Raw genomic sequence first — 126,723 nt, forward strand, 5'->3', positions numbered from 1 at the left:
AGATGCTCTTGAGGGATGGAATAATATGGACCTTAACATCAAATGGTCAATTTACCACGAAATCAGCATATGCAGTGTTAAATGAAGGACAAACTTCTATGGGATGGAAAATAACTCCAAGATTTTCTTTTATTTTTTTGGCTAGCAATTCAACGGAAATTATCAACAGTAGAAAATTTGAACAATAGGGGGTTCAAATGGGTGTCACGATGCTAATTGTGTGGAAGCATCCTCGATCTACAGTTGTGGATCCATTTTTTGGTGTTTGGGAGTCGCCACCTAATTTTACGGTCTAGGAACTGGATCCGAACTCTAAACAAATAAACAATACGGATCTACGAAAAAGAAATTATAGATCCGAGGATCACGTTACAGGATTAGAAGGTGTTAGGCACCAATCCTGCCCGACAAATGTCAGTTTCTACTTTTCCCAAAAATTACATTACTAAAAATGACCTAAAAAATAAAATAAAATAAAACCTAATTTACCTGGATGATTACGATGGTTAATTCGCTCAGAACTGGCGGAAAACGTTCCTCGTACGAGTCTTCTTGCTTTTGTCTCCATCACTAGATCTGCTTCCAATCTCCGAGATAAGATATTCTCCTCTTAGATCTAAATATTTTTTTGATGTTCTAGGTGTTTTGAGGGTTTCTAAGTATTTTTTGAGGATTTTTAGGTATTTTTTGAGTAAAAAATAGGATTTGGGTGTTAGGTAAGGACTTGGGACTTCAGATTTAGAGTTTTGGGAAGGCTTAGGAGAGTTTTTGCCTACTCTTTCTTATGATTTTTCTTGACGTGCGAATTTAGGTTATGAAGGCTCCTTTTTATAAATTTTTTAAGGAAAGTTAATGTTTGATTAGGTTTCTTCAAGATAAGGTTAAGTTGTTTAATTAAGGTTTTAATTCTTACATACAATGAAGATTTTTAAATTTTTGGAGAATCCCCTTAATTATATTTTTAATTCTTTGGGACCTCAGATGGAGGGATCTTTTATAAATATCATGTGGGCCCCATTTGAATAAGTGGGCCACCACTTAAAATTTGACCCGGCCCATTTAAAATTTGACCCGTAAGCTTAATTAATTGATTTTATTTGTTTAAATGTTTAATTCAATTTATTAAGATTTTACTTTACGTTAATTACTCTTTTAATTATTAATTTCAAAATTTTAAATTTTAAGGTTGGAAATTATTGTTTTGCCCTCAAAGAGGACTTTTACATTAAGAGGTTGATTTTCGACATTTTTGGATGTTTTGAAATCAGTTTTTTCGTAAGGAATTCAATAGGAGTATCAATTTGTGTTACTTGTTGGTTTTGGACATGAAATTATTGTAGACCCTATGAGGGTATTTTCATAATTTTGTCGAATTTGGTGAAAATTGACGAAATAGTTTATTTGATTTTAATTTGCAATTTTATGTGTTCAAAAGAGTTTTCCTAATCGTAATGTAGATGCCATTATTTGACAGAGGGTTGAAGCTAACAAGATAGCAAATCTACTTTGATAGATAGTGCGACATCCGAATGCCAAAGCTAATGACAAATCATTATATATGGACCCTTGTTGCGAATCACAGTTTCCCCCTCTCATGGGCGGTGATCTTGGGGAATTCCCTGATTCTATGGAGCCACAAATGGAATGAGGATTTTTTAGATTGGTCATACTATACTAGAAAGATCTCCTTCGAGATTTCTAGGCTTGTCATGCACATATTAAGATTATGGGTATTCTTTGACTAGGTCTCATCTGCTTGGTAGACCATGTCTTATTTAGTGTTGTACTGCCCTTCTAGCCAAGCTAGGGAGATTTTTGTTTTGACTTGCCCTATTATTGGGTAGCGCCCGTGTGCTAATATACATATGATACCACTTAACCAACCTGGACACGTATATGGCTCAGATAATTGTGTGGTTATTTCCCTCTACATATATAATAATATATAATATATTATATAACAATATTTATATATTTTTTAATTACATTCTACCGCTTTCACATTTCAATGATTTCAAAATCTAACATTTTTATATAAATAATTATAATTAAACCTAATTTTTAATAAAATAATTTATTTTAACATTTTAATAATTAAATATTATTTTTTTCTTATTATTTTCTTTTCTCTGTTATGTCTATTACACTAATACCAATTCGAACTGTATATCTTTGATTTTCGAAATTCCTCATTGATTTTTCTCTATTGACAAAAATACCCATTATGCCCTAAGTTTTCTTGATAAAATTAATATTTTCATAACTTACCATATTAAACTCGGATTTAAGCATGTTGACAGTTTAAACTATGTTTTTTGTTGCTTTTGAATTCAACAGTAACGTTTGTTTTACTAAAAGAGCTTCCTATAAAATTTTGATTTTATCTACTTCGACTAAATGTTTTAATTTTTTGATAATAATTGTGATAAGGTTCTCCGTATTATACATTTCATTTAGCAAATTCTCCTTCTAGATATTGTTATTTTAGATAGATAATTTCATGATTTATTTTTTAATAATTTGTTTATTTTCTAATAGGAAAATAAGTGAATATAGTTGACTTAATTCCTTAATATACACAATAAATTTCATGACGTTACACTATATGTTTAAAGGTTCTTTAAACATGCTCAACGGTTTTTTACTTGTTTTCTTTGTTTTTATACTCATCATAAATTTTTTAATTAATAAAATAATGTTCATTTTGATACACAATTTTGAGGTTATTTATATTTAAAATTAATCTGTGCATTTAGCCTTTCAACCTATCTTCTTTTGGTCATGTCGTTATATATAACTATGTAAGGAAAATGCTAAAGTGATTGTGCAAGACACTCCGTTAGACATTGAGCTGTTGTGGAAGTGTGCATAGAATTATAGATGTTTTTCCTCGAGAGACATGAAAAAAACTCATATTTGACAAACCAAAGCATTGAATTTTTCATTGTCTACTATTTTTTCTTAACGGGCTGAAATTGTCAAATTAATGGAGGACGACAGACATTTGACGGCTCCAAACCGTCGAATATCAAGAACATCCAAATTTCAACGGCTCTAGATTGACAAAATTTGATTTCTATGATTCATGGGCCTTGGCCCATCAAATTTTCATGTTGAATTTTCCAATTTTCACATAGGAATGAAAAGCATATACAATTAAGTGGACACCTCCATGTTATCTCAATGTCTAATGCAGTATCTTATGTCGTCACTATAGAATGATTTTATGTATGATCACCACCTTCTCAAACTGGATGGTTTTAACATCATGAGCAAGATGAGATGCTTAAATAAATTGGGATTTATTTTCTTCTTATTCTTCAGTTTTTAGTTTTTTAAGTTCAAATATCTTAATGAAACTTAAAAATCGTTGGAAACCCAGGGGACTCAACTAAGTCATATTCGTGAGGTAAGAGTAGAGAGAATCAAAACAGGAATTTATACCTTATGGGATCCACCATAACCCTAGCCTACACCTAACATCTAACACCTCAGAGTAAGACCTAACTTTCTCCATCAAAACCACTACTCACTTCTTCCAAGGTTCCTTTTTCTTTTATTGATAAGCTGGGGTTGAAGGGTCCCCTCCCTAAAAAGCACTACTAACGAGTATAGATACAAGCATTATCTTCTTCAACAATTCTTAGAAGATCATGAGGAACATTAGAATTATCCTGAAATATTGAAAACCGATCCGAATGAGCCCCCAATGTTGCTAAAAATTGCGCTACCTGTTTGCTTCTCTCCATTGAAATTCAAAAATACATTCATCAAACTCTCGGGCTATGACTGCAATCTCCATCAGCATTCCAGCATACTTCCATGAAGGACTAGTCTCACCATTTATGCACTTAATAGAATACAACGAATCTGATGACATCAGAATTCGTTTGAATTCTTTCATTTTTGCAAAATGCATTGCTTCAAGTATCGATTGGATTTCAATTTGAATTATGTCTCCTCCCTCGCTATTACTCCAAGCAGCAAAATGAATAATTCCATTTTTATTTCTCCCAATGAATCCAAAACTAGCCCCTTAACTTGATAATGATCCATCAATATTTATCTTCAGCACGTTGTCCACTGGGGGAATCCACGAGAATCGCTGTACTACATTTGGTACCAAAGAAAACCCACATGACGAGTTCTTCAAGATTTGCCGCGTTACATCTATATCTTTATTGACAACTTTCATCCCATCAAGCGAAGCCTCACTACCTCTTCCACCTGTTTTAGAATTACCTCCTTTGGACTAAACAATTCAGTAAAAAACCGATGATTTCTTTCTTTCCAGCAAAGGTAGATCACTGCACAAAACGTTAAATACAACATCTGTTTAATTAGTTTTTCCTGAAATAAAATGATGTTAATAACCTGCACTTCGTCCTCAATTTTTCCCATACCAACTCTTATTATTCCAAACCTTTGCAAACATTGTTTCCATATCCATCTAGTATATGGAAATTGAAAAAAGATGTGATCATTCATCTCCTGATTGTTATAGCACAATACACACCTAGATACCCATTTAAAACCCCTCTTATTAAGGTTTTCCACAGTCAATAATTTCCTCTTGATTGCTAACCAAGCAATAAAAGAATATCGTGGAATGCCCTTATTACTCCATATAATTTTTCTCCACCCCACTGACTCCCATTCTTCATCCAACACTTCATAGGCTGTTTTTAAAGAAAATAGACCATTTGTTGTTAATCTCCAGACTATTCTATCTTGTAATAGCATCTTAGGGACTTGAGTAGCTGAAATAATATCGATAATTTCTACCATACGATCATCATATGGTCTCGGAAACACCTAACTATTCTCTACAATGAAATCACGAATCACTGCATTCTTATGGCTATCGAAGTGATTAATAATTTAATTTCCAAATCTGGAAATAATACTCCCTTCATGTTACCAAGGATCTCTCCATATTTTAGTGTCTTCACCATCACCAATCAAGAATCGAACATGCTTCCTCACAAACTCTCTTTCTTTCAAAATACCCCTCCATGCCCAAGAAGCATTATTTGGAGGATGACATCCCCAAATATCCTCATCTCCTACATAACGAGCTCTCATCTATTCCGCCCAAAGAGAATTATTTTCCAACAAGCGCCAAAATAATTTAGCCCTACCAATTTTATTGATATCCTTAAGTCATCGAATGCCAATACCTCCCTTATCAAAGGATTTGCAAATTTTTCCCCAAGTAATAGGATGGATAGAACAAACCAGGGAAGGACCACTCCACAAGAAATTGTTAAGAATAATCTCAATTTTTTTCAAGACACTCACCGGATATTGAAAGAAGCCGACCAATATATTTGGAAACTCGATAGAACCGATTTAATGAGCTCTCTAATCTCCCTGCTTAAGATAATAATCTAGAATTCCACCCCTCCACCCTTTTGGTTGACAAAGTGAATGAGTTAATCTAAAGGAAAATAAGGGGAGACCCAAATATTTAATAGGAAAGTTCCCCTTCAAAAAATCAAGAAGCGAAAGAATATGATTCTGGTTTTTGCAGGATTCACTAAAAAACACTTGACTCTTATCCTCATTAACTTTAAGAGCGGAAACATTATAGAAGAGATTCAAGACATTTCGAATAGATGAAGCTGAAGATACATCATTATTTGCAAATATGAAGACATCATCCGCAAAAATCAAATGGGACACTCCTGGAATGCTTGAAATAGTAAGAATACACAATTGATTTGAAGCAATTTTTTGATTTAGAATACAAGAAAAGGCTTCCATAACTATCTTAAATAAATAAGGAGATAGTAGGTCTCCCTGACGCAACCCTCTCTCACTCCTAAAAAACCCATGGGAAGATCCATTAATAAGAATTGAAAAACTTGGAGTGGAAATACATTCCATTACTCTATCAGTCCAAATAATAGGACAACCTAATTGATTGAGAATCGACTTCAAAAATTCCCAAATGACACAATCATAGGCTTTCCTAATATCTATTTTAGCATAAAAAGACTGTGAAGAAGATGGACTATGATAATTATGAACCATTTCATGGGCTAGCAGAATGTTATCCTGGATTTTTCTACCCTTGACAAAAGCCGATTGGTTAGAAGAGATTATTTGAGAAAGACAAGTTGCTAATCTATTTGCTAACAACTTGGAAATGATTTTATAAATGAAGTTGCAAAGGGAAATTGGTCTAAAATTTTCAAGGCGATTGGCATTCTTTTCCTTAGGGATCAAACAAATTAGCTTTGCATTAATCTCCTCTAGCAATTTCCCTTTATTGAAAAAATCAATCACCGCTGTACACACATCATCTCCAACAACATCCCAAAAACTAATGAAGAATTCCACTCCAAACCCATCCGGACCTGGAGATTTATTCTTAGGGAATCAAAAATGACAGATTTTATCTCCTCCTTACTGACAGGTCTTGATAAAATATTCACATGATCCATAGAAAACTTAGAAATAAATGGCACTGTAGTACTTACAAATTGATTCGGATTGCTGAACATTGAAGTATAATACTGTGTTTCCTAAGCTCCAATATTATCTTCATCTCTGAGCATAACTCCTTGATCTGTTACCAACTCCACTATATCGTTCCTTGCAATGTTTGACACCACTAAAGAGTAAAAAAATCTGGTATTTCTGTCCCCCTCTTTGAGCCACTGAACCCTCGACTTCTGCCTGTACAATTGTTCTTCCGTATCGAGTTCCTCATTATAAGTCTTCAATGCTTCCACCTCCTGATTCTGCAACAAACTCTCCATAGGCTATTTCTGAATTTCTTTTTGAATTTGATACAGCTTCTCCTTAGCTCTTTCTTTTCGGTCATGAATAATAGCAAAATATTTTTTGTTCCATTCTCTGATCGATTATTTAACCATCCGAAGCTTCCTAATGAGTTTAAACATAGGAGTACCCCTAATATCGTGATTCCAAGATTCAAGTATCATCTCCCTAAAACCTGGTTTTCCAATCCAGAAAGTGAAGAATTTAAAAACTTTGGGACCTCCCAATGAATTATTTGGAAACATAAATTTTAGTGGAGAATGATCTAAAACACCACAAGGCAGATAGCTTAACCTCATCTGAGGAAATTTAATCAACCAAGGTAGGTTGATTAAAGCCCTGTCCAATCTACATAAAATCCATCGATCGCCCACTGATTTATTTTTCCATGAGAACCAATCATCATTTGTCATTAGATCCTGCATTCCAATCCAATTAATAAAATTATTAAAATCCTGCATTGCACGGCATAAAGCAGGTCTACCTCCAACCTTCTCTTCTTGAAATCTGACTGTGTTGAAATCACCCAAAATAATCCATGGGTCTTGTGTGACAAGGAGACTAAGATCATTCCACAACACTCTACGAGCAATCTCATAATTTCCCGCATAAACAAACGACATACAACTCACAAATGCATCCCTCAACCAAGTTACTTTGCAATGAATAACTTGATTTGATTCGAATAATTTTTGAACAAAGAAATTCAACGGATTCCATCCCACCCAAATTCATCCATAATAATGAGATGCATAATTATCGATGAATTTCCAAGATCTACCCAACCGTTTCTGAAATTTCAAAGTATCTACCTCCTGAACTTTGGTTTCACAGAGACCTATCAGCTCAACTTTCTCCTCTCTAATAAAATCACAAATTGCCTTCCTTTTTCAAGCAATATTTAACCCTCTAACATTTCACATTATAACAATTCAATCGTATTTCCCTCAATAGAGGTGGGCCTTGAACGTGTGGACCTGCTGACAGCCTCAACCACATGCTTTTTCCTTGTGTTTTTCATGCTCTATTTTTTTCCAGCTAACAAAGTCATTCTACAGCCAAGCTCATTGTCTTCACTCTGTAAATCTATCACTCCATTGATGTTGTCTTTAGCCATCAGAATTGGGTTAGCCTGCTGTGTTACATCTTCTTCTCCTAAAGCCTGGAAAGCATTTGAGATCCTCATAGGTTGGACGTTTAAAATTACCTCGAGATTGGTATCATTATTTGTATTCTCCTCAGCCTTATCCGCTTCAGCCTGAGTGCCTAGACCCAACCCAGATTTCTTAGTATTGGAGATCGACCCAGATCTGCTAACCACGTTCCACCCTTCTCTCGTTGGAGAAAAATCAGGCAAGAAATCAGTTCTTTTGACCACCAACACCGATTATCCCTCTTCAATCGACCCAACTTTTGAATTTGAATTCAAAACACCTAAATTTTCGTTATTTATTTTTTCCATGTCATCGTTTTCTTCCCCAATAATCTCAGCCATGCCTGCGCCTTCTGTCATGCCTGCACCTTCTCCTTCAGCCACGCCTTCACTTGCTTCCTCAGTCAAACTTTCACCTTGCTTTGGTTCTTTTTCCACAACTTTCTCTCCCAAAACACCTTCAGTCTCACCTGTTGTCTTAGCTGACTTTGCAGCCCATGCCGTATGAATTCTAGCAGGATTAATCTTCTTTTGTTTCGGACATTGATCATGACTGTGAGCAAAAGTTGCACAGACCTTGCAAGGTGTAGGCTGCCATTCATAAGTAACTTTTTGATTAAATTTCTCCCCATTCTCCCTTTCTAGAATGACTATCTCCGAGAAAACGCTAGAACAATCAATCTCTACACAAAGACGTGCAAAGCCAAGTCGAGATTTGTTAGCAGTTGCCTCATCGGAATGCAAAGGTATTCCAATTCGACTACCTATTTTACCCAAACATATCGGAGACCAATACTAAATTGGTAACTGAGGAAGTCGAATCCATATAGGAATTGAAGAGAGCATTTCACGCATAGGTTTGACATTCACCGACCATTTTCTCATAATTAATGGCCTACCTCCAATGCTCCATATTGATGAATTCAGCACCATATTACAGTCCTCGAAATTACTAAATTTAAATAAGAAGAATCCATCTTCCATAGATAACACCTCCATGTTACCCTTAATTTTCCACATCTTTTGAACCACCATTTTTAATCCTTGGAAATAAGGACGTTTCCCCAAAAGATATCCAACCAAAGAATTTTCCCATCTTAATCCTTCAGAGATAATTTCATCCTCTGGAAGTACAACCGTATCCCCCTGTAAAGATTGAGGAAAAAAATCAAGGGACTTATCAATCGATGAAAGATTTTTCCCTTTTAAAAGAACTTTCCAAGAACCAGCCGAGAAAGCCGCCATGCTCTCCTAAAGGAAAATCTACACACAGAAAGTATGGAGATTCTTCTATCTTCTCCCACAAAGGGAGATGACTGAATCTTCCTAAACCTTTCTTTTGGTAGTTTCTCTCTCTAGAATTGCAGACTTTCTCTCTCTTTCTCTATCTAAAATTGCAGACCTTATCTCACCCACAAACCCTAGCCCATATCTTGATCTATCTCTATCTCTTATGTTAACCAAGTTATCAAGAAATCTTAAACTCCGTGAAAGGCTTGGGTGAGGATCGAGTGATTTTTCCGTGGTGAGTCGATTTTCTTGATCCGATCTATAGTTTTTCTATATCATTAAATGTTTGGTTGTTGTTTTGTTTAATCAAAAGCTTCTTCCACGTATTTCTTAATTCTTGTACTACCAATGAATCCTGAACCTGATTTAGCCTATCAAGTGTTCAAAACAGGCTGAAACAAAAGAAAGTTGATTGCTAAAATATAATTTAACTATCGATTTGGTTTTTAATAATTTTTCTGTAAATTCTATTTTCTTTTATCCCCAAAATATGATGATCTCACTAGTTTAAAGTAGTTAAAAACTGAAAAATATGAGATCGTCACTTTTATAATCAGTGAGTTTGTCAATTTAAAAAACCTACAAAAGTTGATCATGGTTATGGAAATTTCTCAAAATATTATATATGGAGTTAAAAAGTTGCTCTCCATGTCTCAAAATCTTCTTTCACGGTTTTCAGTCTAGATTTGTGTATTTAATTGAACTATTTCTTAATTCTTGTATTACCAATAAATCTTGAGCCCGATTTAGCTGATTCAAGTGTTTAAATTAGGTTGAAAAACTAGAACTTTGATTGTTAAGATATAATTTAACTCTCAATTTGGTTTTTAATAAAAGTTTTTTTTTTTTTTTTTCCTGTTAGCTATATAAAAAAAATAAAAATATCTTTTTATTCTGATAAATTAGTTTATCGGAGACAAACATTGTGTTAAATGTCTTCAGATCTTGAGATATCTAGCAAAGATGCCTTTTAATAATGCCTATGCTATCTAGTTTTTTGGATCATGACCTTAGACACCAATTTTAAATTTATTTACTTTTTCATAGCTGAAAAGTGTGATCTTTATTAAATTTTGTGTTTGTAGGTCAATTGAAGGATATTTTCATAAAGTCCTTCAAGATGATAGAGCTAAATTGGATGATTTGCACTGCAATCATGAGGTCATTAGTCCGATCCAAGGTCCATAGGTATTCTCGGATCAGCTGTTACAGCTAAATTTTTAAAAATATGAATATATTATGTTCTTTTTGTCATTCATGCATTATCATAAATCATTGAAACATATCGAAAGTTACATTTAAATATTTGAAATTCTAAGTATCTCGTTTTGCATTCTATATTCATAATCATCAATTGTTTGACTGGATCATAATCATTATGCAAAAACTCAAGTAAATTACAAGATTGGAGAAAATGGAACTGAGGAAGTCGAAGAAAATATAATGTAGAGAGGGTTTTCAAAGAAAACACTTGGTCAGGATACTTTGGCATAATATTATGTTTAACTATAGCAAATGGTTCATTTTGATCTATTACTTTTATTTTAAGTTGCTTAGGGTTTCAACTAACAGTCTTGGGATATTTTACCATTTAAAAAAAAAAGAAGAAAAACACTAGTATCATTTAACATTATTATTTTCATTACTTAAATTTAAAATTCAATTTTTATTTTAAAATAATTTTTTAATTGTATGCAGTGAGACCCAACCCCTTTTGAGGAATCCAAACAACTAAGAAAATATGAGAGAGAGAGAGAGAGGGAGAGAGTTCTCCTAATCTTGAAACTCTCATCGTTGATTTTCATGAGCTGTCAACTCCCATCCATGCCTTACGTGTTCAAACCTTCGTAAGCTCTTAATTTGTTTGTTGATTAGTCACGTTCTTTTAACACTTTGAACTTTTTAGTCTTTCAACATGAAGGGGGAATATTCAAGATCAAATAAGATGATATTATAGTTCCCAATTGACCATGTGAAGATAGTTGAGATCCTTCACTTTGGTTGATCAACAAAGACTATTGGGTTCAGGCATCTATGCATTTGGGATCAGATACTCTAGTTTTCATTGAAGTCTAAATTTTAAGGAGAGACCTCCAAGCTATAATTAGAAAAATCAAATTGAGGTAGTTATCACCATTGAAGAGAATGCCTCATTTTGTAGATATAAATATCTGTAAGTTCACCATTTTCAGTTAACATATCTGGTCGGGTTCTACCTATAGGAGGGGTGCATTGACTTTTAATCCCTAGCATAGTGACAAAGTACCAATTCAGGAACAATTCGAAAAAATTAATAATAAAATTATAAATTTGCAACAATTGTAAAAGTAGAAAAATAATTAATTGAGATTAATAGCATGATCGGCGAACTGTGGAATAATCTGAAAGAGACAAAGAAAGTTGTAAGTGAAAATAGCTTTACTAATTCTATATATATCCCACTTGTCAAAACCATAAACCACCCCCCACTCACCCTTTTCACCCTTATAAACCCTTGAAAGCAAGATGTTTAAGGGAAAAAACAAGGGTTGTTTTTGATTATTTTGTGCTCAATGGATGTAAAGAAGAGTTACAATATAAAAATTGAGTTAATAATCAAGATAGCTTCCATTGCCACACCAACATTTTCTAATGCCACCATATGTACACTAATATACAATTGATTTTAATATCAGCTGATCCGAGCTATCCATCTAAAAAATTTGGAATCACAACATCACTCCTTCATGGACACGTACGATGTTAATTCAAGACATCGAAGAGCTTAAAACCAGTTTCTCTAGTATTAACTTTGAGTTCTCTTGGCACGAATCGAATCGGGCTGCAAATTGGTTAGCAGGAAAGGGTGCTTTACTATTAAATGACTTGGTTGTGTTAGATGTCTCAAATACTTCTCATGATCTATCCCAAATTTTGTTAGAGGACTCGTATTGCACATTTTTGAGATTTTAGCTCCTTTTGTAATAAATAAAAAAGTACGCTAATTTTGTTATGATTTATTTACATATGAAATGTGTTGGTATTAGCAAAAGTTGGTGTGCTAATAGAATGTCTCTTAAACAAATATTAAATTCCAAGTTGAAGACAAATGATTCTTGGGTAAAAAAATTAAGGGGTATTTGGTAAGAGGTTGATAGATATTATTGCAATTGGGCAGGTACGGCATTAGTTTTAGAATTGATTTGGGGGGAGGGGGTTACGTCATTGGTTTGAAAAATCAAGGCCATCTCAAATAAGCACAATACTAAGTATGTTAAAATTATCCTATGTAACATTTAAGCTTAGCGATGTAGGTTTTACTTCAAATATTAATCCCATTCAACTTGCATTCTTCGGTTGGTGGATTCAGGTTTATCAAGAAAAAGGGTTGAACGAAAAGGAGAAATACACAATAAAGATGTCGTACCTATCTAGTCTGGTGAAGGATGAGGAGATGAAAAGTTAGAAACTAAAGTAGTTGAGATTGGAGGAGATGAAAAGTTGGAAGAAAAAGTTTAGGAGTCAATGAAGTTGTGTTGGATAAATGTGGGATTCATCCTAATGTTTGAATGCAAGTGGAAGTAAAAGTACCAGCAAACATAACAATAAAAGTAAAAGTAAAAGTTAAAGTGAAAGTGAAAGTAAAAGTTAAGTGATATTTTTCCAAGTTGTGGTGCAATATTTTAGTCCCACATTGGATAGAAACAACTTAAGAGTATAAGTCTTAGATATAAGCTCTCACATAGTATAGTAAGAGTGAGAGAGATAGGGGCAAAGCCCATGCGCACATGAGGGCCCATGGGTTCTAAAAGAGATTTGGACCCATTGGTCTGAAAAAAACCCTAGGTGTGCGTGGAAGGCCACTTTTTCTAAAAATTTGTTAGACCATTTACTTTAATTAATTTATCCATAGAGTTGGACTCAATAAGTTACAACTTGTGACTATTGTAGGGGACACAAGTGGTGTCAACTCATGATTCTTTTAAGAGACACAAATAGTGTCACAACTATACTTACATGTGTGTCTATTCAAATGGTCACAATAAAAAATTGCTAGCACTTCACAGGGGTGAAATCATCGTAAGCCTATTGTGTCCAATACAGTCTCACTCATTTCAATATTATGATAGTAATTTACGACATATATAATTTATTTTCTTATTTTATTTCACTTCATTTTCTGTTTATTTTTTCTAATCTAACATCATCGATATAACAATCGTAAGACAAAAAAAAATTAATATTTCTACGCGGAATAGATTTTCAGAAATGATGAATCCTATAGTGGACCATCCTCTAGTGAAGCGTCATGAGATACTCGAACAGTTTGATGGGTCTAATTTCAAGAGATGACAATAGAAAATGTTGTTATACTTGTAGACACCCCATTTTTGCATCTGCGTAATTTAACAATTCGTCATCCGGTTACTGCGAATTCCTAATGATGATCACAAAGAACTCGAAGGCTTGTGATTACTATCCCTGATTCCCTCCATTTTCAATCCTTTCGTCTCCCCTACTCGTTACGACTCGAAATTGAAATTTATGCACGCATAGGATCGCTACACCTTACACCCGATTTAGCAAGCATGTACGTTTAGGTTCGCTACACAGTTCGATAACCTAGAGACCTCGTTACACTAAGAAAACATGACTTTGAAATTTTGAAATAATTACATCGGGACTGAAAGAAACCTTACGCTAAAATTTGTAGAAATTGACAAAATGACGAAAATACCCCTCATAAATTTTGGACCTCCGAAAGATCTCGAAAGTACCTCCATTGCAATCAGAGCATGATTTCGAGTCTAACGAGATCCAAACCGATGAAAACAGAGAAATTTAGGAAAAATTATAAAAATGACCGAAATGCCCCTCAACATCCAAATTCAATTTAGAGATCCCAATCCTTAGGAAAATGTAATAAAAATTGAAATCCAGTAAACAATCCAATCTAACTAAAAATAAAATTCAAATTAAAAAATTAAACAATTCAAATAAAAAAATCCAAACAATTAAAACTAAACAATTAAAATTAAACAATTAAAACTAAACAATTCAAATTAAGAAATCCAAACAATTAAAATTAAAATAAAAAAAATCAAAATTTAATCAAGCAATCAAACTTAATAAAAACCAAATTAAAAATCATTCAACCAATGAAAATCAAATCGACCAACATTGACCAACCAATCAAATTGAAAATCCTCCATCAACTAAAATCAATCAATTAAAATGCAAAATCGACTCAAATTCTATCGAAATCTAATTAAAATTCAAAATTAAACTCAATCAACCAAATCAAATTAAAACCCGAAATAAAATACAAATTAAAATTTTTAACCTAACCCAAAACAAAGCTAATCAATTAATAAAACTCAAAATTAAAAAATCAACCAATAAAAACTCAAAACAAAACCAATCACGACGTATTAACAAGAGACCACTAATGTGGTACGACTAGTGGGGAATCCCCACCATCATTCTCCAAAAGGGAATAAAAAAATAAGAAAGAAAGACATATAAAAATCAGCAATGAAAGGCTTGGAGGCCAGAAGGAACGATAGAGAAGAAAAGGGTTTCTTTCCTTTGATTTAGGGCAAATGAATTAGGGATATTGTCATAGAAAATTAATAAAATTATGGATATTTTGGTAAAATGAGCCGTTAGATTTTGATTCCCCGCAAGATGAGTTTTGAGAAATAGGTTTTCTCGACTTCTTCACAAAGAGTAATTTCTTGCTCTTGCGCGGAGTAACTCTTCAAAAGAGTTGCTCATCCAAATGCATCCAAACGACTTCTAACTCCCCGCAAGAGTCAAAAGTAGCCAAGGAGTCCTATCCAAACGCCTACTTAGTTTCTATTTAAGAGAGAACGCCCTCTCCATCTAAAAAAGACGTTTTGGCTATTCTCCTCTCCACTTTTTCTTCTCACAGCCTCTCTCTGTGCTGCACGTCCACCTCACCTCCCTCACTCCATTGCTGCTACTCTCATCTTCTTATAGCAACAACTCTGCTCTCATCTCCTAGCACCTACAACATCCCTCTACCCAGCCAACCTTCCCAGCACTTATCTCTCTCTACCCCCTCTCTTACCCATCTCTCTCTACCCTCTTGCTGCCCCTTCTATTAACTCCATTAAACCTGCTGCAACAACCTCTTCTTCACATCCTCCATTGTTGCCTACAACTCTCTCCATAGCCATTGTTGCACCTCTTCTCTCATTGTCTCTTCCTGCTCCACATCTTTTCACTCCTCTCTTCTCCCACTCTCTACATTACAACTCCCTCTTGCTGCACTCGCTTCTCTCTGTTCTCATCTCCCTCCATGATTTCTGGGACGACCCACACAGCAGAATAAGTGAAGAACGATAAGAGATCAAACAGAAGAATAAAAGAAGAAGAAGAATAATAGAAGGAAGATGACCTACCTATGCATACCTACTGCCCCAGCAACAGCCCCAAATACCTCCTCTCCTCTTCATTTTTCTGCCACTAAAACCACCCACATACCTCCATTTTTTCTCCACCATTGAAACCAGCACAAAGACTAACGGTTTAGCCTCCCATTAATATGTTCACCTAATGGTTTTAGTCTCCGTCTAACGTCCTTTAAACCTTCTAGTAGCAGTCCTCTTGTCTCCCATTTTCTATTCTATCCTAGCAGCCGTTAACGTCTAATACAACCTCTATGTTCTCCTCTCTATCACATCGTTTGCCTTCTTCTCCAATTTACCCCAATAGCAACAGCTCTCTGCCCCCTTCTCTCTCTCCACGTTATCTTCTACAAGGTCTTCTTGGACGGATTCGGATTATCATTCTTGCCCTCACACCCATCTCCAGCGCCCATGAAACACTTCATCATCAATCTACCTCTCTGCCCAGTCGCCACTTTCTGTCTTCTTCTTCAATCGATATCCTTGTACCGGGTATTCACAGCCTTTGGGTCCTCCCTGAAGGAATCAACTCGTCATCTTTCTCTATTAGGTAAGTTTATTTTAGTTCATTTTTATTTTCATTCTTTTTTTCTTTTTTTTTTATTGCATAATTTATTGCATGTTGATAGGATTAGAAAAACATTATTAGGTTTTTTTTTATGTAATTATTTGTCTGCGTTTCAATAGGGTTAGGTGAATGTTTTTATTTTTTTATTTTTTATGTTTCTATTTGTTTTTTGCATATTGATAAGGTTGGTAGAATATTTTTCTTATGCCTTTGTTTTACATGTTTGTTTTACGTGGGTGTCATTTTCTATTTTATTCTTTTTGCATATTAAGATGATAGGATAATTTTCTTAGGCATTTTTCTAGGTTTTATTTGTTTTTGCATATTGATAGGATTAGGGGGATATTGTTATATTTTTTTTTATTACTTTTTCTATTTTATTTTTGCATGTTAATATTAGGAGATTGTTATTATTAAAATGCTATGATCATTGTGCCCGAATTTGATTCGTATGACTCATGATGATGTTCAATTTTCTTGCAATGGGGATGGAAAATATACTTTTGTGATAAGTTGGTGATGAGTTTAGAATTAGTCCATGAATTAATGTACCCCTTAACTCGATAAACATGCATGTCGTTGAATGATCGCTATTTCGATAAAATCAAAAATCATGTATGCATTCTCGTCTTGCTTAGTTTAAGGATTCGATGAACATGGAATTTTTCTTGTGGATTTTTCTTTCAAATTTGAAAATTTTATGCAATGATATTTGTCAATCTCCAATTTGGTAAGTATGACATTCTAGATTCTTTGTTATTTGGTAAATTTCCAATTTGGTGATTCTTGGCAAATCCGTAAGCTTCTAATTTGAGACTTCATTGTTCATATAATTCTTTTTTGGAAATTATTTGTGGATCATTGGAAAATTCATATTTGGAAACCTTCTAATGGGAGATTGCATAATTTTTATTTTGGGGAAAACACATATTTATAAATTTCCATTTTAGGAATTTCACGTTTTAACAATTTACCAATTTAATAGATTTTGCATTTTCCGATTCAATTTCATGTCCCTAAGAATTTGAGATTTCCTAAGTTAGAAATTTGGTATCTTTCGGAAACTTTTCATTTTGGGGAATTCATTTTGTAAACTTCCAATTTGGTAACTCATTATATTTTTTCAAATTCTAGATTGAGAAAATGCAAATTCCTAATTTAGAAACTTCACGAGTTCCAATTTAGCAAATTTGGTATTTATGATCTTTCTTACTTGGAGAATGTTGCAAGAGTTTTGTATTTTGGGTAATTTGAAAATGTTGCCATGTGAATTCTAGAATGTGAGATGTGATACAAGGCTTTTTCAAAGTTCATTTTTTCAAAATTCAAGGAACAATCACGTAATAATTAAAGGATTCTAGCCATAGGATTTGTTTGGCAAACCTCACATAAATTGATGATGATGATTGGACTGTAACCTTGACCGTAGTCTTTGTATGTTGACTATAGGATGATTTTGGATTGTAGTAGAGACCGAACATCTTGATCGAGCGGGTTCGGTGCCTAACACCTTCCGAAACCCGTAATTTGACCTCTTACCCATTTATCTGATTCATGGTCCGATCCATATCCATTTAGAGTTATTTTTGGTTCCTAGACCTAAACTAGGTGGCGACTCCTATTTTTCAAAAGTCTCCCATTTATAATTCAGATTCCTATCAACTATTTAGTGAAGAAGGGTCGAGGCGATTTCAATCCTCAACAATACTAAATCTGGTCAAATTTCTAACTAATGATGCCTTGGTTCTATAATAGAACGAAACAAACAGGACTACTACTATCATTGTCGAGGCTTAGAAATACTTTGATTTCCTATGCCGAAATTAAATTCTCAATGGATTGGAAAACACACTATATAATGTATATAGTACAATTCAAACTATAAATTTGCAACAATTGTAAAAGTAGAAAAATAATTAATTGAGATGAATAGCATTATCGGCGAATTGTGGAATAATCTAAAAGAGACACAGAATGTTGTAAGTGAAAATAACTTTACTAATTCGATATATATCCCACCTTTCAAAACCATAGATCCCCCCCCCCCCTCCAGTCACCCTTTGCATCCTTTTAAACCCTTGGAAGCAAGAGTTTTTAGGGAAAAAACAAGGGTTGTCTTCGATTATTTTGTGCTCAATGGGTGTAAAGAAGAGCTACAAAATAAGAATTAAGTTAATAATCAAGAGAGCTTCCATTGCCACACCAACATTTTCTAATGCCACCATATGCCATATGTACGCTGATATACAATTGATTTTAATTTCAGCTGAGCCAAGCTATGCTACTAAAAGATGCAATCACAACATCACTCCTTCATGGAGACGTACGATGTTAATTCAAGACATCGAAGAGCTTAAATCTAGTTTCTCTAGTATTAACTTTGAGTTCTCTTCGCATTAATCGAATCAGGTTGCAAATTGGTTAGCAGGAAAGGGTGCTTTACTATTAAATGACTTGGTTGTGTTAGATGTCTCAAATATTTCTCACAATCTATCCCACATTTTGTTAGAGGACTTGTATTGTACATTTTTTAGATTTTAGCTCCTTTCTTAATGAATCAGGTGGGGCCCTTCAGAACCTCTGCTTACTGATAAATAAAAAAGTACACTAATTTTGTGATGATTTATTTACATATGAAATGCGTTGGCATTAGCAAAAGTTGGTGTGCTAATAGAATGTCTCTTAAACAAATATTAAATTCCAAGTTAAAAACAAGTGATTCTTGGGTAAAAAAATCAAGGGGTTTTTGGTAAGAGGTTGAAGAAGGTAAGTCTGACAGATATTATTGTGATTGGGCAGGTACGTCATTAGTTTCAGAATTTATTTGAGGGGAGGGGCATACGTCATTGGTTTGAAAAAGCAAGGATATCTCAAATAAGAACAATACTAAGTGTGGTATGTTAAAATTATCCTATATAAACTAGTGATGTATGTTTTACTTCAAACATTAATCCCATTCAACTTGTATTCTTCTGTTGTATTTTCTTTTGGTGGATTCAGGTTTATCAAGAAAAAGGGTTGAAAGAAAAGGAGAAATACACAATAAAGATGTCGTACCTATCTAGTCTGGTGAAGGATGAAGGAGATGAAAAGTTAGAAACTAAAGAAGTTGAGATTGGAGGAGATGAAAAGTTGGAAGATAAAAGTTTAGGAGTCAATGAAGTTGTGTTGGATAAATGTGGGATTCATCCTAATGTTTGAATGCAAGTGGAAGTAAAAGTAACAACAAACATAACAATAAAAGTAAAAGTAAAGTTAAAGTGAAAGTGAAAGTAAAAGTTAAGTGATATTTTTCCTAGTTGTGGTGCAATATTTTAGTCCCACATTGGATAGAAACAACTTAAGAGTATAAGTCTTAGATATAAGCTCTCACATGAGGGCCCATGGGTTCTAAAAGAGTGAGAGAGATAGGGGCAAAGCCCATGCGCACATGAGGGCCCATGGGTTCTAAAAGAGATTTGGACCCACCCATTGGTTTAAAAAAAACCTTAGGTGTGCGTGGAAGGCCACTTTTGCTAAAAATTTGTTAGACCTTTTACTTAATTAATTTATCCATAGAGTTGGACTCAATAAGTTACAACTTGTGACTATTGTAGGGGACACAAGTGGTGTCAACTCATGATTCTTCTAAGAGACACAAATGGTGTCACAACTATACTTACATGTGTGTCTATTCGAACGGTCACAATAAAAAATTGCTAGCACTGTACAGGGGTGAAATCTATCGTAAGCCTATTGTGTCCAATACAGTCTCACTCATTTCAATATTAAGATAGTAATTTACGACATATATAATTTATTTTCTTATTTTATTTCACATCATTTTCTATTTATTTTTTCTAATCTAACATCATTGATATGACAATCGTAAGACAAAAAAAAATTAATATTTCTACGTGGAATAGATTTTCAGAAATGTTGAATCCTATAGTGGACCATCCTCTAGTGAACCATCTTGAGAAACTCGAAAGGTTCGATGGGTCTGATTTCAAGAGATGACAATAGAAACTGTTGTAATACTCGGCAATACTAAATCTGGCCAAATTTCTAACTAATGATGCCCTGATTTTATAATAGAACAAAACAGACAGGACTACTACTATCGCTGTCGAGGCTTAGAAATACTTTGTTTTCTTATGCAAAAATTAAATTCTCAATGGATTGGACAACAGACTATACAATGTATATAGTACAATCCAAACTACAAAGAAGTTGTGGGATTACTTAGGTAAAACGTACAAAATAGAAGATGCTAGAATGAAGAAATTCATTATTAGTTGATTTCTTGATTTTAAGATGGTGGATGACTGTTAGGAGTCAAGTCGAACATCTTCAAATTATCCTGCATGAAATTTATACAGAAGGTATGATAATTAATGAAACTTTTCAAGTGACATGTATATTTGAAAAATAATTGTCATTTTAAAAAGATTGCAAAAATTATTTAAAACATAAATGTAATGAAATGAAATGGAAGACTTGATTATAAGATTGAGGATTGAAAAAAATAATCGTATGAGTGAAAAAAAAGTTGGGAATCACTTTATAGAATCTAAGGCCAATGTTGTGGAGGATAAAAGGAATAAGTCAAGCATTAACAAGTAAAAAGGAAATTCTCCAACCAAAAATAGTTAAAGTCCTAAAGGTAGGGATTTTAAAAAATTCAAGGGGAATTGTTATATGTACAACAAACCTAGACATCGAGCAAAAGACTGTCACAAATTCAAGAAGCAAGATTCATTGAAACATAAACCTATTCAAGCCCAATTGATTAAAGTAGAACCCCTTATGGTAGTTGTTTCTCACATCAATATTAATCTTTTTACAGTTATCTCTGAAATCAACTTAGTTGAAAATAGTAGGGAATGATAGGTAAACACAGGGGCCATTCGACATATATATTCTACAAGAATTTCTTTTCAGAATATAAGAAAGTAGAACATGGAGAAAAGTTGTTTATAGGCAATTCTTCAAGTTCAACAATTGAAGGTCAAGGAAAGGTTGTGCTACAATTTACTTCAAGATATAATTTGACTTTAAATGATGTGTTGCATGTACCCGACGTCTGGAAAAATCTTGTATTTGCATTTTTACTAAAGAGGGTTTTAGGTTGATTTTTGAATCTAACAAATTTGTGCTTAGTAAGAATGGGATATATGTCAAAAAAAGGTATTTGATCTATAGTGTGTTTAAAATGAATGTAAAGACTATTTTACCCAGAGATTCTAATATTAATAAAATTAATTCTTATGCTTACATACTTGAGGTACCTTATGTTTAGCATGGTAGATTAGGGCCTGTTAATTATGGTTATTAAGAAGGTTGACTAATTTAGGATTGTTGCCAAAATTTATTTTTGACGCTAATCAAAATGTAAAATTTGTGTGGAATCTAAGTTTTCAGAATAATTTTTCAAATCTGTTAAAGAAATTTGGAACCTTTAGATTTGATATGCGGTGATCTTCGTAATATAAATTTTTTTCAAAGTTGAGGAGATAAAAAATATTTTATCACTTTATTGATGATTGCACTCGATATTGGTATGTGTATTTACTAAGAGGTAAGGACGAAGCTATGAAAATATTTATCGAATATAAACATGAGGTTAAAAATCAACTCAATAAAAGAATAAAGATCCTAAGAATGGACAGAGATGGTGAATATGATTCATAACCTTTTGATGAGTTTTGTGCTCAACATCGAATTTTCAACATACAACAACACCATACACGCCTCATTAAAATGGAGCTACTGATAGGAAAAATCTAAAATTAAAATAAATGTTCAATGCGATGCTAATTTGTTATGATTTACCACAGAACTTGTGAGTAAAGCTTTGCTTTCTGAAAATTACATTTTTAACAAGATACCTAACAAGAAAACTAATAAGATGCCTTATGAATTATGGAAAAGGCAAAGCACCTTATGAAGTTAAGATGGTGATGGTTTGAGGAGATAGAAAGTTAGGAGCCGATGAAGTTAACCAAAAATTTGTGAGGTGATGTGCATCCTTGGATTAACTTGAGAAAGTGTCGTTAAGCTATTACCCTGTATTTGTATTGTTATGATTTTTTATTTTTTTGCTATGCAAGGGAGTGGTGTTAAAAGTAGAAATTGTTTTTGTAACTTCTTAGGGCATAATCATGTCTTATATATCTTATATGTATGATTAGTTTGTGTCTATTATAATTTTAAAATCCATCATGTTGGCTTTCATACTCTTCTTTATTGCTTAAGAAAAGGAAAAAAAGGAAACTAGATGTTATTTTTATTTCTAAGAGGAAGAGAGGGCAATGCATCAAACTTCTTCATATTTTAAATTCTTGAATTCAATTTCAAAGATTGAATTGGACTCAAAAATCGTCTATGATCAAGATAACTCACCCAAGTCATCTAGATATATGGAAAGAAACATAATCTAAAAATCATTCATATTTTAAATTATAATGGTCAAAATTAAGGATAGATTACTTACGATGGGTTCTTTGTAGTACTTTTTTACTTGTAGCTCCCAGTAGTGAACTTTAAATGGTAGAGATTGAAAAGTTGAAAAGAAAATCTTACGTGTAAGTATCATAGGACTCCTCTATGTTTATCAGACATTCCTTGACTGGAACGTTGGTACTATTATTATATGTTGATTACATTATAGTTACTTGCACTCAGTCTTGGCTTATTACTCGGTTCATCCTTTGTCTTGGGAATTAGTTTGACATGAAAGATCTTGGTGATCTTCATTACATCCTGGGAATCGAAGCTTATCAGTTGCCTACAGGTCTACGATTCTCTCAGTCGCAGTACGTTATGGGAGTTTGGTCCCAAATTGACTTAGTAGATGCCAAATTGTGTTCCACTTCAGTGTAGATCAGATTTAGAAAAGGAAAATAGAAAAAAAAAATTAGTCTGGTCAAAAGTGTTGAAAATGAACGGTCCTTAAACCATTTTAGGAGGGTGCTTTGACTTCTAATCCTTAGCATAGTTAGCATATTGACAAAGTCGCAATTCTGAAATAATTTAGGAAAGAAAAACTACGAAAAAAAAAACAATAAAGTTGAAAACATTTCTTCTATATATCCAAAAAAATAATTTACTTTTACAAATGCTAGAAAATATAGAAATATATATTTCATATATTAATAATAAAATTATATTAAATAAAATTATAAATTTGCAATAATTGTACAAGTAGATAAATAATTAATTAAAAAGCAATTCATAGCCGCTTACAATTTGAGAGGACAAAATTCAAATAGAAAAAAAAAAAATAGAGGACACAATTTATTATATTTTTTTTTATTGATAAGCTGGGGTTGAAGGGACCACCCCCCCCCCCCCCCCCCCGAAGGACACTACTATTGAGTGTAAAAAGAAGTTAAATCTTCCTCTACAATTCTCACAAGTTCTTGAGGAACATTGGTCGTATCTTCAATAACATAAAAACCATCTGAAAAGCACTACGTGAAAAATGGAAAATTCGACAGAAAAAATTGACGGGCCGAGGCCCATGAATTTTAAAAACTGAATTTTGACCGTCTAGGACAGTCAAAATTCTTGATGTTCCCAGATTTGACAGCTTAGAGTTGTCGAATTTCTCTCATCCTTCATTAATTTGAGAGTTTCGACCCGTCGAAAAAAAAAATTTTGACAATGAAAAATTTGACACCAATTAGACTTCTTGGTCCGTCAAATTTTATGAAATTTGATGGCCCAAGGCCGTCAAATTTGAGTTTTTTTCACATTGTGAAGGACCCAATTTTGCAAGAAAATGAGCTGGCCTGTTTGTTTGTCTCCACAAAAATTCTAAAGAACATTCCTCAAACCATTGGATTTCATTTGCAATTTCCAACAACACTTCCTTGTACTTCCATGATGGCTTCATTTCCTTCTTAATGCACTTGATAGAATATAACGAATCTGAAGAGGTCAAAATTCGTTTGAAATCCTTCATTCTTGCATACTTCATTGCTTTTGAAATTGCTTGAGTCTCAATGTAAATAACGTCCTCTACCCCCATTTTGCTCCAGCCTGCAAATAGAATATTCCCATCATTATTTCTACCAATGAAACAAAATCCCGCACCTTGCATCGACCTTGAGCCATCTGTGTTGATCTTCACCACATTCTCTTCTGGCCTTACCTATATTAAATGTTTAATAATTGGGTTTATCACAACATAGCAGCATTTCTAGTTATTAAAAATATGAACATTTACTTGACTAGCAACATCTTCAATATTTGCTCCATCATACCAGTTCTTAATCACCTCTTCTACTTGTTTCAACACCATTTCCTTTGGAGATTTAATTTCAGCAAAAATTCTTTGATTTTTCTCTTTCCAGCAATAATAAACTACTACATAGAAGGATGAATAGAACATTAACGTTATCTCCATTTCTTGGTATCGCACACTCTTGATCACTTGCACTTCATCCTCTATACTCCACATTCCTTCTCTACTTATCCCAAACTTCATCAAACATTGCTTCCAGATCCAGCAAGTATAAGGGCATTGAAAGAATAGGTGGTCGTTGGTCTCTTGATGGTTGCAGCATAATATGCATCGTGACAACCATTTGAACCCCCTCTTGTTTAGATTTTCTACTGTTGATAATTTCCATTGAATTGCTAGCCAAGAAATAAAATAAAATCTTGGAGTACAATTCTTACTCCATAGAATTCTTTTCTATCCCACAGAAGCTTGTCTTTCATTTAACATTGCATATGCTGATTTCGTGGTAAATTGACCAGTTGATGTTAAGCTCTATATTATTCTATCCCTCAAGAGCATCTTAAGAATTGGTTTGGAAGATATAAGCTCAATAATAGCTTGCACGTATTCATTATACGACCTTGGAAACACCCACCTTCTATCAACAATAAAATCTCGAATCATTGCATTCGCATGACTCTCAAATTGGTGTACAATTTGATTTCCAAATTTGGAGATAATGCTTCATTCATGTAACCAAGGGTCTCTCCATATATGAGTGCCTTCACCGTCACCAACTAAAAATCACACATATTTCTGCACAAATTTTGTCTCCCTTATGATGCTTCTCCATGCCCAAAAGGCATTATTTGGAATCCCCAGTTATCTATTTCCCCCACATATCTCTTCCTCATCCAATCTGCCCAAAATGTTTTATTCTCCACCAATCTCCAGAATCATTTTACGATACAAATTTTTTTTACGTTCCTTAGATGTCGAATGCCAAGACCTCCTTTGTCATAAGATTTACAGACTCTTGTCCAACTAATTGGTTGGAAACAACGATCAAGAGAACGACCACTCCACAAGAACTTGTTAAGGATATTCTCTATTTTTTTCAAGACACTCACCGGAATATTAAAAGATGCTAACCAATATACTTGTTAAATCGCATCGATCTTTTTTCACTAAAAAGTTTGGAGTCTAACATAAATGGCATTGAGATGTATAGTAATCCCAAGTGACACGAGCACGAAGATCTTCATAAATGTTGAAATTGAAATGGGAGGGCATTGTTTCATGCATTGCACTTATACTCTTAATCAAAATAAGCTTCCAGCCCTTAAGCGAGAATCCTTGGCTAGGGCCTTGCAATAGTGACATGCAATCCTTGACTTAGTGCAGAGTCAACATCATCTTCCTATCTCAACTTTATTCTCCTTTGACATGCCTAATAATTGATTTATACAAAAATAAAAATAAATATAAATAAAATAAAATAGTTAGTAGAAAGAGGCCACCCATAGCAACCCAAACCCTAAACTTGGGATCTCTAATTGTTGGGTCTTACTAGTCTTCTTCCCTTATAAAACTTTCATCTTAGACAAGGCAAAAAAAAAGTATAGTTTTCTTTTAGAGCCTAAAATCATTATCACAAAGGAAGAAATTTCAACTTCATAATTGTAAATGTATTTCTAATATATTTCCAGCAATTGTTAATGTTTTCGCTTGAGTTTGGAGATAACTATACCTTTTATCAGTGCATTTTATTATGAAAATTTCATGTGCATTCTTAAAGGATACTTTCAAAAAAAAAGTATGCCCAAATGTGGAGAAGGTTGATTTGATGATGACAGTTATCTGACTTAACAAAGGAGTAAGACGACCTCTATAGAAACTATGTCTCTACTCCACCATTAATTTACCACCACACCTTTCCCCTAACATTTCTTAGATTCCTCTTGCTTGGTGTACATTACAAGAATTATTGGTGCCATAGGTTCTGTGGACACGTGATTTATTCAATTTTGAATATATCAACAACCACTTTGGGGGGTTTTGGGGTTGTCACCATTCATATTTGAAATGGGTGTGAATTGTCACCCGGATTGCATTTTTTTTTAAAATCATGTTTTTTGGCATTTGATGACTCTCGTACGGATATGGCTCATTGGGTCAAACTTTTGATTCTAGGTAAGAGGGTCCATTTTATGAGTAGGGAAGGTGTTAGGCAACCTACTCCATCCACCGTTGGTGGTAACCTGGAACTCGATCCATTTTTGAAAATAACAATAAAATAAAAAATAATTGAAAAGATCCGATGTGTGTTCTCAAGTTTGATGAACTTTGATGTTGGTTCAAGCCATTAAGGGCTCCTTTATTAAAAAAAGGGCCCTTAGATGACTCAAACCATTGTGGTTTGTGCAAAGTGTAGAGAAGGGGGTGTAAGAAGAAGAAGGAAAGTTGGTTGGGAGGGAAAGGGGTGATCCTTGTCCAAAGCCCACATTGTTCTTCTTGACCTTCTTTGATTTTCTTCAAAAGATGAGTCTTCTTTGAATTTCCTTGACTTGCTTGAGAGAGTTGAGAGTCAAAAGTTGAGAGAAAATTAAGAGTTGAGTATTGAGGGTTAAGGGTTGAGGTGAGTTGAGTGATTTTCTTATGAGCACTACAACATTTTTGATATACAGCGGCGGTTTATAACAGCGGATAATTTTATCCGATGCTATATATACATTTTTTGCAGCGGATAATATTATTCGCCTATATAGGTAGACTTTTTTACAGCGGATAATTATATCTGCTGCTATAGGGACCCCGACATATCCACACTTCATCCTTCCTGATTATTCAGTTCATATAGGAGCGGATTAATATATCCGCCACTAAAAAATATTCTTTTTTATATTAAAAATTATGTTTAGTGAGTTCTTCTCTTTAGCATTTTTTTTAAACTGAATCTAGCAGCGAATTAATATATCCGCCACTAAAAAAATCAATTTTTTTTATATAAAAAATTATGTTTAATGAGTTCTCTTTATCAAATTTTTTAAAAAATTGAATATAGTAGCGGATTATTATATCCGCCACTAAAAAATCAATTTTTTTTATATAAAAAATTATGTTTAATGAGTTCTCTTTATAAAATTTTTTAATAAATTGAATATAGCAGTGGATTATTATATCCGCCACTAAAAATATCAAAAAAAATTTAATATAAAAAATTATATCTAGTAAGTTCTGTTTATCAATTTTTTTAATTGAATATAGCAGTGGATTAGTAAATCCGCCACTAAAAATCATTTTTTTTATATAAAAAATTATGTTAAGTGAGTTTTTCTCTTTATCAAATTTTTTTTAAATTGAATATAGCAGGGGATTAGTATATCGGCCACTAAAAATCAATTTATTTATATAAATGATCTCTCTGTGAATTTTTAGCAGTGGATTATATTTTCCACATTTGTAGAGTGTAATTTTTACTAATTTTTTTAATTTAATATAGTAGCAGAATATATTTTCCGCAGTTGCAGAATTTTTTAAAATTTAATATAGCAATGGAATATATGTTCCACAGCTACAAAGTCAATTTTTCTACTCTTAACGATTAATTAAGTCGATTTATAGTAGCGGATTTATATTTCTGCTGTAGTAGGTGCTTTTTTTTGCAGCGGATAAATTTATCAGCTACTACAGTTAACCATTTAAAACATTTGTTGCAATGGAAAATACAATCCGTCTCTAAAAGTTTCTAAACGAAAACAGAATAGCGCACGAATTTCCTCTTCCCTCTCATTTTTAGACGTTTTCCTTCTAACGGTGAACCATCGGTTTGGAGGAAATCAGCGATCCATGAGCATTTATCGGTTCATGAACAGGGCAAACTTCCAACTCTTTGTTGACTAAAGGATCCAGCTTTTCCTTTCAAGAACATTAGGGTTTAAACCTCAGCATTTAGTCGTCCTTCCCGCGCTTAACCTTCAAGGGTTTAAGCCATTCTAGGGTTTCGATCTCGCCATAATCGTCACCATGGAAGTAGACATGGAGACTTCTCCAAGCTATTTTGATCGAGAAGACCTAACCTCAAGAGAGCAGTTTCGTCATTACGAGTAAATCTTTTGTTTCGATCCAATTTTCATTAAATTTTGAATTTATTACAACAGTTGATTAATTCAATCGAAAATCTAGGTCAAAAAATCTTAATTTGACCCTAATGTGTAGGAAAAGACATTTTGCTTCAAACATTTTGCCTCACCAACATAATTCATCTTCGAAGCTTTTCTACGATGGACAAAACATTCATATAAGACCAAATGCATCACTTTTTCTCGAAGAAATCAAACAAGCGGTCGAGAATTTGGAATCCGATGGGTTGCAAGGAACACAAGCTAAGCCACTCAAAAGGTGATCCTCCATTGACGATGGTGTGGTTGATTCGATTCAAGGAATAGGAAGCCCGTCGCTAAAATCATTAAAGAGTGAAGATGAAACGTCAGTGACAGATGGTGTAGAATCGACATTTGTGTTATTTGCATCATTGCTTGACTCTGCTCTTCAAGGTGATCGAAGTTCAAATTGAATTTGATTTTATTCTAGAATGCTAATGAAAATTTAGTCTTTTACATAATTCCGTTTACTGCACTATATTTATTGTGGTTCGGGTTTTAAAGAGTTGTGTACCAATTCATACCCATGTGAAGTTTGCGAGTGATTCATCTAAATTTGACTTGACTTCTCATACCGTTGACTCAAATAGGCGTAGTTGGCTTGAAAATAGTTCCGATTGTACTAGGTAGTATGATTTAGGAGCTAGAATTCATTGAAACTTTAGTCCTTGACTTTCACTTTTGTTTCAAATCTGACACGTTTCATTTTAATGTATTTATACCCATCAAAAATAAAATCCGAACACAGAATTTTGTGAGGGTTGGTCATTTTTTCGTTTTTCTGGGAGTATAATTAATATAATTTTCTTTCCGATCTTCTTCTTGTTAATATATTTTTCTGATTCATTTTAATACTTCTCCTTTAGTTTTATTGGAATTTTGTGGGGGTTGATCTCGTTTTCATTTTTTTGGGAGTATAATTAATATAATTTTCTTTCCGATCTTCTTCTTGTTAATATATTTTTCTCATTCATTTTAATGCTTCTCCCTTTGTTTTATTGGATTTCATACCTACTATTCTTATTATTATGATTAGTTAAAACTCAAATTGTAAATCCTGGTTGTGGCTAGTTGGGCTTCCAGGTTGGTTTGTTTTAATTGATCTTTTAAAGGTACATTTTGAATAGCACGACAAAGAACTAGTGTATCGTTGCCTTACCATGTCTATGTTTTGTACGGAATTGTAGACATCTATTGAATTAGGTCATCAACTAGGATGCTTACTTGATTTGACTAGGGAGGAGGAATTGATTTCGACGTTCTGAAAATGAGATAAAATGATAATGCCCCTTGCAAAGAGAAAGATAAGCCTCAACCAGCGAGAGGGACCACCACATCTGCTCCACCCAAGATGACTGTATAAAAGAATGTAGAAACTGCAGTCCAGTCATTAGAGTCCATCAGTACGTTATTCAATTTAGAAAAAGACAGGTCTCGCATTGAAGCGAGGGTGGAGTGTTATAGGGTTGAGATTTTATTTTTTTATTTTTTGTGTTGGTTAGTCACTGACTCTTTACGTATGCAAGATTGTTTAGGAAAAGAAAGTGCCAAATCATCTCATTGAAAAAGTGTTGCCATTATTTTTTCTATTAATAGACTGGATTTTTTTGTCCTCAGTTTTTCCTTTCCTTTCGTGCTCAAAATGCAAAAACAGAGTTACTATTCAGAAAAGGGAGCCTTGTTTTTTTCCCCATTTTGTTAGAAGTCGGCAATACTCTTTTTGCTTGTGTTTAATTTTTTTAGAGTTTTCATGAATGCATGAGGTGGTTGGAAGCCATGCAACCAAGGAATTTCAAATCTCAAGTACAATTACACACAAGGCTCGTGTACATGGAACATCACAGGTTCATGTATGCAAAATATAGATGCAAACTAGTACTCAAAAATAATACAGAAACAGTGTTCCTTAAATAAGAAAAGACACAAACAACAAGTTTTAGGACATTTTTTCATTTTTTTTAACTTGAGGCATGTCTCAGAGATACAAGTTTCATATGACTTTAAAAATACTGGTTCCAACAATTAGATCCACATTTAAACATAATGTATGCACTTCAAACCTATGTTTTAGAACTTGAATGAGTTGGGCTGATTGAATATTTTGACTTGTCTGACCAACTCACCAAGTGGACCTGAGTTGGATTAAATTTCCCATCCACCAAGAGAACAAAAAGAGTGCCACACACGATTTTCATGGGGACTAGGACCCACTTTGAGTTAGCTTTGAAATCTCAGCATGTGACCAAATAAAGTAAAGGAAACCCAGCCCCAATGAGGCCCAAGGACGGTTTTGGGTAGTTCGGGCTCAAGTTCATCCTAGACTTTGGTTATTTTACACATTTAATACCCCAATTTATTATGCATAATTATATTTTGCTTTTATATAGTTAATTAATAATTAATTGTCCAGAATATCATAATGCTGTATAGTTATACTATCATACATCAATATGTTTTTCGTATGGTTACTTTTCATAGTTTGATGGTTCTCCATGTAACAGTTGAGAAGGGAGAATACTCCTAAGGCTTCTAAAGATTGAAAAATGAGAATAGCAATGTCGTGTTGATATGTAAAATACTTGCTTACATGAACAAACTATTAAGTACAACATGCACACATTATTACTTTTAAAACGTATGAATAAAGTACTAATCTATCCAACTAATTGGTAATATGTGCTTTGCTTATATGAATTATGAAGTATCTAAGATACTTATAATACATCAACTTTTACTATGTATCGAAATAATTCTGTCAGATTTTTCACCAAAAGTTTTGAAGAACTTGCAAATATCCTATGCACAGCCAGCCTGTAGCAAATGAAATCAATTGGTGGATTTCTATTATTCTAGTTGGTAAATTCTTTTGTTTTAGTTGCATCAGTTATAGTCACGCATATTAACCAACTGCATTGTTAAGTGATTTATTATATGTATTATTTCTTCTATAGCAGTTTCAACATCTTATTATGTTTTACCCAACGTTTGGCTTTGCCTTGTCTTACCAGTTTGATCTAAATTGTAAGATAGCCAATATAATAAGCACTGTCAGTCCTCACAATTAAATCTGAATCTGAATGGATATCAAGCAGCACATTGTAATACTTCTAATATGTTTCAATGTTTCTCATTTATTGGATTACTTTGAGTTATATGCTTCATAAACCTCTACTCAAACTCGCAGGGGATCATGGTCTCTGTGATGAGACTATAATAGCAATTTGTTGTGCCTTGTAGAATTATGTTGCAATTAAATGCTCTTTATGGATGTATGCTTGTCTACCAAAATTATCATTATGATATATAGTTTGATCACAAATCCATCACAAAATTTGCAAGTGCAGAGTTTTTTTATGTGTTTTTCTAGCACAAAATCTGACCTATATGGCCAGTTCTATTTAGCCTAATTGACGGGCTAAGGCTTACGAATTTTAGAAATTGAATTTTGACGGTCTAGGACCATCAAAATTCTTGATGTTCCCAGATTTGACAGCTTAGAGTTGTCATATTTCTCTCATCTTTCATTAATTTGACAATTTTGGCCTCTCGAAAAAATAAATTTGACAATGAAAAATTCGACCTCTTGGTCCGTTGAATTTTATGAAATTTGATGGCCCAAGGCCGTCAAATTTGTGATTTTTTCACATTGTGTAAAGAGAGTAAAGTAACGTGTTGTGAGCTCCTTGGTTGTAGCTATTACTAGTTATGGAAGGTTCGGCCTTACATTTTGTGTTCGGATCTTTGGAAGGAACTAAAGCCCAGATTTTCAAAAATAGACATTCATATATTCCCTCCTAGCTAGAAAAAAAGAAGTATTAAGATACTCTAGTCCTATCTTATTGACTTGGCATCAATAAGAAATGATTTTAGGGAGGTAAATTTTACACTTCATTGATAATTGGAGTTACTTAATTCAGGATTAAAGTATGCAATGTTTTTGGGTAGACTGTGATTGTGGTCCATTCTTATATTTTATTCTTTACATTTCCTTCTCATTTGGAAATCTCTTCCCTCCATTGTAAAAGTTAATTTTTCTAATAAAGTTTGTGTAGACTGAATATATATCGGGTATCAACGTATTTGATAAGTAATCATGCTTATCATCTGTATAGGATAGTATGTGAATTGATGATGCTCTCATTGTGATAGGAGATGCTCTTGGCTCATTTTATGAATGTTTGTATGAGATTGGACTAATTTTTTATGGACTTGCTAGTGATGGTGATATATTTCCCTAAACCTGTTTTTTTGTTGTATATCACTTGAAATTTTCATACCCACTGCTTTGTATTGTTCAGGTTATTCGAATATCCTCCTGAAAGGGTTTCTTTTTTTCTTGTTTGAAAAATAGGTTGAAAGACTTATAGTTGAGCTAAATCTTTCATTCTGTTATGATTCTGTGGAGCAATTTTGTGGGTGTATCGTAAAGAAATTTTCAGTCATGCAAAAGGAAAGGTATATATAACATTACCACTTCAATTCCTTATAAAATTGGTTGCATACTTCATTTTTTTTTTGTACCTATTACTCCATTGCCATATATTTGAAGATATAAAACTATTATGTTAGTGTTGTAAGCCTTTGAACTCTCATTGATCTATGAACTTATTCACGCCTCCAAAAATAATGACATCTTTTTGTATTTAATGTATTATATACTATTCAAGGAATACAAATATATCAACTTTATTAGATTTTGTAGTGATGAAAATACAGATATAGATCAGTGCAGACAGGTTTCATCTTTTTAGATGAACTTCTTCCTTCACTTTTTGTTCTTTATGATGAGATTCAATCAATAGTGGATTTTGGGTTTCTGTCACTCATAGTAAGGATAGACCGTAATAACTAGGTGACGTCTCCCAAACCTCAAAAATCAAAAGCGGATCCGCACACCCTACAGATCGAGGGCGCTTTCAAAGCCTAACACTAGAACAGATCGAGAGCTCGAAAAAAAAAAAAAAAACAAATCTAATGAACCTCCAGCTTGAATAGATCGAGAGAGAGTGTGATTTTGAGAGATAGAGCTCCCTAGCAGATTGAAGTAAGAAAAATGGAACAGATCGCGCGAGAAAAGAGAGCAGATTGAAAAGAAAAAAAGACTTTTCCTTAACAAATGGCATGTTGATATGAATTTTGTGGCATTTTTCCAATAAACACCCTCCCTAATCTGGTTTGTGCGGTGTTTTTTTAAAAATGTCCCTATTGGTCTGAAATTGAGGCATTTTCCTAGAATCGTCGGTGTGAAAACGCCTCCAATCGATCTACCTCTTTGTTTTTCCACAGCGTTTCCAACGAAACTGCCTCCTAAAGCCCTTTTCATTTTCTTATCCCGACCCTTCAAGAAAATCACCCAAAATAAGAGGCCTCTAAAAGCCCTAATTTTCGTAGTTTTTTAAAAGTATTTGCACATGTGGATTTTTAATTGAGCAATAACATACGATAGGATTAGGGCTTTTTCAAAGTCTTTTCCATTTTATGTGAAATTCGAGGAGTTATTTAAATGATTAGAGAATTTTAGCCATAAGATTTGTTTAGCAAATTCGATATAATTGATGATGATTAGACCTTAATTTGACTTTAATCTTTGTATGTTGACCATAGGATACTTTTGGATTGTAGTAGAGACCGATCATCTTGATTGGGCTGGTTCGGTGCCTAACACCTTCCAAAACCCATAATCTGATCAGGCTGGTGGTGACTCCTTACCATTTCTCTTATCTATGGATCGGTCTAGATCTATTTGGAGTTATTTTTGGTTCCTAGACTTTAACTAGGTGGCGACTCCTTACCCATTTCTCTTATCCATAAATCGATCCAGATTCATTTGGAGTTATTTTTCGTTCCTAGACTCCCAATTCTTAGAAAATCCCCTATTTACTAATCGTAGTCCTATTCGCCATATATTGGAAAGGGTCTAGGTAATTTCAGAATGGGATCAATAGAAGATGAAGTACAGGTGATCAAGAGTGTGATTTCAGTGTAAACAGATAATGCAAATGCTTTATGTATCCTTTTGTGCAGTGGTTTACTGTTGTTGGAAGGAAAGAAATCAAAGAATTTCGCAAACATTAAAGGCCCAAAAGAAGTTGTATTGAAGTAGGTTGGCGAGGCGATAAAAAATCGGTTTGATGGTTTATCAATTGAGGATAAATTTATGCAAATATATGTGCAGATTTTAAACAATTGGGGCTATTGCTAATCAATTGTTAACTCAGCTACAAAACATATATGTTGGTCAAATCCAGAGGAGAACGTGGTGAAGATTAACATAGATGAAGCACGATCATTGCTGGGGTCGGGATTTTGATTTGTTGGCAAAAGTAACGTTGATTCAATGCTTTTTGCAAGCTGGAGTAATATTTCTACAAATGAAAATATTCAAATAGAGCTTCAAGAAATATTAGAGGCGATGAGATATGCAAGAGTGAGAGGATTGAAACGAATTCAGATTTCTTTAGATTCGTTATATTCAATCAAATGCATAAAAAATGAAATCGTTATGTCATGGAAATTGTAGAACAGAGATAACTCTTTGTGGACTGCTCGTTTGAATTTTTTTGGAGAGAAACAAATTGGGTAGCGGATTATTTAGCAAAACTAGGTACTTAGTTAGATGGTTTTTTTTATTGAAGAAATGTGTAATGTACCTCAAGAACTTTTGAGAATTGTTGAGGAAGATTTAACTTGTATCTACACTCGTTAGTAGTGTTTTTAGGGTGGGGTCCACCCTAGCTTATCAATCAAAAAGAAAAAAAACTCTAATATCATCTTATTCCCCTTTCATGTTGAAAGCCTAAGAGAAAAATACAAAAACAAAATGTTAAGATGTTAAAAGAACAACAAACAAATTAAGAGCTTAGAATTGGGAAAGTTTGAACACATAGGGCAAGAACGGGAGTTGACACCTCATGAAAATCAATGATGACAGTTTCGAGATTAGGGGAATTCTCTCTCTCTCTCTCTCTTCTCTCCCTTTCTCTCTCATATTTTCTTAGTAGTTTGGATTCCTCGAAAGGGCTGGGTCTCACTGCATACAATTAATAAATTATTTAAAAATAAAAATTGAAGTTTAAACTTAAGTAATGAAAATAGTAACGTTAAATGATACTATTGTTTTTTTTTTCTTCTAAAAGTGGGAAAATATCCCAAGACTATTAGTTGATCCCCAAAACAACTTGAAATAAAAGTAATAGATCAAAATGGACCATTTGCTATACTTAAACATAATATTAAACCAAAATATCCTGATCAAGTGTTTTCTTTGAAAATCTCTCTGAATTATATTTTCTTCGACTTCCTCAGTCCCATTTTCTCACATCTTATAATTTACTTGAGTTTTTGCATAATGATTATGATCTACTCAGACGGTTGATGATTATGCACTACAAGAAAATGTCGAATTAGGAACAAAACTTTGAAACGACTTGTAGCTGTTTCAAATCAAAAACGATTTAAAGTTGTTTCTCCATTGAAGACCGTTTCTTAATATCAATTTTAGATCAGCAACCTCGAGAGAAACCATTAGATCTCACATTCGAACCGGAATGAACGGTGTGACAGATACCCTAACGAAGCTCCATCCTCTATTTCCATCGAGTGTTGTTCGATTTCTCACATCTGGTTCTTGTTTCTCACACTCTAACGAAGCTCCATCTTTGATTTCCATCAAGGGATCTTTGACTTCTCACATCTGATCTCTGTTTTTCAAACCCTGACGAAGCACCATCTTCGATTTACATCAAGTGTTCTTCTATTTCTCAAATCCTCAAACCCTACGATACTCCATCTTCATCTCGACCAGTCTCAGTGCACAAGTGTAGAAGGAACTTTTTCTAGGGTTTTGTCGCAGGGCTTTTCTCAAATTGGTTTCCTTTTGAGATTTCAAAGTTCTATTTGAGGATTTCTACAAATCTTCAAGGTACGGTTCTCTAATTGTGAAAATCTTTCATATAGTTTTTTATTTTTTAAAATTTTTAAATTTTTTTGGATAGAATTTTGAGTTTCAATTGTTGTTCTTGCTTGATCATTGGTATGGAAAGCCCAATTTGAGTAGAATTCATTAATTTTTTTTACGAAATTCAAGCTCTTCGATTTATTCCTATCGATTTTCGATGTATGGTCCTAATTTCAAGCATTTTGCCTTTTATTCTCTATCTTTTGTGGTTTATATCTGAAAATCAAACATTTGTAGTTGTTTTGTTCTAAATGAGACATAAATTTATCTTTTGTGGTTTCCTTTGGATGTATGGTCCTTTAAACTAGTGTGAGGATGGATTTTTGGGAGGAAGATGACAAAAAAACTTATCATTCTCTAGATTTCCATGCGACAAAGATTTCATTTAGTGGGTGAAAAAGTTCTTTGAAGAGAATGGAAAGTGGTGAAAGTAAAGAGGCCAAGCTTTGAGCTTGGGAACTTGTTGACCCTGATTGTAGCGAAGTCTTGGGAACTTGTCCATTGATTTCAGGTGGAGCCAAAGAACCAGCTTTCAATATTTAAATTCCTTGAGTGCTAAGACCATTCAAAATTTCATGTCTATTTATTTCATCAGAGTAACATTAAAGTACTGGATGAACTTGTATCTAACTTGTATCCAAGAGATGCTCCGTCGATTATTGGATCTTACTTGATGTGCGATGAGTGGCACATGTCTATTGATTTCAGGTGGAGCTGAAGAACCAGCTTTCAATATTTTACTTCCTTGAGAACTAATACCATTCTAAATTTCATGTCTATTTATTTTATCAGAGTAGCATCAAGGTTTTTTGTTTTCTAAATTCTGCAATCGGTTAGATACATAGTTTGTATTCTGTTGTAGGCATTCAAGCTGCTATTGCTTAGATGCCTCCATGTTCTCCATGTGTGTGCTGGCAACAAAGTAAGGGTGTGAGATGGGGTTGCTGTGACCAGCCATATGGCATGATCGGAAAAGAAAAAAACACAATGGCAGCTGCTATAGTGGACATGAAATGGCAACAACTGGCTACTATTGTACGTGAGAGAAGTTTGTGGCAGTGTGGACTGAGCATATGTGTGTGCTGCTGTGGGTAGTGAGAAGTGGCAATAGCTATTTTGGCTTGCTACATTGACAACAGATGGCAAGCACATCTGAAAAAACACGTCAAAGGAATGGGAGCAGCAGCTGTGCTTGTGAGCAAAAGGTGCATGGACATGTAAGAGGTGGCATAAGCAAGAGGGAAAGACAAATGGTAAGTGGGACAGCAGGTATGCGTGCTGGGTTTTAATAAAATGGAAAAAATAGAAAAAAAAATAGTTGGGCTATTGTTTCTCCTTTACTTTTATTATATGAATAAGTTTGAATTTCAATCAAAAACCTCGGTTAGGCCATAAGGTTAGTAACTTAAAGGATAAGTTTAAAAAAAAAATGCAGTGAGATAAGTTGGTACTTGATACAACATGCACGCATAATAGTGGGGAAGTCTCCGCTTTTTATAATTCTTATGCTTGAGGTAGGATTCATGATGCTTCCATATATTTTTCTTTCCTTATTTTATTTCATGTATGTTTTCTTTATATATTTGTACTTGATGAGGGATACTGGTATTAATTTGTGGGGTTGACACTATTATTTGTACAACAGATCAATTCAAGGCAATTGATGACGAGGGAATGCTGATGTATCAGAGGCCCTTCATGAAGGGAAAGCTCTACATCCACATCACAGTTGAATTCCCCGAATCACTGACAATGGAGCAGTGCAAGATGATGGAAACAGTGCTACCACCAAGGACATCAATGCAGTTGATAAACATGGAGTTGGATGAGTGTGAGGAGATGACTCTCCACGATGTGAACATTGAGGAGGAGATGAGGAGGAAACAAGTGCATGCTTAGGCTCAGGAGGTCTATGACGAGGATGAGGAGGGCCATGGTGGTCCCCAAAGGGTGCAGTGTGCTCAACAATAGAGGATACGAGAAGAGAAGCACCTGGGGAGGAAATTTATTTAGTTTCTCATAAGAAATGATAATTTAAAAACCCTTTTCTATTATTATTGTTATGGTATCATTACGGAGTTAGTTAAGCATCGTGGTGGTGGTACCGGAATTGGTGGCTGTTCATGCTTCTCTACTACCCTTTTTCAAAGAGGACCATCTTGAGATTGACAGAACTTAATAAGTAGCACATTCAATTGATTAGTTGTTGCCAAGAAGCTGTAAACCTATGTCTATATATCATCCTGTATAGCAGCTTGGGATCCTTCTTTCATTCAAGGACATTATTAAGATATTCTTCTTCCAGACTTCATATGGGGCATTGAATGAAGAGTTCAGCTCAAAAATTCTAAAGTTCAAGTTCCAGCCTTGGTTTGGTTTTAAATCTCGTATGTACAAGACTCAAGACAAGTTGGGCAAAGTTTGAGAGGATTCCCTCTCCTGGTTTGCATGTCACACAGACTTATCTAATATTCTGAAAATTTCATTTGACTCATCTCAGACTAGTGCAAGTTTTAAAATCAACTCTTTCAAAACTGTCTTTGTTAATGCTTCCACATTCACCAGCCTCACCAAGTATATGGAGACCCATCCAATGCATCTATTGTCAGAATCTACTGTCTTTGTTTATGCAGAGCTCCAGCTCAGATTGTCTGTCTTTGTTGATTCATCCGAGCCATCTTAGTCACAGAGATATATATTTTAGTAAACCAATTTGACTCATCCAAGTCATCTTAGGATGCTAAATTCAAGTAATTTCAGTCAGCTCTATAATCTGAGACCACAACCACCGTGGTGTGCTAGAAAATGCTACCCTACCCTTTACACCTATTGAAGGAAGCTGTGACACAAGAACATACCTTGTTTAAATGGTCAACATGTCATCCTATTCCATCGGTTGGTGCCTCAAAAGCTTCTCTTGAGCTTGATGGAATCCAAGGGAAGAGAGGAATATGGTTTTGTGGACCATACCGAGATGAATTGAAGGTAATGTTTATCGGATATATCCTCGGTGTATTATTTCTATTGGAACAATGATATGGTATTAGTTCTCTGTATGTTTCTCAAAGATTAATTGAAAATGACTTTCTAATATTGTTTTTTTCTGGTCAGTGTCTGGAATTTTTATCCATAAGGAAATTGCTCAAGCACTGGTCTTGACGGGAGTCGGCTCGTTGGCCGGATCCACGATTTTTCTTTTGACCATACTATGGGGAACTTGTGTCATTGTCGGAAAGTGCGATTTTTTAGAGGGGTCAACTTCTAAAGAACTAGAGAGCTCAACTTTGATCGATTCACAGTCTATAAAACATCGATCATGCTTAACTGGTTTGTTCTCTTTCCACACACATTCCATGAAAATATGAGAATGCATTAATTAGAGCATTTGACAATAACCTCAAACAATTTTCTTCGAAGAATCAACTATAAAAGGTGCCATAAGTTGTGCATAAGCCCTACCAGTGGATGATGATATAATGTTCTCACAATGGTCATTAAAATTCCGTATTATAGTTACCTTGAGCTACTTATAATAAACTTGAACATTTTTTATGTTTTTAATAATGTATGGATGTTTAGTACAGGTCAGGGTATTAAAACGGATGATGAAACTAGCTATACTGCAAGGATCATGATTCTATCAGTGATCCCATTTATCATTATGCAACTACCCAGAATCTTTAAATTATCTTTTGGGGGACGAATTGTGATCTTGACTTCTCTCATTATTTGTATTCTACTACTAGTTGGTTACTTCCTTTATCAGGTATACAATTTCTGCTTTGTTGATCAATTCTAAATTTTATTTTTTCTGTTCTTTCATGCACTAAATACTTAACTCATCATGGTAGTTTAGTATAAGAGAAAAATACATTCTGATTTAGTTATTATCCCAATAGATTATCTAAATAAGGAATTAGAAATATTCTGAAAACTGAGCTTATCAGAAAAAACATTGATTTAGACTTCTTGTTTGAAGGGCTAATGATTATATCTAGATTTGTTTTTCTTTGGGGAAATGCAATTCTGGGTGGCATTTGTTTTTTTGCATCTGGTGCAACCCAATTTTAAGAATACATAAAATGAAAATAAAAAATTTTACATCGATTATGCTCATGTATGCCTATAAGAAAATCATATAAATTTTATCCCTAACTATCTAACTGTAAACAGAGAAAGGATGAATGAGTCCATGTCCATATTCATTTGCCCCAATAACCAAAATATGAGGGGAAAAAAAATGCCTCATTATAGTTAAGGAATGAAGTTAGGGCCAGAGATTCCCTAGTTGATTGCTTGCAAGTAATGGGCCTATTGGTATTATGTTTGGCACCATGGCGATAGCTGCAATCTCAAGCTCGTAGAATGAGTTGTAGATATACCAATCTGCAAGCATCACTTAATTCTTGTTATCCACTCCAAGTTGTTAAAATTCTCATATTTCTAACAATGACAAATGAATTAGTTTTGTTTGATTTCTGGGCAAGTGATTGTTGGACAAATTATGATTCTGGTTTGTTGAAACCTTATTTTCTGTACTTGAATAAAACGGAAAAAACTTATTTTATAAACAGCAACTCAATGGGCTGCAGTCCCACAGTGCCTTGGGCCTCTATGTGAACGCGAGGCCCAGTCTCTATCTCTCTCACATTCAAGCATTAAAGAGAGAGGGATCATAAATAAGTTGAGAACTTTCCTTGTATTTACCCGATGGGACTAAAGAAATAAGAGATGTTTTTACAACTTTCAAAACCAATAAAGTAAAGTAAATCAAAAAAGGAAAAAGAAAAGAGTTCTTTTATGTTTCACCAAAAAAGGAAAATACTACTTTTTACAATAAAACACTCAAGAGGTCTTGAGTTCAAAACTTATTCTCAACAATAAATGAATGAAATATTATATGAAAATTAAACTATGAATTTTACAAAACTTTCGGTATAAAAGGGGATTAAATATGAATAGAAGGATGAAAATCTTGAAGACAAGAGTCCTCTACTTTTGTAGATGAACCCAATTCACAAAAAGATACCTATTTTGATCCACAATGGAAAACCCATTTGTGAATCTTCCATTATACTTGAATACATAGATGAGGTTTGGAAAAGATAAATCTCCTTTATTGCCCAGTGATCCATACAAGAGAGCTGTAGCGAGGTTTTGGGTTGATTACATTGATAAGAAGGTTGGTTATCCTATCTACTCTCACTCTCTTTTGATTTAGTTACTTTGTTTCTTTCTTCCTTTCTCTTGTTTATTTGTTTGAGTCCTAAAAGTCGATAAATTCTTTTGACAAGAATTGAGCCAAATACCGTCGGATCATATTTAAAACCTGCTTCACCTACTAGTTAACAAGAATTATGTTTTTTTGTTTTTTTCAGTTAAATCGGGTTCATCCGTATCGGGTGCTGCATGGGGGAAGATGGGCCTGACAACTAAGGCAATAACAGGTGGTGGATTAGAATCTCTTTACAAACAGATTTTTACAACCGACCCGAACGAGAAACTAAAGAGGAGGTTCACTTGTTATCTGTCCACGTCGACAGTTACAGTAGTTGGAACTCTGTATCTGTCGAACATTCACATGGCTTTCTGCAGTGATCGTCCATTATCCTTTACTGCACCGTCTGGTCAGGAGACTTGGGGTTATTATAAGGTAAGATAAAATGTTTTCCTACTACTATTAAATGGATTGGATTCGGATATGATTCGTACTAAATCGGTACCAATCCGATAAATATAAATTTATTTGACCCAGACCCAATTGGATCTATTATTTTAAGATCCACTCTCGATCCAATATAATATTGGTCTAATCTAGTTCAATCATAATCCGAACACAAACCGAGACACTAAGCTGACAAAAATGATGTGGTGGCGTGCATATAACTGTAGATATGTTTTACTCATATCTCGAGGAAAAACATCTACATTAATGTGCACAACACCACATATTTGTGTCACCCTTGTGTCTCCCTTTATGTCACCCTAACATGACTCTTATTTAAAAGATCAACATATCCTTATCTGTTTCACTAAAAGATAAAATAAATAAAGGTATTATTGAAAAGTTAAAGTGTCAAATCTATAATGCAGTTTTAAAATAATTTACTTCTTCATTGTTTTGTGCTCTATTTTTTTGACCAATAACAGCTATTTTGGTCACGGCAGAAATGAAAATTAATTTGATCGCCGGTAATAGGTGTGTAGAAAAAAAATTAAAAATTAAAAATTAATTTTTTAAAAAAAACTTTAAATATCGGTTTATGACCACTGGAGATATCAGTTTGTAACCGATGTTAAAAGTTGCAGACTTAGGACATCAGTCTATCGACATCAGATTTTAAATCGATGTCTTAAGGTTTTTTTTTTTTTTTTGGTTATATGAATGCAGATTTGGAACGGTTTTAAGAAACGGAATGAAACAGGGATAATACTCACAAGCCTTCGAGTTCTTTGCGCTCATCATTAGGAATTCACGCCAACCGGGTAAGTAATTGTCGAATTAAATTGATACAAAAATGGAGTGTCTACAATTTCATATGTAAATAAATCACAACAAAATTAGCATACTTTTTTTTATCGGTACGTAGGGGCTATGAAAGGCCCCACCCTATTCATTTAAAAAGGAGCTAAAATCTCAAAAATGTATAATACGAGTCCTCTAACAAAATGCGAGATAGCTCGTCAGGAATATTAGAGACATCTAACACAACCAAGTCATTTAGCAATAAAACACGCTTTCTTGCTAACTAATTTGTAGCTCAGCTCGATTCGTGCCAAGGGAACTCAAAGTTAAAACTAGAGAAACTAGTTTTAAGCTCTTCGATGTCTCGAATGAACATTGTATGTCTCCATGACGGAGTGATGTTGTAATACAAACTTTTAGTAGCATAGATCGGAACAGTTGAAGTTAAAATCAATTGTATATAAGTATACATGTGGTGGCATTAGAAAATGTTTGTGTGGCAATAGAAACTCTCTTGATTATTAACTCAATTTCTATATTGTAACTCTTCTTTACACCCATTGAGCACAAAATAACCGAAGACAACCCTTGTTTTTTCCCTAAAAACTCTTGCTTTCAAGGGCTTTAAAGGATGAAAAGGGCAGGGGTGGGGGAAGGGGAGGGGCAGAGGGGGTGGGATCTAGGGTTTTGACAAGTGGGATATATATAGAATTAGTAAAGCAATTTTCACTCACTACTTTCTTTGTCTCTTTCAGGTTATTCCACGGTTCGCCGATCATGCTATTCATCTCAATTAATTATTTATCTGCTTTTACAATTGTTGCAAATTTATAATTTATTTAATATAATTTTATTATTAACTTTTTCGCATTATTTCCGAATTGCGACATTTTCACTATACTAGGGATTAGAAGTCCAAGCACCCCTCCTATAGGTAGAACCAGGCCAGATATACTAACTAAAAATGGTAAACTTACAAATATTTATATCTACAAAATGTAGCATTCTCTTCAATGGTGATAACTACCTCAATTTGAATTTTCTAATTATAGCTTGGAGGTCTCTCCTTAAAATTTAGACATAAATGAAAACTAGAGTATCAGATCTCAAATGCATTGATGCCTGAACCCAATAGTCTTTGTTGATCGACAAAAGTGAAGGATCTCAGCCATCTTCACATGGTCAATTGGGAACGCTAATATCATCCTATTTGATCTTGAATATTCCCCTTTCATGTTGAAAGCCTAAGAGAAAAACACAAAAACAAAAAGTTCAAATGTTAAAAGAATGTAACTAATCAACAAACAAATTAAGAGATTAGAATTGGGAAGGTTTGAACACATATGGCATGGATGGGAGTTGATACCTCATTAATATCAACTACGAGAGTTTCGAGATTAGGGGAATTCTCTCTCTCTCTATCTCTCAAAAAGGGGTTGGATCTCACTGCATACAATTAAAAAATTATTTTAAAATAAAAATTTAATTTTAAACTTAAGCAATGAAAATAATAATGTTAAATGATACTATTGTTTTTTTCTTTTCTTTTTTAATGGGAAAATATCCCAAGAGTGTTAGTTGATCTCCTAAACAACTTGAAATAAAAGTAATAGATCAAAATGGACCATTTACTATAGTTAAACGTAATATTATACCAAAATATCCTGATCAAGTGTTTTCTTTGAAAACCCTCTCTGAATTATATTTTCTTGGACTTCCTCAGTCCCATTTTTTCACATCTTGTAATTTACCTGAGTTTTTGCATAATGATTATGATCCACTCAGACGTTGATGATCATGGATCAAGAATGCAAAGCGATATACTTAGAATTTCAAAGATTTAAATGTAACTTTCGATATGTTTCAATGATTTATGATAATGAATAACAAACAGAAAATGATATATTCATATTTTTAAAGATTTAGCTGTAACAGTTTATCTGAGAATACCTATGGACCTTGGGCCGGACCAATGACCTCATGATTGCAGTGCAAATCATCCAAGAATATCTATGGACCTTGTTTCTTTTAGTTGTTTACATACCCATTCTCTTTGTATCTAACATATATTATAAGTACTGTCAAAACCATGTTTTTTTTAATCTTAAGAAACAAGGTAATCAATATTTATAAAAGGGAAACAAGGTACTAAAATTGTATGACAGAACATTCCAGTTATAGAGAATATAATTTGCAGTTATAGTTAGGTTCTTTACTTCTCATTGGGAAGAAAGAATATTCCTAATTATTGCCTGTAGAAGCTAGCAAAGCCAAATATTCTATCACAGCTTCACCTTGTTTTGTAATTTCAAGATCACGGTCTAATGGATTTTCAATTAGTTCTTGAAGAATTGCATCTTCCATCTCCAGATCCATCTCATCTATTTTTTTGGTATCTGATGGATCTTCTGTCACATTCACATGACCGCTCAAATTAGCCAAACTCTATGCCTGCCCAAGCGTCTTGCTATCATTTGCAAGTGTAGGGTCCTTAGTTGGTAGACTTGGTTTCGTCTTTAGCTTACCCCAATCTTTAATGGTTGCTACCACTGCTGACCTAAAGTTTGATAGGATTAATTAGGTCTTTTCTTTCTAAAAAGAACAAAAAAAATTTCTACTTTTGTCAAGGAACCTATCCGAAGAAAATGATAGTTAGCTCAAAATCTATCAAAGTTCCACTAAATTTTATGTGACTCAATAATTAAGAAAATGATAGTTAGCTCAAAATCCTAAAAACAAAAGCATGGTATTTAATATTGGCAGGAGATACATATGTGTCCTTGATTTCAAGAACCAATTTAGGCAGTCATTTTTAGAGAAATTGCATAGTCGTTTTAAATGCAATATCACGTAGTGTGTCATAGGGTAAGTCATCATTATAAAACAGTGCTGAGATATTTATCTATGTCAAGTTTTGCGAACACTAGAACAAAACCTAATAATTCGGGTTTGGTTATGATTTTTAGAAAAAATCAAAATCAAAACTGAACCAAGTCTCAGTATTTTGAGTTTTAATTGGCTTTGGTTCGGTTCTGGGTTCTGGATTTTATAATACTTTGGTAAAAACAGAAATTTTAAAATGAAATATTAGAAACCTATACTTTAAAAATTAGATTAAAAAATGCTTTAAAATACAATTACAGAATATTGACAGAAAATAACAACAAACAAGGAGATTAAGAAAGTACTCATAATGCATGAGCATCGTCACGAAGTGTAGCACTTGTGAATTCTTTGAGATCCAGGTTCTCATGATCTCATTCAGCTAATGATGCTGTCAGATTCCACAAGTGCATAAAACAATGTTTCAGAAGACATCCACCACACAACAGCAATTTGAATGAAAGGAATAGTACCTGTTGACCTTCTTTTTGTTAATAAATCGGGATCGGAGCAGTGACCTCATGATTGTAGTGTTGATCATCCAATTTAGCCCTATCATCTTAAAGGATTTTATGAAGATATCCATCTACTGACCTACAAACACAATTTAACAAATATTTCACTTTTCAACAATTAAAAAGTAAATATAGATATTTACAAAATAGTGTTCAACTTTTGACGAATTTACAATTCCAGTTCACTGTTCATATTAATTACCTAAACGTGAACGATAATGAATTCAGTGGTTTTTAAAGGACTATTTTGCTGGTTTAAAGTGACAATTTCACTTTAAACCAGCAAAATTTTCCCTTTAAACCTGTGAAATAGTCACTTTGTTCAGAATTTTTTTTAACAAAAATGTGATTGTTCACGTTTAGGTTGTTAAAATGAAAAGTGGCAGGAATCGTAAATAACTCATTTTCAGCTCACAGAATAGTAATTGATCCAAGTAATTTAGAAAGGAAATAAATTTAAAACTGGTGTCTAAGATCATGATCCTAAAAACTAGAGAGCCTACGCATTATCAAACTGCTTCTTTGCTAGATATTTCCACATCTAAAGACATTTGACACTGTGTTTGTTTCCCATAACTAATTTATTAGAGTAAGAGGAGATTTTTTTGGATATAGCTAACAGATATTTTTTTTATTAAAACCCAAATCGAGAGTTAAATTATATCTTAACAGTGAAAGAAGCATTTGAGACATGAAGAGCAAGATTGCAGGTTTTTTAAAGTGACAATCTCACTGATTGTAAAAGTGGCGATATCACTGATTAGCAGCGATCTCACTACTTTAAACTAGCAAGATCATCATGTTTTGGGGAATAAAAATAATCAGTGGGCCAGAATCGGAATTTCGTCATATTCAGCTCACGAAACGGGAATTTACCCTAATATTTTTCTTTTGAAAACAAATGAGAATAGATCAAAAGGCAAGAAAATCAGCCCATCACGGAGAATAAAAATTTTAAGAAAATCCAAATCCCTTTGCTAAAATATAATTTTGAAAAATCATTGAAAAGTAGACTAATTTTTACACATTATAAGCCAAATCAGGTTTAGCACTAAGGTATTACAGGAATTAAATAACAGATCAATGAAACACAACAATGAGACTTTCAATCACATTAAAAGACTATAGATCCGACCAAAGCAACGACTCACCATGGAAATATTACTCAAAGTGGTTAAGACAGAAGAAGAAGAAGAAGAAACATGGTTAGGGTTTGGGCGTGAGATGTGAATCTTGGAGAAAGTTAAGTGTAAGGAGTAGGGTTAGGGTTAGGGTTTTGTTGGATCCAAAAGTTCCTTATAAAGAAGAAAAATGTAGGAGCTTGGTGGCAACTTCCTCCCATAAATGCAACAGGTCATATAGAGTAATTCGGGGTTGGGGAGTAATATTTTGCTCACAGCACTGAACCTGCCATTCGGCATGTGAAAAAAACACCCTATCACTTTGGGATGAGTGCATCGTGATGAATAACTCTAAATAGATTCGGACTTACTAAATTTATCACGGGCAGGATCTCCTTTGCTCTAGCGATCATAGTGACAAAAATCGTTGGTTTTTGAAAAAAATTGCAATATAATATCTAAATTTTATCCACCAATTAAATTATGTTTTTTTTTTGTTGAAGAAATCGGTGATTTTTTTATTAAAAACTTGAATAATCGCAAACAAGTGTAGGAATCACGGGTTTTTCTACTTCCCTCCTCACAATTTCAGTTTCACGCAACTTTGTTACAGGGACTTTTTAAACAATATATTATTTTATTAGAAAAACACTTTTCTTACTTAGTAAGATTTAAATCCTACTAAGGATTGTTGAGCTTAAATGTATTGCCACATTACCAATCCAACACTAGATTTTGTGGAAAAAATTCAGACAAAAACATGATAAACAATTTATTTTAGACTTTATTGAAGGTTTTGAAAATGGATGGCTTCTAACTCCTAAACTTAAAATGAAAATTCAGTTCTTCAAAAAAAGGTTTTTGACTTTTTTTTTCTTTCAAAGTTCATAAAATTGTGTCGTCTAGTTTTTTATTTATTTATTTTATTTTAATTTTTTCCTCTAAAACTGTAGGAAGCTATGAATTGCATTTCAATTAATTATTTATCTACCTGTACAATTATTGCAAATTTATAATTTTATTATTAATATATGAAATATATATTTCTATATTTTCTGGCATTATAATTTTTTTTCCCGATATATTGAAGAAATGATCCCGACTTTACCGATTTTCTTCAGAGTTTTTCTTTGCTAAATAATTCCTAAATTGGGACTTTGTAACTATTCTAGGTACTGGAAGTCAAAGCACCCTCTTATAGGTGTAGACACCCTATTTTTCCATTTGCACCTGCCTAATTTGGTAATTCGTCACCCGGTTGCCGTAAATTCCTAATGATAAATGCAAAGAACTCGAAAGCTTCTGATTATTGTCCCTGATTCCTTCCATTTTTTATTTTTTTTTCATCTCTCCTATTCGTTATGACTTGACATAGAAATTTACATACGCTTATGATCGCGACACCTTACACACGATTTAGCAAGTACATATGTTTAGGTTTAGTGCATAATTCGATAACTTAGAGACTTTACTATGCTAGTAATATATGACCTCGATAATTAGAAATAATCACGTTGGGACTGAAAGAAACCTCATGCCAAAATTCATAAAAATCTGCAAAAATCACCAAAATGATGAAAATACCCCTCATGAATTTTGAACCTTTGAAAAATCTTGAAAGTACCTCCATTGCACTAAGAATGTGATTTCGAACCTAATAAGATTCAAATCGACGAAAACAAAGAAATTTATGGAAAATCACAAAAAACGACCAGAATGCCCCTCAATGTCCAACTTTGACCTAGAGACCCCGATCCTTAGAAAAACATGATAAAAATTTAAAATCAAATTTAAATTGAAATTCGAAATCAAATTAAAAATCCAATCGAATGAAAATAAAATCTAAATTAAAAATCAAACTCAAATTAAAAAAAAATTAAACAATTAAAATTAAAAATCGAATAATTAAAATTTAATCAAGTTATCGAATCAAAATTAAATTAAAAATCACTCAACACATTAAAATGCAAAATCAAATTAAAAATCAATCAACCAATAAATTCAAAATTAAAATCCAACCGATTAATCAAAGCAAAATTAAAATAAAAAACTAATTGACCAAAACAAATTAAAATTCCATTAAAATCCAACTAAATTAAATCCACAAATTCAAAATTCAAAATCGAACTCCAACAACCAATCAAGATTAAAATAAAATCATCCAAAGTTAAAATCAAAATTTAATCACGTTGAAAATAAAAAGAATAGGAATTCATCAACAAGAAACCATCAAGACGAATAGCATGGGATCACCTCTCCCATTATCTTACTTAAAGATGGTAAGGAAAACAAAAATGGAGAAAACGTTTGTAGACACCCCATTTTTGCATCCGCCTGATTAGTCAACTCGTCAACCCGATCGCAATGATTCCCAATGATGGATGTATATTACATTACTTTATTTTGTTACCAGATGTGTTTCAGAAATCTGGATGAGGTATCTCGAACTGACAAAGCCTTAGAAACCACGCTACGCTAGGAAAATACGGCCCCAGAAACATAGAAATCATCATCTTGCAGACTAGAAAGAAACTTCACGATAAAAATCACTAAAAAATTGACCAAATTATCAAAATACCCCTAATCACAAAACAACCCTAGAGCCTACGTTACGATTAGAAAAATCCATTCAAAGGCATAAAATAACAAATCGAAACTAAATAAATCATTTCACCAATTTTCACAGAATTCGTCAAAATTACGAAAATGCCCCTCATAAAGTTCATGACCATTTCACACAAAAAATTTCATAAATAACACAAACCAATATTTCCATTGAATTCCTTATGAAAAATCGATTCTAAAACATCCTAGAACATTAAAAACCGACTTAAAACGTGAAAAGTCCTCTCCGGGGATAAAACGGTAATTTCATAATGTTCATAATTAAAAATTCCGAAATTAATAAATAAAAATATTAAATAATTAAATGAAACATTAATGAAATTAATTTAAAAATTGAAACTAAAAAATCGATCAATTGGGCTTTCAAGTAAAATTGTTGAGGGTTCGTGAGATATTTCTTTAAGGACCCCTCCATTTGGGTCCAAAGAATTAAAGATATAATAGAGGGGGGTTCTCCAAAAATTAAAAGTAAATCAAGCAAGACTGAGGTCAAGGTATTAAAGTCAATCAAGTGAGACTAAAGTCAAAATTAAAGTCAATTAAGCAAGACTAAAGTCAAGATATTAAAAGTCAATCAATTAAGACTAAAGTCAAAATATTAAAAATCAATCAAATAAGACCAAAAGTCATAATAGAATTCTAATTAAATAATAACTCTATCTAATAGAGTTCTAACTAAAAAACAATTCTACCTAAAACAATTCTAATTAAAAAATTCTACCTAAAACAAGTCTAACTAAAACACAACTCTAAAAAAGAACTCTAATTAAACACTAACTCTATCCAAATAAACCCTAAAAAAATCTATAAATAGAGGTGCTCACACCCTATTTTCGTATCAAATCATAAACCCTAAGAGAAGTAGGTCTAGAAGCCCCCTTAGCCTCCCATAAACCCTAGTTTTGGAGCCCCAACTCCTTACCTAACATCCCTCCTTCAATTTTAGCCTAGAAAATACTTAAAAGCCCTCCAAAAACACCCCCAAATCCGCAACAAACTTGAAGAGTTCAGATCCAAAAATAAGGAGATACCTTGATCTCGGAGATCCGAAGTCAAATCCGGAGAAAGAACGAAGCAAGGGAATACCTTACAAGGAGCTCTTTTTGTCAGATCTGAGGAAGCAAAATCCTTGCTATCGGAAAGGTATCAGATTTTTTTATTTTTATTTCTATCTAGGTTTTAAACAATGTGATTTACTTGGAAAGTTAGTAGAGACCGGCTTTGGCCGGGCGGGGTTGGTGCCTAACACCTTCCAACCCCGTAACGTGATCCCCGGATTTTTTTTTCTCTTTCGTAGATTAGTTTGCCTTTTTTAGAGTCAGTTTGATTCCTAGACCTTAACAACTAGGTGGCGACTCCCAAACCTCAAGGGTCAAAAGCGGATCTGCGCACCCCGCGGAATCGAGGGCGCTTTCAACGTTAGAAGATTTTGTTATATAAAAAGAGAGACTCTCTCTCTCAAAAGAAGGAGACGTCTTCTTCTCTCTAGCTACAAAACAAGGTCTCCTCTCCACCGTTCAAAGAGCTCTCTTCTCCAACGAATTTGGACACTCCTCTCCGTGTCGAACTTTCCTCCATCTTACTGCTTTCATCTCCCTCAACTCCCTCTTTCTCATCTCCATCTACAATGTCTCTGCAACATAGCCATCTTGCTGCTTTCATCTCCTTCAACTCTCCCTGCACCCACCTCCATCTCCCTCTTCCTCACATCATTGCTACAGCCATCTCCTAGCACAGCCATCTCCCTCTTCCTCACATTACTGCTACACTCAATCCCTGTTGCACCAACACCCAAATAACCTTCCTTTCTCTTCTCTATTAACGTTCTAGCAATCTATCATTTTTTGAACGTATGAAACAACACCCACAAGATTCCCCTCCACCTCTCATTACAGATCTTCTCCTCCACATTCTATACCCTCTCCAACTTCTCCACAACAATGACATTACCCTCTCTTTAACCCATATGCTTTCCTCTGTACCACATCACTTTTTTCCTTTTTCTCTAACTCGTCCTAAAGGCGATAGACTTCTGTTTTCTTATCCAACTCACCCCAACAAGGACACGTTTGTTTTGTTTTTCCTTATGTCCTCGTATAGCAAATAGCCACAGTAGCCAGCATGGCAACTACTCACAAGTTTCTTGAAGTTACGCCTGAAGGAACGCATAGCAACCACAATGGCAGTAGCTCCAAAAGTTCAAAAGAACAAAAATAAAAAATATAATCAAAAAAAGAGAAAAAGAAAAGCCTGCTAAGTAAAAAACCTGAAGTATTACTTAGGTAAAAATTAAGGCAAGCTCACAAGGTTGGAAATTTGAAAGGATAGTTTTGACAACAATCAGAGCAAAAAAAAATTGGTAAGCTCACTAGATTGAAAACCTAAAAAGTGATCTTGGCAAAAGTTAGAGCATGCTTGCTAAATCGAAAACCTAAAAGGGCGATCTAGGAAAAAATTAGAGCTATCAAGAGGAAATCTTAGTCCAGTTGAGAATCTAAAAGGCGGTCCAAGCCAAAACATTGAAAGTCTGAAAGGCCAAGCTACATCGAATTTAGGGCAAACAATTAATCATCATACAATCAATACCCAGTTTGAACCAAATATAGACTTAGTGGATACTAGTGTCCCGTCTATGATTGATCTGAAGAGCTTCACATCCCTAAGTGAATCGATGGGGAGAAATAACCTATTCTATGATGAATTTCAAAAGGTAATAATGTTCCAATTTCTTTTAGCCTGACTAAAATCTTCAATATAAAAAGTCAAAATTAAAAGTTAAACCTTTATTGTGCTTGCCATAATCAAAGATTTTAAACATTTATAACAATGATACTTCCTTTTTCTAAAGAGTATAGTTTACCCTTTACACTAAGGGCATTATTTTTCAAATGGTCAATTATCCCTAGTGCAATGTTCCCTATCAAACTAGGGGCATTTTGTTCTGAAGCTTGATAAATTTCAACTGCAAAGGATAAGGTTAACCCTGAATTAATGGTTACCCTCTTGATAGTAATTTTTGAAAACCCTTGAGGTTCAAAGAATGTTAAAATGTTGACCTAACCTTCATAAAATCAAACTTTTTTCGTAAGTGTTATTAATCTCCTATTTGTTTTGTCCAAAAAATAGTTCATTACTTTTTCACCCAGAGTAGGTAGAATAGGACTCCCAAAAACATAGTTCATTATTATTCCACCTCGAGTAGGTAGAGTAGGACTCCCAAAAAAAAAATAATTCATTATTCTTTGACCTCGAGTAGGTAGAACTCTTAGAAAAATAGTTCATTACTTTTTCACCCCGAGTAGGTATAGTAGGACTCCTAGAAAAATAGTTCATTACTTTTTCACCCCCAGTAGGTAGAGTAGGACTCCAAAAAAAATAATTCTTTACTTTTTCACCCCAAGTAGGTAGAGTAGAACTCCTAGAAAAATAGTTCATTACTCTTTCACCCTGAGTAGGTAGAGTAAAACTCTCAGAAAAATAGTTCATTTACTCTTTCAGCCCGAGTAGGTAGAATAAGACTCCTAAAAAAATTAAGTTCATTACTCTTTCACCCTGGGTAGGTAGAGTAAGACATGCAACTTTCGCTTAGATTATGCTCAGTTATGCTTAAATTGCATTCAAACCCTGCTGAGATTTTTTCTTAAATTTTGCTCAAATCCCGTTGAGGTTCTTCTTGGATTTCACTCAGACCTACTAAGATTTTTTCTTTGATTTTGCTCATACCTGCTGAGATTTTTTCTCAGATTTTGCTCAGACTTACTGGGATTTTTATCTGATTTTGCTAACCCGTCGAGATTCTCCTCGAATTTTGCTCAAACCCGCTGAGATCTTCCTTAGAGTTTGCTCAGACCTATTGAGATCTTCCACGAATTTTGCTCAGAACCACCGATATCTTTCTCAGATTTTGCTCAGACCCAGCGAGATCTTTTTCAAAATTTGTTGAGGCCCACTGAGATCTTCTCAGATTTTGCTTAGACCTATTGATTATTCTTGGATTTTGCTCAGGTCCGTCAAGATCTTTCACAAATTTTGTTCAAACGTATCGAGATTTTTCCCTCAGATTTTGTTCAGACCCGCCGAGATTTTTTTTTGAATTTCCCTTAGATTCACTGAGATCTTTATTGGATTTTGCTCAAACCAACTGAGATTTGTCTCGGATTTGGCTCAATTATACTCAGACCTTATGCTCAGTTTTGCTCAGATTATACACAATTGTGCTTAGATTATGCTTAGTTATGCTTAGTTCATGCTTAGTTTTTACTCATTTTTACTCAATTTTTAATTCATAATTTTCTCAGGTTTTGCTCAAATCTTATGTTGACCTTACGTAGTTTTGTACTGTTAAGTTTGTTATCCACCCAACATGAATGTGTATAATGGAGGTGCGCCTTTGGCCTTCGGATATTTTGAGGAATCCTACTCTACCTACTCGGGGTGAAAAAGTAATGAACTTTTTTTCTAAGAAAACAAATGGGAGATTAACACCGCTTTATGCTTTTTTTTTATAACAAAGATTTGGATTTCATAAAGGTCAAGTCAATATCTCAACTTTCTTTGAACCTCAAGGGATTACAAAAATTGCTATCAAGAGAGTAATCTTTCAATTCAGGGTTAACCTTATCCTCTGGGGTTGATCAAGTTTTAGAACAAAATGCCCTTAGTTTGATAGAGAACATTGTACTAGGGATAGTTGAACACAATTAGAAACTATACTCCTTAGAAAAAGTAAATGCCCTTATTATGAAAGTTTGAAATCTTTGATTAACACAAGCGCAATAAAAGTTTAACTTTTAATTTTGACTTTTTCTATTGAAGATTTTGAGTTAGGCTCAATGAAATTGGATCAAAATATTTCGTTTTGAAATTTATCATAGAATCTGTTCTTTTTCCCTGTCAGTTTGCTTAGGGACATGAAGCTCTTCACATCAATCATAAACGAGATACTTGTATCCACTGAGTTTATATTTGGTTCAAACTGGTTATTGAAACTTAATTATTCGGACTTCTGATGTTTCGGCTCAGATTGCCTTTTAACTTTTCAGCTCAACAGAGATTTTATTTTATTTTTTGGTTGCTCTAACTTTTGCCTAGATTGCCTTTTCAGGTTTCTAATCAAGCGAACGTGCTCTAATTTTTCCTAGATTGCCTTTTCAAGTTTTCGATCTAGCGAGCTTACAATTTTTTCTAATTTCTGCTCTGATTGTTACTAAGGTCGTCTTTTCGGATTTTCAACCTTGCGAACTTGCCTTAATTTTTGCCTAAGTCATCCTTTCGAGTTTTCAACCTAACAGGATTTTTTCTTTACTCTAATTGTTGCTAAGGCCATCCTTTCAGATTTTCAGTCTTGCGAGCTTACCCTAATTTTTGCCTAAGTTGTCCTTTTCCGATTTTCAACCTAGCAAACCTCAATTTTTCTTTTTCTTTCCTTTTGAACTTCTGGAGTTACTGTCTGATCATGTTTTGCAACATTTCTTGACTTTTTCATACTGTACTTAGGAGGACTTTCATAGGTAAGCTTAGGATTGCTCATAAAAATAAAGAAATTTTGAGGCTCAAAAACCTGAATGCCTCTTGTGTGGCATTTCTTTTAAATTATTTTTTTTTCTTTAAATTTTCTTTCCCATTTTGATAATATTTCTTTTTTTTTTTCTTTGTGGGGGAATATATATTTTTTTATTTTGACGTGGTCGAGCCTAAAATAATTTCTTAGGTTGTCTATGTACCCTAGAATTTTGGGATCAGACCAAAACGTAGTTTGAATTCATTTCCTCCCCTGGGTTAGGTGATCGGGTTGAGAAAGAAAAAGGCTACAAAGGGCTGAGAAGGGAGATATTAAACTAGCTAATAGGAAAATTGATTCAACTGAAGATGGTCTCCTTAAATGTAGTGCTACTTGATCTGATCAAGGTTGGTTGGTTTTGGTAGTTCAATTCCATTATAATCTTGAAGTTTGACAACTTTTCTAGGTAGCATTTCTTTAATGAATGAATGTATCCAATTGGGTTTAGACTTTCTCCTACAGTCGAGGAGGAATGCTCAATTTTCTTTGAAGTCTGATGGTTAAATCCTTAACTTATAAGTGTCGATCTTTGACCTTCTTGTCAAATGTGTGCCTTTTCCCTGATAAGTTTACACATGATATAAAACTCTAAGTTATTTTTCTTCAATCAAGTTTAGTTCTTCGTACCCATGAAAGACCTAGTCTGCTTCTGACAACTGACTTTCTAGCAAGATCCTGAGAGACGGGATTTCCATTTCAACTGGCAAAACTACTTTCGTATCATACACTAAGCGTAGGGAATAGCTCCAGTGGAAGACTATATTGATGTACGATATGCTTACAGTGTGAATGGTAACTTTTTTGACCAATCCTGGTGCCATTGACGCATTTTCACGATGATTATTTTGAAACTCTTATTAGTTGTTTTAACCACTCCATTTGTCTGAGGATGGTAGGGAAATGATTTGTGATGCGAGATCTTGAAGTTTGAACACAAAGTATTGACCTAAGCTTTGAAGTACAACCACTCCATTGACCCACTCCATTTGTCTGAGGATGGTAACTTTGATTTTCTTCTTTGATTTTTATTTTTTAAGAAGAAAGAGAGAAGGAAGGAATAAAGAAAAAAAAGAAAATTTCTATTTACCATCAACACACCACACATAATGACGTTTTTGGGGAGAAAAATCACCTTTTATATATATATGTATAAATTTTTTTTTTTTTGTTAGCACCATCATAGCACAAGCAATATACAAAAAAACGATTTGAAAAAATAAGAAAGAGATTTTGAGAAAAAGAGATAAAATTTTTAGTTTTTTTATTCCTTTCCTTAATACCATTCATCACGCACATATTGAGAAAGAGAAAGAAAAAATTAACCACGCACCATGCAAATCTTGAATTATTTAGGATCATTAAAAATGATCCTCGATTGGATCATAGAAGAAATCAAGAATAATATGTCCAAAATCCAGTTAAATGATCCACAATCAAGCCAAAAAAATAATAAATAAATAAATAAAAATAAACAAAATAAAAAAAATTAGGTCGATTTGACAATGTACCAATATTTGGCATTTTTCAAGTATAATCCTCAAAATATTCCAGTAGAGTTGCCATTGCAAGCGCCCTCGATCCACAGGTTGCTGAGTAGAGCATCTATGTCTTCGCCAATTTTCATATTGCCAATGTAACGTGTTGCAAAAGCATTGCAGAGCTCCTCGAAAGAAGCTATGGATCCACATGACAACTCTTGGAACCATGTTAATGCATTCCCCTGCAAACTAGAATGGAATAGTTGGCACATCAATCCTTCGTTTTCTTCCCACAAGAGAAGCATTTGCCGAAATTGGAAAAGATGTTCCATTGGGTCTTTCGTCCCTGAATAGGGGGTGAAGTGTGGCGGCATGAACTTTTTCAAAATTTCTTCCGCCAAGATCTCAACTGTGAAGGAAAACTTCTGAATCCCCTCGACAGCTTGTGTTGCCATTGTGCCTATATCAACACTCTTCATCGTCTCGTTTTCTTTCCTAATCATCACTTTGATCTCCTCTCGAGTCAGACCCATTACAGGCTCCGCTCGAGTAGTTGTAGTTGCAACTTTTATCTCTCCTTTTCCCGTCGGGATCAACAGTTAAGCTATTTCTTCTGTATTCGAAGCACGATCATCTTCAACAGGAGGATGAGGATTTCTCGATAGGAGATATTGTCTCGCTACGTATTGTTTTTCGAGACGCTGACTTAGGCTTCAATTCTGCTTAGCCATGTCATCCATTTTCTTCTGCATCTCTTCTTAGTATTTTCTCATAGCTTCTAGTATTGTCAAGAGTTGAGCATCTACATTTGGCTCCATGGGTAGGGGTGTATTAACTTTAGTGGTTCTTGTGGATCTCACCATTGTTTCAACTGAAATCAATATGTTATTAGTTTCCCACAGACAGTGCCAGTTCTATGCGGTCAAAATCCGCTGGATGGTGCTGATGGACTTTGCCTCACTGATTTGAAGTCACTCCTGTCACCTTCCTCCTTATATCAGCGTTGAACCTACCAAAATCACTCTGACGTTCAAGTTAGAGAAGTAGATGAAATAGTATAAAGAACTAGTTAGATGTACAATCCATCAAAGAGATCCCTTCTTTTATGCTAATTGTGCTATTTATGGACCCTTGCTGCGAATCAAAATTTCTCCCTCTCATGGGCGGTGATCTTGGGGAATTTCCTAATTCTATGGATCCACAAATGGAATGAGGATTTTTTAGATTGGTCATACTATACTAGAAAGATCTCCTTCGAGATTCTAGGCTTGTCGTGCACATACTAAGATTATGGGCATTCTTTGACTAGGTCTCATCTGCTTGGCAGACCATGTCTTATTTAGTGTTGTACTGCCCTTGTTTTTACCTACCATACTATTGGGTAGCGTCCGTGTGCTGATATCCGTATGATACCACTTAACCAGCCTGGACACGTATATAGTTCAAATAATTGTGTAGTTATTTCCCTCAAGATATATAATAATATATAATATATAATATAACAATATTTATATATTTTTTAATTACATTCTACACCTTTTACATTTCAATGATTTCAAATCTAACCTTTTTATATAAATAATTATAATTAAACCTATTTTTTAATAAAATAATATTTTTAATATTTTAATAACTAAATGTTTTTTTTTCTCATATATTTTTCTTTTCTCTGTTATGTCCATTACACTAATACCAATTCGTACTGTGTTTCTCTGATTTTTGAAATTCCTCACTGATTTTTCTCTATTGACCAAAATACCCTTTACGCCCTAAGTTTTGTTGATAAAATTAATATTTACATAACTTACCAAACTCTGTTTTTTGTTGCTTTTGAATTCAACAGTAACGTCCGTTTTACTAAATGAGCTTCCTATAAAATTTTGATTTTATCTACTATGACTAAATGTTTTAATTCTTCAATAATAATTATAATAAGGTTCTCCAAATTGTACATCTCATTTAGCAAATTCTCCTTCTAGAAATTGTTATTTTAGATAGATAATTTCATGATTTATTTTTTAATAATTTATTTATTTTCTAATAGGAAAATAAGTCAATATAGTTGACTAAAAATGTATATTTTGATACTAAAAAATAGTTAAATGTTCTTTAAACATGCTCAACGATTTTTTACTTGTTCTCTTTGTTTTTATACTCATCATAAATTTTTTAATTAATAAAATAATGTTCATTTTGATATACATTCTTGACATTATTTTTATTTAAAATTAATGTGTGCATTAAGCCTTTCAACCTATCTTTTTTTGGTCATGTCGTTATATATAACTATGTAAGGAAAATGCTAAACTGATTGTGCAAGACACTCCATTAGACATTGAACTGTTGTGGAAGTGTGCACGGAATTATAGATATTTTTCCTCGAGAGACATGAAAAAAACTCATATTTGACAAACCAAAGCATTGAATTTTTCACTGTCGACAATTTTTTCCTGACAGGCTGAAATTGTCAAATTAATGGAGGACGAGAGACATTTGACGGCTCCAAACCGTCAGATATCATGAACATCCAAATTTCAATGGCTCTAGATTGACAAAATTTGATTTCTATGATTCATGGGCCTTGACCTTTCAAATTTTCAAGTTGAATTTTCCAATTTTCATATAGGAGTTAAAAGCATAAACAATTAAGTGGACATCTCCATGTTATCTCAATGTCTAATGCAGTATCTTATGCTATCACTATAGAATGATTTTATGTATGATCACCACCTTCTCAAAATCGTTGGAAACCCAGGGGACTCAAACGAGTCATATTCGTGAGGTGAGAGTAGAGAGAATTAAAACAAGAATTTACAACTATATATAGAACTTACGGGATCCACAATAACCCTGGCCCACACGTAACATCTAACACCTTAGAGTAAGACCTAACTTTCTCCATCAGAACCACTACTCTCTTCTTCCAAGATGCTTATCTCACCCACAAAGCCTAGTCCATATCTTGATCTGTCTCTATCTCTCATGTTAACCGAGTTATCAAGAAAACTTAAACTCTGTGAAGGCTCGGGTGAGGATTGAGTGATTTTTCCGTGGTGAGTCGACTTTCTTGATCCGATCTATAGTTTTTCTATATCATTAAATATTTGGTTGTTGTTTTGTTTAATGAAAAGCTTCTTCCATTGTTTTCAGACTAGATGGATGTGTTTGATTAACGTATTTCTTAATTCCTGTACTACCAATGAATCCTGAACCTGATTTAGCCTATCAAGTGTTCAAAACAGGTTGAAACAGAAGATATTTGATCGCTAAAATATAGTTTAACTATCAATTTGGTTTTTTAATAATTTTTCTGTAAATTCTATTTTCTTTTATCCCCAAAATATGATGATCTCACTAGTTTAAAGTAGTTAAAAACTGAAAAATATGAGATCGTCACTTTTATAATCACTGAGTTTGTCAATTTAAAAAACCTTCAAAAGTTGATCATGGTTATGGAAATTTCTCAAAATATTATATATGGAGTTAAAAGTTGCTCTCCATGTCTCAAAATCTTCTTTAACGGTTTTCAGTCTAGATGTGTGTATTTAATTGAACTATTTCTTATTTCTTATATTACCAATAAATCTTGAACCCCGATTTAGCTGATTCAAGTGTTCAAATTAGGTTGAAAAACTAGAACTTTGATTATTAATATATAATTTAACTCTTAATTTGGTTTTTAATAAAAGTTTTTTTTTCTATTAGCTATATAAAAAAAATTAAAAAATCTCATTTTATTCTGATAAATTAGTTTATCGGAAACATAGTGTTAAATGTCTTTAGATATTGAGATATCTAGCAAAGGTGCCTTTTGATAATGCCTATGCTATCTAGTTTTTTGGGTCATGACCTTAGACACCCGTTTTAAATTTATTTACTTTTTCCTTGTTGAAAAGTGTGATCTTTATTAAATTTTGTGTTTGTAGGTTAATTGAAGGATATTTTCATAAAGTCCTTTAAGATGATAGAGCTAAATTGTATGATTTGCACTGCAATCCACTACGTCACAAACAGTTAAAAATGACTAAATATTACGGAAAAAACGATGGACTAAAGCCGTCGTTTATATACAACAGTTTTCACCAATTGTTCAACCCTTAATGACGTTCATAATAGTCGATTGTAAACAACTAATTTAATCCGTCATTTAATTAGTAAAATAATCACTATTGCCACACCAACTTTGACTAATGTTACACCGATTGGTGTGGCGTTAATAAAAATAGAGTAACACTATTTCCGCACCAACTTTTACCAAATATCATTTTCAATTTCTTCTTTGTATCGTCTTCCTCTAAAAAAAAAACCCTAGAGTGAACAAATCTCATTTTCGATTTCTTCTCTCGTTGTTTCTTCTTCCTCTTAAAAAAACCCTAGAGTTTTAAATCTCTAAAGAACAAATCGCATTTTCGATTTCTTCTCTCGCGATTTTCAGTTTCGGACTTACGAAATCAGGTGAGGTTCGCGCGGTGGTTCTCTCTCTCTCTCTCTTTCTCTCTCTCTCTCTCTCAGGCATAATGTTTTCTACATCCATTTGGTAATCTTCCTTGATTATTGTTTAATGTTTAGTAATTTATTCGATTCTGTTCGAGAGCTTCTATTCCCTATTTATAATGCCTGGGGCTTCAGAGTGGCTGAAATGTCAAATACGCACGTAGTTAAACTGTGAGTTTCTGTATTTGGAAATGGTTGTGGTCAGATTTACCACTTATTTTTTATTAGCATTCCCCTTGGAGGGTTGACTGAACTTGTCACATAGAAGAAGGATGTTTCAAAATAGTTGAGTTTATTCAGGGATGTGCTTGCAACTACAAAAAATTGATAAAGGTGAGTGTGTGGTGGAGGGAAGGTGAGAATTGTTGCCAGGCTTGTATTAGGTGTACTTTGTTGGGGATACAAATTTATTTTCACATTGCTTATTATGGAGGAAGTGTCTATATGGCTGGATTCTTTGGTTTGGTAGGGAGGGCAGAAGTTGAGATTAAGAACATGAGAATGGGCCATGTGATTGAACATGAGGAGAGTAATTTTGAATGGAAGAAAGTTTGACTGAAGAAAGCTGAGTATTTTTTTTTTCCACAGACACCAGTCTTTGGTCATAGAGTACTAGATTGAGTGTCATATTGAGAGGTTCAACTTCCAAGTGCTGACCCTTCAAACTTGCTGACTCCTCAAATTCTCCAATCAAGAGTTCTAAAACTTGGCCACTCGGCAAGTCATTCCAGTCTTTGGAAACTATTAGGTGAGATGTCCAATGTGAATTCTCTTGCCACCCCATCCACTATGAAGTATCCTGTCTTTTGGGATGAGATTAGTCCTTACGGTCACACATTTTTCTAATACGCAATAAAATAAATTAGGAGGCCATCCCATTTCAAATTCGAAGAGACAACACGACTTAGACTAGAGGGGTAAGTCAATAAAAGACTATATTGGTTGGTTTGATTGCCGTGAGTGGTTGTCGGTGGTTCATGAGAAAGTAAGGTGATCTATCAAATATCAACTATGGAGTATGGAGCGACGACGACTTGGAGACTTTTCTAACCTCAAAATGAGGTTGAACGTACATGCTCCATGGGGATTGGTTGGAAATATATATGAAGTTTTCATTGAGAAATATCACACACAATAAGTGGTCAGAGAGAGACTCCACATGATTTATTCAATAAAAATTGACAGGTATACACTCTTCTCGCTTTGCTTAAGATTGTGTTTGGTTGCTGGTGTGGTGTTAAAGTAGTTGGGTACTCCTTAACCCAGTTCATGTTCTCTACTATTACATGGGATTGATTACTTGAAAATCACAAGTTATCCATTGCACTCCAACTTTTAAAATTACTTATTTATTAAATCCCTACTAATTGCACTTCTCATAAAGAAAAAAGTCCTCTTCAATCTTCCCATCAATCTTCCCATGATGTAGAATGGGTTAAAAAAAATATTCTTTGGCTAGATCTAATAATTTGAAAATTGATACCAATGTGGTTTTCTTTGACTTATTATGATGATCTGTTTGGCTGTTTTGTATCTTTACTTGTTTTCTGGTATAGAGCCTCTCAATGAAATTGTGTCCTATGTTATTGTTGTAGGTAAGAAATAAATTTAAAGGGACTTGTTTTGTTTTCTTTTTAATAGTTGTTATTCTTTATATTTCTTAATTATTATTTATTTTGTAGGAGACCATCAGTAGAATGATTGCTAATGACCCTTCTAATAAACATAACGATCTAGACCATGATCCCGTGGCTGTGGTATGTGCATTATTTTAATTAGGATATTTTGTAATTATAATATAATGTTGTGCAGTAGGCATTGATATTAGTAAGTATGATATCATATCATTAGTAGGTATTGATATTATACACTTTTTGTACAGGTTTGTGGTCCTGATAGTCGGGGTCATGTTTGGGGAATGGGTTCAGGTGTTTCCAAGACTTCTGTGCGTGCTTCAATTCCTTACAAGCAAGCCTTGGCGTATAAGACGACAATCCTTCATAATAGAGTGGATAAGTTGACGGAAGCGGTGCAAAAGATGAATGAGACTTTACAACAATCAAAATTTTCTACTAGGACACCAATGCGGTCTTCCACCAATCTCGACAGTTTTTCACAGGTACAACATTGGCATTTTACTTTTAATAGATGAGTGAACTTCTATTGTTGCAATGATATTGTCTACATGATTTTATAGGTAAGGCCTGATTCTCCACATCATGATTCACATTCAAATCCACCAAACATACAGACAGGTCCTTGTAAGGTGCATCGCTTACAACGACCACATGATTGTGTTACCGAAAGAAGAGTGATAGGTGCATCTAATACAGATTCAGATAGTTACGATATTCTTATAGATGAGGTCCTTGACGGGAATGTGATTCTACAGAGTGGAGAAGGAACATTCGCTGATTTGACATGTGGTGATATTATTGATTGGCCTAAATTTCGAATAAAGTTTTATTGAATAGAGGTACTTTTCTTGCTTTATATGGTAAATAGACACTAAACATAAAAAATTATAATAAAATAATTAAATTTTTGACAATGATAGTTATGAGAACTCTTTTATTTTGTAATTTGGTATATTCATCTTTCTTGCATATTTACTTGGATTGCTTTAGGTAATCGGTGTCACTACTATATATCTGACAATGTTTTTTAATTTTTCAACCACAAATTTCGGCAATATGTTGCAAGAAGTAGGAATGTATGTTATCCTTAAGAATCACTACGTCATTCTTCCAAGGACCGAGAAAGGCAGATGTTGATTTTGATTTCTACAAGTCAAGTGAAGTGAAGTTGGTAGAAGATATTTTTTTGAGAAGCTACTTTAAACATTGGGATGTGGATTAAAGTCGACACCATGAAAACAGGGCATGTTGGACTATGATTGCACACGTAAAATTTGAAGGAAAATGGTTTCCATTTGAAAAAAGTAAATTTTTGTTTTTTTGGTGTATTTGTTTATTTTGTTAGATTTCAATTTTCTGTTCAATGAAAATAGTCATTTTCTTTTTAGGTGAAAAATATTAAAAATGACAAACAATAGTGGTTAAATGAAATAAAAAGGTTGACACATAAGCGACGGCTTAAGCCATCGTTTACATCTATTAATTAAATTTAAATTCGACAAAAAAAAAATGACGGGTTTGGGCCGTCATTTTATTTTGACAGAGCATAGCCGTCATTTTTCACAACACTTTGTTGACACGTGCCAACTGTCGTTCCCTAAAAACGAAATCGTTTTTTACAACTGCCCTTGCGACGGTGGGGGTCATCATTTTTCTAAAAAAACAACGGCTTTGGCCCGTCGTGATCATGAGGTCATTAGTCCAATCCAAGGTCCATGGGTATTCTCGGATCAACTGTTACAACTATATTTTTAAAAATATGAATATATTATTTTCTTTTTGTCATTTATTATCATAAATCATTGAAACATATCAAAAGTTACATTTAAATCTTTGAAATTCTAAGTATATCGTTTTGCATTCTATATTCATAATCATCAATTGTTTGAGTGGATCGTAATCATTCTGTAAAAACTCAAGTAAATTACAATATGTGACTGAGGAAGTCGAAGAAAATATAATTTAGAGATGATTTTCAAAGAAAACACTTGATCAAGATACTTTGGCATAATATTATGTTTAACTATAGCAAATGGTTAATTTTGATCTATTACTTTTATTTCAAGTTGCTTAGGGGATCAACTAACAGTCTTGGGATATTTTACTATTTAAAAAAAAAAAAAAAACACTAGTATCATTTAAAATTATTATTGTCATTACTTAAGTTTAAAATTCAATTTTTATTTTAAAATAAATTTTTAATTGTATGCAGTGAGACCCAACCCCTTTTGTGGAATCCAAACAACTAAGAAAATATGAGAGAGAGAGAGAGAGAGAGAGAGAGAGAGAGAGTTCTCCTGATCTTGAAACTCTCATCGTTGATTTTCATGAGCCGTCAACTCACATCCATGCCTTTTGTGTTCAAACCTTCCTAAGCTCTTAAATTTGTCTGATGTTTAGTCACGTTCTTTTAACACTTGGGCCTTGCTTGTTTGCGATGTAAATTACTATAAACAAAAAATTTTGTATTTGCAGAATTTTGTGTCTATTGAATTTTACATAATTTTGTGATTGGAGTGCTTGGTTGTGTCCAATGCAAAATTTTATGTTTGCTTAATTATCACGTAAATATAAACAAAAAATAAAAATAAAAAAAATAAAAAAATAAAAATTGAAAATAAAATTAATTTACTTTTAAAACCTTGTTTAAAATTAAATAAAAAATGATAAATATTTACATATCACTTTAAAACAAATTGAAAAATTATAGACAAAGAATTTCCAAATAGGTCATATAATGTTATTCTGTTTAAACCAGGGTTATAATAGAAATCCAAAATCTCTTTAATCATCTACAATTTACCTTAAAACATCTACTACGTGATACCAATTTCCACTTGCTAATTTTCCATTTTGGAAAGAAACCCCATTGCCCTAAACATGTCAATATTAGCATTGATAGTGCCTAAATGTAACTCGCCCCAAACTCATTTTAATACCCTACATCTAATGAAAAATAAAATTTTTAATTTATAAAAAATAAATATAAATTAACGCAAGTAAGACTATTATCCCACAATTACTATTTTTTTATTTAAAAAATAAATATAAATTAATGAGGTAGGATTCTATCCTTCGTTTTTCTAATATTTAAAAAAAACATCAATATTTAAAAAATTGTTTTTTTGCTTTGTAATTTTAAAATATAAGTAGAAACTAACTCGAAGTAGGATTCTATCCCTTTGTCACACACAAATTTGAAGAAGAAAGATAGAAGAAAGAAAGAAAGAAAAAAAAAACTTCTTTTTACTATCAACACACCATACATAATGACGTTGAAACATACATTTTCTTTTGGGAGAAAAACAACCTTTTATATATATATATATATTCACGGTAACACAAGCAATATATAAAAAAACGATTTGAAAAAATAAGAAAGAGAATTTGAGGAAAAGAGATAAAATCTTTATTTTTTTATTCCTTTCTTTAATACCATTCATCACACACATATTGAGAATGGAAAAGAAAAAACTAACCACGCACCATGCAAATCTTGAATTATTTAGGATCATTAAAAATGACCCTTAATTGGATCATAAAACAAATCAAGAATAATTTATCCAAAATCCAATCAAATGATCCACAATCAAACCAAAAGAACAATAAATAATTAAAAATAATAATAATAAATAAATAAATGAAAATAAATAAAATGAAATAAAAACTAAGTCGATTAGACAATGTACCAATATTTGGGACTTTTCAAGTTTGATCCTCAAAATATCCCCAGTAGAGTCACCATTGAAAGTGCCCTCGATCCACAGGTTGTTGAGTAGAGCATCAACGTTTCCGTTGTTCTTCCTATTACCAATGTAACGTATTGCAAAGGCACTGCAGAGCTCCTCGAATGAAGCAATAGATCCACATGGCAACATGTCGAACCATGTTAATCCATTTCCCTACAAACTAGAAGGGAACAGTCGGCACATCAATCCTTTGTTTCCTTCCCACAAGGTAACCATCTGCGTAAAGTGGAAAACATGTTCCATCGAGTCTTCTGTCCCTGAATAAGGGGTGAAGTGTGGCGGCATGAACTTTTTCGAAATTTCTTCCACCAAGATCTCCACTGCAAAGGAAGACTTTTGAATCTCCTAACAGCTTGTGCTGCCATTGTGCTTATATCAACACTCTTCATCATTTCCTTTTCTTTCCTAATCATTTCTCTAATCTCCTCTTGAGACAGATCCATTACGAGCTCCGCTGAGTAGTTGTAGTAGCAATTTTTGTCTCTCATTTTCCCGTTGGGATCAATGGTTAAGCTCCTCCTTCTATATTTGAAGCGTGATCATCTTCAACAGGAGGCTGAGGATCTCTTGGTGGGAGATCTTGTCTCGTTGATTGCTGGTTCTCGAGACACTGACTCAGGTTTCGATTATGTTCAGCCATGTTATCCATTTTCTTTTGCAACTTTTCTTACTATTTTCTCATAGTTTCTAGTATTGCCAAGAGTTGAGAATCTACAGTTGGCGCCATGGGTGAGGATCCATTATCTTCAGTGGTTCTTGTGGATCTCACCATTGTTTCGACTGAAATCAATATGCTATTGATTTCTCATAGACAACGCCAGTTTTGAGCGGTCAGAATCCGATGGATGGTGTTAATGGACTTTGCCTCACTGATCCGAAGTGACTCCTGTCACCTTCCTCCTCGTGCCAGCGTGGTACGAACCAAAATCACTCTAACGCTCAAGTTAGAGAACCAGGGGAAATAATCTAAAGAACTAGTTAGATGTACAACCCGTCAAAAAGATCCCTTCTTTTAAGCTAACTATGCTATTTATGGACCCTTGCTGCGAATCAGAGTTTTCCCCTTTCACTGGCGGTAATCTTGGGGAATTCCTTGATTCTATGGATCCACAAACGGAATAGGGATCTTCTAGATTGGTCATACTATACTAGAAAGATCTCTTTTGAGCAGCCCCCTTACGTTTGAGAAGAAGTTTTTTTTTTGTTTTTTTTTCTTTATTTATCTTGTTCTTTTCCCTTCTTTTATTGTTGTCCCAAACGTGAGACAATCTTTTCTTTTTCGTTTGACTCAAGAATACCAACCCTCTTCTCAAGAATGTCAGCCCTTTGTTTCTTTCAAAATGTCAGCCCTCTTTCGTGGGAAAAAAATGTCCCCCTCCTCAAGAGAACATGAGATTCACTTTTTATAGAGTTCACTTTCTATTTTCTCTTTTTCTAAACTTTCTCTTTCTTTCCTTTTTGATGCTTTTATTTAATTTCTTTTCTTTTTCTATTTTATTTACTTCTTTCTTTGACCGAACCAATAGAAAGAATATCTCTCTTTTTGAGTTGAGTAGAAAGGGACCATGATCCCATACTTCGCAACACGTGATACATTGGTGGATTATTAGTGATTAAATTTCGATTTTTAATTTTGGTTGATGGTTTAGGTTACAATTTTTAATTTTGGTTTGATTTTAATTTGATAGGTTAATTGTGTTTTACTTTCGATCTTGATTTGTTGATTAAATTAAGGTTTCAATTTGATTGGTTGATTAAATTTTGGATTGAATGTTGATTGGATTTTAATTTGAATTTCAATTTAATTGGTTGATCGAATTTTAAATGTTGATGGTTGATTAAATTTTGGATTTAATGTTGATTTAAAATCTTCAAGTTGATCATTTGAATTTTAATTTTTGTTTTGATTTAAAAAGTTTCAAAGTTGGACATTAAGGGGCATTTTGGTCATTTTTCAATTTTTTCATAAATTTCTTCGATTTCATCAATTTGAGTTTCGTTAGACTTGAAATCCTAATCTGAGTGCATGGAGGTACATTCGAGACTTTTTGGAGGTTCGAAATTCATGAGGGATATTTTTGTCAATTCATGAGGGGTATTTTCATCATTTTATCGATTTTTATCCATTGTGGTGAATTTTGGCGTGACGTTTCTTTTAGTTGCAACGTGAGTATTCCTAAGTCTCGAGGTCATGTTTTCCTAGCGTAGCGAGGTCTCTAAGTTATCCAAATGTATAGCAAACCTAAGCGTACGTACTTGCTAAGTTGAGTATATGGTGTAGCGAATCTAAGCGTGCGTAATTCTATGTCACGTGGCAAGGAGAAAGAATAGAATAAAATTAGAAGACAGGGGGAATTGGAAGGAAGCTTCTCACAAATTTTCAGATTATTCGCACTCATCATTAAAAATCGAAAACAACTGAGTGACGGATCGCCAAGTCAAGAGGATGCAAAAACAGGGTGTCTACAATTACGTCATTGGTTTGAAAAATCAAGGATACCTCAAATAAGCACAATACTACGTGTGGTATGTTAAAATTATCCTATATAACATTTAAGCTTAGCGATGTATGTTTTACTTCAAACATTAATCCCATTCAACTTGTATTCTTCTGTTGTATTTTCTTTTGGTGGATTCAGGTTTATCAGGAAAAAGGGTTGAAAGAAAAGGAGAAATAGACAATAGAGATGTCGTACCTATCTAGTCTGGTGAAGTATGAAGGAGACGAAATGTTAGAAACTAAAGAAGTTGAGATTGGAGGAAATGAACAGTTGGAAGATAAAAGTTTAGGAGTCAATGAAGTTGTGTTAGATAAATGAGGGATTTTTCCTAATGTTTGAATGCAAGTGGAAGTAACAGTAAAAGCAAACGTAATAGTAAAAGTAAAAGTAAAAGTTAAAGTGAAAGTAAAAGCTAAGTGATTTGTTTCCAAGTTTTGGTGCAATATTTTAGTCCCACATTGGATAAAAATAGCTTAAGAGTATAAGTCTTAGATATAAGCTCTCACATAGTATAGTAAGAGTGAGAGAGATAGGGGCAAAGCCCATACGCACATGAGGGCCCATGGGTTCTAAAAGGGATTTGGACCCATTGGTCTGAAAAATCTTAGGTGCCCGTGGAAGGTCACTTTTGCTAAAAATTTGTTAGATCTTTTACTTAAATTACTTAATCCATAGAGTTAGACTCAATAAGTTACAACTTGTGACTATTGTAGGGGACACAAGTGGTGTCAACTCATGATTGTTCTAAGAGACACAAATGGTGTCACAACTATACATACATGTGTGTCTATTCGAACGGTCACAATCAAAAAATTGTCAGCACTTCACAGGGGCAAAATCTATCTTAAGCCTATTGTGTCCAATACAGTCTCACTCATTTCAATATTAAGATAGTTCTTTATGACATATATAATTTATTTTCTTATTTTATGTCACATTATTTTCTGTTTATTTTTTCTAAACCAACTTCACAGATATAACAATCGTAAGACAAAAAAATTAATATTTCTGTGTAGAATAGATTTTCAGAAATGATGAATCCTATAGTGGACCATCCTCTAGTGAACCATCATGAGAAACTCGAACGGTTCGAAATGTCTAATTTCAAGAGATGACAATAGAAAATGTTGTTATACTTAACAATTCTAAATCTGGCCAAATTTGTAACTAATGATGCCTTGGTTCTATAATAGATCGAAACAAACAGGACTACTACTATCGCTGTTGAGGCTTAGAAATACTTTGATTCCTATGCCGAAATTAAATTCTCAATGGATTGGACAACACACTATATAATGTATATAGTACAATTCAAACTATAAATTTGCAACAATTGTAAACGTAGATAAATAATTAATTGAGATGAATAGAATGATCGGCGAACTATGGAATAATCTGAAAGAGACAAAGAATGTTGTAAGTGAAAATAGCTTTACTAATTCGATATCTATCCCACTTGTCAAAACCATAGACCCCCCCCCCCCTCCCCCCTAATCACTCTTTTCATCCTTTTAAACCCTTGAAAGCAAGAGTTTTTAGGGAAAAAACAAGGGTTGTCTTTGATTATTTCGGGCTCAATGGGTGTAAAGAAGAGTTACAATATAAAAATTAAGTTAATAATCAAGAGAGCTTCAATTGCCACACCAACATTTTCAAATGCCACCATATGTACGCTAATATACAATTGATTTTAATTTCAACTGATCTGAGCCATGCTACTAAAAGTTGGAATCACAGCATCACTCCTTTATGGAGTCGTACGATGTTAATTCAAGACATCGAAGAGCTTGAAACTAGTTTCTCTAGTATTAACTTTGAGTTCTCTGGGCACGAATCGAATCGGTCTGCAAATTGGTTAGCAGGAAAGGGTGTTTTACTATTAAATGACTTGGTTGTGTTAGATGTCTCAAATATTTCTCACGATCTATCCCAGATTTTGTTAGAGGACTCGTATTGTACATTTTTGAGATTTAGCTCCTTTTTTAATGAATCGAGTGGGGCCCTTCATAACCTCTGCTTACTGATAAATAAAAAAAGTACGCTAATTTCATAATGATTTATTTACATATGAAATGTGTTGGCATTAGCAAAAGTTGGTGTGCCAATAGAATGTCTCTTAAATAAATATTAAATTCCAAGTTGAAGACAAATGATTCTTGGGTAAAAAAATCAAGGGGTTTTTGGTATGAGGTTGAAGAAGCTAAGTCTGACAGATATTATTGCGATTGGGTAGGTACGTCATTCATTTCAGAATTCATCTGGGGGGAGGGGGGTACATCATTGGTTTGAAAAATCAAGGATATCTTAAATAAGAACAATACTAAGTGTGGTATGTTAAAATTATCCTATATAACATTTAAGCTTAGTGATGTATGTTTTACTTCAAACATTAATCCCATTCAACTTGTATTCTTCTATTGTATTTTCTTTTGGTGGATTCAGGTTTATCAGGAAAAAGGGTTGAGAGAAAAGGAGAAATAGACAATAGAGATGTCGTACCTATCTAGTCTGGTGAAGGATGAAGGAGACGAAAAGTAAGAAACTAAAGAAGTTGAGATTGGAGGAAATGAAAAGTTGGATGATAAAAGTTTAGGAGTTGATGAAGTTGTGTTGGATAAATGTGGGATTTATCCTAATGTTTGAATGCAAGTGGAAGTAAAAGTAAAAGCGAATGTAACAGCAAAAGTAAAAGTAAAAGTAAAAGTAAAAGTGACAGTGAAAGTAAAAGTTAAGTGATTTGTTTCCAAGTTATGCAGTATTTTAGTCCCACATCAGATAGAAACAGCTTATAAGTATAAGTCTTAGATATAAGTTCTCACATAGTATAGTAAGAGTGAGTGAGATAGGGGCACAGCCCATGCGCCCATGAGGGCCCATGGGTTCTAAAAGGGATTTGGACCCATTGGTTCAAAAATCTTAGGTGCGCGTGGAAGGCCACTTTTGCTAAAAATTTGTTAGACCTTTTACTTTAATTAATTTATCCATAGACTTGAGCTCAATAAGTTACAGCTTGTGACTATTGTAGGGGACACGAGTGGTGTCAACTCATGATTTTTCTAATAGACACAAATGATGTCACAACTCAACATACATGTGTCTCTATTCGAACGCTCACAATCAGAAAATTGTTAGCACTTCATTGCGGCGAAATCTATCTGAAGCCTATTGTGTCCAATACAACCTCACTCATTTCAATATTAAGATAGTACTTTACGACATATATAATTTATTTTCTTATTTTTTTTAACATCATTTTCTGTTTATTTATTCTAATCTAGCATCACAAATATAACAATCTTAAGACAAAAAAATTAATATTTCTGTGTGGAATAGATTTTCAGAAATGATGAATCCTATAGTGGACCATCCTCTAGTGACCCATCATGAGATACTCGAACGGTTCGATGGGTCTAATTTCAAGAGATGACAATAGAAAATGTTGTTATACTTAACAAATCTAAATCTGGCCAAATTTGTAAGTAATGATGCCTTGGTTCTATAATAGATCGAAACAAAGAGGACAACTACTATCGTTGTTGAGGCTTAGAAATACTTTGATTTCCTATGCCGAAATTAAATTCTCAATGGATAGGACAACACACTATATAATGTATATAGTACAATTCAAACTATAAATTTGCAACAATTGTAAACGTAGATAAATAATTAATTGAGATGAATAGAATGATCGGCGAACTGTGGAATAATCTGAAAGAGACAAAGAATGATGTAAGTGAAAATAGCTTTACTAATTCGATATCTATCCCACTTGTCAAAACCATAGACCCCCCCCCCCCCACTCACTCTTTTCATCCTTTTAAACCCTTGAAAGCAAGAGTTTTTAGGGTCTTTGATTATTTCGGGCTCAATGGGTGTAAAGAAGAGTTACAATATAAAAATTAAGTTAATAATCAAGAGAGCTTCCACTGCCACACCAACATTTTCAAATGCCACCATATGTACGCTAATATACAATTGATTTTAATTTCAACTGATTTCAGCCATGCTACTAAAAGTTGGAATCACAGCATCACTCCTTCATGGAGTCGTACGATGTTAATTCAAGACATCGAAGAGCTTGAAACTAGTTTCTCTAGTATTAACTTTGAGTTCTCTTGGCACGAATCGAATCGGGCTTCAAATTGGTTAGCAGGAAAGGGTGTTTTAGTATTAAATGACTTGGTTTTGTTAGATGTCTCAAATATTTCTCACGATCTATCCCAGATTTTGTTAGAGGACTCATATTGTACATTTTTGAGATTTTAGCTCCTTTTTTAATGAATCAGATGGGGCCCTTCATAACCTCTTCTTACTGATAAATAAAAAAAGTACGCTAATTTCGTGATGATTTATTTACATATGAAATGTGTTGGCATTAGCAAAAGTTGGTGTGCCAATAGAATGTCTCTTAAACAAATATTAAATTCCAAGTTGAAGACAAATGATTCTTGCGTAAAAAAATCAAGGGGTTTTTGGTATGAGGTTGAATAAGCTAAGTCTGACAGATATTATTGCGATTGGGTAGGTACGTCATTAATTTCAGAATTCATCTGGGGGGAGGGGGGTACATCATTGGTTTGAAAAATCAAGGATATCTTAAATAAGAACAATACTAAGTGTGGTATGTTAAAATTATCCTATATAACATTTAAGCTTAGTGATGTATGTTTTACTTCAAACATTAATCCCATTCAACTTGTATTCTTCTGTTGTATTTTCTTTTGGTGGATTCAGGTTTATCAGGAAAAAGGGTTGAGAGAAAAGGAGAAATAGACAATAGAGATGTCGTACCTATCTAGTCTGGTGAAGGATGAAGGAGATGAAAAGTTAGAGACTAAAGAAGTTGAGATTGGAGGAAATGAAAAGTTGGATGATAAAAGTTTAGGAGTTGATGAAGTTGTGTTGGATAAATGTGGGATTTATCCTAATGTTTGAATGCGAGTGGAAGTAAAAGTAAAAGCAAACGTAACAGTAAAAGTAAAAGTAAAAGTAAAAGTAAAAGTGAAAGTGAAAGTGAAAGTAAAAGTTAAGTGATTTGTTTCCAAGTTATGCAGTATTTTAGTCCCACATCGGATAGAAACAGCTTAAGAGTATAAGTCTTAGATATAAGTTCTCACATAGTATAGTAAGAGTGAGCGAGATAGGGGCACAGCCCATGCGCCCATGAGTGGCCATGGGTTCTAAAAGGGATTTGGACCCATTGGTTCAAAAATCTTAGGTGCGCGTGGAAGGCCACTTTTGCTAAAAATTTGTTAGACCTTTTACTTTAATTAATTTATCCATAGACTTGAGCTCAATAAGTTACAACTTGTGACTATTGTAGGGGCACGAGTGGTGTCAACTCATGATTGTTCTAATAGACACAAATGGTGTCACAACTCTACATACATGTGTGTCTATTCGAACGGTCACAGTCAGAAAATTGTTAGCACTTCATAGGGGCGAAATCCATCTGAAGCCTATTGTGTCCAAAACAACGTCACTCATTCCAATATTAAGATAGTACTTTACGATATATATAATTTATTTTCTTATTTTTTTTAACATCATTTTCTATTTATTTATTCTAATCTAGCATCACAATTATAACAATCTTAAGACAAAAAAATTAATATTTCTGTGTGGAATAGATTTTCTGAAATGATGAATCCTATAGTGGACCATCCTCTAGTGAACCATCGTGAGAAACTCGGAAAGTTAGATGGGTCTAATTTCAAGAGATGACAATAGAAACTGTTGTTATACTTGACAATACTAAATCTAGCCCAATTTCTAACTAATGATGCCTTGGTTCTATAATTGAACGAAACAGACAGGTCTACTACTATTGCTTTCAAGGCTTAGAACTACTTCATTTTCCTATGCTGAAATTAAATTCTCAATGGACTGGACAACAGACTGTGCAATGTAAAATAGTACAATCAAAATTGCAAAGAAGTTGGGGGATTACTTAGGTAAAACATACAAAACAGAAGACGCTAGAATGAAGAAATTCGTTATTGGTTGATTTCTTGATTTTAAGATGGTGGATGATTGTTAGGAGTCAAGTCGAACATCTTCAAATTATCCTGCATGAAATTTATACAAAAGGTATGATAATTAATGAAACTTTTCAAGGAAAATGTATAATTGAAAAATTATCGTCATTGTAAAAATATTGCAAAAATTATTTAAATCATAAACGTAACGAAATGAAATGGAAGACTTGATTATAAGATTGAGGATTGAAAAAGATAATCATATGAGGGAAAAAAAAGTTGGGAATCACTTTATAGAATCTAATGCCAATGTTGTAAGTCAAACATTAACAACGAAAAAAGGAAATTCTCCAACCAAAATAGTTAAGGACCTAAAGGTAGGGATTTTAAAAAATTCAAGGGGAATTGTTATATGTTAAACAAATCAGGACAACGAGCAAAAGACTGTCGCAAATTCAAGGAGCAAGATTCATCGAAACATAAACCTATTCATGCCCAATTGGTTAAAGTAAAAACCTTGTGGTAGTTGTTTCTGACATCAATATCAATCTTTCTATAATTATCTATGTAATCAACTTAGCTGAAAATACTAGGAATGATAGGTAAACACAGGGGGCATTCAACATATATATTCTGCAAGAATTTCTTTTCAGAATATAAGAAAGTGAAACATGGAGAAAAGTTGTTTATAGGCAATTCTTCAACTTCAACAATTGAAGGTCAAGGAAAAGTTATGCTGCAATTTACTTCAAGAAATAATTTGACTTTAAATGATGTGTTGCATGTACCCGACATTTGGAAAAATCTTTTATCTCCATTTTTACTAAGGAGGGTTTTAAGTTGGTTTTTAAATCTAACAAATTTGTGCTTAGTAAGAATGGGATATATGCCAAAAAAGGGTATTTGATCAATAGTGTGTTTAAAATGAATGCAATCATTATTTTCCCCAACGATTCTAATATTAATAAAATTAATTCTTATGCTTACATACTTGAGGTACCTTATGTTTAGCATGGTAGATTAGGGCATGTTAATTATGGTTATTTAAGAAGGTAGACTAATTTAGGATTGTTGCCTAAATTTATTTTTGACGTTAATCATAAATGTAAAATTTGTGTGGAATTTAAGTTTTCAGAATAATTTTTCAAATCTGTTAAAGAAATTTGGAACCTTTAGATTTGACATGCGGTGATCTTTGTAATATAAATTTTTTTCAAAGTTGAAGAGGTAAAAAATATTTGATCACCTTTATTGATGATTGACTCGATATTGGTATGTATATTTACTAAGAGATAAGGACGAAGCTATGAAAATATTTATCGAATATAAACATGAGGTTGAAAATCAACTCAATAAAAAAATAAAGGTCCTAAGAACGGGCATAAATGGTGAATATGATTCATAACCTTTTGATGAGCTTTGTGCTCAACATCGAATTTTCAACATACAACACCATAAACACCTCATTAAAATGGAGCTATTGAAAGGAAAAATCTAACATTAAAATAAATGTTCAATGCGATGCTAATTAATTATGATTTTCCACAAAACTTGTGAGTAAAGCTTTGCTTTCTGAAAATTACATTTTTAATAAGATACCTCACAAGAAAACTAATAAGATGCCTTATGAATTATGGAAAAAAGCAAAGCACCTTATGAAGTTGAGATGGTGATGGTTTGAGGAGATAAAAAGTTAGGAGCCGATGAAGTTAACGAAAAATTTGTGAGGTGATGTACATCCTTGGATTAACTAGAGAAAGTGTCGTTAAGCTATTACCCTGTGTTTGTATTGTTATTATTTTTTATTTTTTGGCTATGCAAGGGAGTGGTGTTAAAAGTAGAAATTGTTTTTGTAACTTCTTAGGGCATAATCATGTCTTATATATCTTATATGTATGATTAGTTTGTGTCTATTATAATTTTAAAATCCATCATGTTCGCTTTCATACTCTTCTTTATTGCTTAAGAAAAGAAAAAAGGAAACTAGATATTATTTTTATTTCTAAGAGGAAGAGAGGGCAATGCATCAAACTTCTTCATATTTTAAATTCTTGAATTCAATTTCAAAGATTTGAATTGGACTCAAAAATCGTCTATGATCAAGATAACTCACCCAAGTCATCTAGATATATGGAAAGAAACATAATCTAAAAATCATTCATATTTTAAATTATAATGGTCAAAATTAAGGATAGATTACTTACGATGGGTTCTTTGTAGTACTTTTTTACTTGTAGCTCCCAGTAGTGAACTTTAAATGGTAGAGATTGAAAAGTTGAAAAGAAAATCTTACGTGTAAGTATCATAGGACTCCTCTATGTTTATCAGACATTCCTTGACTGGAACGTTGGTACTATTATTATATGTTGATGACATTATAGTTACTTGCACTCAGTCTTGGCTTATTACTCGGTTCGTCCTTTTTCTTGGGAATTAGTTTGACATGAAAGATCTTGGTGATCTTCATTACATCCTGGGAATTGAAGCTTATCAGTCGCCTACAGGTTTACGACTCTCTCAGTCGCAGTACGTTATGGGAGTTTGGTCCCAAATTGACTTAGTAGATGCCAAATTGTGTTCCACTTCAGTGTAGATCAGATTTAGAAAAGGAAAATAGAAAAAAAAAATTTCGTCTGGTCAAAAGTTTTGAAAATGAACGGTCCTTGAACCATTTTAGGAGGGTGCTTTGACTTCTAATCCTTAGCATAGTTAGCATATTGACAAAGTCGCAATTCTGAAATAATTTAGGAAAGAAAAACTCCAAAAAAAAAAACAGTAAAGTTGAAAACATTTCTTCTATATATTGGAAAAAATAATTTACTTTTACAATTGCTAGAAAATATAGAAATATATATTTCATATATTAATAATAAAATTATATTAAATAAAATTATAAGTTTGCAATAATTGTACAAGTAGATAAATAATTAATTAAAAAGCAATTGATAGTCGCTTACAATTTGAGAGGACAAAATTCAAATAGAAAAAAAAAAATAGAGGACACAATTTATTATATTTTTTATTTTATTGATAAGCTGGGGTTGAAGGGACCCCCCCCGAAGGACACTACTATTGAGTGTAAAAAGAAGTTAAATCTTCCTCTACAATTCTCACAAGTTCTTGAGGAACATTGGTCATATCTTCAATAACATAAAAACCATCCGAAAAGCACTACGTGAAAAATGGAAAATTCGACAGAAAAAATTGACGTGCCGAGGCCCATGAATTTTAGAAACTAAATTTTGACAGTCTAGGACCATCGAAATTCTTGACGTTCCCAGATTTGACAGCTTAGAGTTGTCGAATTTCTCTCATCCTTCATTAATTTGAGAGTTTCGACCCGTCGAAAAAAAAAGAATTTGACAACGAAAAATTTGACACCAATTAGACTTATTGGTCCGTCGAATTTTATGAAATTTGATGGCCCAAGGCCGTCAAATTTGAGTTTTTTTCACATTGTGAAGGTCCCAATTTTGCAAGAAAATGAGTTGGCCTGTTTGTTTGTCTCCACAAAAATTCAAAAGAACATTCCTCAAACCATTGGATTTCATTTGCAATTTCCAACAACACTTCCTTGTACTTTTGAAATCCTTCATTGTTGCATACTTCATTGCTTTTGAAATTGCTTGAGTCTCACTGTAAATAACGTCCTCTACCACCATTTCGCTCCAGCCTGCAAATAGAATATTCTCATCATTATTTCTACCAATGAAACCAAATCCCGCACCCTGCATCGACCTTGCGCCATCTGTGTTGATCTTAACCACATTCTCTTCTGGCCTTACCTATATTAAATGTTTAATAATTGGGTTTATCACAATATAGTATAATCATGTCTTATATATCTTATATGTATGATATCTTATATGTATGATTAGTTTGTGTCTATTATAATTTTAAAATCCATCATGTTCGCTTTCATACTCTTCTTTATTGCTTAAGAAGAAAAGGAAACTAGATATTAATTTTATTTCTAAGAGGAAGAGAGGGCAATGCGTCAAACTTCTTCATATTTTAAATTCTGGAATTCAATTTCAAAGATTTGAATTGGACTAAAAAATTGTCTATGATCAAGATGACTCACCCAAGTCATCTCGATATTTGGAAAGAAACATAATCTAAAAATCATTCATATTTTAAATTATAGTGGTCAAAATTAAGGATAGCTTAGTTACGATGGGTTCTTTGTAGTACTTTTTTACTTGTAGCTCCTAGTAGTGTACTTTAAATGGTAGAGATTGAAAAGTTGAAAGAAAATCTTACAACGTGTAAGTATCATAGGACTCCTCTATGTTCATCAGACATTCCTCGGCTGGTACGTTGGTACTATTATTATATGTTGATGACATTATAGTTACTTGCACTCAGTCTTCGCTTATCACTCGGTTCATCCGTAGTCTTGGGAATCAGTTTGACATGAAAGATCTTGGTGATCTTCATTACTTCCTGGGAATGGAAGCTTCTCGCTCGTCTACTGGTCTACGACTCACTCAGTCAAAATATGCTCTGGGACTTTTGGCCCAAATTGACTTAGTAGGTGCCAAACTGTGCTCCACTCCATTGTAGATCAGATTTAGAAAAAGGAAAATAGAAAAAAAAATAAAAAATTTGGTCAAACATTTTGAAAATGAACAGTCCTTGAACCATTTTAGGAGGGTACAAAGTCGCAAATTAATCCTTAGCATTGTTAGCATAGTGACAAAGTCGCAATTCTGAAATAATTTAGCAAAGAAAAACTCTGAAAAAAACAATAAAGTTGAAAACATTTCTTCAATATATCAGAAAAAATAATTTATTTTTACAAATGCTACAAAATATAGAAATATATATTTCATATATTAATAATAAAATTATATTAAATAAAATTATAAATTTGCAATAATTGTACAAGTAGATAAATAATTAATTAAAAAGCAATTCATAGCCGCTTACAATTTGAGAGGACAAAATTCAAATAGAAAAAAAAAATAGAGGACACAATTTATTATTTTTTTTATTGATAAGCTAGGGTGGTAGGGTGGAAGGGACCCCCCCCCCAAGGACACTACTATTGAGTGTAATTACAAGTTAAATCTTCCTCTACAATTCTCACAAGTTCTTGAGGAACTTTGGTCATATCTTCCATAACATAAAAACCATCCGAGAAGCACTACGTGAAAACTGAAAAATTCGACAGAAAAAATTGACGGGCAAAGGTTCATGAATTTTAGAAACTGAATTTTGATAGTCTAGGACCGTCGAAATTCTTGATGTTCCCAGATTTGACGGCTTACAGCTGTCAAATTTCTCTCTTCCTTCACTAATTTGACAGTTTTGACCCGTAAAAAAAAAAAATTTGACACCAATTAGACCTCTTGGTCCGTCGAATTTTATGAAATTTGATAGGCCAAGGCCGTCAAATTTGGCTTTTTTCACATTGTGAAGGACCCAATTTTGCAAGAAAATGAGCTGGCCTGTTTGTTTCTCTCCACAAAAATTCAAAAGAACATTCCTCAAACCATTGGATTTGATTAGCAATTTCCAACAACAATTCCTTGTACTTCCATGATGGCTTGATTTCCTTCTTAATGCACTTGATAGAGTATAACGAATCTGAAGAGATTAGAATTCGTTTGAAATCCTTCATTCTTGCATACTTCATTGCTTTTGAAATTGCTTGAGTCTCAATGTAAATAATGTCCTCTGCCTCCATTTTGCTCCAGCCTGCAAATAGAATATTCCCATCATTATTTCTACCAATGAAACCAAATCCCACACCCTGCATCGACCTTGCGCCATTTGTGTTGGTCTTCACCACGTTCTCTTCTGGCCTTACCTATATTAAATGTTTAGTAATTGGGTTTACCACAATATAGCAGCATTTCCAGTTATTAAAAATATGAACATTTACTTGACTAGCAACGTCTTCAATATTTGCTCCATCATACTAGTTCTTAATCACCTCTTCTACTTGTTTCAACACCATTTCCTTTGGAGATTTAATTTCAGCAAAAATTCTTTGATTTCTCTCTTTCCAGCAATAATAAACTACTGCATGGAAGGATGAATAGAACATTAACGTTATCTCCATTTCCTGGTATCACACACTGTTGATCACTTGCACTTCATCCTCTATACTCCGCATTCCTTCTCTACTTATCCCAAGCTTCATCAAACATTGCTTCCAGATCCAGCAAGTATAAGGGCATTGAAAGAATAGGTGGTCGTTGATCTCTTGATGGTTGCAGCCCAATACGCATCGTGACACCCACTTGAACCCCCTCGTGTTTAGATTTTCTACTGTTGATAATTTCCATTGAATTGCTAGCCAAGAAATAAAAGAAAATCTTGGAGTACAATTCTTACTCTACAGAATTCTTTTCCATCCCACAGAAGCTTGGCTTTCATTTAACATTGCATATGTTGATTTCGTGGTAAGTTAACCATTTGATGTTAAGCTCTATATTTTTCTATCCCTCGAGCATCTTAAAAATTGGTTTGGAAGATATAAGATCAATAATAGCTTGCATGTGTTCATTATACGACCTTGGAAACACCCACCTCCTATCAACAATGAAATCTCGAATCACTGCATTCGCATGACTCTCAAATTGGTGTACAATTTGATTTCCAAATTTGGAGATAATGCTTCGTTCATGTAACCAAGGGTCTCTCCATATATGAGTGCCTTCACCGTCACCAACTAAAAATCACTCATAGTTCTGCACAAATTCTCTCTCCCTTATGATGTCTCTCCATGCCCAAAAGGCATTATTTGGAATCCCCAGTTATCTGTTTCCCCCAAATATCTCTTCCTCATCCAATCTGCCCGAAATGTTTTACTCTCCACCAATCTCCATAATCATTTTACCATACAAATTTCTTTTTTACATCCCTTAGATGTCGAATGCCAAGACCTCCTTTATCATAAGATTTACAGACTCTTGCCCAACTAATTGGATGGAAACAATGATCAAGAGAACAACCACCCCACAAGAACTTGTGAAGGATATTCTCAATATTTTTCAAGACACTCACCGGAATATTAAAGGATGCTAACCAATATACTTGCTAAATCGCCTCGACCTTTTTTCACTAAAAAGTTTGAAGGAGTCCAACATAAATGACATTGAGATGTATAGTAATCCCAAGTGACACGAGCACGAAGATCTTCATAAATGTTGAAATTGAAATGGAAGGCATTGTTTCATGTATTGCACTTATAATCTTAATTAAAACAAACTTCCAACCCTCAAGTGAGAATCCTTGACTAGGGTCTTGGCACACTGACATACAATCCTCGACTTAGTGCAGAGTCAACATCATCTTCCTATCTCAACTTTATTCAACTTTGACATGCCTAATAATTGATTTATACAAAAATAAATAAAAATAAAATAAAATAAAATAGTTAGTAGAAAGAGGCCACCCATAGCAACCCAAACCCTAAACTTAGGATCTCTAATTGTTGGGTCTTACTAGTCTTCTTTCCTTCTAAAACTTTCATCTTAGACAAGAAAAAAAAAAAGAGTAGTTTTCTTTTAGAGCCTAAACTCATTATCTCAAAGGAAGAAATTTCAACTTCATAATTGTAAATGTATTTCTAATATATTTCCAGCAATTGTTAATGTTTTTACTTGAGTTTGGAGATAACTATACCTTTTATCAGTGCATTTTATTATGAAAATTTCATGTGCATTCTTAAACGATGCTTTCAAAAACAAGTATGCCCAAATGTGGAGAAGGTTGATTTGATGATGACAGTTATCTGACTTAACAAAGGAGTAAGACGACCTCTATAGAAACTGTCTCTACTCCATCATTAATTTACCACCATAACTTTCCCCCAGCATTTCTTAGATTCCTCTTCTTTGGTGTACATTACAAGAACTATTGGTACCATAGGTTCAAATCCCAATTTTTACATATAAAAGAAACATGGATGAAATTCATTTGTGGATATTGTTATTATGAACCCAAGTGTTTGTTTCTTCAACAACATCAAAAGTACAGATTCATGCCAAAGTCTAGCCTTTTATTGTTTACATGTAATGTAGGTCAAAAGTTCAATTTCCTCATTATTCAATGAAACCCACCAAAAAGGCAGAGTTTGAAGTCAAATGTTTAGATTTTGGTTAAAATCCAATATATTTAACTGTATTCGATCCAATGATTTCAAATGCAAAACTTGAAATAAGTAAACACTTCACTAGTTTGTACTAGATGAAAAATAAACTGAGAAACTCAACTTCACAATCACAATTGATCTGGTCAAAGAAATAAATGAACATGAGATCACCTATGATTTTAATTAGATATATTGTTCTAGAGAAGATTAATAGGCTTAAATTATCATCATTATCTACGTCTTTAAACTGAAATTAAACCATAAACTTTCCTGAAATCTGATTTTATTCTAAATGTGGTTGAAATCAGGGTTGTATCATAATCTCAACCAATGTTGTATACCAACCTATACAATCAGTAATTTAGGTTATGTGAATTTCACAAATATTGAAAAGAACACAGAAATTGGGTGCTAAGAAGACTTGAAATTGTAGAGAAGCTATAAAGATAATGAATTAGGGAAAGAGAAAAACATAAATTGAAGCAAAGCAAAATTAAAGAAATCAAACCTTTTCCTTCCCAAAAGAAACCTTCAAAAACCTATTTTTCGGTGCAGGAAGCTCAATTGAGATGATCTCATCTCTATATTAAAAACCTAAAAAAATTAAATCTAGTGTTCAGGGATCCATTGCCACACCGTAATCAAAACTACCGCATTATTTTATTAAAATCCTAGCTATAAAAATGAGAGATTAGGGTTTTGGTTTGAAGCTAAACCAAAAATAGAATCAAAACTATAGAAAATAGGTTTTTTGGTTAGAAATCGAACAAAAAGTCGAATCAACACTATAGAAATTAGGGTTTTCATTTGAAATCGAATAAAAAATAGATTATCAAACCTCATTAAAGTTTTGATAACAAAAAAAAAACTGATGAACCTTAGTACCAAAACAACTAAATATAATATAGAAAGATGGATAGAGACCAAGAGCTAAAACACACAGATCTGGAGAAATAATAAATGAAAAATCCAATATCACTAATTTAGATAGATAGACCTAACACTAGAACAGATCGAGAGCTAAAAAAAAAACAAAAAAAAACAAACCTGATGAACCTTCAGCTTGAATAGATCGAGAGAGAGTGTGATTTTGAGAGACAAAGCTCCCTAGTAGATCGAAGTAAGAGAAATGAAACAGATAGCGCGAGAAAAGAGAGCAGATTGAAAAGAATCACGCCAAAACACAGAATGGCTTTTCCTCAACAAATGACATGTTGATCTAGATTTTGTGGCATTTTTCCAATAAACACCTTCCCTAATCTGGTTTGTGCGGTGTCTTTTGAAAAATGTCCCTGTTGGTCTAAAATTTGAGGCATTTTCCAAGCACCGTCGGTGTACACCTCCAATCAATCTACCTCTTTGTTCTTCCATAGCATTTCCGACGAAACTACCTCCAAAAGCCCTTTTTCATTTTCTTATCCCGAACCTTCAACAAAATCACCCAAAATAAGAGGCCTCTAAAAGCTCTAATTTTTGTAGTGTTTTAAAAGTATTTGCACATGTGGATTTTTAATTGAGCAATAACATACGATAGGATTAGGGCTTTTTCAATGTCTTTTTCATTTTATGCGAAATTCAAGAAGTTATTTAAATGATGAGTAGACCTTAATTTGACTTTAATCTTTGTATGTTGACTATAGGATAGTTTTGGATTGTAGTAGAGACCGATCATTTTGTTCGGGCTGGTTCGCTGCCTAACACCTTCCAAAACCTGTAATCTGATCGGGCTGGTAACAACTAATTACCATTTCTCTTATCTGTGGATCGGTCTAGATCCATTTGGAGTTATTTTTGATTCCTAGACCTAAACTAGGTGGCGACTCCTTACCCATTTCTCTTATCCGTAAATTGATCCAGATTCATTTGGAGTTATTTTTCGTTCCTAGACTCCCAATTCTTAGAAAATCTCCCATTTATTAATTGGACTCCTCTTCACCATATAGTGGAAAGGGTCGAGGAAATTTCAGAATGGGATCAATAAAAGATGAAGTACAGGTGATCAAGAGTGTGTGATTTTAGTGTAAATAGATAATGCAAATGCTTTATGTATCCTTTTGTGCAGTGGTTTACTATTGTTGGAAGGAAAGAGATCAAAGAATTTCACAGACATTAAAGGCCCAAAAGAAGTTATATTGAAATAGGTTGGGGAGGCGATAGAAGATCGGTTTGATGGTTTATCAATGGAGGATAGATTTATGCAAATATATGTGCAGATTTTAAACAATTGGAGCTATTGTTATTCAATTGTTAACTCATCTACAAAAGATATATGTTGGTCAAATCTAGGGAGAACGTGGTGAAGATTAATACAGATGAAGCACGATCATTGTAGGGGGTCAGGATTTTGATTTGTTGGCAAAAGTAACGTTGGTTCATGATGAGTGTCTCGAAACACTCAATTATATGCACATTTTTTGGACATTTTTCTTATTTTTTATCCCTATTTCTTCGTGTTAAGGTAATAATCATGATAAGCCTCGAAACACCATGTTGCATGTTAATTAGGCTTAATTATACATAAATAAATTCATTTACTAGACAAATCTAATTACGTGTGTTTCTTGTGCAGAAAATCAACATTTTGGAATCAAAATCTCAAGGCAAAAGTATTTGGGCCCACTTTGGAATGCCCTAATCCTTAACTCATATTCTCCTCTTTTGTCTTTTTGTGTAAATAAAGGTAAATACAACTTTTAGACTCTTCTACACACATTTTTCTCTATAAATAGAGTCTCAATCTCTGGACAAAGGATCTCCTCTTGGTTCTCTTATCCAAAACTCTCTTAATCTAAGGCTCTTAGCTTATTCTCTTATTGTTTGTATTTTCATTTTCTAGTTATTTTCTTTTGACTAAATAGTCTTGTAAGAAGTAGAAGAAGAAGAAGTTGGAAGTTTCTCCATGAAATGAAGAAAAGTTCTTTCATCTCTTATCTTCCTTCTTTTGCAATGACATTAGACTAAGTTCCCCTCCATTGGAGAGTGGAAAAGCCTAGAGCAAGTTTTTGTGTTATTTCTAATTTTATGCCTTTCTTTTATTTAAAATACTTATGAGTTCTCTTTAAGATTTCTTGCACCTTTTATTCTTAATATAAATACTTTATACTTAGATTAGATCAAGATATAGTATGCTTAAATTAGATAATTGGTTGCAGGAAGTTTTCAAAGAATTCTACTTTGTTTATGTTCCATCATTCGATTTCCTTTGTAAAACTTTTCGATCTAAGGAACTAACACCAAGCGCTTACGATTGAGTTATAAAAAGGCTAGAGAATAGGAATTGCTCATCAACATGTTCTAGGTAGATCTACCTGCAATGGTGTTTTAATTTCATAAGTTTACTTGTTTTTAACATCATTTACCTTAATTCATTTTTTAGCAATTTTACATCTTCTTATAAGTTCAAAAATACAAAGAAAACAATTTTAATTCATTTTAGTTAATTTGAATTTTATCCTCTTAGCTTAACTCTATTCCTCATTTCTCTTAGGTTCGATCCCCTACTTGTCCCACAAGTAAGGTAAAAGTAAGATTAATATTAACTCTGGTGAGAAGAACAACGATAGTCTCATCAGTTCAATGCTTTTTGCAAGCTACAGTAATATTTCTGCAAATGACATTATTCAAATATAGCTTCAGGCAATAGTAAAGGCGATGAGATATGCAAGAGCGAGGGAATTGAAACGAATTCTGATTTCTTCAGGTTCGTTATATTTAATCAAATGCATAAAAAATGAAATCGTTATGTCATGGAAATTGCAAAACAGAGACAACTTTTTGTAGACTGCTCATTTGAATTTTTTTTAGAGAGAACAAATTGGGCAGCGGATTATTTAGCGAAACTAGGTACTTAGTTAGATGGTTTTTTTGTTAATGAAGAAATGTGTAATGTACCTTGAGAACTTTTGAGACTTGTTGAGGAAGATTTAACTTGTATCTACACTCGTTAGTAGTGTTTTGAGGGTGGGGTCCCTTTAACCCTAGTTTATCAATAAAAAAAAATAAAAAAAAAAACTCTAATATCATCTTATTCCCCCTTCCTGTTGAAAGCCTAAGACAAAAATACAAAAATAAAAAGTTAAGATGTTAAAAGAACAACAAACAAATTAAGAGCTTACAATTAGGAAATTTTGAACACATAGGGCATGGATGGGAGTTGACACCTCATGAAAATCAACGATGAGAGTTTCAAGATTAGGGGAATTCTCTCTCTCTCTCTCTTTCTCTCTCATATTTTCTTAGAGTTTGGATTCCTCGAAAGGGATTGGGTCTCACTGCATACAATTAATAAATTATTTTAAAATAAATATTGAAGTTTAAACTTAAGTATTGAAAATAATAATGTTAAATGATACTATTGTTTTTTTTGGTTGCTAAAAGTAGGAAAATATCCCAAGATTGTTAGTTGATCCCCAAAAAAGTAATAGATCAAAATGGACCATTTGCTATAGTTAAATGTAATATTATACCAAAATATCCTGATCAAGTGTTTTCTTTGAACACCCTCTTTGAATTATATTTTCTTCGACTTCCTCAGTCCCATTTTCTCACATCTTGTAATTTAATTGAGTTTTTGCATAATGATTATGATCCACTCAGATGGTTGATGATTATGAATCAAGAATGCAAAGCGATATACTTAGCATTTCAAGTAGATTCTTCATCGTCGCTCTCGGCTTCAGCAAATAAGATGGCTTCATCAGGAAAATTTGTCTTTAGTGGCTCATAATCGGGCAAAGGGTGTTCCGCTAAGTGGTTAGCAATGGCTTGTCCTTTGAGGGCTTTTTGAGTGACATAGGTGATGTCGAACTCAGATAATAGTAGCTGCCATTTTGCGGTGCGTCCCATTAGTGCCGGCTTCTCGAAGAGGTACTTCAAGGGGTCCATCCGAGCAATGAGCATAGTCAAGTAACTGAGCAAGTAGTGGCGTAACCGTTGTGATGCCCAGACGAGGGCACAACACGTCTTTTCGAGGGTTGAATAGTTCGCCTCGTAACTTGTGAACTTCTTGCTACGGTAATAGATGGCTTGCTCTTTTCGACCTTTTTTTCCTAATAAACCTGAACTCACTAAAAGAAAATACAACAACAGAATGCAAGTTGAATGGGATTAATGTTTGAAGTAAAACATATGTCACTAAGCTTAAATGTTATATAGGATAATTTTAACATACCACACTTAGTATTGTGGTTATTTGAGATATCCCTGATTTTTCAAACCAATGTCGTACCCCCTCCCCCCAATCAATTCTGAAACTAATAAAGTCCCTCCCCAATCGTAATAATATCTGAAAGACTCACCTTTTTTTTTCGCTAAGCAAGCAAGGGAATTATATTAAGTTGGTAAAAAATTGTACATAGGGAGGACCCTAACGATTTACACATGGAAACTATGGAAGTTTTAGCTTATGTCCAATATAAGCATTTTTTTTTACAATTAATGGCAGATCAGAAACTTGATTGAAGATCATAGATTGAGAATTATGAGTTTAGCATCAGCAAGGGCGTTCGCAGTTGCATTCGCCTATCTCCAAATGTGATTTAGCCGAACTTCAAATTTTGAAATCCTTGTCCTTGCTTTGTGCACCCATTAATCTAATCTCCAAGGAACTTTCTGATTAAAGAGACCTTTCACTATGATTGTAGAGTCCATTTCAATGATAATTTTTCTTCTAATTAATTGGAAGCTCTTCAACGCAGCTACCAAAGAATGGATTTCTGCTTCATTGATCGTCGCCATAACAAAATCCAAGTGTTCTGTTTCCATAAGATCTCCATTTTCATTATGAAGGACAGCACCACATCTTCTTCAACCTCTTACCAAAAACCCCTAGATTTTTTTACCCAAGAATCATTGGTCTTCAACTTGGAATTTGCTATTTGTTTAAGATACATTCTATTGGCACACCAACTTTTGCTAATGCCAACCCACTTTTGAAATTGCCTCGACCCTTTTTCACTAAATAGTGAAGGGGAATCCGATTAGTAAATGGAGAATTTTCTGGGAATTGGGAGTCGCCACCTAGTTTAGGTCTAGGAATAAAAAATAACTTCAAATGGATATAGATCGGTCCACGGATAAGAGAAATGGGTAAGAGGTCAGATTACGAGTTTCAGAAGGCCAAATAGGGAAGACTATGATCAAGTCTATGGTCCATTCATCATCATCAATTTATATCGGATGTGCTAAATGATTCTTATGGCTAAAATTCTTACAAATATTATATGATTTCTCAAATTTCGTATAAAAAAGGAAAACTTATGAAAAAACCTTCTATATCCCATGATCTAAAGTCAATTAAAAATCCACATGCAAATATTTTTTAAATGAATAATGATGGGAGTTTGCCAAATTGGTAACTTATGAGGTTTCTAAATTAGGAATATGAAACTTCTCAAATTAGAAATTTACGAATATGATGAGTTTTCCAAATTAGTAATTTACAAGAAATAGTTTTTAAAATAGAAAATTACCAATATGACGAGCCTCAAATTAGAAATTTGCAAAACATTAATTTCCTAAAATAAAAAGTTTCAAAAAATTAAGAAATTTCCGAATTAGAAAATCACAAATTTTCATGAACATGAAATTTCTAAATAGGAAAATATAAAATCTTCTAAATTGGGAAATTACTAAAATGTGAAATTTCTGAATTAGAAATTTGTGAAAATAAATTTTTCCAAAATAGAAAAGTATGCAATTTCCATATTAGAAAGTTTTAAATATGAATTTTCTAACAATTTGCAAGTATAACTTTCCGAAAGAAGAATTACATAAATATAGAGTCTCAAATTAAAAAATCAAGAATTTACAACGAATCACCAAGTTAAAAATCTTCAAAATAACAATAAAAAGAAATTCACATTATCATATTTACCCAATTGGAGATTGACAAATATCAATGCATATGACATTTCTAAATTTGAAGAAAAATCCATGTTCATCCAATTCTTAGATTAACCAAACGGGTCATCCATGTATACATAATTTTCAATTTTTCCAAAAATTTTTATTATAAAATGCCATGCATGTTTGTCAAGTTAAAAAGTGCACTAATCACATGGAATAATCTCAAAATAATACGAAGATCTCGAATATCATCATAAGTCCTACAAATCCAATTCGAGCATAATGATTACAGCATTTTAACAAAAAAAAATAAAAATATCCCCTAATCCTAATAACATGCAAAAATAATAAAATAAATAAATAAATAAAAGAGATGCATAAAAAATATTCTCCTAATCCTATGAATATGCAAAAAATAAAAATAAATAACACATAGAAAACATACATAAAAAAATGTTTTCCTAATCCTATCAATATGCTAAAATAAATAAGAAAATAAAAAATGCATAAAAAATATTTTCCTCATCCTATCAATATGCAAAAAATAAAAATAAAAATAATGCATCTCCTCTATTTTGAATTATTCAAAACACGATAAAAAATCACATAGCATCACTAGCATGTGAAATTTCCTTCATAATAGATTCCATGATTATCATGACACCAAAATTAATGCAAAAACATTATTGGAGGACTAATATGACAAAAAAAAAGAGGAAGAACATAAAATTTTCTATGAATAAGAGGAAAATAGAGACAGCAATAATAAAAAAAATTTACGTAGATGAGTGAAATAACAAATTTGTTCTTTCAGAGATAACTCAACGAATTCGTGAGCCTTTGTTGCGCTGTCTGCCACAGTAAGTTTAACAGAAGAAGAAGATAGAGTGAGCGAGTTGTTACTACTGAAACCGAGAGAAAGCAGTGTGAGAGTGAGCAATGTTGCTGTTGTGAGAGAATTGTTAGGGAAGAGACTTTCAGACAATGGACGTGGGGGAGAAGTAGGAGATCAGAGAATAAGAAGGGGCTAGGGCGTTGGTGTAGCAGCCAACAACAAGGAAGATGGGGTCTGGGAGAGAGATGACCGTATTGGGCGTTCTTGAAGATGAGGGCTGAGAGAGAGGTCTGTTGAGTAGTGGACGTGACAGAGAGACGGCTGGGAGAGGAGGTTGGCAGAGAGTGTTGGAGAGCGCTGGGCAGAGAGAGGAGACTGTCATAGAGTGTTGGAGAGGGCTGTTGCTACTATGGGGTGTGAGGGAGATGAAGTGTAGAGAGAAACAAGAAGAAGTGCACCAAGGTTATGGCATTGCTGCTATGGGGATGTGACGTTCAATGGAAGAAAAGAAGGGGGCTGTGAGAGGGCGTTCTGGAGAGATGGTGTGGCTGGTTTAATGGAAAAGAAGAAGGGGGTTGTTGGGAGGCGTTCTGGAGAGATGAAAGGCAGAGAGGGGTGAGTCCAAATCTGTTGGAGAAGTAGACGTGGAGAGAGAGAAGGGACTCTTGAACATTGGAGAAGACGGACATTTTATAGAAAAAATTTTCTATTTTGATTCTTTTTTTACACGTTGCACTTTCTTCTTTTTTTCTTCTTTCTTCTTTAAAGAACAAGAATAATTATCACGCGCTACTCGTAGTATGATGGTCATTTCTTAACTTTTACTTGATTGGTCTATTGAGTTTCAAATTCAATTGGCCTTTTTAGGTTCTATTGATCGATATTATTTTAATTTAATTTTTTTAATTTTGATTTGAGTTTCCATTTTAATTAGTTGAGTAATTTTTAATATAAACTTAATTTTGATTTTGCATTTTAATTGGTTTCTTGGTTAAATTTTCATTTGATTTTCGATTTGATTTTGATTTGAAATTGTTTAATTTTTAATTTGAATTTGATTTTTAATTTGAATTTTGAACGGGCTAATTAATTTTTAATTTGAATTTTAGTGTAAAATTTAAATTGATTTTAAATTTTAATTGGCCAGTTCATTTTTAATTTTGAATTTGCATTACATTTTGATTTTTAATTTGAATTTGATTTTTAATTTAAATTTAATTTTCATTAGATTAGATTTTCAATTTCATTTTGGATTTCAATTATTTCATTTTTTCCATATTTTTCAAAGAATCAGGGTCTCTAGGTCAAAGTTGGACATTGATAGGCATTTCAATCATTTTTGTGATTTTTCTTAAATTTCTCTGTTTTCGTCGATTTAGGTCCTATTAGACTCGAAATCATATTTTGAGTGCGATGGAAATACTTTTGAGATTTTTCAGAGGTCCAAAATTCATGAGGGGTATTTTTATCATTTTGATGATTTTTGCAGATTTTTACAAATTTTAGTGTGAGGTTCTTTTAGTCCCAACGTAATTATTTCTAAGTTTCAAAGTTTCAATTTCCTAGCGTTCCGAGGTCTCTAAGTTATTAAATTGTAAAACGAACTTAAGTATACATGCTTGCTAAATCAGGTGTAAGGTGTAGCAGTCCTAAACGTGCGTAAATTTCTATATTGAGTCATAGCGAGTAGGGAAGATGAAAAAACTAGAAACGAAATGAATCAAGGACAATACTCACAAGCCTTCAAGTTCTTTGCACTCATCATTAGGAATTCACGGCAACCGGGTAAATAATTGTCGAATTAGGCTGATACAAAAATGGGGTGTCTACAATTTCATATATAAATAAATCAGAACAAAATTATCATACCTTTTTTTTATCGATACGTAGGGGCTATGAAGGACCCCACCCTATTCATTAAAAAAAGAGTTAAAATCTCAAAAATGTACAATACGAGTCCTCTAACAAAATCAGAGATAGCTCGTGAGGAATATTAGAGACTTTTTTTTTTGAAAGATAGGAATATTAGTGACATCTAACACAACCAAGTCATTTAACAATAAAGCACGCTTTCTTGCTAACTAATTTGCAGCTCAGCTCAATTCATGCCAAGGGAACTCAAAGTTAATACTAGAGAAACTAGTTTTAAGCTCTTCGATGTCTCGAATTAACATTGTATGTCTCCATAAAGGAGATATGTTGTAATTCAAACTTTTAGTAGCATAGATCGGATCAGTTGAAATTAAAATCAATTGTATATAAGCATACATGTGGTGGCATTAGAAAATGTTTGTGTGGCAATAGAAACTATCTTGGTTATTAACTCAATTTCTATATTGTAACCAAAGACAACCCTTGTTTTTCCCCTAAAAACTCTTGCTTTCAAGGGCTTTAAAGGATGAAAAGGGCAGGGGTGGGGGAGGGGGAGGGGGAGGGGCAGAGGGGGTGGGATCTAGTGTTTTGACAAGTGGGAGATGTATAGAATTAGTAAAGCAATTTTCACTCACAACTTTCTTTGTCTCTTTCAGGTTATTCCATGGTTCGCCGATCATGCTATTCATCTCAATTAATTATTTATCTGCTTTTACAATTGTTGCAAATTTATAATTTATTTAATATAATTTTATTATTGACTAAAAATGGTAAGCTTACAAATATTTATATCTACAAAATAAAGCATTCTCTTCAATGGTGATAACCACCTCAATTTGAATTTTCTAATTATAGCTTGGAGATCTCTTCTTAAAATTTAGACATAAATGAAAACTAGAGTATCAGATCTCAAATGCGTTGATGCCTGAACACAATAGTCTTTGTTGATTGACAAAAGTGAAGGATCTCAGCCATCTTCACATGGTCAATTGGGAATGCTAATATCATCCTATTTGATCTTGAATATTCCCCCTTCATGTTGAAAGCCTAAGAGAAAAACACAAAAACAAAAAGTTCAAATGTTAAAAGAACGTAACTAATCAACAAACAAATTAAGAGCTTAGAATTGGGAAGGTTTGAACACGTAAGGCATGGGTGAGAGTTGATACCTCATGAATATCAACGATGAGAGTTTCAAGATTAGGGGAATTCTCTCTCATATTTTCATAGTAGTTTTGATTCCTCAAAAGGGGTTGGGTCTCACTGCATACAATTAAAAATTATTTTATAATAAAAAATTAATTTTAAACTTAAGCAATGAAAATAATAATGTTAAATGATACTATTGTTTTTTCTTTTTTTTAATGGGAAAATATCCCAAGAGTGTTAGTTGATCTGCTAAACAACTTGAAATAAAAGTAATAGATCAAAATGGACCATTTGCTATAGTTAAACGTAGTACCAAAATATCCTGGTCAAAGTGTTTTGTTTGAAAACCCTCTCTGAATTATATTTTCTTGGACTTCCGCAGTACCACTTTCTCACATCTTGTAATTTACTTGAGTTTTTGCACAATGATTATGATCCACTCAGACAGTTGATGATTATGAATCAAGAATGCAAAGCGATATACTTAGAATTTCAAAGATTTAAATGTAACTTTCGATATGTTTCAATAATTTATGATAATGAATGACAAACAGAAAATGATATATTCATATTTTTAAAGATTTAGCTGTAACAGTTTATCTGAGAATACCTATGGACCTTGGACCGGACCAATGACCTCATGATTGCAGAGCAGATCATCAGAGAATACCTATGGACCTTGTTTCTTTTACTTGTTTACATACCCATTCTCTTTGTATATAACATATATTATAAGTACTGTCAAAACCATGTTTTTTTTAATCTTAAGAAACAAGTTAATCAATATTTATAAAAAGGAAAAAAGATAATCAATACTTACCACAAAAAAAAAAAAAAAAAAAACAAGATAATCAATATCACAAACATCAAATCCAATTTAAGTATAACTAAAATTGTATGGCAGAACATTTCAGTTATAGAGAATATAATTTGCAGTTAGAGTTAGGTTCTTTACCTCTCATTGGGAAGAAAGAATATTCCTAATTATTGCCTGTAGAAGCTAGCAAAGCGAAATATTCTATTACAGCTTCACCTTGTTTTGTAATTTTAAGATCACGGTCTAATGGATTTTCAATTAGTTCTTGAAGAATTGCATCTTCCATCTCCAGATCTGTCTCATCTGTTTTATTGGTATCTGATGGATCTTCTGTCACATTCACATGACCGCTCAAATTAGCCAAACTCGACACCTGCCCAAGCGTATTGCTATCATTTGCAAGTGTAGGGTCCTCAGTTGGTAGACTTGGTTTCGTCTTTAGCTTACCCCACTCTTTAATGGTTGCTACCACTGCTGACCTAAAGTTTGATAGGATTAATTAGGTCTTTTCTTTCTTAAATGAAAAAAAAAAATTTAATTGCAGCTTTTGTCAAGGAACCTATCCGAAGGAAATGATAGTTAGCTTAAAATCCTATCAAAGTTCCTCTAAATTTTATGTGATTTAATAATTAAGAAAATGATAGTTAGCTCAAAATCCTAAAAACAAAAACATGGTATTTCATATTGGTAGGAGATACATACGTGTCCTTGATTTCAAGAAATGATTTCAAGAACCGATTTAGACAGTCATTTTTAGAGAAATTGCAAAGTCGTTTTAAATGCAATATCACGTAGAGTGTCATAGGGTAAGTCATCAATTATAAAACACTGCTGAGATATTTATCTAGGTCCAGTTTTGCGAACACTAGAACAAAACCTAATAATTCAGGTTCAGTTCTGATTTTTAGAAAAAATCAAAATCAAAACTGAACCAAGTCTGAGTATTTTGAGTTTTACTTGGCTTTGGTTCAGTTCTGGGTTCCGCTTTTTTTTAATACTTTGGTAAAAACAGAAATTTTAAATGAAATATTAGAAACCTATACTTTAAAAATTAGATTAAAAAATGCTTTAAAACACAATTACAGAATATTGACAGAAAATAACAAGAAACAAGGAGATTAAGAGAGTACTCATAATGCATGAGCATGGCCACGAAGTGTAGCACTTGTGAATTGTTTGAGATCCAGGTTCTCATGATCTCATTCAGCTAATGATGCAGTCAGATTCCACAAGTGCATAAAACAATGTTTCAGAAAACATCCAACACACAACAGCAATTTGAATGAAAGGAATAGTACCTGTTGACCTTCTGTTTGTTAAAAATCGGGATCGGAGCAGTGACCTCACGATTGCAGTGTTGATCATCCAATTTAGCCCTGTCATCTTAAAGGATTTTATGAAGATATCCATCAACTGACCTACAAACACAATTTAATAAATATTTCACTTTTCAACAATTAAAAAGTAAATATAGATATTTACAAAATAGTGTTCAACTTTTGACGAATTTACAATTCCGGCTCACTGTTCATATTAATTACCTAAACGTGAACGATAACGAATTCAGTGGTTTTTAAAGGACTATTTTGCTGGTTTAAAGTGACAATTTCACTTTAAACCAGTAAAATTTTCCTTTAAACCTGTGAAATAGTCACTTCGTTAAGAATTTTTTTTTAACGAAAATGTGATTGTTCACGTTTTGGTTGTTAAAATGAAAGGTGGCCAGAATCGTAAATAACTCATTTTCAGCTCACCGAATAGTAATTGACCCAAGTAAATAAGAAAGGAAATAAATTTAAAACTGGTGTCTAAGGTCATGATCCTAAATACTAGAGAGCCTACCCATTATCAAAAGGCATCTTCACTAGATATTTCCAGATCTAAAGACACTTGACACCGTGTTTGTTTCCAATAACTAATTTATTAGAGTAAAAGGAGATTTTTTTGGATATAGCTAACAGATATTTTTTTTTATCAAAACCCAAATCGAGAGTTAAATTATATCTTAACAGTCAAAGTTCTAATTTTTCAACCTAATTTGAACACTTGAATCTGCTAAATCGGATTCAAGATTCATAGGTAGGACAGGAATTAAGAAATAGTTCAGTTAAACACAAACATCTAGACTGAAAACAGTGAAAGAAGCATTTGAGACATGAAGAGCAAGATTGCAGGTTTTTTAAAGAGACAATCTCACTGATTGTAAAAGTGGCGATATCACTGATTAGCAGTGATCTCACTACTTTAAAGTACCAAGATCATCATGTTTTGGGGAATTAAAATGATCAGTGGGCCAGAATCGGAATTTCGTCATATTCAGTTCATGAAACGGTAATTTACCCTAATATTTTTCTTTTGAAAACAAATGAGAATAGATCAAAAGGCAAGAAAATCGGCTCATCATTGTGAATGAAAATTTTAAGAAAATCCAAATCCCTTTGTTAAAATATATTTTTGAAAAATCATTGAAAAGTAGACTAATTTTTACACATTATAAGCCAAATCAGGTTTAGCCCTAAGGTATTACAGGAATTAAATAACAGATCAATGAAACACATAACCATTATACAGATCAGAAAACTAGATAAAAAGCTTTTAGTTAACCAACACAACAATCAGACTTTCAATCACATTAAAAGACTATAGATCAGACCAAAGCAACGACTCACCATGGAAATATTACTCAAAGTGGTTAAGACAGAAGAAGAAGAAGAAGAAACAGGTTAGGGTTTGGGCGTGAGATGTGAATCTTGGAGAAAGTTAAGTCTAAGGAGTAGGGTTAGGGTTAGGGTTTTGTTGGATCCAAAAGTTCCTTATAAAGTAGAAAAATGTAGGAGCTTGGTGGCAACTTCCTCCCATAAATGCGACAAGTCATATAGTTGTCTACAAGTCCTCTGCGCAGAAATCTTTAAAGTCCGTTGACCTCACCTTGTGGCATCTAATAACATGATCCAAAGCCACATAGTTGTAGAGGAAAAAATTCTATGAACTTTGAAAAAATTCATGTAAAATTTTTTTTTTGTTTTTTTTTTGTTTTTTTTACTGTTGAATTCTAAATTTTAATTTGTGAGTTCCATGGAAGGCTGCACTACAGTAAAATAGGGATATAGCGACGTCGGTGGTCGTCGCTAAAACCTCCGACGTTATATGTATTATCGATTAGACCGTGGACGCTTTATATATGGGACTTATAGCGACAGCCGCTTTTTGCTATCGCTATAGGGTATTTCTACAAAAATATATATTAGGCCTTTAGCTACGGTCACACCCGTCGCTATAAAAACTTTTTAAAAAAAAATTCAGTTATTTTGAATTCATCAATCAAATTTTGAGTTATTTTTAGAAAATCAACAATACTAAGATATGAAATTCTATCAAATATAACAAATGGGTACCTAAGAAGCATACAAATAGAAGAAAAATGAACACAAAAATAAAAGAGAGTGCTCTAAATAATAGTGAAAAAGATAAAAATAAAATAGAATTTTCCACATGGTTGAGGCATTGGAAGTCATACATCTCAAAACATGACAAAAAATCAAAACTTAGTTTGTATTAGAGAGACAGAGGCTTCACTTTCGAACTTGAGAAAGAGACTGATTTCGAGAGAGAAAGAGATCAGCGAAGATATGAGAGAGTGACTATCTTCGAATTTTAGACGAGAGAGAGAGTGACTAATTTCGAGTTTCAGACGAGGGAAAGTCTGATTTCGAGTTTGAGACGAGAGACTGCGAGAGTGAGTCACTGAGTCAGTGAGATCAGAATAAAGGAGATGTCACAAAATAAAGACTCTATAGCAACGGTCAAATTTTGACCGTCACTAAAAGTTGTTGCTGTAGGTGATTTTTCCTGTAGTGTCGATAGCCATCCATTCTCAAAACCTTGGATCCAGTCCAAAAAAATAAATAAATAAATTGAATTTGTTTTTGGATATGAGTTTTCCATGAAATTTAAATGGTTGTGGTCTTGGATTGCTAATGTGGAAATCCATTTCAACAAAACAACCCTTACTTGGACTTCAAATCTTACTAAATTAGTAAGGAAATTTTCAAATTTCAATTTTAAGATTTCAAGTACTAAAAAGGGTCATTTGGCCCACATGGATTACCACATTGGACTATTTTGAAATTCTATATACCTCAATTCTTGCCATAGATATCAAAAAAATCTTCTTTTACTAAAGCATTTAACATGAGAGTTATGTGACTAAGAGTTGTGAAGTGTAGGAATAGATGGTATATATGATCTAGCTTCTTTTGAGAGTTCTATCTTACTGTTGTTAGATTATTTTGAGTACAAATTCAATTTAGAAGGCCATCGTTGAGTCCAACTATATGATCTAGCTACTTTGGTGAATTCTATTTTAACCTTATTAGATTATTTTAAGTACAAATTTGATTTGGAAGACCATCTTATAGGATTATAGAAATTTAGAAACATTAAAATCTATACCATTTTGTTAAAGTGGAAAATCCTAAAATGACTTTCTATGACACTGTACTCAAAACTTTACTGACATGGCAGTGTGTAGATAACCAAAAATTTTAAAAAAAATCTATGGCCATCTGTACACAGCTAGGCTAGCGCAGTGTTGAGTGTAGTATCATCAGAAGTCGCTTTAGAACGGCTCTTTTAAAATTTTACCATTTTGAATGACTTTGCTAATTTTCAATTAAATACACTGATAGTATCAAGTGGAGAAAAATTATATAATTTTAAAATCTATTTCAAGGTGAAAAATTTTACCAAATGTTGGTGTGACAATAGAAGCTCTCTTGATAAATAACTCATTTTTTCTATTGTATCTCTTCTTTACACCCATTGAGCACAAAATAACCAAAGGCAACCCTTATTTTTTTCCCTTAAAACTCTTGCTTTCAAGGGCAATTGGAAAAGAGATTATATGTAGAATTCACGGCCAATTGGAAACATCATCTGGAAGAGACATTTAATGTCTAGGAAATATTCTAGTTTGTATCAAAATGCTCTAAACTAGTTTCATTTTTTTTTAAAATCAACATATTACCATAAAATAAAATCTTAAATTTAACTACGTGAAATAGAAGGCTTTGCCACCCTATCACTTTGGGATGAGTGCATCGTGATGAATAACTCTAAATAGATTCAGACTTAGTAAATTTATCACGGGCAGGATCTCCTTTGCTCTAGGGATCATAGTGACAAAAATCGTTGGTTTTTTGAAAAAAATTGCAATATAATATCTAAATTCTTATCCACCAATTAAATTATGTTTTTTTTTTTTTTTTTTCAGAAACCAATAATTTTTTGAAGGAAACTGTGATTTTTTTTATTAAAAACTTGAATAATCGCAAACAAGTGTAGGAATTGCAGGTTTTTCAACTTCCCACCTCGCAGTTTCAGTTTTCACACAACTTTGTTACAGGGACTTTTTAAACAATATATGATTTTATTAGAAATACACTTTTCTTGCTTAGTAAGATTTAAATCCTACTAAGGCTTGTTGAGCTTAAATGGATTGCCACGTCATGGATCCAACACTAAAACCCTCTAGATTTTGTGGAAAACATTCAAATAAAAAAATGAAAAACAATTTATTTTCGACTTTATTGAAGGCATTGAAAATGGATGGCTACTAACTCCTAAACTTAAAATGAAAATTCAGTTCTTAAAGAAGGGTTTTCTGACTTTTTTTTTTTCAAAGTTCATAAAATTGTGTTGTCTAGTTTTTTCTTTTCTTTTTTTCCTCTAAAACTGTAAGAAACTATGAATTGCTTTTCAATTAATTATTTATCTACTAGTACATTTATTGCAAATTTATAATTTTATTATTAATATATGAAATATATATTTCTATATTTTCTAGCATTATAATTTTTTTTTTCCGATATATTGAAGAAATGTTCCCGACTTTACAGATTTTTTTCAGAGTTTTTCTTTGCTAAATATTCCCCAATTGTGACTTTGTAACAATTCTAGGTGTTGGAAGTCAAAGCACCCTCCTATAGGTGTAGACATCCTATTTTTGCATTTGCCTAATTTGATAATTCGTCACTCGGTTGCCATGAATTCCTGATGATAAATGCAAAGAAGTCAAAGGCTTGTGATTACTATCCCTGATTCCTTTCATTTTTAATTTTTTTTTTCATCTCTCCTATTCGTTACGACTTGACATAGAAATTTACACGCTTAAGATCGATACACCTAATACCCGATTTAGCAAGTACGTATGTTTAGGTTCAGTGCACATTTTGATAACTTAGAGTCCTCACTATGCTAGGAAAATATGACCTTGAGGCTTAGAAATAATCACGTTGGGACTGAAAGAAACCTCATGCCAAAATTCGTAAAAATCTGCAAAAATCACCAAAATGACGAAAATACCCCTCATGAATTTTGATCTTCTAAAATTTTTCGAAAGTACCTCCATTACACTCAGAATGTGATTTCGAGTCTAATAAGACCTAAATTGACAAAAACAAAGAAATTTATGGGAAATCACAAAAACGACCAGAATGCCCCTCAATCTCCAATTTTGACCTAGAAACCTCGATCCTTAGGAAAACATGATAAAAAATTAAAATCAAATTTAAATTGAAATTCAAAATCAAATTAAAAATAAAATTTAAATTAAAAATCAAACATAAAAAAAAATTAAACAATTAAAATTAAAAATCGAATAATTAAAATCTAATCAAGCTATTGAATCAAAATCAAATTAAAAATTAAAAATCAATCAACCAATAAATTCCATATAAAAATCGAATCGATTAATCAAAGCGAAATTAAAATCAAAGTCTAATTGACCAAAACAAATTAAAATTCCATCGAAACCCAACTAAATTAAATCAACAAATTCAAAATTCAAAATTGAACTCCATCAACCAATCAAGATTAAAATAAAATCATCCAAAGTTAAAATCAAAATTTAATCACGTTGAAAATCGAAAAAATAGGAATTCATCAACAAGAGACCATCAAGACGAATAGCGTGGGATCACGTCTCCCAATATCTTACTTAAAAATGGTAAGAAAAAAAAAATTTAGGAGAAAACGTTAGAAGATTTTGTTTTATAAAAAGAACGACTCTCTCTCTCAAAAAAAAAAAAGGAGACGTCTTCTTCTCTCTAGCTACAAGTCAAGGTCTCCTCTCCAGCATTCAAAGAGCTCTCTTCTCCAACGAATTTGGAAGCACCTCTCTTTGTCAAACTTTCCTCCATCTTACTGCCTTCATCTCCTTCAGTCCCTCTTCCTCATCTCCATCTCCAACGTCCCTGCAACACAGCCATCTTGTTGCTTTCATCTCCCTCAACTCTCCCTGCACTCACCTCCATCTCCCTCTTCCTCACATCATTGCTACAGCCACCCCTTTATCAGCCTTCATCTCACGTCCTAGCACAGCCATCTCCCTCTTCCTCACATCATTACTACAACCATCTCCCTCTTCCTCACATTACTGCTGCACTCAATCCCTATTGCACCAACACCCCAATAACCTTCCTCTCTCTTCTCCATTAATGTTCCAGCAATCTATAATTTTTTGAACACACAAAACAGCACCCACAAGATTCCCTATCTCCTGTTTTTTTGTTCTTTCCATCTCGCATTCCAGATCTTCTCCTCGACATTCTATACCCTCTCCAACTCTCCACAGCAATGATACAACCCTCTCTTCAACCCCTATGCTCTCCTCTCTATCACATTATTTTTTCCTTTTTCTCCAACTCGTCCCAAAGGCGACAGACTTCTGCTTTCTTATCCAACTCGCCCCAACAGAGACACGCTTGTTTTGTTTTTCCTTCTGTCCTCGTACAACACACAGCCACAGCAGCCAGCACGGTAACTACTCACAAGTTTCTCGAAGTTACACCCGAAGGAACGCATAGTAGCCACAATGGCAGTAGCTCCAAAAGTTCAAAAGAACAAAAATAAAAAAAATAATCGAAATAAGAGAAAAAGAAAAGCCTGCTAAGTCAAAAACCTGAAAGGGTTACTTAGGCAAAAATTTAGGCAAGCTCACATGGTTGGAAATCCGAAAGGATTGTTTTGGCAACAATCAAAGCAAAAAAAAATAAAAAATATGGTAAGCTCGCTAGATTGAAAACCTAAAAAGGTGATCTTGGTAAAAGTTAGAGCATGCTCGCTAGATCAAAAACTGAAAGGGCAATCTAGGAAAAAATTAGAGCTATCAAAAGGAAATCTCAATCCAGTTGAGAATCTAAAACGCGATCCAAGTCAAAACATCGAAAGTCCGAAAGACTAAACTGCATCAACTTTAGGGCAAACAATTAATCATCGTACAATCAATACCCAGTTTGAACCAAATATAGACTCAGTAGATATAAGTGTCCTGTCTATGATTAATTTGAAGAGCTTCACATCCCTAAGTGAATCGATGGGGAGAAAGAACCGATTTTATGATGAATTTCAAAAGGAAATAGTGTTCCAATTTCTTTTAGCCTGACTCAAAATCTTCAATATAAAAGGTCAAAATTAAAAGTTAAACATTTATTGTGCTTGCGGTAATCAAAGATTTTAAACATTTATAACAATGATACTTCCCTTTTCTAAACGGTATAGTTTCCCCCTTACACTAAGGGCATTCTTTTTCATATGGTCAATTATCCCCAGTGCAATGTTCCCTATCAAAGTAGGGGCATTTTGTTCTGAAACTTGATCAATTTCAACTGTAAAGGATAAGGTTAACCCTGAATTAATTGTTACCCTCTTGATAGTAATTTTTGAAAACCCTTGAGGTTCAAAAAAAGTTAAAATGTTGACTTGACCTTCATAAAATTCAACTTTTTTCGAAAGTGTTATCAATCTCTTATTTGTTTTGTAAAAAAAACAGTTCATTAGTTTTTCACCTTGAGTAGGTAGACTAGGACTCTCAAAAAAATAGTTCATTATTTTTTCACCTTAAGTAGGTAGAGTAGGACTCATCTAAAAAAATAGTTCATTATTTTTTTACCTCGATTAGGTAAAGTAGAACTTTCAAAAAAATAGTTCATTACTTTTTCACCCCGAGTAGGTATAGTAGGACTCCTAGAAAAATAGTTCATTAATTTTTCACTCCAAGTAGATAGAGTAGGACTCAAAAAAAAAATAGTTCATTACTTTTTCACCCTAAGTAGGTAGAGTAGAACTCCTAGAAAAATAGTTCATTACTCTTTCACCCCAAGTAGGACTCCAAAAAATATAATTCATTACTCTTTCACCCCGAGTAGGTAGAGTAGGACTCCCAAAAAAAGTAAGTTCATTATTTTTTCACCCTGGGTAGGTAGAGTAAGACATGCAACTTTTGCTTAGATTATGCTCAGTTATGCTCAAATTACGCTCACACCTTGTTGAGATTTTTTCTTAGATTTTTCTCAAATCCCATTGAGATTCTTCTTGGATTTCACTCAGACCTGCTAAGATTTTTTCTCAGATTATGCTCAGACCCGTTGAGATTGTTTCATAGATTTTGCTCAGACCTGTTTAGATTCTTCTCAAATTTTACTCAGACCCCGCTGAGATCTTCCTTAAAGTTTGCTCAGACCTATTAAGATCTTCCTCGAATTTTGCTCAAAACCGCCGGGATCTTTCTCGGACTTTGCTCAGACCCAACGAGATCTTTGTCGAATTTTGCTGAAACCCACTGAAATCTTCTCAGATTTTGCTCAGACCTACCAATTCTTCTTGGATTTTGCTTAGACCCTGTGGAGATCTATCACGAATTTTTTTCAAACGTATCGAGATCTTTCTCGGATCTTGTTCATAGACACTGAGATTCTTCTCGGATTTTGCTCAGACCCGCCTAGATCTTTTTCGAATTTCGCTCAGATTTGCTGAGAACTTTCTCAGATTTTGCTTAAACCAGCTGAGAATTGTCTCGGATTTGGCTCAATTATACTCAGAGCATATGCTCAGTTTTGCTCAGATTATGGACAGTTATGCTTAGATTATGCTTAGTTATGCTTAGTTCATGCTTAGTTTTTACTCAGTTTTACTCAATTTTTAATTCATAATTTTCTTAGGTTTTGCACAAATCTTATGTTGACCTTACGCAGTTTTGTATTGTTAAGTTTGTTATCCACCCAACATGAATGTGTATAATGGAAGTGCGCCTTTTCAAAATCATCACTACACTAATGCACACATGCGCACTTGCCATTGCATTTGCATCAATCAAGAAGAATTTTTCAAAGTTCAAGGATTTGACATTTTGTAGTCCAGAGAGAATTTATCCACAAAGATGTGGATGTCTCGACAAATTGCAGAACTAGGCTGGAAAAATGAGTTGTCAATGGCTTTAGCCTTCGGATGGTGTACTATTTAACATAATATATTGGCCATCTAGTTTGCTTCCACCTTTTGTTAAAGAGGGGCACCTGTAAACACCCTATTTTTGCTTCTACCTAATTCGACAATTCATCACTTGGTTGTCATGAATTCCTAATGATGAATGCAAAAAACTCGAAGGCTTGTGAGTACTGTCCCTGATTCCTTCTATTTCTAGTTTTTTTTTCATATTTTAAAATCAAAATATTACCTCAAAATAAAATCTTAAATTTAATTACGTGAAATTAAAGGCTTTGCCAACCTATCACTTTGGGATGAGTGCATCGTGATGGATAACTCTAAATAGATTCGGACTTACTAAATTTATCATGGACAGGATCTCCTTTGCTCTAGATTCTCATCCACTAATTAAATTATGTTTTGTTTTTTAGAAATTGATAATTTTTTGAAGAAAACGGTGATTTTTTTTTATTAAAAACTCAAATAATCACAAACATGTGTAGGAATCACGGGTTTTTCAACTTCCTGCCTCGTAGTTTCAGTTTTCACGCAAATTTGTTATAGGGACATTTTAAACAATATATTTTTTTATTAGAAAAACACTTTTCTTACTAACTTAGTAAGATTTTAATCCTACTAAGGGTTGTTGAGCTTAAATGGATTGCCACATTACCAATCCAACACTAAAAACCTCTAGATTTTGTGGAAAAAATTGAAATAAAAAATGAAAAACAATTTATTTTGGACTTAATTGAAGGTTTTGAAAATGGATGGCTACGAACTCCTGAACTTAAAATGAAAATTCAGTTCTTTAAAAAAAGTTTTCTAACTTTTTCTTTTCAAAGTTCATAAAATTGTGTCGTCTAGTTTTTTTTTTTTTTTTTTTGAATTTTGTCCTCTAAAATTGTAGGAAGCTATGACTTGCTTTTCAATTAATTATTTATCTACTTGTACAATTACTGCAAATTTATAATTTTATTTAATATAATTTCATTATTAATATATGAAATATATATTTTTATATTTTGTAGCATTTATAAATTTTTTTTTCCCGATATATTAAAGAAATGTTTCCGACTTTACCGATTTTTTTTAGAGTTTTTCTTTGCTAAATTGTTCCCGAATTGCGACTTTGTAGCTATTTTAGGTATTGGAAGTCAAATCACCCTCCTATAGGTGTAGACACTCTATTTTTTCAACTGCCTAATTCGAGAATTCGTCACCCAGTTGCTGTGAACTTGAAGGCTTGTGAGTACTATCCCTGATTCGTTCGCTTTCTAATTTTTTTTTCATCTCCTATTTTCGTTACGACTCGACATAGAAATTTACACATGCTTATGATCTCTACACCATACACCCAATTTAGCAAGTACATACGTTTAGGTTTGTTAGACAGTTCGATCACTTAGAGACCTTACTGCGCTAGGAAAATATGACCTCGAGATTTAGAAATAATCACATTTGGATTGAAAGAATCCTCATGCCAAAATTCGTAAAAATCTATAAAAATCACCAAAATGATAAAAATACCCCTCATGAATTTTGGACCTTTGAAAAATCTCTAAAATATATCCATTACACTTAGAATGTGATTTCGAGCCTAATAAGACCCAAAGTGACGAAAACAGAGAAATTTATGGGAAATCACAAAAATGACCAGAAGACTTCAATGTCCAATTTTGACCTAGAGAGCCCGATCCTTAGGAAAATATGATAAAAAATCAAAATCAAATTTAAATTAAAATTCAAAATTAAATTAAAAATCCAATATAATGAAAATAAAATTTAAACTATAAATCAAACTCAAATAAAAAAATTAAACAATTAAAATTTAATTAAGCAATCGAATCAAAATCAAATTAAAAATCACTCAACCAATTAAAATAAAAAATCAAATTAAAAATTAAAAATCAATCAACCAATAAATTCAAAATTAAAATCCAACCGACTAATCAAAGCGAAATTAAAACCAAAGACTAATTGACTAAAACAAATTAAAATTCCATCGAAACCAAACTAAATTAAATCAACAAATTCAAAATTCAAATTGAAGTATATCAACCAATAAAGATTAAAATAAAATCATTCAGTGTTAAAATCAAAATTTAATCACGTTGAAAATCGAAAAAAATAGGAATTCATCAACAAGAGACCATCAAGACGAGTGGTGCGGGATCACCTCTCTCATTATCTTACTTAAAGTTGGTAAGGAATACGAAAAAGGAGAAAGCGTTAAAAAAGAGAGTTGTGCTGGGGTGACACAGAATTTATTGTGATTCTCACAATTCTGACATCAACCAACGCAACGCTGATCACGATAGAGTACGTTGGAACAACAATGTCATATGTTCATCACTAAGGCCCTTGGTGTGCATATTGGTAACAATGTCATATGTTTTTCAAGGTTGTTTCCAACTGAATCATTCTGTTAGCCAGCATCGGATTTTCATTGAAGTGTTCTTCATCTCCATCAAGCTCGTAAACATCTTCTAGATTTCTAGCCGTGCTTCCTTTCTGTCCTTTGCCCCTTTGATCATTAACGGATTTCTCGTTGACTCCGAGATATGTTCTAACAGTTCTACTATGCTCTTGATGTTGTTTATGTCCATTGTAAATACTGCTAAGATCTTACAAATTTTTGCGAGTTCAGATTGAGAGGTCATTTTCAATGGTTCACTTGGTGTTGAGGTTCACCCCAAACGACTTGACTCTCGACTCCAACTAGGTGGCGGACACTTGAGTTTGGGTGCAATAGTATCATGAAACCCCATCAACGGTGAATTAAAAATTGGTAGTGGATAAATGATCCTTCTTGATAGCATTATCTTTTATTAGTTTTGTGATTAATGAGATGTGCTCATCATGCTTATGTTTGACGAGGTAATTTATTATTAATTAAGGCCTTATTTAGTACAATTTGCATTAAACATCATACCAATCTATGAGCATTTTATGAAATAAATTTGGCGTGGAACAAATTAAGTATGCCTAAACAACTTCAACACAAAAAATGAAGAGACTCTCCTCTTATTACAAAAGTAAAAACGACTCTATCTAGGACCTTACTTTTCTTCAGACGCGTTCTTTTGTTCCCTTCTTCTGCTTCTTGAATGCTTGTTGATCCTCCAATTCCACAAACGATCGATGATCCCAAGTTGTAGCTATATGTTCTACCAGTTGCATGCTTAGTCCTTTAATGATGTGTCGATTTCTCAAGGATCCATAAAGGTAGTCCGATCTGTTTTTGTATCATCCTTGGACAATAAAAAGATGTATACAATAGTTCGGTAAGTGTTACATAATCATATCCCTTTGAAGCAAGCACGATGGCTTCACCTGTCTTTGATTCCAATCTGTCCCAATTGACGTCCCGAGCAGTCAAACTTGAGAGCCAATCTCTCTAATCTTCCACAAATGCAAAATCCACTAATATCTCTCTTTTTGTGAATTTATGCAATTTATCTTTCTTAATTCGTGGGAATTTCGCAATGCAAAGTCGAATGCACAGCCATATAAAAAGCAAATGTGGGCTTCCTCTAAACCCTGTTCCTTCTGGTGCATTCTCATTAAATAATCCCTCAAAAATCTCGGCAAGTATCATAGGAACCAGGTTAGCCTTATTTTTGAGTTGTCCGACAATATCCACAAAGAAACCTAGCAATTGATGTTCCATCCTAAAGGGAATCAGAAAATACGTCAACAATACCCTCAAACATAAGGTAAAATCTCTAGCCCTCCTATGAGGTTCCAGAGCAAAATCCCCAGGGTGTTCACGTTTGGGAGTTTGGTGTACTTCTAAGAGTCTTCGCATGTTTAATGAACCATGATTAATGAATCTTCTTGCTTTCTTAAGCTCAACTCCTAATCTTCTTACAAATTCTTCTGTGTATTGAGATGGTAATGACAAACAGGCCATTGGATCTAATGTGCTTATCCACATGATGCCACGAAAATCTTCGTGAGTGGGACAAAGCATGATTGAATCAAACCGAAATACGTGATAGTTTTGATCCCAAAAATTCGTAACGGCACATAAGAGGTTCCAGTTGATATTTATTGACTTGAGGGAGAATACGATTTGAAGTCCATATGCACCAAAATTGTACTTCTCGACGGTGGTGAATGTTTCTAAGGCTCGGTCCATCAATAATCATACATCATCTTGAGCCATCTACACAAACAATTACTTTCCATTATTGACACATTCGAACGAGCCAAGTCTACCTTTTGTTTGGTACAATCTTTAATATGATTCAACGCTTGTCATGCTAAAAATGTATCATCACATGGAATAGTCGTTAACTCATCGCAAATTCATTGTCAAAATCGTATAGAACCATCATGCTTAAATACAAAGATCATATCATCACGAACTCATAAAAGAGATGCATAAAAAAAATACTCCCTTAATCCTATCAATATGCAAAGACAAATTGATAAGGTCCCAATAATTTCATTTTGGGACCGCAATTTCACCAAGATTATCACTAGTTTTAGCACTAGTTCCCTTAAAATAATAATAAATTTTATTAAATCCCAAATTAATGTGGCTAACAATAGTTTGTTACTAATTTCAGGTGAAAATGGCACATTCGGAAACCAACAAACGGTGTAACAATTACTATTACAACATGCGAGCAAAAAAGAAGCATCCGGCAAAATCTCGAGGATTTTGGGCGCCACGTCACCGCGCCGCGGCTAGCCAAGACCGCGCCGCGGTCATTTCGAGGAATTTGTCTTCGAGATTTTACAGAAGCTTCGGTGGTTGTAACTGATTGGGTCATTTGAATCGAATTATCCACCAAATCACCCCGATTACCCGAATACGAACATTATAAATTGGGAGGTTGATTTTAGAGAAAGGGGCTCTTCTCTCCTTCTCTTCTTCCATAATTTTTGGTTTTTATTGCTTTTAATTTTCTGTAATTTTTCCTTTGAGTGAGCTTTTGAGTGTAGTGAGAACATCAAGAGTAAACCATTGGCTCTATTGTAACTCTTTTGAGAGATCATCAAAGAATGATTAAAGTGCATCTTCTTCTTTGCCACAAATAATAATAAAAAAATAAAAATATATCTGAAAATTATTCTCCTAACCCTATTGAGAAGCAAAAACAAATACAAATATAGAAAAATACCTTTAAAAAAATTCTTCTAATCCTATCACTATAAAAACATAGAAAAATAAAGAATGTAAGACTGATACCACTTCCCTATTATGAATTATTCAAAACGTGACAAAACACCAAATAGCATCATAAAAAAAATCATTTTTATAATCAATTCTATGATAATCGTGGCGTCAAAAATCAGTATGAAACATCAATCTAGGGGGCAAGTTTAAGATACAAAAACAAAGAGGAGGTTAAACAATGTGCCATGAAGAATGAGGAGGAAAAATAAAGAGAACACAAATAAAAAATATAAAAATTTACTTACCTATTGAATCATGAACGGTGGGTTGGTTCCTTCAAGTGGGACTCAAAGACCTGTGAGTACTCGTTGCTATAGAGATCAGAAAGAGGAGGGCAAAGAGAGATGTGTTTTTGTAGGTGCCGCAACAGTAAATCGAATAGAGAGGCGTAGTAGCAATAACACAAAGAGATTGTGCAGCAAAGGGGACATTTTGGCTGTGTTGTAGGTTTAATGGGGGAGTAGAAAAAGGGCAGTAAAGGACTGTAATAACATGAATGCGGTAGGGAGAGAGATGAGGATTGCTGGGGCGTTGGCAATGAGGGGGCTGGGTAGAACGTGAGGGTAATGAAGGCTGAATAATGAGGTTACAGCAGTGAGAAGAGAAGAAGATGAAAGTTGAGAAATGTTGTTGTGTGTAGCCACCCATTTTTGCGTCTGTGTAATTCGAGAATTTGTCACCCAATTGCCGTGAATTCCTAATGATGAGTGCAAAGAATTCGAAGGTTTGTGAGTACTGTCCCTAATTCCTTCTATTTCTAGTCTTTACATCCTCTACTCGTTACGACTCGACATAAAAATTTACGTACGCTTAGGATCGCTACACCTTACACCCGATTTAGTAAACACGTACGTTTTAGATTCGCTACACAGTTCGATAACTTAAAGACCTCGCTATGCTAGGAAAATGCGACTTTAAAACTTAGTTAGAACCAAAAGAAACCTCATGCCAAAATTTTTTAAAATTTGCAAAAATCATGAAAATGACGAAAATACCCCTCATAAATTTTGGATCTTAGAAAAATCTCGAAAATACCTCCATTGCGCTCAGAATATAATTTTGAGTCTAACCTGACCCAAATCAACAAAAAAAGAGAAATTTAGAAAAAAATCACAAAATGACTGAAATGCCCCTCAATATCCAAATTTGACTTAGTGACCTTGATCCTTAGGAAAACCTGATAAAAATCAAAATCAAATGGAAATCAAATTCAAAATCTAATTTAATAAAAATAAAATCCAAATTAAAAATCAAACTCAAGTTAAAAATCAAAATCCAATGAAAATTAAAAATTAAAAATGACTCAATCGATTAAAATTTCATCAAAATTAAATTAAAAATCAAAATCAAAATCAAAATTACCCCTAGGTTCTACCTTATGAAATTTCACTTAGGTGGAACCTTTTGATAAATAACTATATTAAATTCTAAGGAGCCACCTTTAAGCTACTGTCTTTCAAAAAGGCTCTAACTTCGTTTTATTTCTTTGTTCTTAAAATAGTTATTATTCAACGCTTTTATTATTATAAGGAAAACTACAGTTTTTCAACAACTTTTCTCCTACCCATAGGTAGATGTCTTTCCGGATCTACTCTTATACTAAACAAATCTTTTTGCTCTTTTACTCAGGACACAACATGGTCGTCCAGTTCTTCACTCTACAAGTTAAAACAGAGGAGAGTTGTGAGAACCGAATTCTAGAATGACCCCAACTTAGTGTTAAATTACTCGTGCTGGAATAACGTCCCTTCCAGCTTCTTACTATGCCAATTAAAGTAAAGAAGACCCACGTAGGCCTAGACCCAGGTGGGGTCTATGTTTAGTGCTATTGTACTCGTGGTAGAGTAGGGCCTCGACCAACTTCTTATTTAGCCAATTAAGGTAGAGAAGATCCACGTAGGCTTGGATCCAGGTGGGATTCATCTTTAGTGGTTCTGAACTCATGATAGAGGAGGACCCTGACTAGTTTTCTACTAATTAAGGCAGAGATAACCCGTGTAGGCCCGGATCCATGTGGGACTCACATTAGTACTATGTTACTCGTATTAGAGTTAGGCCCCGACCAACTTCTTACCCTACCAATTAAGGAAAAGAAGACCCACGTAGGCCTGGATCTAGGTGGGATTCATCTTTAGTACTAAATTACTCTCATCAGAGTAGGGCGACCAGCTTCTTACTCTGTCAATTATGATAGAAAAGGCCCACGCAGGCCCGGATCAAAGTGAGATCAAACTTTAAGTGTTATTTTACTCTTGCTAGAGTAAGGCCCCAACTAGCTTCTTACCCTACCAATTAAGGTAGAGAAGACCCACATACACCCAAATCCAGGTAGGATCTAATTTTAGTGCTAAATCCGCGTGCAAGCTATTATGGATCAGAAAAGATATATTTATTTATAATATATTTTAGCTTACATGTATTCCATAGTCTAGGTAGCTCTTGATTGGTCATTGTAGTCAAGTAATAAACTCCCTTCTGGCCTACTTTTGTTACCTTGTACAACCCTTTCCAATTAGGACCCAGCTTGTCACTATTCTACTCTTATGTATTTTGGAATACTCTACGTAGCACTAGATCTCCTTCTTTAAACTGTCTGTAGTGGACTTTCTTGTTGAAGTAGTTTTGTAGCTTCTTATGATAGCTCTTTACCCTTATGTGCACTACTTCTCGTTTCTCTTCCAATAAATCTAGTTATGCGATTATTTGTTGGTTGTTCTGGTTAGTCCGCACAATTTTGGATCTTATTATGGGAAAGTTATTTTTTATTGAAATCACTACCTTCATTCTATAAGCCATAGCGAACAGAGACATCCCTGTGGAGGTTCTAGTAGTTGTCTTGTAGGCCTAGAACACCACATGTAAGACTATTGCCCATCTTCCTTTTAGTTTTCCCAACCTCTTCTTTAATATGTCTATCAGGACTTTTTGGTAGCTTCAGTTTATCCGTTATCCTACGGATACTGTGATGTGGAAAATAACTATGTTATCCCATGCTCTTTGCAAAAGTTTTTTATTTGCTCTCTTGTAAATTGTCTCCCATTGTCTAAGATAATAGTGCGTGGAAGACCAAATTTGCAAATTGTGTTTTCCCATAGGAACTTCTGAACTTCTTACTATCATATTCTAGCTAAAAGGAGTGCTTTTGCACATTTGGTGAAGTATTCTGTCGCCAATAATAAGAAAGTCAGGTTACCTGGTGCCTTGGACAATAGGCTAACTAAATCAATTTTCCATTGTGCAAACGGACAAGGGATGATGAGAGAGTTGAGTTGTACTACAGAACTGTGTTTTTTTACAAATAAGATTAGAAATATCTTTGGGATAGTACTTTTTGGGTCAAAGATCTCGTCCCTGAATGATTCCCACAATCTCTTTTATGGATCTTGCTTAGCACGTCATTTGCTTCTTCTAGTGTTATACAACATAGAAGTGGTCCTACTACTGATTTCCTATACAAAATCCTATCCAGGATAGTATATATCTCTACCCAATTCTTAACTTGTCTAGTCTCCTTTGGATCGTCGGGCAACACTCTTATCTGCAAGAAGGTGAAAATCAGGCTCATCCACCCTTGATCTTCTACTATAGCTACCACACTAACAAGTTTTGGCTCGTCTATCGTAGGTCTTTCCTAGTAGTCCAATTGCAATTCTCTTCTATCTTGACCTACCAGCATTGAGGCTATGAAGGCTAGGGCATTTGTATGCCTATTGTTTATCCATGATATGTGCTCTACTTTGATTCCCTTAGCTCGAATTATGCTAGATCTAATTTTCTCCATATAGATTGCATCTTTGGATCTTGTGCTTCAAACGTCTCGTTAACGTGATATACTACTAGTTACAAGTCAGTGGAAATTGTAGCCTTAGTTACCCCTAATACTGCTAACGAATTAAGGCCGAGCAACATTGCTTCGTATTCCGATTCATTGTTTGATGTTCTGAATCCCAGTCTGACTATTTTCTTTATCCTAGAACCATCAGGAGTGATCAACACTTCTCATATTCCTGATCCTTCCAAGTTTGAAGAGCCATCCACATAGGCTCTCCACCTTGGATAGCTGTTCGTTTCTTACCCTTCTTCAGCATGCTCCAATTTTTCTACCAACAAATCTATTTTTTCTTCCACTGGTAAGTCTACCAAGAAATCTGCCATTGTTTGGCCTTTTAGCAAAACTCTAGGCTTGTATTGAAGTCTGAATTTTACCAATTGTACAGCCCAATTTTCCATTCTGTCCTATCCTTCTATTTTTCCCAAAATTGCTTTCAAGGAGAGTTCTGTTATGACCTATACTCAATACGCCTGAAAGTACGGTCTTAGACACAACCCTGTGTAAACTAAAGCTAATCCCATCTTTTCGAGTCTGGAATAGAGTGTCTAGGCATCGGTGAAGGTCTTGGTCAAGAAGTAGATAGGTTGCTTTGCCATTATTCTAGTCCTGACCAAGACTGAACTGAGTGTGCATTTTGAAATAGCTAGGTATAGTCCTGGTTCCTCTCTTATTTCTGGTTTGGAGAGTATAGACGGTCTGCCCAAATATTTTTTCAACTCTCTAAAAGCTTGCTCACACTCCTCTATCTGTTCAAACTTGGTATTCTTCCGTAATAACTAGTACAGTGGCCTACATTTATTTGAATATCTGAAAATGAAACGGTTCAGGACTTCTATTCTTCCTACTAACTTTTGAATTTGTTTCTACCTCTTCTTAGAGGGCATTTCTAGTAGTGTTTTGATTTGGTCTAGGTTGACTTCTATACTTATTTTCGTAACCAGGTAGTCCAAAAACTTTCTTGAAGTTAATGCGAAAGTGAACTTCTCTGGATTGAGCTTCATCCCAACTTTCTCACTTGAGAAAATACCTCTTTTAGATCAATAACGTGATCTTCCTTCTTCTTACCCTTCACCAACAGATCATCAATATAGACTTCTGTAGTATTGCCTAACAGATCCCTTAATAGCTCTATTACCATCCTCTAATATGTCGTCCCTTTGTTTTTCAACCTGAAGGGCATAATTGTGTAACACTAAAACCCTTGCTCAGTGATGAAGGCTATCTTTTCTTGATTTGTCGAGTTAAGCTGTGTCTTATTGTAGCTAAAATAGCCATCCATGAAGGATAATCTTTCGTGGCCTGAAGTCGTATCCACCAGCTGCTCTATCCTTGGTATAGGAAAACTATCCTTAGGGCAGGCCTTGTTTGGATTTGTAATGTCAATAAAAACTCTAACCTTCCCATTTTTTTTCAGAACTGCTATGATATTTGCTATCCAATTAGAAAATTGTACTTCCTTAATTAATCCTGCTCTAATCAGTTTGCTAACCTCTTTGTTTACTGCTTCTCTAAATTGTGTTACTAATCTCCTTGACTTCTATTTTACTGGCTTGATAACTGATTGCACATTCAAGTAATGGTAGATCACTTCTGGACAGATCCTCGACATCTCTTCTATGGACCAAGTAAAAATGTCTCGATTTTTTCTTAAAAAGTCTATAATCTCTTTCAATTCTTCTGATGCCAGTTCTGATCCTATTTTGATCTACCTACCTTCATCAACATCCACTATCTGGACGTTCTCTAGGCATGGGGGCTCTCCATGCTTGGTTTCCTGGTTGTAACAGCTGTTACTGGAACTTATCTTCAGCGGATTCCTCCTTGTCCAATGTACATACCTAGGCTACCACCTAATCCCCTCGTATATCCCACATCCCTTATGGCATTGGGAAACTTAGGACCTGGTAGTACGTAGAGGAAACGACCCTCATCTCATATTTTCACCATCTGCCTAGGATGGCATTGTATGGGGAGTTTGCCTTGACAACCATGAACCTGGTCATCAAGGTCATTCGCCCTGCCTGTATAGGCAAAACTATTTCCCCCTAGGGTTGACATGTTCTATCCTCAAACCTAATCAAAGGTGCTTCTACTTGGGTGAGCACATTTTGTTAAGACCAATCTTCAGAAAGGCCGAAGCATACAGATGTCGACAGAACTATTACTGTCGATCAACACCCTTTTGCGAGTGAAAGTACCTACCTAGAGAGTTACGACCAGTGCATCATAATGGAGCCTCACTACCCCCTCCAGATCCTTATCCGTGAAAGCCATGGTCTACTCTTCGTAGGGCTTAACCTACTCTGTAGGCCTGCTTGTTGCTGTGTAGACATAAACAAGGTACTCTATTTGTCGTCTCTTAATTCTTTTGTTAGTCCTAACCTGGACTGACCTTCTACTCTTCTACTTAAGGATAACATGTATCACTACTGCCCTTCTATCTTGCCTTTCAATAGGTGACTGATCAGGCCTCTAATTCTTGTCTTGGGTGGATTCTCCCTTTATCTTCTAGGTAGGTTTCTCTGTTTGCCCTGCTCTGCCAACCTCTACAAAAACCTTCTCAAAGCCTGGCACCTATTGGTGGTGTGTGCCCGCACCTTGTGATACTCGTAGTATCACTCGTATCGATTTATCTGATCTCAATGAAGTGGTGTTGGCCATTCAAAATAAGGCTCATTTGCGATGAGGGGTAAAATCTCACTAGAAAGCATAGAAAAATATGTCCCCTCTCTCTTTCGCTCTCTATCCTGCTCGAGCGATTTCTTTCAGCTCTGCTGCTATGACTGATGTTGTTTGTTGTGCTTCACCACAATGTGTATCACTTTGTTCTTCCTGGTCAAATTCTGAGAATCTTCTTCTAGGAAAATATATTTTTCTACACTTTCGAATAGTTCGCTTAATGTTTATGGTTTTTTCTTCATAAGAGACCTATATAACCCTGAGCCAGATGGCAAGGAGTTTCTGAATGCCACTACAGCCTTCCTCTCATTACAGCTTTGTAGAGATAGCGTTTCTTCCTTGAATCTCCTTGTAAACTCTTTGAGGCTTTCCCCAGACTGCATTCTCATGTTGAATAAAGCATCTACGTCTCTGACACTCTTCCTGTTGTCAGTGTAACGTATTTCAAATGAAGTGCAAAGCTCATCGAAAGAAGTTATTGATCCACATAGCAACTTTTGGAACCATGTTAACGTTTTTTCCTATAGGCTAGAAGTGAACATCCTGTATATCAATCCTTCATTTTCTTCCTACAAAGCAAGCATCTGCCAAAAGTGGAAAAGATACTCCACCAGGTCTTTCGTTCCAAAATAAGTGGTAAAATGTAGTGGCATAAACTTTCTTGGAATTTCTCGCAGTATAATCTCCACTATAAAGGGAGTTTCTAAATCCCCCTAGCGGCTTACGCTCCTGCTGTGCCAATATTAACACTCTTCATTGTCCTTTTCTTTCTAGACCATCTCTCTGATCTCTTTTCGAGTCAAACCTATTACGGGCTTTGCTCGAGTAATTGCAATAGCAACTTCTGTCCCTCATTCTTCAATTACGATCAACGGTTGAACACTTTCCTTTGTATTCGAAACGTGATCATCTTCAGTAGGAGGCTCAGGATCTCTTGGTAGCAGGTTTTGTCTCGTTGGCTGTTGGTTCTCGAGATGTTGACTCAGGTTTCGATTATGTTCGGTTAAGTCATCCATCTTCTCTTGCTGCTTTCTCATGGCTTCAAGCATTGCCAAGAGTTGAGCATCAGCAGTTAGTACCACGGGTAGGGGTGCATTGATTTCGATGGTTCTTGAGGATCTCGTAATTATTTCGACTGAAATCAATATGTTATTGGTTTCCCACGGATGACACCAGTTCTATGTGGCTAAAATCTACTAAACGGTACTGATAGACTCTGCCTCACGGATCCAAAGTTGCTCATGCCACCTCCCTCCTTGTGCCGATGTGGTACCTACTAAAAACTCTTCGATACTCAAGTTAAAAAAGTATAGGAATAGTCTAAAGAATTGGTTAGACCTCCAATCTGTCAAAAGATCCCTTATTCTATGTTCATTGTGTTATTTATGTATCCTTACAGTGAATCAAGCTTTCCCCCCTCATGGGCGGTGATCTCGGAGAATTCCCTAATTTTGTGGATCCACCAATAGAATGGGGATTTTCTGGATTTGTTATACTATACTAAGGAGATCTCCTCAGAGATATCTGGGCTTGACGCACGCATATCAAGGTTATGGGTATTATTTGACTAGAACTTCCCTGCTAGGTAGATTACATGTTATTTAGTACTATACTGCCCTTCTAGCTAGACTAGGGAGATATCTACTTTGACCTGCCCTAATGTTGAGTAGCGCCTGCATGCTGATCTGTGCATGGTACCACTTAACTGGCTTGGACACGTGTACAACTCAGGTAATTGGGCGGGCATTGCCCTTTACAGTAATATAGATAAATATAAGACAAAATTAGTAGCCAAAAGACTTAAACAAAAAGAAGAAATAAATTATTTTGATACACTTTCTCCTATTACTCGATTGACATTTATTATAGTTCTTTTAGCATTGGCATCCATTCATAATTTGTATATACATCAAATGGATGTAAAAATTGCATTTCTAAATGGAGATTTAGATGAAGAAATTTTCTTAAAACAACTAGAAGATTTTATAGAATCAAGAAAAAGACATTTGGTTTGTCAATTAAATAAATTTTATGTGGTCTTAAACAATCACCAAAATAATTGGATTATAAATTTCATAAGCAAGTAAAAGAGTTTGATTTTAAATTAAATGATAGTAATATATGTATTTATAGTAAGGTGATAAATCAAAGTTTTGTGATTGTGTCATTATATATAGATAATATGTTAACTTTTGGTACAGATATTAATATAATTGTAGAAACTAAAAATTATGTTAAATCATCTTTTAATAGGAAAGATAAGGGAGAGGCAAGTTTTATTCTTGGAATAAAAGTCGTAAAAGAAGAAAAAGTCATTAGTTTTTCTTAAGCACATTATGTCGAAAAAATATTGAAAACATATAAAATGTTTGATTATTCACCTTCTCCAACTCCTTGTGAGCCTTTAAAAATAATGATAGAACGGAATCTCAATTAAAATATTCTAAAATAATTGGTAATCTTATGTATTAAATAAAATGTACAAGACCCGATACAACTTTTATAGTAGGGTATTGAGTAGATTTACAAATAATCCACAACCCAAATATTGGAAAGCCATTGGATGAGTTTGAAGATATTTAGAAAGTACTGTGAATTATTGTTTACAGTATGGTGGAAAACTTGAACTTGTAGATGGTTCCCATATGCTATTTGGAACTCTGATTCTCATGATTCGAAGTTCACAAGTGGTTAGATTTATACTTTAGTAGGAGGAGCAATATCGTGGGGGTCAAAGAACAGACTTGTATATTTACATGAAGTATAGAGTTAGAATACATAGCATTATCAAGTAATAAAAGAAGCAAAATGATTTCGTAGTTTTATTAGATTTATTCCATTGATTTATGTTGTCGAATTTATGCACGCAAGTATATGTATCGAAATAAGTAATAAAGTGATAAGAAAGTATTGTTCCTACGGAGAATAAATACCAATCAATTGCTAATTACAAATCTATCTCACTCTAATTTTATCTAAACAAAATTTAAAATATAGGATTTAAAAATAAATAAATAAATTAACACAGATAATAAATTTAAAGATTTAAAATCAATGAGTGATGAAACTTAGGTTTATAATTTCTCCCAAATGTAGACACCCCATTTTTGCATTCGCCTAATTAATCAACTCGTCGACCCGATCGCAAAGGTTCCCAATGATGGATGTCTATTCCAATGCTTTATTTTGTTACCAGATATGTTTCAGAAATCCGGATGAGGTATCTTGAACTGACAAAACTTAGAAACCACGCTACGCTAGGAAAATACGACCCCAGAAACATATAAATCATCATCTTGCAAATCAAAAAGAAGCTTCACGATAAAAATCACTAAAATTACCAAATTACCCCTAACATCAAAACAACCCTAGAGCCTGCATTATGCTTAGGAAAACCCACTCAAACACATTAAACAACAAATCGAAACCAAGTAAACCACTTCGCCAATTTTCACAAAATTTGACAAAATTACGAAAATACCCCTCATAAAGTTCACAATCATTTCATACAAAAAACTTTATAAATGACAAAAATCAACATTCCCATTAAATTCCTTACGAAAAACTGATTCCAAAACATCCTGAAACATTGAAAAACGACTTAAAACGTAAAAAATCCTCTCCGAGGGCAAAATGGTAATTTCACAATTTTCATAATTAAAAAATTCAAAATTAATAAATAAAACATTAAATAATTAAAGTAAAATATTAAATAATTAAAGTAAAACATTAATGAAATTAATTTAAAATTTTGAACCTAAAAAATTGATCAATCGGACTTTCGGGTAAAATTGTTGAGGGTTCGTGGGATATTTCTTTAAGGACCCCTCCATTTGGGGGTCCAAAGAATTAAAGATATAATAGAAGGGGGTTCTCCAAAAATTAAAAGTAAATCAAGCAAGACTGAAGTCAAGGTATTAAAGTCAATCAAGTGAAACTGAAGTCAAAATTAAAGTCAATCAAGCAAGACTGAAGTCAAGGTACTAATTGAGTCAATCTCATAAGACTAAGGTCAAAACCCTAAATCAAAACCCTAATCTAAACTAATCAAGTCAATCTCATTAGACTAAGGTCAAAACCCTAATCTAAACTAATCAAGTCAATCTCATAAGACTAAAGTCAAAACCCTAATTGAAACCCTAATTGAAACCCTAATTGAAACCCTAAAAGAAACCATAATCAAACCCTAATGCTTCTAAAAACTTTATAAATAGGAGCCTCCACACCCTATTTTCGTATCAAAGAAAAAACCCTAGAAAAAGTAGGTGAAGAAGCCTCCACAACCTCCCCAAAATCCTAATTTTGGAACCCCAACTCCTTCCCTAACACCCCTACTCCGATTTTAGCCTAAAAAACACCTAGAAACCTTTCAAAAACACCCCAAAAATCCACAACAAATTCAAAGCATCCAAATCCAAGAAGGAGATACCTTGTCTCGGAGATCAGAAATCAGATCCGGAGACAGAACAAAGTAAGGAGTACGGTACAAGGAGCCATTCTAACCAGATCTGAGGGAATAACACTTTTGCAGATCGAAGGTAAGGTTTTTTATTATTTTTTTAATCTAGGTTTTATCATTAGCAATGTAGATCTATTTGGGATAAGTAGAGACCGGCATTGGCCAGGCGGGGTTGGTGCCTAACACCTTCCAACCCCGTAACATGATCCCCGGATTCAGATTTCTATAGTAGATTAGTTCTTTTTATCCATTGTAGGGTCAATTTGGTTCCTAGACCACAATAACTAGGTGGCGACTCCCAAACCTCAAGGGTCAAAAGCGGATCCGCGCACCCCGCGGATCGAGGGCGCTTTCACCAAACAATCCACTTGATTAAATTTTTTTTCCTTCTATGATAAATTAATTTACTATGATTGTCACCCAAGAGCACTAAATTCTTTACAAACATTTGTCGATGGTCATGTAAAAATACCCTTCTAGACTAACTCCCAATATATCTATGAAAATTAAATCAAGAAAAATTCATTAAGAATAAACTCTCTCAAATTAAGGATGCACATGCAACGTGAGTATATGTCTTTCTCAAATTAGTATATGTTATTCTATCAAGGTCATGAAAACAAAACAACTCTGTCGATATTATTAAGGTTTACCAATTCAATTCAATCAATGGGTAGTTAATTAAATCGCATTAAATATATGATAGAATAAACAGTCACATATAGAAATAATCATGGAAGATAAGAAAATAAATTAATCAAGTATCATGAATGGGTTCCATTATAACCCTAGAATGGAAATTAGTTCATCATTGAAAATAAAATGCAATCACATAAGTATGTAGTCATTCTTAGAGATTACAACGATCAAGAGAAGAGATAAAATTCAGGAAAATAAAACTCAAAAGTCGATCTCCAATTCTCATCCCCGTTCTCGATCTTGTGCCTCCAAGAAAGTCTAGAAATTTTCAACCCTCTAAAAGTCTTGATCTTTCTTATTTATAGGCATGGAGTCATTAAGGTTTAAGAGTCCCAAAATTCACCTTTAATTCGACCCCAAAAATCAATGAATAATGTTGGAAATATAAGCGGGCCATGTCCTAAAAACATGCCATTCCTCGACCCGTATTTTATCTCCGTGCTATGCAATTCTTGAACTCGCGCTACGGCCTCGCTTGCTACCAAGCTATGACTTGAAGACTTTTTAACTTGTATGCATATTTTCCCTCTTTTGAGAGTGAACCAATTAGAGCCAGAATTTCTTCTAAATGTTGACAATTATCCCAATTTTCCATATTGCTTCTAAACTGCAACATGAGAATAAAAATCAAATAAAAACACAAACTCTCACTAAAATATAAAATAAAAAAACTTAAATAAAAACAACTAAAAGACTCTAAAATTAACAAAATATTATACCTAAAAGTGATTAATTCGTAGGTATAAAACCCACTCATCAATTCATATTCTTGATTATACAATTACTATTTATTGTGATAATAAAGTTGTGTTGTCCATTTCAAAAAAAATAAAAAATATAAGGGTAAATTAAGGCATATAGGTCTTAGATATAACATTGTTCGACAGATGTTGATAGATGGGTTGATCGTGTTTGAGTATGTACAAACTTCATAAATGCTTGCCGATACGCTAACAAAAGTACTACCTAGAGAGATAGTTTTGAGAACATCAAGGGGGATGGGCCTAAGACCGATATCCATGAAGACAGAGTAATCGACCCTCAACTTAGTAGATTTGGAGATTTCATTTTTTAAGTTCAAATAGATAAGAGGCTACTTAATGTCTTTCTAAGTGCATTAAACATTTATATATTGGCCATCCCGGTGATGTTATTTAGTGCACATATCTTGTAATGTGAAGAGAATGAGTTGAACTCTTAATGAATTTGTAGGCTATTTAAGCTTTGGTGTTAAAGAATTTACAAGCCTATGAAAAATTCCCTATATGAGTATCAAAATTTTAGCTATATTAAATAGAGAATCAGTCCTCTCTCTATAATACTCATGAAAATCAAGATTTAAACACATGGCTGTAAAGTGCTAGCCTTTTGTCACTAATGAGTAAGATTATAATAAATGTGTATATAATTCTGATTTATTAAATAGGATTTAAGTCCAAGGTTATAAGCAAATTGAATACCTTATAAACTTTAAATTATATATACAAGTCATAGGTTCAAACCTTTAGGTACCTGTGGTAATACTTATTACGATCGTTCTGATTCAAATAAAGTTTGTCTTTGATAATTAATTAATTTTTTTTTAATCAAGTGAGGGACTGTTAAAAAAAAAGATTTTATATTTTTTAGTGTTGATTCAAATAAAATTATTATTATTGTTTTTGTGAAATTTTAAATTATTTTTTAGTTTGCATGATTTTTAAAATGTTCTTGTCAATAACATTCATTGGCAGTAACTTATTAAGTTACTCCATACTTATGGGATAATTATCAAGTAGTTATAATTTTCTTTTCAGCAAGTTCTTTCAAAAGACATCATTTTTTGGGGATGCCGTTCCATTTTGAGATTCTAAAGTAGCAATGGTTTGATTCATTGTGTGACACCTATTAATGTTTTATGCACCCCAATTTTTATACCTCTAGGTTAATACCAGTGGCACCCCTAGGTTTGTACCTCTTGGAAAATGTTGGAACCTCTTCGGTGATTATAAATATGAGTAGATCTAAATTTTTAAAAAATATGTGATTAAAAATTAGTCTCTCTCTCTCTCACTCTCTTCTTAATTAAATTCCTTTTCATATTTTTCTACAAAAGAGGTATTCGTGTATCCGAAATTCTGTGTGATAGATTTTCTCAAGATTAGTACTAACGTTGAGAAAATATACAATTTTGATACAACTAGGCTCTGTTGTATACTGAAGGCAAATTCGCTAGCAACCAATTTGCATCTTCAATTTCAATCGAAGTGGGGGCATCTGTTGTCTATAAGATAATGTAAATCACTACGTGCTTTAGAGCAATCCCTTTATTCTTCTTTTCCTCCCTTAATTTTTTTCATTTATTTTAATAGTAGAAATACTAGGTATATAAGATCTAGCTTCTTTGGTGAGTTATATTTTAAAGTTGTTAGATTATTTTGAGTAGATATTTAATTTAGAAGACCATCGTGAAGTCCAAATATATGATTTAGCTCCTTTGGCATATGATCTAGCTTCTTTGATGAACTCTATTTTAACTTTATTATATTATTTTAGGTACACATTTGATTTGGAAGACCATCTCATAGAATTATAGAGATTTAGAAACATTAAAATCTTTACCATTTTTTTAAAATGAAAAATCTTAAAATGAATTCCTATGACAGTCAGCACTTTGCTCACATGGCAGTGTGCACATGTCACAAACTGTTAAAAACGACTAAATAATGCGGAAAAAACGATGGACTAAAGCCGTCGTTTATATACGACGGTTTTCACCTATTGTTTAACCCTTAATGAAGATTATAATAATCGTTTATTAACAACTAATTTAATCCGTCATTTAATTAGTAAAAGAATCACTATTGCCACACAAAAGTTTACTAATGTTACATCGTTTGGTGTGGTGTTAATAAAATGTGAGTAGTACTATTGCCGCACCAACCTTTACCAAACAAAAATTTTGATCTCTTCTTTGTATCTTCTTTCTCAAAGACAACCTAGAAATCATTTTCGATTTCTTCTCTGTTCTTCTTCCTCCAAAAAAAAACCCTAGAGTTTTAACAAATCCCATTTTCGATTTCTTCTCGATTTCTTTTCTCATGATTTTGAGTTTCGGACTTGTGAAACCAAACGAGGTTCGCGCGGTAGTTCTCTCTCTCTCCCTCTCTCTAAGCATAATGTTTTCTACATCCATTTGAGAATGATCTGTATCTATTTCTTTAATTTAAGCTAGGTTTTGCTTGAATAATGGAGATTTCTTCTTTACTTTTATTTCTTCACAGATCTCAAAATTCTGTTACGGATTCTGCGATTCCAGTATTGATTCTAAGGTTCGCTCATTAATTTGCATTTCTACTATTTGTTTAAGGTTTAAAATCTTGAGGCATTGTTTCAATTAGTAGAAAATCCAAAAGAGTCTTGGTTGAATCATTTCAAAACAATTTGAAACATCTTGAGAACTGGAATGTTTCAGTGTTTTGGGGTTAATGTTTCGTTCTGATCTTGGCCAACTTACTTCCATTAAGATTTTGGGTATCAACATTATGATTTTGAATTATATTCACTATCTGTTCGTAACCAGATTCACCTTATTTGGTTGATATATGATTTAACTAAAGGACTATAATGCCATATTAGATATATCATATTTATGCTCTTGATGTTCTGGAGGCATCTTGTAATGCACTTATATTTTAATTGGCCAAAATAATTAAACTAAGAACAGCGTTACAGGCTGAAAAATCTTATCATGGCTTTAACAAAATATATTATTCTTAAAATGAGTTATTTGCATCTAAGGAGGCGCTTAGCCAACCAATAGAGGTTTGCTAGTCTATCAAGCCACAATGTTGTGCTTAGCTTGGAAATTTCATATCAAATTTCATAGGGTAATTGATACTTAGTTTTCTTCCTTCATCATCATTATTAGTGACTTAAAGCTGCAATGTCTCTTTGGCTATATGGATTTTTAAAATACATTTTTCTGTTGCTTAGCTTTGTAATGTTTGAATGGTGTGTTTTAATTTTTAATTGGGGTATGATAAATAATTTAAGAAATTGGGGTGTAATTAGTAAACGTTGGGGTGCCAAGCCAATAGCAGCTCTCATAAATTTTGAACTGGCAAACATGACCTTTGTGTCTATAATTCACTTACTATTACATTATATCTTCTTTCTTTTGGGATATTTGCAGCTTTGCTCGAAGCTGCTAGAAAAGCTAACTTCAGAGATATATCAAGCTGAATAGCGGCCGGATTCTCATCTGGAAGGTATAGCATTCTAGTAAAGTTGAGTTGGGCAGATGTGTTACATAGAGAGACAATACATAATGTTTTACAATCAATGACTTTTTCCTTCTAAGGGGATACAATTTTAAGTTTCTTTTCAACATTGCTAATATCTCTACAAATATAGGATCATTATGTGAATTATTTTACTGAGGCG

At 33.6% G+C, this 126,723-nt stretch overlaps 1 protein-coding gene and 2 long non-coding RNA genes across 6 annotated transcripts; 1 reads left to right on the forward strand and 2 right to left on the reverse strand.

The window, feature by feature from the left end:
* Positions 1 to 15,056: 15,056 nt before the first annotated feature.
* LOC147388974 (dnaJ protein homolog) lies at positions 15,057 to 42,186 on the forward strand. 3 transcript variants are annotated; one of them, XM_086419377.1, is made up of 6 exons: positions 15,057 to 16,195; positions 19,013 to 19,108; positions 28,641 to 28,978; positions 32,937 to 33,040; positions 37,405 to 37,811; positions 38,188 to 41,844. In XM_086419377.1, exons 5-6 carry the CDS (start codon positions 37,682 to 37,684, stop codon positions 38,439 to 38,441), a joined length of 384 nt encoding a protein of 127 aa, XP_086275503.1. In that variant the 5' UTR covers positions 15,057 to 16,195; positions 19,013 to 19,108; positions 28,641 to 28,978; positions 32,937 to 33,040; positions 37,405 to 37,681; the 3' UTR covers positions 38,442 to 41,844. The 3 variants fall into 3 exon arrangements, 1 of the variants encoding a protein (XP_086275503.1); XR_015170886.1 differs by lacking the exons at positions 37,405 to 37,811; positions 38,188 to 41,844 and adding an exon at positions 41,921 to 42,186; XR_015170887.1 differs by lacking the exons at positions 28,641 to 28,978; positions 37,405 to 37,811; positions 38,188 to 41,844 and adding an exon at positions 41,921 to 42,186.
* Positions 42,187 to 43,948: 1,762 nt separating this feature from the next.
* LOC147388975 (uncharacterized) lies at positions 43,949 to 97,954 on the reverse strand. Of its 2 annotated transcripts, XR_015170391.1 has the most exons (4): positions 97,845 to 97,954; positions 46,365 to 46,485; positions 46,197 to 46,282; positions 43,949 to 44,252 (listed from the first exon to the last, which is right to left on the reverse strand). It is a non-coding gene; the product is annotated as an uncharacterized LOC147388975 (long non-coding RNA). The 2 variants fall into 2 exon arrangements; XR_015170392.1 differs by lacking the exon at positions 46,197 to 46,282.
* LOC147388976 (uncharacterized) lies at positions 94,009 to 96,493 on the reverse strand. Its single transcript, XR_015170917.1, has 4 exons — positions 96,474 to 96,493; positions 95,314 to 95,654; positions 94,379 to 94,472; positions 94,009 to 94,256 (listed from the first exon to the last, which is right to left on the reverse strand). It is a non-coding gene; the product is annotated as an uncharacterized LOC147388976 (long non-coding RNA).
* Positions 97,955 to 126,723: the final 28,769 nt, after the last annotated feature.

This window comes from Akebia trifoliata, chromosome 12 (genome assembly GCF_017979445.1).
Source record: "Akebia trifoliata isolate Shusen 1 chromosome 12, ASM1797944v1, whole genome shotgun sequence".
NCBI lineage: Eukaryota > Viridiplantae > Streptophyta > Magnoliopsida > Ranunculales > Lardizabalaceae > Akebia > Akebia trifoliata.

Coding starts and splice junctions, on each gene's coding strand:
- LOC147388974 (XM_086419377.1), top strand. CDS start 37,682: ATGGCAAGCACATCTGAAAAAACACGTCAAAGGAATGGGAGCAGCAGC. Junction 37,812..38,187: donor AATGGTAAGTGGGACAGCAG/GTATGCGTGCTG, acceptor TTTGTACAACAG/ATCAATTCAAGGCAATTGAT.